At 41.1% G+C, this 144,179-nt stretch overlaps 1 pseudogene; it reads right to left on the minus strand.

The window, feature by feature from the left end:
- Positions 1–45,124: 45,124 nt before the first annotated feature.
- On the minus strand, positions 45,125–115,412 carry LOC101606334 (annotated as a pseudogene).
- Between the last annotated feature and the right edge of the window lie 28,767 nt (positions 115,413–144,179).

Consider the following 144,179-nt stretch of genomic DNA (forward strand, 5'->3'; position numbering starts at 1 on the left):
CTATATCCCAATCTCTTCGGAGAAGTGTGCCTGTAAGCGGGGATCAGAGCCCATTCACAGGACCTCATTTCACAACATTACTTCGGTAAAGACTGCATGTCTCGGTACATTCGCATTCTGAAGTACTGAAGGTAGGAACGTCACCATGTGAATTGCCAGGGTAGACATGATCAGCCGAGTACATCTGCACCCCTTCTGTCATTCCTGTCTCTTGTCTCGCTCTCCCCATCCCATCACTGATCCTTTCCAAGAATCTGGATAAGAGTCCTTGGCTTGGGTCAACATGGAGGAATGGAACAAGACACTGGCCAGTGGTAAAGGCTGTGGGCATCTCAGTGAAAATTCAACACAAAGCATTTAAATTCATTTTTGAAAAAAAGTAAATAAACAACATGTCTTGCAAAATATTTCAGCATTTCCAATCTTGGCCATTTACAGTCTCTGGGCCAGAAACATTTTAGTTAAGTGCTATCTTCTGGTGCGTGTGTGTGTATCAGGAGGTAGCCTTTAAACTATTGGAATCATGAACTAGTTAAGGGGGGAAATCATACTTTTTCTTATCCTGAAGCTTTAAGGCGGACCTTACATCTTACAATAAGAGTATCCCCAAGTGTTTTAATAATGCGCAAATTTTAGCTATCCCAGACATACAGTCACAGGAGCGCAGCACCCTGTGAGAATAGCTGAGTCCCTCCCTTGATATGTTTTGTGGCTGTCATGCCATATTTCACCACTAGAGGACGATAGAGCTGCAGAAACACAGAAGCATATCTTCCTAAACCCTAAGAAAGCTTGCTGCATTTGAGATGCTGTAATCATTTGGGGGCCACCACTATGAATTTCACCAATCGTGGGCGTGTTCAGGATATTAGAACTGATGTATGGGTTCGTGAATGGCCCCATGGCATGGGAAGGTGATTCTTCTGAAAGTGTGCAGGCTGGAGTGAGGGGTCTATTTCTTCCCCAGTGAGAGCTATTACAATGAGGCAGGGATGGTGTGAACCCCAAAGCCACAAATCAGCTGAAATTCTGGCTCTAATTCTTTCTGGCACTTTTAGTTTAAACAAATTGTTCAAACCAGTTGTTTCCTTGTTTCCTAATTTGTAAAATAGAGCTGCTTGGTAAAGGCTCACGGTTTTGTAAGTTTTAGGGGGCTAGGAATCACATTGGAGAGGAAAGCTTCCTTACCAAGGCTGATCATTTAGCCTGTTACATTGTTGTTGCTGTGAAGGAAGAGCTGGCTAGGAGCTCCTTAAGGAAGGGAAGGGGTTATTCTTGGCTTAGATTTCATGGGAGGGAAGACAGGGTGGCAGAAGCAGGAACAGAGCTGGTCACATTGCACCAGTGAGGTGCAGTGGAAGAACAGCCAGTGGGGCTGGGCTACATGTTGTCAATGACTCCCTTCCTCTAGTTAATCACCTCCCAAAGGTTCCACAGCCTTCCAAACAGCACCACTAGCTAGGGACCAAGTATTCAAACAGACAAGCCTGTGGAGATATTCTACGTTCAAACTACAATAACCTACACATAAAATCCCTTGAGGGCCATCATTGAACAGTGATTTTGTTAATGGGAATATAAATATAATATTAAGGGCTGGAGAGATGGCTCAGCGGTTAAGAGCTTGCCTGTGAAGCCTAAGGACCCCGATTCGAGGCTTGCTTCCCCAGGACCCACATTAGCCAGATGCACAAGGGAGTGCACACATCTGGAGTTTGTCTGCAGTGGCTGGAGGCCCTGGTGCACCCATTCTCTCTCTCTCTATCTGCCTCTTTCTGTCTGTTGTTCTCAAATAAAAAATAAACAAAAAATATAAAAATATTAACATTATAATATTTAGCATTATTAAATAATAGCAATATCCATACTCTATGAATAGATATTTATTTGTATTGAATTCTTTCTTATTAAACGCTCATTCTCTGAAAAGGCACATACACAGTTATACACATCAATTATAAATTTTCAGCATTTAATGTAGTTTTGGAGACTAGTGTGTGAAAGCAAGAGCTATGGCATCTTGATCTGAGGACCGGTAGGTGAAATTTTATTTCATGGAAGTAGATTTCTCCTGGGAAGGAATCTCAGACACTAATCTCCAGAGGGAACTTAGGGGTGGAGAGGAGCAGAAAACAGGAGAGACAAGCACAGGATGAAAACTCAGCCTCATAAGGTTTACAAAGCAGTCAGGGTTTAGAAATCTTCATTTGTCTTCTGAATTTCCAATGAATGACAAGTACTTTAGGATATCTGCATTTAATGGCTAACTTCATTGGTTAAGTATTCATTGGGCAAACCTTATTATTTCATTAAGAAAACAGAAGAAAAATATGTGGACTTTGAGCCTAATTAGGTGGATTTAAAATTGATCATGACCTTTGACTTTATGAAGCAAGAATTCAGAGAGTTTGTCTTGTTTGTTTCTCTGAATCTATTATTTAGCACATGATAAGCAATGAATAAATGAAACCATCTTATTTTAAGAAAGAGATGCTCAAAGTTTATTTCTTGGCACATTCCTATTGGAATCACCTGATATTTTTCTATAGGTACTCATTACAAACTATTTTAATTACTTTTCATTATTAACTCATTTAGCATTCAATTCTAAAAGGTAGGTGTGATTGTAATTACTCTTATGTTACATTTGGGTTAACTAAGGTTGAGAGGTTTAAATCACTTACTGAGAACGTGCAGTTCATAGGTAACAAGTCTGACATTTCAGCCGGGCGTGGTGGCACACGCCTTTAATCCCAGCACTCAGGAGGCAGAGGTAGGAGGATTGCCATGAGTTCAAGGCCACCCTGAGATGACAGAGTTAATTCCAGGTCAGCCTGGACCAGAGTGAGACCCTACCTCGAAAAACCAAAAAAAAAAAAAAAAAGTCTGACATTTCAACACATTTTAGGCCCCAAAGCCACTAAATTGTGCTGCATCACTCTACCTGAAGAGAATGAGGCAGATAAAAGTGTGCTGGTAAGAAAGACCTCCCAAATTATCCTTGTAAATAGGAAAAGAGTAAGATGCAGGCCAGCATGTTTAACAAGTGACCAGCTGTGTCCAGAGACAAACATTAGTCATGGTGAAATATAGACTCTAAGAGACAGGAGTGCTATTAACCTGTGGACCATAGGAAGATATCTGAGGAATGCGCCTTGAGGGAAGGGTATATTTTGTCAGGTCATTTTGCAACCTTTGGTCTTCAGCATTCTTAAGATTCTATCATATTCTGTGTAGACTTAATTTATGCATTTTCATTTACACATGCTGCTGTGAATTCATGTCTTACATATTAGTGATATTTACTTTTCTTTTAGAGAGCCAGATAGATCCCAATGTTATAGCTAACATTATTCTCTGAATACTGAGATATTCATCCCTCCACACTCCTATGATGATCATTGACACCTGTTCAGACTTCAGTTACAATCTCCAGGAGCTATTCTTGGTAACCTGCATGGTTAACAAAGACTCTAGGTGATTGTTTTATGCACTCACAGTTGACAGCAGTGTTCTTAGGTCTAGGCTACAAAATCTCATTCATTAGATGATATAGGAGCTTTCCTACAAGCTTTTTCCTCTTTAAAATGCCCAAAGATGGGATAGCTTGCAAGAGAGAAAGAGAGAGAAAGGTTTATCCAAATATTCGAGAATCCTCCATCCAAGACATGTTGTCACATACAAGTATGAGACTGGTTCCTATGGTTATGGGGTTGTTGCTGCATGGAGATCAAGGAGTCCAGCATCTTTTATCTGCAGGCTGAAACTGTAGGATAAACTCAGTCTAAGTGTGAAAGCCGGAGAATAAGCTGAGCGGACGCTCTAGTCTAATGATAGGACGAAACTGATAGTGTACCGCGCTGAGTCACCTGAAAGTGAATTTTCTCTTGCCTGTGTTCTATCCAAGTCCTCAGTGGAGTGAGTGACATGCATCCACATTAGAGAAGGCATTCTGCTGCCCCAGACTCCTGATTCACATGTTCATCTCCAGGAATGCCTTTGCAGACACACCAAAAGAATGTTTATCCTAGAGCTGGAGAGATGGCTTAGCAGTTAAGAAGTTGCTTGTGAAGTCTAAGGATCCAGGATCAATTCCCAGGACCCACATAAGCCATATACACATGGTGGCACATGTGTCTGAGTTCATTTGCAGTGGCTAGAGGCCCTGGTGGGCCTATTCTCCCTCCCTCTCTCTCTCTCTCTCTCTCTCAAATAAATAAATAAAATATTTTTATAAAGAATGTTTATCCTAATATCAGGGAACCCTCTGGCCCAAGCATGCAGGCACAGAATGTTAACCCTAGTTTATGGATCATTGATATGCCATTTTATTTTACTTAATTTTATCATTTTATTTATTTTCTTCTGAGACAGGGTCTCATGTATCCCAGGCTGGCCTTGACTTTCTTTGTGGCCAAGAATGATCCTGAATTTCTTCTCATGCCTCTATCCTCTAAGTGTTGGGGCTACAGGTGTGTGCCATCATGCCTGGTTAACACGGTGCAGGAGATAGAACCCAGCATGCATAACACGCTACCAACTGAAATACATCCCCAGCCCTATGATATGCAGTTTGAATATTGATCTTTAGAGTCTTTAGATTCAGTAATAAAGCCCAAATGTAAAAGCTATCTGACTCAATTGTATTAAAGTGACAGCACCAATAGGAAAGGTATCAGTGAAAGACAGGACAGGAGCTGAAAGGAAGAGTATTATGTGATCATTTTATAAGCCCTGGAGAAGCCATGAAGACTGATAATAGCATGCTGTTCTCCTGTATATTACATGGAATAAGAGAAGTAATTCATTAAGGCTGCTTGATATGGAGCTTAGAATACAATGAGCACTCAATAAATGCCAGATGTCATCACTATCATTAGCACTATATGTCAAACATATTCCTGGGCCTTGGGGTTTCATGGGAAAGGGACTCTTGGCCTGTGTCCTAGCAAAACTCAGAAAGCGAGGAAGGAAAATGTGAAGTGAACAAACACATGTGAGACAGAGCGACATTTGCTCACAAGGTACATGTGCTGAACATCAGCATTATCCTCCTCACTTAGATTCATTGCCTTGTGACAATTTTCACATTCAGAAAAACAAGTAGCTATTAATTACCTTTTCTTTTATTCCCTTTTCATGGTTTTTGTAAATTTTATCATATATACATTATAAGAGGTTATACACGATTGTCCCCTCACCCCAACTCCTATTACCCTGTAACTCTCCTCAGTGGGTTATGGTAGTCGCTGTGGGGTCATGAAGGCCTCAATCAGTCTCTATGAGGAAGAATCTCATTATGTAGCCCAGGCTGGCCTGAAAGTTCTGTCTACGCCTCCTGAGTGTTGTTATTACAGAAGTGTGTCACCATACCTACTCAAATGTCTATTTTATTTGGCACCCCTTCCCACCTAATGCTTGGGGCACCTATATAGAATATTTTCATATTTCATGGATCTTCCAGGAAGTTTGAAAATATTTTAATTATTTCTTCAAACATGCATTCTTAGGAGGTTTTGGAAATTCATAGCAACAGACAAGGCAAGGTTTGTTTTCTCCTGGAAGAAACTAGAACTTTATGGACTTTCCATGATACCCTACGTCAGGATGAGTGTGTTCTAGGGGTATATGAGTTTTCTATGACACTCCATCTAGGGACGAGTGTGTTCTGGGTATTTTTAAGCCAGAAGGCACCAGCATTGCATTGACTCTGTGCACTTTAAAAATACCATGACATTTTGCTTCTGAGACAAAAGTTGAATGTCAAAAGAAAATCACCTCTACAAATGTGAATATTAAAACTTAATTTATAAATGCAAACAAGATCAGCTGCCAAGATGCCAGCACAGTTGCTGGTTTGCAGACTTGGAGACTGGGCAGCGTCCCCCTGGCCTGCTCAACATGCGCATGCTTGGAGCTCATCAGAACTCCAGAGGGCTGGTGAGGAAGCCTCCCCTGGCAGCCTTTCTTGTCTGAATGCCTAAAGACAGATGATGGGCTTGAGGGGACTGTTCTGGAATTTATTAAGGAGAAAATGGACATAATAGGATGCCTGATACAATGGAAGTCATTGATTATTCTGCGTGTTTAATACATACAGATCATTTAGAAAACTGCTCCTCAGTCCATGATATCTGCTTGGGACTGTCAATCACAATGTCCATCCTGCATTGTGACTTCATGGGGTGACTATCTGATTCAGATGGCTGCCTGGGTACCGAGGAGCATATCCACAGATGCTTCACAGGAGGAAGGGCTTTGTGTCATTGGCTAACAGTAATACATTGAAGACAGTGAGCTGAGAATAATTGTGCTGTGGCTGAGGCTGAGGTTCAGTTATCAATTAGGTGGCCATTGTGGAGTGTAATGGATGCTGGAGAGAATGCATTCGTAATCCCTCCAGCAGATACTAAAATAGTGGCCAGTGAGGTTGAGGGTGCCTATGATCATCACCACACCTGGGAAGACAGACCACATGAACGAAGACAGAAAGAAGCGCTGAATGGTAGAGGGTGGAAATCTACCCTACTGTGTGAGTCTTTGCCATGCAACAGGGACTCTACCAGCTCATTCCAGCTATGTGACTCAAGAGATTCCCTTTACTTGAACTAGTTAGAATTAAATTTAAGAGGAGTAGAAGACAGGAACATGTATAATCTGCAAAGATAACCAGAGAAGCAAACACATTTTTTTCAGAGATGTTGGGTAAACCCAACATTGGAATGGGGGTGCTTATTGTCCCTGACAACATTCCCAGTCATTGCCCAGGAGTGGATACACAACTCCATGTTAAGTACACCTTCCTTGCTCTTCCTTCCTTACTTTGCAGACAGCAGCATATGGTTTTATGCCTACCTCATGTTGGTGACACACAGGTCCTTATGATTTATTGTGATGTTCCTTGTTAACTGATAGATAAAGGGATGTTAAGGGTCTGGGATTTGGGGGTGAATGAATAGTAATTATATAGCTCCTTTGTCCACAGCCTACCTCTGAGGCTTCACTAAGAGTGTCTCTTCATGGCCACCATCTTCTCAGTCCTATGGCTGGCTCTCTAGGGACATGGCGTTTATGGCTCCTCCCAGGGGACCATTCAAGAAGCCTTCTAATCTTAGATCCCCCTATTGGCTCTTGGTACTCTGTTGTTGGCAACCAAGAAGACCAGACTCTCCCTCGATTCCCTCCACCTCCAGCAAGGTAATCTATACACTGTGTGTATGCCCAGATTCCCAACAAACTCAGGCCCCATCTCATGTTACTCCCAAGACTCCTAGGTCTTGCCAGGGTTTGAAGATTCCTGCTTCCTGTTCCCCATAAGTCTCTGCTTCCATGAGCTACTTAATCCCACCTGAAACTCCCTTCCTGAGTCCTGTCCTTTTTGTTCCATGCTACCCTGTACCCATTACCTTGGTTTTAATCTGGACACACACTCAAAGCTTGTGTGCATGGTAGACTTGGCTGAAAGGCAGAGGGTCTGGAGGGCTTTAGATCAGGAGAAACCCAAAAGTGCAAGGCAGAAAATACTTCAGAGGCCCAACATTAAGACGGGTCACTATCTTGCATTTCATAAACTTCACAATCTCCTGTTTTGTCTTTTATCCCCACTCTACTATCACACTTCACTTCCTGTTTCTGTCTTCTCCAACCCTGTTCTTCAATGCTTGGATTATAATACTTCTTACTTTAACGGATCACATCTGTCATTGGAGCCTCAGCTTCCCCAAAGCCTAAGCAGCCCAAAGTCAGCTTCTGTTAAGGTTTGAATTGAATATTGTCCCCTACACCGTCTGAATGCTTGGTCCTTAGCTGATGGCACACTTTGGGGGAATTGTGGAACCTTTGGGACATGAGGGCTGGCTGGAAGATATAGGCTGCTAGGATGGACCTTGAGGGTCATAGTCTGGTCATGCTTCTGCTTCCTAGTCAGCACCATGTGAGAAGTGGCAACAGTGACCTCCTGTCTCCATGACCCACCTTGGTTCAATACTATACTGTCCCACAATGATGAACGGTAGTCTCTCAAACCATGAGCCAACATAACTCTTCCCTTAAGAAGTTTCTGTCAGGCAGCATCACAACAATGAGGAAGCTAACCACTGCAGTCCTCTTAAATGAGAATGCAGGTTCTTGCTGTTATGATAGTCATTTATTCCACATCATCAATATATGCTTTAATTGAGTCTTTTTTCTCTCCTTCTGTGTTTATATACATCTTTATATGCATATGTGACACACATACATGTATGTATTACATATGCCAAACTAATGCTGAATATATGTAACCTTGCACATGCCTTATGTACCATGACTTACTTTGATCAGAATATCTTTATAAAATTAGGTACACTACACACACTAAGATCTTTCTATTACTCCACTAAGCATCCTAGCTTTAAATTTACCCCCCCACACACACACACACATGAAAAGAATGTTTATGCATAGATGAGGCATAGCATGGATTGGATTATTATGATAGATCATAGATTGGATTATGAAAGGTTAGTTTTCACTTATACCTTTAGTTTAAGATTTTTCAGTTGTTTCTCATTTCAAAAGAGAATGCCTATAAGTTTTCCATGTCTGTAAAAGGTCACATAACTTCAGAAAGTTCATATTTTGGGTTAAATTCACCAAGAGAATCATTGAGTCAGTCTGCACTTAGTGAGCCTGATAGAATATCAGTCAGTGCCAGAGATAGACAAGCTGTTCCCTGTGTCCTGATGTCCTTGTGGAGTTGGAGTAACTCTTAATGTCTATCATTGACTTGTCCCCAGGGGTCAGATAAAAATGTGCTTAATTTCATGGTCAACTGGCACAAGGCCTTCTAGGGTTTCAGGAACATGGACTGAGAGTTCTCAGGGCCACCGGATAGCATCATAAAACACTAGATGATGACAAGTTTTCTGAATAGGACATTAACTTCTTAAGTCTATAAGTAACATCTGAGGTAGCCTTTGTAGATGCATCTGATCTATTTAGCAGGAAATGCAACAATTTCTCTATCATGTACTAGTACAAAGAAACTCAAGCACAATGAATTATTTCAAAATTGTGCAAAAGGTAAACAATATTTTTTTATTTAACTTGATTTTTTGAAAATTACAGTGTCTGTAAAAATCTATGTTTCTTATGAGTGAGGTAGAGGAAAAAAGAATCACATAGGTGTAAACTGTCTTCAGGCATGACAACGTAACCTTGGCAAAGTAGCTCAGCCTTTCTAAGAATCAGCTCTACATGGAACACTACAGTGATTGTCTTTAAATCTTTGAAGGAGGAGGACTTCCAGTTAAGATGGCGGTGTAGGTAACGTGTGAAAGCAGCTTAGGGGGGAAAAATCCCCCCCAAAAAACCCCAGCAAAATACACACTTTTACTAAAAAGTGAGGTATATAGGAAATTGAAACAGCAGCGGAGAAGTAGGAGAGATCCAGAGCATCCAGAGCCCACATGGGCTGGCAGAAGCTGCTCTGGCAGGGCGGGACCAAGCGCAAGACCGTGGCAGGCTTGGCTTGAGCCGCAGGAAAAGCCAGGTGAGGGGATTTTCCACTTACACTGCAACTCTCCACAAACTCAAGAAATGTGAAGGAGAATGGCAGTGAACAACGGAGGAGCAGATCCCAAAGTAGAAGAATGCGTGCAACAGCAGGCGAACTAGAGCAGCATCGGCTCCCTCCCCTTCCCCACGACCAGTGCCCATCCCTCAGGAATAGAACAGAGGTCTAGAGACCCGGCCACGCCTGCTTGAACTGCACCAAAGAGGGACCCAGTCAAGAGGACAATGGAGACCAAAATCATCCCAAAAGGTAACTGGGATTACACCGGATCAGTAACTGCCTAATAAACCTGGTATATATGCCTGAACCAGAAGTGTTAATTGTACCTTCCATATCAGGATAAATTATATGTTAACTTGTATGGATGGTCAAATTTGCCATTCTTAAATAATGAATTATAGTGGCTTTGTTTATTGTTCTGTTATACATTAGGGAAGGGTCTCACCTGGTCACAAGTTGACTTGGAACCCTCTACAGACCAGAAATCTTAACTGCCTTGTTGTCAGGATTAAGGGAGTGGGTGAGGCACCACACAGCCTAAGGGACAGACAGAAGATCTGGTTATCATAATACCTACTCTTGGTTAAATACTCTGTGCTGTTTTTCACTGAAAGTGTACATTGTTTAGTTAAATTTTTGAATCTGTTTGTATTTCATTCCTCTTAGCCTACTTGAATACTCTCATAGCAGGCACACCCAACACATAGAGTCACTTTAGTAGATACTCTGAGAGTCTTCAGAGCCACACCTAGCACCTTAAGCTTATACCCTGAAGATATATAACATCAGATTGATTGATACATCTCATAATACCCAGCTAACTGGAAGAGCCAATCATTAGATAATCCAAGAAGCAAAAATATATACATTATAACACAAGAAACACCATAAATCCAGACTATAAATCCACCAAAAATATTAATGCATCAGAAATGACCTCTAGTGAGAACAAGTTAGAGGAAATGCCTGAGAAAGATTTCAAAAGAATGATTATAAATATGTTCAAAGAACTCAAAGAAGAAATCAAAGGAAGCAAAGGAGACACAGTATGGCAATTTAATGAAATAAAGAGGTCAATACTAGACATAAATGAGGAAATAGAAATAATAAAGAAAAACCAGTTAGAATTGCTAGCAATAATGAACACAGTTAATGAAAAAAAAAAAAAAAAACTCTGTAGAAAATCTCACCAGTAGAATGAATGAAGGAGTGGACAGAATATCTAAGCTAGAAGACCAGGAGGCAGATCTAATACAGTCCAACAAAGAGAAAGACAAACTAATAGAAAAGTATGAGTGGGAATTTCAAGATATTCGGGACACTATGAAAAGATCAAACATAAGAATTCAGGGCAGGACTTTTGTTTAAGATGGCGGCGTAGGTACCATGCCAAAGCAGCCAAGGGGGGAAAAAGACCAAAAAAACTCAGCAAAATACACACTTTTACTAAAAAGTGAGGTGTATAGGAAACTGAAAAGGCAGGGGAGAATTAGGAGAGATCCAGAGCATCCAGAGCCCACACAGGTTGACAAAAGTGGCGCCGGCAGGTCCGCCAACCATGGCAGTGGCAGCGCACCAGAAAGCCACCATGCTCAGCTCCAGCTCCAGGAAAAGCCAGGTGCGTGGAGCTTCCACTCACACCAGAGCTCTCTGCAACTCAAGAAATGTGAAGGGAGAGTGACAGTGAACAACAGAGGAGCATACCACGATGTAGAAGAACACGTGGAACAGTGAGAGAACTAGAGCAGCTGTGGCTCCCTCCCCTCCCCCACCACCTGAGCCCAGCTCCAGCAAACAGAGCAGGAGTCCCCAGACCTGGCCACGACAAATTGAGCCAACAGCAGGACCCAAGAAGGAGCAGGGTCCAGCAGCAGCATCAGTGGCTCCGGCACCGGCAATAGCGGCCCCAGCAGTGGCGGATCCAGTAGCAGCAGCTTCCAAGGCAGCAGCAGCAGATCCAGCAGCAGCAGATCCAGCGGCAGCAGATCCAGCGGCAGCAGCTTCAGTGGCAGCAGTGGTGGAACCAGCAGTGGCAGCTACAGCAGCAGCGGCGACAGATCCAGCAGCGGCAGCTTCAGCAGTAGCAGTAGCGGTTCCAGCAGCGGGGGTGCCGATCTGCAGGGCTGCAGTTGCCAGCCTCAGTTTGCGCCTCAGGAAAAGCCAATGCCCAGCTCCAGAAAACAGAACAGCAGCCCAACGACCCAGCCAGCAACTTGACTGAGACCAAAATCATCCAAAAAGGTAACTGGGATTGATTGCACCAGGGAAGTGCCTCACTTGGTCACAAGCTGACTTGGATCTCTCAACAGACTGGAAATCATAACCTCTTTCTTGATAAAGGATCTGGTTGTTATAATAACTACGCTTGCATAAATATTCAGTGCTGATTTTGATTGAATGTGTACAGTGTTTAGTTCAATTTTATAATCTACCTGTATTTTATTCCATGCAACCTACTTGAATACTCCCATAGCAGGGAAACTCAACCCCTAAGAACACCTTTGTAGATACTCTGAGAGCCTTAAGAACCACACTTAACACCTTAAGCTCCTAATCTGAAGATATATAACACCAAATCAATTGATACAGCTAAAAATACCCAGATAGCTAGAAAATCCAAGCATTAACTTAATCCAAGATACAAAAATATATACATTATAACACAAGAAACACTAAAAAGCAAGACAATATAAATCCACCTAACAGTATTAATGCATCAGAAATGACCTCCACTGAGAACGAGTTAGAGGAAATACCTGAGAAAGATTTCAAAAGAATGATTGTAAATATGTTCAAAGAAATCAGAGAACAAATCAAAGGAGTCAAAGAACTCAAAGAGGAAATCAAAGGAATCAAAGAAGACGCAGGACACCAAATTAATGAAATAAAGAAGGCAATACAAGACATAAATAAGGAAATAGAAATAATAAAGAAAACCAGTCAGAATTACTAGCAATGAAGAACACAGTTAATGAAATAAAAAACTGTAGAAAATCTCACCAGTAGGATGGATGAGGGAGAGGACAGAATATCTAAGCTAGAAGACCAGGTGGCAGATCTAATGCAGTCCAACAAAGAGAAAGACAAACTTATAGAAAAGTATGAGTGGGAATTTCAAGATATTCAGGACACTATGAAAAGATCAAATATAAGATTTCAGGGCATAGTAGAAGAAGAATTCCACTCCAAAGGCATAGTAGGCGTCTTCAACAAAATCATAGAAGAAAACTTCTCCCAAATTGGTAAAGAGGTGCCAATGCAGATACAGGAATCCTTTAGCACACCAGGCAGACAAAACCTGGAAAGAACCTATCCTTGTCATATTTTAATCAAACTACAAAACATAAAAACCAAAGAAAAAATATTGAAAGCAGTCAGAGAGTAAACTCAAGTTACCTACAAAAGCAAGTCTATCAGGATTACAGCAGATTAATCAAAATAAACTTTAAAAGCCAGAAGGATGTGGAGTGAGGTATTCCAAGTTCTGAAAGATAACAACTGTCAACCAAGGTTACTTTATCCTGCAAAGCTTTCCATTCAAATAGATGGAGAAATTAAGACATTCCATGACAAATGCAGGGTAAAGGAGTATTTGAAGACAAGACCAGTTCTACACAAAATAATTGAAAGAATCCTCCAGGGTGAAGAAAAAGAAAAGCAAACATTTAAGGAACCGGGAAAAAAAAACAAACAATACTCAAATACTAGTTAACACAAGAGAGCAAAGGTAAAACCAGACGAACTACAAAAAAATGGCAAAAATGAATACATACCTTTCAGTAATATCGCTGAATATCAACGGCATCAATGCCCCAACTGAAAGACACAGGTTTGCAGATTGGGTTAAAAAGCAAGATCCTTCAATTTGTTGCCTCCAAGAAACCTACCTTTCTACAAAGGATAGATAATATCTTAGGGTGAAAGGTTGGAAAACAGTGTTTCAAGTAAATGGACCTATAATAGAAGCAGGGGTTGCTATCCTAATATCTAACAAGGTAGACTGCAGTCCAACATTAGTGACGAAAGATAAGGAAGGCCACTTTATATTGATAAAAAGGCACCCTCCAACAGGAGAACATTACAATCCTAAACAGATATGCACCTAACATGAGGGCCCCCAAATTCATCAAACAAACACTATTAGAACTAAGTTCACAAATAACACCAAAAACAGTGATAGTGGGGGACATCAACACCCTACTCTCATCAATCAATCAAAAATAAACAGAGAGGCATCTGGACTAAATGAGGTCATAGAAGGAATAGACCTAACAGATATATACAGGACGTTTCATCCAAATGCTGCAGAATATACATTCTTTTCAGCAGCACATGGAACATTCCCTAAAATAGACCATATATTAGGACACAAAGCAAATCTTAACAAATACAGGAAAATTGAAATAATTCCTTGCATTATGTCTGACCACAATGGAATCAAACTACAAATCAATAGCACGAAAGGCCATAGAGCATACAAAAAATCATGAAAATTAAACAACACATTACTAATGGGTCAATGAAGAAATCAAGAGGGAAATCAAAAAGTTTATAGTGTCAAATGATAATGAAAATACAACATACCAAAATCTCTGGGACACAAAGAAGGCAGTTCTAAGAGGTATATTTATAGCTTTAAGTGCCTATATTAAGAAATTAGAAAGGTCACAAGTAAAATGACCAAATGCTTCACCTCAAAGCCTTGGGAAAAGAAGAACAAGGCAAACCCCAAATCAGCAGATGGGAAATAATAATAAAGATTAGGGCAGAAATTCATGAAATAGAAACTAAAAAAACAATCCAAAGAATCAATGAAACAAAGAGTTGGTTTTTTGAAAGGATAAACTAGATTGATAAACCCTTAGCAAATCTGACCAAAAGAAAGAGAGAAGAGACGCAAGTTAATAAAATTAGAGATGAAAAAGGTAACATCACAACAGATTCCAGAGAAATTCAAACAATCATAGGAACATACTATAAAGGCATGTACTCCAAAAAGTATGAAAATCTGAAAGAAATAGATGATTTCCTTGATTTATATGACCTACCTAAATTAAATTAAGATGAGAGTAATCACTTAAATAGACCTATAACAAGCATGGAAATCTGAACAGTTATCTAAAATCTACCAATTAAAAAGGCCCAGCCCCAGATGGATACACTGCTGAATTTTACCAGACCTTCAAGGAAGAGCTAACACCATTGCTTCTTAAGTTTTTCCATACAATAGAAAAAGAAGGAATTCTACCAAACTCCTTCTATGAAGCCAGCATCACCCTGATACAAAAACAAGGCAAAGAAAGAACAAAAAAAGAAAATTACAGACCAATCTCCCTCATGAACATTGATGCAAATAGTCTTAACAAAAAATAAAAGAATAAATGAGAAAGATCATTCACCCTGATCAAGTAGGCTTTATCCCAGAGATGCAGGGATGGTTCAGTATGCACAAGTAAATAAATGTAATATATTATATAAATGGATTGAAGGACAAAAATCACATGATCATCTCATTGGATGCAAAGAAAGCATTTCACAAAATCCAACATCTCTTTATGATAAAAGTACTACAGAGACTGGGAATAGAAGGAACATATCTCAATATAATAAAGGCTATTTATGACAAGCCTACAGCCAACAATTTACTAAATGTGGAAAAACTGGAAACTTTTCCACTAAAATCAGGAACAAGACAAGGGTGTCCTCTGTCCCCACTTTTATTTAATACAGTTCTGGAAGTCTTAGCCATAGCAATAAGGCAAGAGACACACATAAAATGGATACAAATCGTTAAGGAAGAGATCAAGTTATCATTATTTGCAGATGACATGATTCTATATATAAGGGACCCTGAAGACTCTACTAGCAAACTGTTAGATAAAAACCTACAGCTATGTAGCAGGATACAAAATAAATACACAGAAATCAGTAGCCTTCATATATGCTAACAACAAACACACAGAGGATGAAATCAGAGAATCACTTCCATTCACATTTGCATCAAAGAAAACAAAGTACCTTGGAATAAACCTATCCAAGGAAGTAAAGGATCTCTACAATGGAAGCTTTAAAACACTCAAGCGAGAAATTGCACAAGTCACTAGGAAGTAGAAAAACATCCCTTGTGCCTGGATTGGAAGAATCAATATGGTGGAAATGGAAATCTTACCAAAAGCAATCTACACATTTAATGCAATTCCCATCAAAATTACCAATGCATTCTTCATGGAAATAGAAAAAACAATCAAAAAATTCATTTGGAATCACAAAAAACCTTTAATATCTAACATAATACTGAGCAACAAAAGTAAGGCTGGTGGTATCACACCATACCTGATTTTAACATACTACAGAGCCATAGCATCAAAAACAGCATGGTAATGGCCCAAAAGAAGATATATGTAGATCAATGGAACAGAATAGAGGACCCAGATGTAAGTCCCGGTAGCTAGAGCCACCTGATATTTGATAAAAATGCCAAAAATACTCATTGGAGAAAAGACAGCCTCTTCAGCAAATGGTGTTCAGAAAACTGGATATACATCTGTAGAAGGATGAAAATAGATCCTTCTCTCTCTCCATGCACAAGAATTAAGTCCAAATGGATTAAAGACCTTAACATCAGACCAGAAACTCTAACACTACTAGAGGAAAAAGAACCCTTCAACATATTGGTCTTGGCAAAGACTTTCTGAATACAACCCCAATTGCTCACACAATAAAACCACAGATTAACCACTGGGACCTCATGAAATTACAAAGATTTTGTACTGCAAAGGACACTGTGAATAAAGCAAAGAGGCAACCTACATAATGGGAAAAAATCTTCGCCAGCTATATATCTCATAGAGGATTAACATCTAGGATATACAAAGAACTCAAAAAGTTAAATAATAAGGGATCAAACAAGCCAATCAAAAAAAAAAAAAAACAAAAAAACAAAAAACAAAAAGCCCAAAGTGAGGTCAGGGGAGGAGATTGAGTAAAGGAAAGTTGGAGGGAGGCCTAATCAGAATATAACAGGATATATATAAATGAAATGGAATCCTTTGGTTTTTTACAATGGAACACTCAGGAGCCATAGATCATTGCTAGAAAATTTTCAGTGCCAGTAATAGCATACCTTACAGTGAGTTATTGCCCCCAAAACATTATAGGCCATTGCTGAGGCCCTTGGTTTCCAACCAGGAATAGATGGTAAGACCTATTGCTGAAGACTCCACATACTTTGGCTGCAGGGCCACTGAGAAATCCTGCTGGAACTGAGCTGATAACCTCCTCCATGTAAACCAGGTGACAGAAAGCTGGAAGAAGTCATTCTATATGCAGTTCAATGGGAGAAAGATACATCACCAATGAAAATACTCAACAGAGGACACTGCAAGCCTTATAATTGGCCAGCCAGGCCAAATAAGCCAACGGGTGCAATAGTGGCACATCTGTCATGGTGGAAACCAATTGCCCTCCAATTGGACTGGAGGTCTGATCCAAGGGAGGGAATACATCCCTGATACTGAAAAGTTAAAACAGGGGTAGTCTTGAGCCCTAGGGGCATAACATCTGATGATGTCTGGATAAGTGTATATACTATGCTTATCAAACTGCCCAGTGAGCACTTCTCTTAATAATCATACCCTTATATTAATGATACTCTCACTTTGGGTAGAGAATCTTCTTTTTTCAGATGGCAGTGACCTTGGGACGACTCAGAAGGTATCATGGTGCTGGAAAGAAGTAACTAGAGTACCAAGTAACATCTGGATCCCACATTCCAAGGCTCAGGGTCTCATGTGGAAGAGGTGGCAGAAGGAATGTAAGAGCCAAAGGAAGGGTAGGACTCCTTTCAACGTGCTCCCTCCAGACAAAAAATGTCCTCAATATCCATAACCTCGTAGTGCCTGACACTACGTACACAAGACCATCATAAGAAGAGGGAAATATCATGACATCAAAATACAAGAGACTTATTCAGATGGGGAGGGGATATCATGGATCATGGAATTTCAAAGGGGAGAAGGGGAGAGAGGGAGGATACTACCATGAGATATTTTTTATAATCATGGAAAATGTTTAAAAAATTTGAGATAAGATAAAATAAAATAAAATTTAAAAAGAAAAAAATCTTTGAGGGCAAAAATACTGATTTAGGAGATAGTTTTAATGAGTCATTAAAAGTTCTAGGCATTTGAGTGATAAGCAAATATAAGTGACATTTTCCTGTGGTTCTTCCCACATCCATTTACTCTTATGATGCTTCATGCACATCTAGAATTTGTACAGGTGGGGCTAGGATTGTGGGGAGTATAGAACATCCCTTTATCTAAGCCATGACTCTATTCTAGGTGATAGTGACATCTGTCTGCATCCCTCCTTCATGATAGGCAGCTTATCAGGCCAGGGATAGTCAGGAAAGCAAAGCCTGAAAGATATTCAGTAGTCAAAATTGACAGATGCAAATAGAAGTATGCAGAGATGTTCAAGTCAAATGAGATGGGAGGGACCTAGAGAGTATCAGGTGAAGGGAGCCATTGTCACTCTGGGTGGGGCGTTGGGCAATGGAAGACTCAATTTTGCACACAGTGTTAATGTTAACACCTGTTTCTGTACTGAAGCTAGAGACAGCAAACTTCTGGTCGGGGTCTAAGTCAAGAATGTCTACAGTGGCTAAGCATCATGGAAGGCGTGCTTACCCAGGTCCTTGCTCTCAGGTGGTACAGTGGTGTGGAGAAAATATGCATGGCGATAATTTCTTGCGACATTTCTGCTAGCAGATGCCAGTGCATCACCAACATCCTATAATTTTGCTTCATTTATTCTTTCTTTTTGCCATCATCAGTGCTTTGAGGAGCTTTGTGGGGTATCTTAACCTCAATCTCATCCTACAGAATGTCCAGAGGTGTCAGGCATTTCACAACAAGAGCATAATGAAATGTAAACAGAAAATAAAGGATCAGAAACACACACTCTCTCTCCATATCAATCACCTTTTACATGTATCACCCCAAATCTCATGCAGTTTAAATGGTTTAAATGCCAACTGTGAGAAAACTTCCTAAGTCCTAGCAAGATTGATTTCCCCCCTCCCTCCGTGATGTGTTGGAATTAATTCAGAATCATTGCATTTGACCTTTGCCTTTGGAAGTAGAATTTAGCAATATCATTATGTGAAGATGAATTTCTCATGTACCAAATTGTCAATAACCTGCCTTTGAGATATACTAGATGCATGGGCTATTGATAAAGTTTGATGTAGGCTATTTTGGACTTATTGATGGATTTAAACAAAGTGCTTCCAATTACATGATAATTGATCAGCTATATAATATTGGTGTAGGATTCATGAACAACACAACTCCTTATGTGCATGATTCTTTTTCATTTGTATGTATGATATTTTAATGAATAATTTTCAGAATATATGGCCACTGATTTTGCCATGATCACTGAAATAAAAACTTTCCTTGCTAAGTGTGGCAGTTTGAATGGATGTCCCCCAATACATTCAGGAGTTTATTTAAGCTTATACCTAATACCTCCAGCCGCCTGGATCTAGTGGTGGATCCGAGGGTCCAGCCCTTAGGTGAGGGGTGGATTTGAAATTCCAGTCTAAAGATATACAAAGTGTGGAAGCTTTGTCTAGAGTTTCTGAAGTCTGCCTATTTGTTGATGCTGGTGGTAGTGGCTTATGGTTTTTCTGTCTGTTTAGATCTATGGAAGAGGGGGGGGGCAGCTTCTTCTGCTATTATGGAACTTTCCCTGGATCTGTAAGCTTCAAATAAATCCCTTCTTCCTCCCACAAGCTGTTTCTGGTCTGGAGGTTCATCCCAACAGCGTGAGACACTCTACTATACTGAGTAAGCTATGTAAAGCTTTCATTTGATATTTTTCTTTTTCTTAGTAGTAGAAAGTAAGAATTGCTCTGTGTGCTGAGCAGTTGCTCTTCTACTTACCTTTGTATCTATCAGCTACCTTCCTCCTTAGCATTGCTAGGTCTTAGTGTACTCCCCAGCCTACCTTGGATATATTTCCCCTGTTTCCCTGCCTGGAGTTCTCTCCCTGCAATGGGGGCAGTGACCACTGTCAAGTGCAAATTAGCTCTTTGCTCTCATCTGCCCAGTAGACTTTTGATAATTCTGGATGTTTTCAGAGTAAAATCCTATCCCATTGGCTAGTGGGTAGGTCTGGCCTTCCTTAACTTCGCTAGTCCCTCCTTATACTAATTCTCACATGCACACAGAGTAATCTCATTGACTTCCCAAATATTGCATGTCCTGTCTTTGCTTCTTTTTTTTAATTTTTAATCTTCTATGTGTGTGAAGTGTGTGTATGACATATGTTTTCATGTATGAGCACAGTTATGCACATGACGAGATGTGTGTGCAGAGGCCAGGGCCCAGCATCCTATGCGGGGTCTCGCCTTCTACCTTGGCTTAGCAGTTCTCTTGTGCACCGCTGCATATGCCAGACTAGCTAACTCTCAAACTTCCAAGGATTCTGCTGTCTCCATCTCCCATCTCACTGTAGGCCACTGTGGTTATGGACATGTACCATTCTGTTTGGTTTTTGTGTGGGTTCTGGCCACTCAAACCCAGGTCCCCATGCTCGCATGGCCAACACTTGCCCCACTGAGCCATCCCCACAGCTCATGTCTCCTCTTGCACCAGGCTATGGTTTGTGTTGCTTTCCTCTTCCTACAATACCTATCTTCCTTTTCTTTCCCCTTTTTTCCTTTCTCTTTCCCTTCCCCCTTCTCCCTTTTCTCCTTCTCTACTTTCTTTCTTTCCTTTCTTCTCCCCCACCCCCTGTTTCTTACTTTTTTCTTCTATCTAGCTAAATCCTATGAGCACAGTTTGCTGTAAAAGATCAGGCTGCCCTACCTGAGCTAGTTAGCTTGCTTAGCTTCTTGTGTCTCTGATTCTGTCTTTTGCAGATAGCTTCAAATACCTGCTCTTCAGGGTTATTAAGATGATTAAGAAGTGATGCAAGAGAAAACACTCTGAATTTCACAGTGGGTACTTCACAAATATAGTTAGTTGTCATAATATCAACATTATTTTCACTGATGACTGCTCAAGTGTCACTTTTCTTTAGAGCATTTTCTGACAACCCACAATAGGATTAACTTGCCCTAGGACTTGACTCACTCCTCTGTTTTAGCCATTGCCCCCACCTACTGCAGTTTATTAGTCATTTGTGTTTTGCTGGAGAGAACATGGGATAAAAAACATGTCATTATTTTCCTCAACATATGTGGCTGAGTCTAGTTAATGAATAAAAGAGTTCCTGTGCTTCTTATAGCTTTTCATACCAACATCCAAACTGAGTAGTGATTCTGAGTTTGGAAAGACACTTGGCAATGAAGTTCCAGTTCAGGACGACACTCAAGATGGCAGAACACAGAGATGGTGGCATGCTCACCCCTCAGCCTCCAGCATTCCTTTCTGTACCTTCTTTCAGAAATCAGATAATTTCACTAACAGTCAATATCATTTTATTAATCCTGTGTTCTTAAACACTTATGAGATTTCTGAATATATTTAAATAAAGATTTTTTGTCATGTCCCAGCCTTTGCTCATTTCATTGTTCAGCTCTTACCCTCTCTGCAGTGGAGGGGTCCAGCCACAGTGGCCTCCGCTCAGGCCATCAGGTAACCTCCCACACAGCACTTCTTGTGCTGGTTGTTTCCTCACCACGTGCCAGGTTTGTGCTGTGATCCCATCCTACATGCCACTTCCTCGAGAAGGTCTCCTGACATGTGAGACTAGTTTTGGGTGCTCCTTCCTGACTGCTGGCTTCCCCAGGAGGCCCCATAATTACCCCGGCACCAGACTCACCATTGTTTGGTAAGGGTGATTATTTGGATGGCTATCCCATGGTCAAGAATGAAGCTCCCAAGGACAGTGACATTATCTCCTTAATTCACTATTATACCTCCTCTTTACATAGTAGCTCATATATAGCAGCCAATACATATTTGCTGGGTAAATACATTGTAGAGGCTTGGAAAGTACTTACTAGAAACTGTATCAGCAAAGCTTGTGATCCATCTACAAATTTTGTTTTAACTCAAGGAAAGTAGACTTCCAAACCCAGGTGACTGTCATTGCGTTCTAGTCACGACTTCCATCAGGACCTTCGAGGCATTTTTTAACATGCTTATTCTTGCCATTCCCCCTAGAATATAGGGCTAATCTTTCTTAGCAAGGAGCTAAATCAGTGAGAGAAGCTCTTGCCACAATGTCCATGCCACATGAATACAAAGATGGTGTAACTGTCTGCCTTACCTGGTGTCTGAGCCACAGCTGTAGGATTTCAGTCTTCTCTGAGTTTCTTGAAGTCAGAGAAGACTGTTACTAGATGACAGTGAAAATAAGGTAAACCCGGCTACCTTTCAGATGTTCCTTTCTGCTTTTAGATATATATATTGTGATAGTCACTTTCTCATTGCTTTGACCAAATACCCAATTTGAGGCAGCATATGGAGGGAAAGGGTTTATTTTGACTTACATTTTAAAAAACATATCTATTTATTTGTGTGTGAGAGAGAGGAAGAGGAAGTAGAGGTGGGGATTTGAGAATGGAAAGACTAGGGCCTCTGGCCATTGCAAACAAACACGTACACCTTGTGTATCTGGCTTTATGTGGGTACTGGAGAATTGAACCTGAGTCCTTAGGCTTTGCAGGCAAGCACCTTAGCCACTAAGCCATGTCTGTAGTCCCTAGCTAATGTTTTTTTTTTAAATAATTTTTATTTATTTATTTGAGAGCGATAGACACAGAGAGAAAGACAGATAGAGGGAGAGAGAGAGAATGGGCGTGCCAGGGCTTCTAGCCTCTGCAAACGAACTCCAGACGCGTGCGCTCCCTTGTGCATCTGGCTAACGTGGGACCTGGGGAACCGAGCCTCGAACCGGAGTCCTTGGGCTTCACAGGCAAGCGCTTAACCGCTAAACCATCTCTCCAGCCCCTAGCTAATGTTTTTGAGAGGAAATTTCAACATGGTGGTATAAGTATGGCAGTCCTGACCAGGAAGCCTGCATCATATCTGCACATCAGCAGGAAGGAAGTACTCTATGTAATAAGCTTGGAGCTGAGTTATATCTAGAAACCTGGGCCTCTTCCAGCAAGGCTTTTCTTTCCAAAGACTCCACAACCTTCCAAAATTATCACCAGCTGGGGACCAGCTATTCAAAAACACATGAATTTATGAAGGACATTATATATAATACACACACACACACACACACACACACACACACACACACACAAATGGAGAAAGAGTGAGTGAGACACACAAAGACAGAGACAGGTACTGGCATAACACAGGTTTATTTCATTTTTAATATAGTTATTTATTTTTACTAACTCTTTTCCAGAAAATATTTAAGATTGTTTGTAGGTGTATGAAAACTGTTCTTTCTACCTCATTACCATAGAAAACCATATATCAGTGTGATAGTGTATTCATGACTCTTTGAAATATATAGGTAGGACCAGGTGTGGTGGTGCACACCTTTAATCCCAGCACTTGGGAGGCAGAGGTAGGAGAATCGCCATGAGTTTGAGGCTACCCTGAGACTCCATAGTGAATTCCAGGTCAGCCTGAGTTAGAGTGAGACCCTACCTTGAAAAACCAAAAAAGGAAAGAAAAAAAAAAAAAAAAGAAATATACAGGTAGGATGATAGATTGATACATTAGTTTTCTCAGTTTTCATTTTAATGTCTGTACTTAATGTTTCCTTATCAGCCTTCCATTCATTTTGGGAATTGCATTTCTGTTTAGCAGATTGGTTCATCCCAGGTGACTCTATCTGTTGGTGCCAGAACAGTCTTCCTCATCCTTAACTTTGTAGGCATTGCTTATTTAAATCAAATGGCTTCTCAGGTACCCAGGTCCTTAAAGGATAGAGGCCAAATTCCTGGTCCTGGTATGGTCATTCTGTAGCCCTGTAAGATTCCCGGGGAAGGGGGAATCTTCCGTGGTGGGAGACCCACGCCCAAGAACCAAGACTGAGCCACTGGATGCAAAGGCAAGAGGCAGCTTTATTGTTCACACAGGCGCCTGCAGGCACTCCAGTCCTTCAAGAGGCTGAGTGCGCCGGGCAAGGGGAAGGGTCTCTTTTTATAGAGTTAGGGAGAGCAGAAGCAGGTTTACAGAAGCAGAAGCATGATTTCAGTCCCAGCACTGGTTACTGGTTACTTATTAATAGACTTGGAGTCAGTGGGGATCCCTTTTTTTGTTTTCTTCTCGGAAACATCCTGACAGGGTTATCTATAGTACATTAGGCGGGGTTAATGGTCATGCTATGGTCACAAGGTTGTCTGCCTGTCTGCATCTGGGGGGCTGTTTTGGGCTCCTGGTATTTTTCCATGGGTTTTACAGCCCTGCATTCCAATTACTTTTTGGTTTCTTTTTCTACATACATCAGATTGAGTACCAGCTGTATACAAGTTAGGGATACTGTTACAAATGTGAGTATGGTTTGAGGTAGCTCATTGTTAAAGTCAAGTTCACATTGTTGGTAGAGATCACCCAACCAAAAGCAGCTTGTGGGAAAAAGAGATTTATTTTGGCTTACAGGCTCTAGGGGAAGCTCCATGGTGGCAGGGAAAAACGATGGCATGAGCAGAAGTGGACATCACTTCCTGGCCCAAATAAGGTGGACAACAGGAACAGAGAGTGTGTTCAAACACTTGCATGGGGAAACTGACTATACTACCCATAATCATGCCCCCAACAATAAACCACCTCCTGGAGGTGTTAATTCCCAAATCTCCATCAGCTGGAAATCTAGCCTTCAGAACACCTAAGTTTATGGGGGACACCTGAATCAAACCACCACACTTATAGATAAGCAAAGAATAAATAAAATGAACCATGAAAGAGGAATGATACAGTTCTAATTGTGTGTGTACAGGTGGAGAGATATCACAGAATTCATGGTGGATACCTAGTAATGTGGAGCTGTCACATGTGTGATTGATGGCACAAGACTCTAGCTGTTTTCTTGGCTCTTCTCTCAGAAGGTTAATATGAAAGAGCAGGCTGCTGGCTTCTAAGAAATAAATGCATATGTAAAGATATAGACTCACAGGGCTGGAGAGATGACTTAGTGATGCTTGCCTACAAAGCCAAAGGACCCAGATCTAATTCCCCAGGACACATGTAAGCCAGATGCACAAGGTGGCAGATGTATCTAGAGTTATTTTATAGTGGCGAGGTGCCCTGGTGTGCCCAGTCTCTCTCTCTTTCAAATAAATAAAATTAAATTAAAAAAAATAGACAGGGGCTGGAGAGATGGCTTAGCGGTTAAGCGCTTGCCTGTGAAGCCTAAGGACCCCGGTTCGAGGCTCGGTTCCCCAGGTCCCACGTTAGCCAGATGCACAAGGGGGCGCACGCGTCTGGAGTTCGTTTGCAGAGGCTGGAAGCCCTGGTGCGCCCATTCTCTCTCTCTCCCTCTATCTGTCTTTCTCTCTGTGTCTGTCGCTCTCAAATAAATGAATAAATAAATAAATAAATAAATAAATAAATAAATAAATAATTAAAAAAAATAGACAGATATAAAATCTCTCAAAGTGATGCTCAAATGATATACTCAGGGGCTATCAGTGGAGATATGGTAGTCATGAATGAAGGATGATTTCTTGGTTAGATATCAGCAGATATATCTAAGAAGGATGCAAAAGATAATAATGTCATTTCTAGCCTGATGCTCCTGATATCATAGAAAAGGCAATCATGAGAAGTCTTAGTTAAAGAGTGTGGGAGGGGTCAACCTGAGATGCCCAGATTATTGGAGTGGCAGTTAAGTAGCAAGCAGGAGCCTCTTGCTTGGAGGCTTGGTTGAGCCCTATGTAGGAGTATTTGGGGAGAGACTATCAAGGAGAAGCCTTTCCTTCTTACTTCTATAACTCCTGCTCCAGGGCAGCATTCTCTGTTCCAGGTTCACCAAATAAGTGTGCTTAATGTCTGAGTTCTCTAAACATTCGTCATTGTGTCCTACCAGATACTTGCCTAGGAATGGCAAGTTTGCAGGGCTGGAGGCCCTGGAATGCCCATTCTCTCTCTCTCTCTCTCTGTCTCTTTCTGTCTGTCACTCTCAAATAAATAAATAAATAAATAAATAAATAAATAAATTAATTAATTAATTAATTATAAACAACATTCAATTTGTTCAATTTGCTTGCTAAGTGGGTAAGTTGAAAATAGATGCATGAGTGTGTTTTTGTATTGACTAATACTTGGGAAAGGCAAGCTTTTCACCCTTTAAGGAGTTCTCTCTGAACTTTTGTCCCAGGATCTGTCCACACTGGCTTTCTTCCCTGACTCCTTGAACCATATCTATTGTTTAGTACAGTGAGTCCTGGTTACTCATCTTGTTAGAATTCCACTGCATGTCCTCTACTACAAAATGTCTCTTTCAAAGTAATCACTCATGTTCATCTTCTGGCTTGAGTTCCCGGAAAGCCTTGCGCAGTGCTTTGCACAGAGATGGGACTATTTTGAAGTCTCCATGGCTCTGAGATTATTTACTAGTATTCTGATTCCCCTGCCTCTATTAACATCAATTTTCTATCATGAGGTTCAAGTTTGATGACTCAAAATTCTAGGTAAAAATATGACTTGTTATGACTGATAAATTATAGAGACAATTTTATTGGAGAGACACCTCCTCACCTTGTCACTCAAACAAGCTTAAGTGCTTTCTGCATGCTAAATATATGGAAATGACATAAACACTGCAGCAGATAAGGAAGTGATAATTAATATTTAAGTAATTAATCCTCCAGCTCAGTCCATGGTAGAGCTGTTTATGGAGAAATCATTTTCCACTTATAGTAACAATATTTGAGAGGTATCTGGGTTATTCTCAAGATTTCTGTGAGTTTGGGATGACGAAATTGTGAACATAAAACGTCTTGTGGATAAATAACATCTTCTCCAGGGGAAATTGTGATTAGTAATGTATCCTGGGATTCTGGTTTGGTCTCAGGGTAAGGTGGACTCTGGGATCAGTGGGAGGGTACCATGCTAGAATGTGCCCCTCACTGAATAGATGAAGAAATTGAGTCTTGGGGGCAGAGGAGATAGCTAAAGGGTAACAGCACTTTCTGCCCAAACATGATAACCTGAGGGTGATCTTCAACACCCATGTAAAAAGCTAGGCATGACTACACAAGCCTAGAATCCCACTACCAAGTGAAGCAGAGATAAGAGAATCACTGGGGCTTGCTGTTCACACAGTGAGATGCAAGTTCAGTGAAAAAGCCTGTCTGAAGCTGGAAGAGTGATAAAGAACATCTGTAGTTATTTCCTTACTTCCACACACATGTGCATGGAGTGTACACATCTGCACATACATGTACAAATACCCCACTACACACATACACACACACACACATGGATGCTTGCATGCATGCACGCTGAGTCTTGGAAGATAGAAAATTTCAACAAATGAATAGTTATCAAGGTCTACCATTTCTAGACCATTTACTACATGTCTTCTTCATGCCTTGGTTGGAAGTAAGGGTTTCAAAGGCTCTTAGCCCAGTTTTCATGCTACAAGGTACATTTGCCTTTCCCAAGCATTAGTCAATACAAAAACACACTCATGCATCTGTTTTCAACTTACCCACTTAGCAAGCAAATTGAACAAATTGAATGGTGTTTTTTAATCTATTTATTTATTTATTTATTTATTTATTTATTTATTTATTTGAGAGTGACAGACAGAAAGAGACAGATAGAGAGAGAGAAAGAGAGAATGGGCATTCCAGGGCCTCCAGCCCTGCAAACGAACTTCAGATGCATGTGCCCCCTTTTGCATCTGGCTAACATGGATCCTGGGGAATCAAGCCTTGAACCAGAGATCTTAGGCTTTACCTTCCCTCTAGTGACACAGACTATCTTCTTCTACAAAGGAATAAATCTTGATGACTAGGATCTCAGACAGAAATTCTGTCTCTTGAGATGTTCTTGCCCTGAACTATAGGCTAGCTTTCTAAGTTTGTATGAGCATCTAACTCAAACTTGACCTTCTCAGAGAGATCTCCCATCAAAAAGCTGGATGTGGGCTGGTGAGATGGCTTACTGGTTAAGGCACTTGCTTGTGAAGCCCAAAGACCCTGGTTCTATCCCCCAGTACCCATGTAAATCAGATACATGAGGTGGCACACCTGTCTGATGTTTGTTTCCAGTGGCTACAGGCCCTTGCTCACCCATTATCTCTATCTCTCTCTATCTGCTTCTTTCCCTGTCTCAAATAAATAAATTAACAAATATTAAAAATATTTTTTAAACCTAGATGTAGTTCTATTTCTTTTTATCACATTATTTTAGTTAATGCTAGTTTGCCTCATATTCTTCTAGTTAGTTCAGAGCTACTTTTGGAGACTAAGGGTGCAGCTCAGTAGTATAGCACATAATTTACAACCCTCAGATCCATCCCTAACACCAAAATAAATGAATAAATAAATAAGAAAATATAAATAAAACAAAGAAAAAATAAGTGAAAATATTTGACAAAGCTTCAGGGATTTTCACCTTATGATTTATCTCATACTATTTTATTAATGTTTTGTTACTGTTTTATATTACAGTATAAGCTCAGTGATGGTGGGGACTTTTGTCTTATACCAAACATACTTAGATTCTAGAACTGTATCCAGAGTATTGTTACTATGTTGGGTAAACTCGAAAATAGCTACCTTTTAGTTGATTAATGTCCATAAAATACTTGCTGAGTGCACACTGTGTTTAAGACTAAGCTGGTGACCACATGCTTCAAGAGTTAACATAGAGTAATAGGACTTGATTAATAGGTTGTTTGTTATATCACTTCATAAATGAAGAGAAAGTATGAGATCTATTTTTGCTGGGAACATCAGCTTAACTCCATAGACTAGCCTTTTAAATTCATGTTTCAACCATGCAAGTTTCATATCACACCTTTGCAATTAGATCTTTCAAGTATATGTGCAGCTATGCACAGCACCTGGCACTCAAGGCACTAAAGCTATCACTGATGGAGGGTCAGCAATGGGCCTTACATTGGCTATATCCTTTTCTACATTATGAAGCACTTGGAACTATGAATGCGAGCTTTCAGAACCTGGGTTTACAGATGTGCAAACTGAGGTTCAGAGTGCCTCCATTCCATTGTTTCTCTAGTGACAGCTTGTTCCTGGCAGCAAAGAGAGCCATGGCTAATATAGGGTTAATGTCTGATGCTGCTGAAAGACCAGCTAACTGAATTGACATTTAAAAATGGCCCCAGAAGATGGTAGAACTGAGTTTAAACCTAGGTTGATGAGCTCCTCATCCCAAATTATTTCTACAAGTCAGAGCCAGCCATGGTGGCCTAAATGACCTAAGTGTCTAAAAATCCTAGAAGATGAATAACCTCAGGGGTTAAAGTTCCAGGTCCACTGTCAAAGTGGCATGCAGGTAATAAATAAGATAATTATTCAGACTGACAACATTTTATATTAAATAACAGTTGGTTCAATATGGAACATCTGTTTAACACCACATGCAAAGTGAAACTTTTTCTCTGACATTTTTTGGCTCTAAAGCCTCCTGAAAATTGTTGGGTGATCTATATCCTTTGAATATTAATGAAGCAAATTAGCTCCCAAAATGCCCTGCTGTGTGTCAACCCTAGGAGCCAACATGAATCATTAGACTCTTGTTGATTAGAAATGTTAGAGGAGATGTTTTTTTTTTTCTCTTCATTTTAATTAAGTGCATTGGACAGGTTTACCTGGTTCCCAATTGGCCAAGACCCCACAGTATAGATGAGAAGAACATGGTACCCTCCTGTAAACAGATCTTGTCAGTTGGTGTTAGTGTTTATTATTTCTTGAAGGACTCCAAGAAGCAATCCCAAAGTGTTAAGACTAATGGGATGTAAAGGTTTTACCCCTGAGAGAAAAAGGGAGATAGGAAAAGGTTTATCCTGCAAGATTGGGTAGGTTAGAGCCTGTGCCCTGGTAGGTTCACAAACCACACTTAGGCACCCATCCACTATATGCCAATTAAACTAGACAAACTTGGGGCTGGGGAAATAGCTTAGTGGTTAAGGTGTTTGCCTGCTAAGCCTGGGGACCACAGTTCAATTCCCCAGGACCCACATAAACCAGATGCACAAGGGGGCACATACATCTGTAGTTTGTTTGCAGTGGCTAGAGGTCCTGGTATGCCCATTCTCTCTGCCTCTTCCTCTCTCTCTCAAATAAATAAAGAAAATATTTTAAAAAAAATAGATGAACTGATGACGAAATGCAGAAAAAGTAGGTTTATTCCATGTGACTATATTGGGAAGAGGAAAAAAAAAACAGATCCAGTGATCCTTTCCAACAGTCTCTATATATTTTTGGGTCAAGCATGAGTTTAAGGTTTGCATTGCTATACAGCTCCAGTCAAAGTGTGATCCCATGCTGGGCTCCTTCCCGCTCAGGTAGTGCGGAGGGAAGAACCAGGCCTGCTGGTTCCTCCCTAGGGGTTAAGGGAAGATGATGAGCATCAACAACCCGGAGACCTCTCCTGGCCACCTGAGAAAAACCACACTGACTCTGGAGTCTTTTCAAAGCAGGAACTCACTTTATTGTTACAAGTGGGTGTTTATATAATGTTGAGAACGAAGGTGGAGACTTTAGGGTGGGGTGAGATGTAAGTGCCAATAGCATACCAAGACCTCTGAGATGATTGGTTCTAAGCTGCACCAGCGGGGACTCTAACTTCCTGTGTGAAAGTGGCAGCCAGAGGCCATTTGGCCCCCTGCTGAGTTCTAAGTGCCCATGGGCAGGAATTCTAATTTCCTGTGTGGAAGTAGCAGGCCAGAGGCCATTTGGCCCCCTGCTGAGTCATAGCTAGGTGGAGGCAGTTAGGCTCAGGAAATTCCAATCCCATTGTCTCAAATCCAGTCTCAGAATAGTTGTCAAATTGTTATATGACTGGGAACTAAGAAAGCCCCAGGTTGGCTTAGAACTCCCCAAACCAGTGGCTTTCAAAGAACTTTCAAGTTCTTGTCTACAACTAGCAAAAATTTGATAAACATAGACACACAGAAGAATATATTATGAAAGATTTATTTTAAAAGAAACAAGTGAGAAGAAATGCAGGAAAACTCCCAACCTGAGAATGGCCCTAACCCTGCTATCCAGAAAGGGTCTCCAGAGGGAAAATTCAGATGACAACTAGGATCAGATCTTTTTATAAATTAGGCAACCAATTGGGATGAACCTCATTGCCAAGTTCAATGTACACAAAGGACCTTGACTGGTTGATGGATCCAGGAGGAAAGCACAGACTCAGAAAGGGCCTGCAAATAGGATAGGTTGGGGGACTGAGGCCAGGAAAAGTTAAGGAGAATTAGGGAGCTGTTCCTTATCATCATATTGATGAATCAGACTGAAGTTCGAGTCTCCCAATAGTAAGGAGGCATCTGTGTGCTCTTGGGTCTCTGTCCCTGGCAGAATACCTGCAAAAGAAAGCTACCTTGTTCCTATGCTTAATCAATATTTTGCCTTGAGTCAAATTCTCCTAGAGCAGGCACCCATCATGAGATGACTGAGGAAATTCAAATTTTAATAGACTAGTAGCCAAAGGAAAGGGTCTCCAAGTTTCTTTAGAATATCTTCCTTCTTACCAGGCTGGTTAAAATTGCAAGCAAGTGAGTGGAGATTGCAAATCAGACTCATTTGCTCAGTCACTATACTACATAATCAGGAAGCATGATCTTTCTTCACTATCCAGCTGAGACATACCAAAAGGATGCTCTGATTCACAGAAACTTGGAGTTTTACATCTTGGTGGATTGCTGCACAGACATGGAGACCTTGTGCGAGAACACAGCTGGGAACGTGATCCAAGCTGCAGGAGCCCAGGAAGACATGTACTTTGATTTCTGTCCTTTATTTTCAGCATCACATGAAAGCAGCCTAGCTTTAAGTTGCACTATTCTACTGTCACTTTATCACCACATAAATAACTTTAGAAACTACAGTGGACAGAGATGGGTGATAAAGACCTAGAAGTGGACAGCTTTGACATATGGAGGATAAGAAAAGAAACTTGTCTTCCCTTTGGACTTCCAAAATTACATTACCTTCTCTCCCTAGTGAAAATTAGAAATCTCTGAACTAAACTGCAATGACTAATTGATATGCTCTCCTGCTTCTATGATATTGGATAGCTACCCTCATTTGATAGATGACTATGCCAAAAATATAGGTAGGTCATCCTCACAGATGCAATACTTAATGGATTCAAATATATAGAGATGTTGATCGGATACCAGTAAACAATGTATTAGTTACTTTCCTCATTGCTGTGAGCTAATAAGTATCTGATAAGAAGCAACATAAGGAAGAAAAATATTATTTTGGCTTACAGTTTGAAGGAATACATAGTAACAAAGACCTATCAGCAGGAGCATGAAGCAGCATTCAATCCAGTCAGTTATCAGAGAGCAATGAATGCTGGTATCCAGCTCAGTTTCTCCTTTCTAGTCAGTCCAGGACCTTAGTTCCAAGAGTGGTGCTGCCTACATTTAAAGTGGGATTTCCCATTTTAATTAATCTAATCTAGAAACTTCTTCAAAGATATGCCCAGAAGTTTCTCTCCTAGGTAATTCTAGATTCAATCAAGTTCATAATTGAGATTAAACATAACAAGCACTATGGAAACAGAAATAAGTAAAAGAATCTTTGTCTGTACTTTCTATTCTGGGGCCATCAGACCATCTGTTAACAATATATATTGAGATCCTGGTTTATGCCAGAGACTTATCTAAGGCAAAAAAACTTTCATCTTTTAGGCTTATCTTTATTTTTAAATTTTTTAAAAACTTTTTATTTGTTTATTTGAGAGCGACAGACAGAGAGAGAGGGAGAGAGAGAGAGAGAGAGAGAGAGAGAGAGAGAGAGGGAGAGAGAATGGGTGCGCCAGGGCTTCCAGCCTCTGCAAACGAACTCCAGATGCGTGCGCCTCCTTGTGCATCTGGCTAACGTTGGACCTGGGGAACCGAGCCTCGAACTGGGGTCCTTAGGCTTCACAGGCAAGCGTTTAACCGCTAAGCCATCTCTCCAGCCCTAGGCTTATCTTTATTATTCTTACCCAGTGTATCTATTTATACTTGAAAGGGAGTAAGGATCCTTTCTTCTAACTCAGTGACCAAGTATTAAGCCACCTATAATAGGCCTAGTACTATAGATTTATAGAAATGTAAGGATAGCTAAGAAACATTTTATCTCCTGAAGAAGATTGACTCATGTAGGGTTGAATATACTACTTTAAATTTTATTTATTTACTTATTTGAGAGAGAGAGAGGAAGATGCAGATATAGAGAGATAATGGTATTTCAGGTCCTCCAGCCTCTGCAAATGAACTCCAGACACATGGGCAACCTTGTGCATCTGGCTTACATGGGTCCTGGGGAATCAAACCTGGATCCTTAGACTCCGCAGGCTAGGGCCTTAACTGCTTTGCCATCTCTACAGCCCTGAATATACTTCATTTTTGTGTGTATGTGGGGTCATATGCATGTGCCACTGCATACCTGTGGAAGTCAGGACAACTTCAGGATGTTTGTTCTCTCCTTGCACTTTGGTTAAGACAAGGTCTCTATTCTTACTTGTGCTGTTATGTATGTATCAGTCTAGATGGGCTGTGAACTTCCAGATTCACCTGGCTCCACCTCTTATGTAGACATGCTGGGATTATAGATCAATGCACCACTTTTCATCAGGCTCTAGGTGGGTTCTGTGTTTTGTAAGCAAGTGCCTTTAACCACTGAGACATTTCCCCACTGTACTTCTCCTTACTGTCTTTTGATGATAAGGATCCCCCTCTCCCTCCCTTTTCCATTTCTTCCTTCTCCTCTTTTTCTCATAGGCTTATATACTCCCCTCATATGTATCTGAATATTATTTACATCTTTCACTTTTTCATGGAGGAAATATGGAAGCATATGCTTATTTGTTATTTCTCTCTATACCTGCAAAACCTCTGAAGAGTGTCCAGGACAGTGTCTGTGAAGTTCTACTACACATGCAATAGAAGCTGAAATGAAGATGGAAGGCTAGTGCTCTGTTAGCATGCTGACATCAAACCAAGGAAGGTAGTCTTCAAGGAGACGACGGGGAGCAAAGTCCTCTAGGAACAGCTGGGCCATGGCATCTCCTCATTCTCTGTTCTAGTCTTACCTTAAGATTCGCCCTGTGTGATGCTTGAGTGTAAAATGTCTCCAGAGGCTCATGTGTTTCGATACTTGGTCCTCAGTTGATGGTGCTGCTGGGGGCAGTTGTGGGTCCTTTGGGAGGTGGAGCTTTGCTATAGGAGGTGGGTCACTAGAGTGGGCCCTGAGGTTTGATTGCCCTATCTCCACTTTCTTCCTATCTCTTCAGCTTCCCGATTGTAAGCCAATGTGACCAGCTGCTTCATGCTCCTGCCACCACACCTTTTCATACAGGAAACTTCCCCTGGAGCTGTTAGCCATAAAGAAAACCCTTTCTTCCCTAAGTTGCTTCTAATCAAGTATTTTGTCCCAACAACAGGAAAGAAACTATTGTGCCCTGGGTCATAGTAGTGTCCTACACCACTGACTCTGAGTGTCATATTTGTCAATGTCTGCGTTTCTAATACTTCCAGGATGAATGGATAATTTGAACCTTTTGATTTGATGTTACTGAGCTCAAGAAGGAAAAGATAGGATGGTCCTGACTCCTGTTCATCTGTGGGAAACAATCTCAATATTCCAATAAGGGTTTTGAGGAATTCCAATAAGGAACCAGGAGGTTGCTTTCTTCCAAAATTTTACTTGTAGAACTTAACCATTTCCTAAAGGAACCCCAGAACTTGCTTTGAGGCAACAAGGAGGTCTAGATGGCACATTTCCAAACCAATTTCCATATAACCTATCTGCTTAGTCCAGAGCAGCTTTATACTGAATTGATGCACATGCCTTGGTAAGTCACCATTCAAATGAAGTTATAATTGTCATTGCTAAGTGGCTGGTCTCCAGGATAGAGATTTATAAAGATGTTCCCACTGACTTTGTGTATGTTTATTCTTTTTAATTTCCTATAGAACAGGATTTCATACATTCCTAATTTGGAATACATCTTTTTTTAGTATTGATTGCAATCAACTTGATTATTAGTTAAAACCTTTATTGTACAGATTAAGGGACATTTGAGCCTTAAAGATTTCTGAACATGCCTGGCATATAGACCCCAGGTATGCATTCTTATCACCCCGAACTTCTTGCTTAATATATATTTTCCTACTTTATTTGTGTGTGTGTGTGTGTAATGTGTATGTGTGGTGTAGGCATATGTATATGCTGATACATGTGTGCCATGTGCATATTAGGTTTCCTCCTCTATCACTCTTTTCTGTTTCCTTGAGACAAACTCTCTTACTGAACCTGAAGCTTTTAATTTTCATGTTTGACTGGCTGACTACCAAGCCACGGCAGCCCTCTAGTCTCTAGCTCTCTCAGGACTGAGGCTACTCACATGTATAGCCAAACCAAACCTTTTACAAGTATGCTGGCAATTGAACTCAGGTCCCTTTGCTTACATAGCAAGCACTCTTACAGACTGAGCCATCTTCCCAGCCCCATACTTTAAGTTTGATTTTATTCAGATATCAGAGTTCTCTGATAAACTCTATTTTTCAGCATCCCTCTTGGAAGGTGACAGCTACAACTAATGTGTGTTACTCCAAGCATGGGATAAAAGAAATGGGCCTGGTATATTTCACTGGTTCTTACATACACATATTGTTTCACATTCTAACATATCTGAAAGTAGAATTTATCTTACAATTAAAGCTGTAGCTTAGTTGGCAGGTATTTTTCTTTTAATGTTACATGAAATGATGGTGCATCTTACAATTACTATCATCTTCAAGTGAATAGAATCTGGTTCTGTTTATTGTTCATCTGTAAGTATGAGCTATAAACACCTGCATACCTGGGTCTTCTAGAAACTCAGGTACCTCATCCATGTTGGTTAAATGAATGAATAAATCAGACACTGCTTCTGTCAGTGAGATATGAGGCTCAGTGCTGTTTCCTAAATTAAATACATTACATACACACAGCCACACATGAACTTGTTTATGTCTCCTTCCCCATACTTTACATACGCTTCACTTACAAATTAAAACAGAATGGCCTTACCTTAAGGTCCATCATCAGACAACTCTAATTGTCCCACCTATGACTTATAGTTTGATCCACTATTTTCTTTTGTAGCAATAACATCTATCTATCTACTTAGAATTCACACAAATCTATGTCTGATGATGTCTTTTCCATATGACAATTGCTGAAGGATTTAAAGACAGGGGTCACATTGTCTATAAATCTTCCATCCCCTTATCACCATTGCCTTTATGGTTTCTTGCATGTCATGGTTCCCAGACTTTATCATCAAAATCTTTGTTCTTAGACATATTCCAATTTGTTAGGCTTCAACTGAATGTGTGTCAGGAAGATCCCCAGTAAATTATGCAATTTAGCAGCATACATCACCTTGATTCCTTCATAGCATTCTTCTTCATACAGCCTATGATCTCAATTTTTTTATTTCCTTGTCTATTGACTTGACCTTCATGAGCACATATTTTTCCTGAGGACATGGTTCTTATCTTGTCTAAGATTTTATCATATTCATCTTACAAAGAGTGTTGATTGACTGGCTGACTGAACACACTCTTTTTGATATTCTTCATGGATACACAATAGGGCATTTATATGTAACTCACTTCAAAGTCATATTAGAGTGTTCAAATGCCCAATATAGAGACCTAAACAAGAAATTGTTTTGAAGTGTGCATCCAGTTTAAATTTCACCTCTTTCCAAAATACATCTATTAATTTGATACATATTAATAGCATAGATTAAAAAACTTAGTAAATCAATATCTACTAATATATACTCTCTCAGGTCAGTCTCGCCTAACAATGTAAGTTCAACATTGCCTTTTTCTTGGCATCTATCATTTTTCAGTTATTTCTTCTATAATGAGACATAAAGGGTTCTCAAACTTCATATGCATGCTGAACCAAGAGCAAATTCTGATGGAACCCTCCAGACCTGCCTTGTTGATTTGACTCATATTTCTGAATTCTCATATGCCTGAATTCTACTTTATCTTGTGATTTTCTTCTACTTATATGGTTTGATCATAAATAAAGTTTGTTGAGAGTAGGAACCTTGTTTGTCCTCTTGAGCAATATATTCAAGTTTGAGGTTAGCATTTGATGTTGGAAACTTAGAGGACCTTGCAAGATCGTAAGCAATGCCCTTGACCTCAAGTGCCGTGGCCCTCAGATGCATCCTGGTGCAGTGGCTGTGCCTGTGTTCAAGAGGAAAGAAGAGGCATGCGTGAGCTATGGAGTGAATGCATGCTTAGAGCAGAGTTTTGGGCACAATTAGCTACTGAATTTCCATATACCATCTATAGAAATGCTAATAGTTAGTATTTCACCCTCTAAATCATTACTGGAAGGTGTAAACAGTATATTAGTAGCCTTAAGGTAATTGCTGCAAAGTACAAATAGGAAGAGAATAAAAGTACTAAAATTATCTCAAATAAATAATAACTGAAAAGTCAAATGTCAAAAACTCTTGTTATATAATGCAGAGGAGAAAAGTATAGGCAAGATGCTCACCTGGTTATTTATATTTGTAGCACAAAAGATAAAAGAATGAAAAATAAAAGGAAAGTAGAGCAATGATGTCATTTTCCCCTTACGTATATTTGTATTTGTTTCCTTGGTTATTATAAACACATGTTAATAGGCCCATTACAAAAGGGCTGGGAAGATCTCTAGGCCTTTAAGATGCTTGCATGCAAAGCCTAACAGCCTGGGTTTAATTTCCCAGTACTCACATAAAGCCTGATGCACATAGTAGGTCATGCATCTGGAGTTTGTTTACAGCAGCTGGCCCTAGTACACCCATTCTTTCTGTCTGTCTCTTTTCTCTGTACCTCTCTCTGCTTGCAAATAAATAAATAAAAGAGAGATTCCATAAAAGGTGAAAGAAGAGATAAACTGATAGCCTCATACTTATTCAGAATATAAAGGGAGGCAAAATTCAGGAAATGTATACAGCCAGGCGTGGTGGTGCATGACTTTAGTCCCAGCACTTGGGAAGCAGAGGTAGAAGGATTGCCATAAGTTTGAGGCCACCCTGAGACTACATAGTGCTGTTCAGGTCAGCCTGGGGTAGAGTGAGATGCTACCTCAAAAAAACAAACAAACAAAATCAGAAAAAGTAGAGTTTTTAGGTATGCTCTACTTACTTATTTTCACAAGCTCCTGTGATGGTTAACTTTAAATGTCAGTTTGGTTGGGTAAGGTGTACTTAGGTAGCTAGTAAACCATTCCTTCCAGCTGTGTTTATGAAGCCATTCTGAGAAGTAATTAACATCTGCATTGGTAGACCCAGTAAAGAAGTTCTCTTCAGTGTGGGCATCACCCCACCTGGTGAGGACATCACATAAAGCAAGGAGGTAGACAAATGGGCTTCCTTTCTTCATGCTTCATAGGCCTTTGAATTTCAGGATGCATACCAGTAGTGCCTTCCACCATTTTCAAGCCTTCAGCCATGGACTTGAGTTGTTCCATCATCTCTTATGGTCATTGGGCCTTAAACTTGGGTAAGACAACTCCACTAGCTATTCTTTTTCTCAAATGTCCAGACAGCAGATTGTGGGACTTCTTGATTTCTGTAGTCATGAGAACTAGTCTCCATAATCTGTCTGTCCATTCATCCAGGAATCTACCCATAATCTATATATCTATAAATATGTGCATATGTGTAGTATATAACCATACACTATTGGACTTTTTTTTATATATCCCTGACTTGTTGTATGACTTGGTTTTCTTAGGGTCATGGGAAGAGATGTGAGCTCCATGGCTTGGGCTTGGGCTTGGCCTTGGATTAGTATTGCTGCATTTCACAAATTATTCTAGATGAATAATGTAGTCAAAGATGTCTCCTGGGATGCTGAACACCAGATGCTGGAATGTTAGCCAGTCTCTTGTCTGTGTTGTCCAGGTACCTCTGCTTGGGGTATGGTTACTTGGTTTCTTCCATATCTAAAAGTATGGAAGAAGATTTGGAGCTGGCTGATGGGTAGGAACTGGAACCATTTTGAAGGGGGTTCTAGGAAAAGCCTGCAATGATGTGAGTAAATCAGTAAGGGTGCTTCTGGAAAGGGCTCAGATGAAAAGTTAGTGGGAACCCAAGCTGAGTTTTCTCAGACACTACTTCAGTGGTCATGAACTGAGTGATGGCAGTAACTGTGGGCAGTTAAGGGTATGCTTATGAGGCCTCAAATTGGAAGGAGGAACAGTGTATTGGAAATGGAGGAAAGAGCATCCTTACTTTAAAGTGGCTAAGAACTTGGCTGAATTATGTGTATGTTCTATGACTATGAAAGACAGAACTCAATACTAACAGTCTAAAGTATTTGACAGGAAAATTCTCTAAGCAAAGTATTTGAGATGCTGCATGTTTCTCTTAACTAGTTACAGTCAAATTTAAGAAAAAAGAATTGTTTTAAAAATGGAATTTATGCTGGGTGTGGTGGTCACGCCTTTAATCCCAGCACTCAGGAAGCAGAAGTAGGAGGATCACAAGGCCACCTGAGACTACATAGTGAATTCCAGGTCAGCCTTGGCTAGAGTGAGATCCTACCTCGAAAAACAAAACAAAACAAAATGGAATTTATATTTAAAGTGGAAGCCAAAAGTAAATATTTAGAAAATTCTCAGTCTGGCCACATAAAATAATAAGAGAAAGCCAAGGGTGAGACCAGGGTTTCCTTGGAAGAGGAGATTAGCACAGATGGGAGGAAACCACTAGCAGTTATGCTGAAGGATTGGGGAGATCTTTGAGGCTGCTGTCCAACCTTAAGTCCAAGATGTTTAACTTAACCTCAAGGTGAGGAAGGTTTCTAGGAAGATATCCAGGTCACTTATGGTCCAGGTCCCCCTTAGGTTCCATGAAATCCAAAGCAGGACTTCTTAACTCCCTCCAGACTATTGTGGCTCAGGCAGACTCAGCTGCCAGTGGGGTTGCTACACTGCAGGGCGAGGCAGGAAGCTGCTGCCACTTCCATGTGGCACTCATTATGCTCTTGCTCAGTGTTCAAGCTAGCCATGCAGCTAGCTACCTCCAGCTAGATTTCAAAGGTATGCATGTCTCAGAGAGCCTGGGGTCCCAGGCCAGAGACCTTTCACAGAAAGTCACACTTTTCACTCCTTACTAAAGACAGAGGTGTGTGTCACTAAGATCCCAGAACAGCAGAATCACCATCATGGAAGACCTGCCTGGAAAAGCCATAGGAATGGGATTCTGAAGCAAGAGTGTGAAAGTGTTACTACACCCAGCTCCATCTGCACCCTGCTTAGGCTTCAGGTGGACTGTTGGTGGGAAGAATATCAGATTAGTTCACCAGTACTTTGAGAAGATGTGTGTGTGAGAGGCTAATCTCCCTACTCTAACAAACACAAACACTCAGTTACAGTGCAGGAAAAGGCTAATCCAGGGAGTAGGAGGCAGTTCTGGGGCGGCATGGAGGAATACCAGTGTTGGGTTAGTTTGCTCAATCCAGAACATCTTCTGTTTGGTTCTTCCTGGAGCAACTCTGTTGGCCCCACTGAGGCTAGGTTTTATAATACCTAAAACAAACATTAATTTTTCTGCAAGTTAAACTTCAGTTGTTTGCATAGGTTGTGCAACTTTACAGGCAGGTTTAGAGTTAGGAGGGCACCACACATTCGGATATTATCTGAAGGTTACCAGATATTTTGTGGTTTGCAAGTCTAAGATCACTTAGCAATTAATTTCATTGAAGTGTGGCTTTTCTTTAGAATTCAGAGTGCTAAGCAAAGGGCCAGGACATTCAGGTCAATGTTAAGAGAAGCAGCTGCTGGAAAGGGAAGAAAGCACACATGTCTGCTTTGGTGAGGCAAGGCCCCAGGGTGGGGGTCTCCCTGTGTGTTTGAAAGGCAGGACAGAGTCAAGGAAACAGTTGTCAGCCTTGAAATGTAATACTATTTTGTTTGTTGGGTTTGGGATTGCTTATCTCTAGAACTCTGTTCTTTTTTCATATTGTTCTCTTTTGAGACGGGAACTTCTATGCACTGCTAACCTGACCATTAATAGTTTAGAAGCACACAACTTATTTGATTTTGCAGATCCACAGCTGGAGAGCAATTTGCCTCCGGGTGAGTCATCCCGTAATTCTCACCCACATGGTGTTTAGAGAAGACATCAGATTTTAGACTTTAAAGTTGATGCTACAGTGAGGTAAGGCTTCTTGAGGATTTTGGGTTGGAGTGAGTGTAGTTTGTATGTTAGAAGGACAGTGATTTGTGGGACAAAGGAAAGAATGCTATGGCTTAAATGTGTGCAGTAAAAAGTCCAGGTGATGACAATGTGATTGCCGTTAGAGCTGTGGCATTTCAGAGGTGATGTGGCCATGAAGCTTCTCTCTTAGAAATGGATTTGTAAGGCTTGGGTTCAAAATGTAGAGGACAAGAAAAGAACAGTTTCTTGGACCCAAGATTTAATTCAATGCTGATGAAAAAACGGCAGAATCCCAAGAGAAAAATGTTTTGGAACACCTAGCAAGGAGGGGATGGTGTTTTGAGGCCTTTGCGGGGAGCAGGGGAGGAAGATACTGCACTGAGGGGGCCTTGCATTAGAGGAATGGAACACATGTGCCCCAGCCTCCAGAATGGTGAGAGATAAACTTGTGTTCTTTATTAATTACCCATTGTGTAATACTGAGTTACAGCAAGAAGAGACATACCATGCTCTGCTTCCTCTGCTTGGTGTTATAGTCCACCTGTGTGCTGCTTCTGGGGTTAGTAAAAAATCCTTGATTTGGACATTATTACCTCCAAGCGCCCTTTCTACCAGTGTGGTTCAGAGACCAATATGAGCCAATACAAAAGTGGGGGAGTAGAATTACTCAAATGCACATCCTACCACTGGCTCAATGAACCAGAACTTCTAAAACTCAGCAATGCACTGTGCATTTTACACTCCTTACATGCCTCGCTCTACCTCCTCCAGGGTGTACCTTCATGACTCACTAGTTATGGGAAGATCTGCAGATGGAAATGCTCCTTTTCTGAACCCTTTGCAATAAAATTCTTCAAAAATTAAGACTTTTCAGCCAGGGGTGGTGGTGCATGCCTTTAATCTCAGGACTCGGGAGGTAGAGGTAGGAGGATCGCTATGATACTGCATAGTGAATACAAGGTCATCTGAGCTACGTTGAAAAAAAAAAAAGGAAGACTTTTTAAGTTAGTGATTATGAACTTTCATAATTTAAAAAAATCAGGCCAGTCTGTCATGATTTGAGTGATGATATGCTTTTAGTTGTTACAAAAGAGCCCCCTCAATAATGATTAGGTGGGATCCATTTCTTTCTAAGTGTCGGCTATTTAATGAATAAAAAATAATTACACGGTGTGGTCCACAGTCAGTGTGATCTGTAATTGCATAACAAGAAACACAATTAACACCAAGCTTGGAAACCATTATTGTAATGAGCATTTGATATGAAAAGATCATTATTTTTTAAAAAGGTAGAGGAGGAGAAGACTTAATATGCCAGTTGGTTTCTAAGGACATGCTAAATGGCTTAATTATCACTGTTAGAAATCAGGTTTAGAAAGTGAAGTACAAACTGCTGAGGACTGAACTTTGTGCAGAGACGGCTGTCATCAGACAGAAAGAAGGGGAGTATTAGTAGGTGTCCTGCTAGGTGCTTTTCTGAGTTCATCTCACTTAATCCACATAACAACTTCATTTGTAGTTCATGGAAGCAAGAAGCAGAGAGTATTCACTGGTGCTAATCGAAACATAATGGGGTCCTGTGTGACAAGAGACATTCAGGGTTTCTTGAAATCTATACTTGGTGATGGGCATGGAAGAGAGGGCCCTCTGAGAATTGTTTATGCTGCTCCGAAGTTCTACTGCTACATTTAGAAGGCGTATCTCTCCCATAATCCACAGCCCACTCACTACTCCTTCATTCTTTCCTAAGCTTCCTGCCTTGAATTTCCTGATAGTCTTTTTCTCACTCTAGATCATGACCTTGAATATACTTCAGTTGTTTCTTAACCGGGATAATGTCATGTAGAATTCTAACTCACTATGAAGTTTTCTTTCATGTCTAGCTAGTCATGGCTCTATTACCCTGTGCTTTATTATTCATGGACATTTTCCTCGTGACAGTCTGACCTCTTTTGTTTAGATGCACTAGCCTTTCCTTTGTTAACATAAATAAAACAGCTATTGCATGTGGTTGTATGATCCCTGTATGTTCACATAGGCACACACACATCACAGCATATGTGTGGAGGTCAGAGGATAACTTTCAGGTCAGTCATCACCTTCCATCATATTTGAGGCAGTCTCTCCTTGTTATTCCCTGCATCATTCATGAGTTTCTGGGAAATTCTCTTGTCTCTAAACTTCCTTGTGCCTATTGTAATGGTTTATGGCTAATGGAGAACTAGACTATTTCTATCTTATTGCTTTGTTGTCCTCGATGTTTGCATTCTATTGGGAGTTCCAAGGGTCTAATTACTCAAAACTAATATTTATAGAGCAATTTCCTATCCTAGTGTCTTATCCATAAAACTTCATTCACACTCTGAAGAAAAACCATGATAAAAGCTTGCATGTACATAGTTTACTTGGGAATGTGATGTTAATGACCAGACATGAGGCAGGAAGAATACAGTGGAGGAACAGAGGCTCGTGCAGGTGAGGGTCCCATGCGCAGGCTGCAGGAGTCTGATATCCTACAACATCCCTAGAAGCTGTTAAAGGTAAGTTTTGTAAGTAGGGTAAAACTGTAATTCTCATATAGGTAACATGAACATATGTTGAATACTTAACTCATAATCAATGAGAAATGTAGACATTTTACCACTTCAAAAGACATTTCAAAGAATAGGTACATTTATGGATCCAGAATTTTTAAATAAAAGAAAGGCAAAATAGTTTATAATCATAGTGGGAAAGGGAGTCTTTACAACGGAACAGGATTTTTTTTTTTAATGTAAAGTTGTCTTTTATTTCAAAGGTCATTCACAAAATACCACATCCATAGATCCCTTTCTGTCGTAGAACTGAATGTGTGAAGTGTTTGGAATCCCATTCTCACACCGCGTCCCCTGGCCGCCCACAGTGCAGTGGATGTGTGTTCTGTCTTTTCCGCATAGATGTACTAGGCCAGCTTTGATTACGCCCATGCAAGGCATTTCTGTCTTAAGTTAGATGTTGGTGCACAAATGGTTCTTTATCTCAGAAGCAGAGAAGATGGCAGGCGTAAGGAAGGAGCGAGAGTTCTGTGAATTGCTGAGGCCTTGTGACAAAAACAAGCTGGAGCCAGGGGTGCGGGCTGAGAGGAGGCCGGCTCAGCAAGCTGCACAGCCGCGGGCCTTGCAGCCGGCTCTCTCCCCAGGGCTCTAGAGGCTGGCTGCCCCTCAAGTGCTCCCACCCGGACAGACGGACTTGGTTCCTACACAGCTCCACAGCTGAAAGCTCAGAGGCCTGAGCCTTACTGGGTTGGGGCGGCGGGCACCCCGCCGGGGAGGAGGCGGCGGCGCGGCGCGTCCTCACCTCTCCGCAGCTGCGCAGCCAGCGCCTCACCAGGTGAAGTGCCAGGTTCTAGGCCAGTTTTCCTTATGGACTTCGGATGTGCTGGGAAGAAGGCGCCCGTGCTCAGTGCCCCAGGGACGGACAGACAGGACAGACAGAGGGAGTCCCCGCAGACTTGGCACGGCTGCCGACGCGGCTCCAGCACCACCCCTGCTTCCGGCAGGCCTCAGCCCTGGTAAACAGACTGAGCTGCAGCGGGCTGCGCCCCAGGCCTCCAAGGCCCTGGAGAGCAAGGAACAAGCTTGCAGTCTGCAGAGGGAGCCAGAGCAAAGCCACGACCGCAGGGGACTGCCGCCAGCACTCCGACAGCAGTTTGCAAGGATCAGCAGGGCGGGCAGCCTTGATCGTACTCTGCACGCTCGCTCATCCCGGATGGAAACAAGACACCACAGGCCTCCTTGCTGGCGACTCCGGCTCTCCCGGAAGCCGCAGCAACACAGAACCCCACATGCAGGTGAAGCAGCTCTGAGCAAAAGCGGAGGAAGCAGCCACTGGCCCGGAGTGCGGCCAGGAGCGTAAAGAAAAGAGGAAGCAGAGGAGACGGCGGAGGAAGGAGCAGCAGCTGGGCCCTGTCCTGTCCTGTCCACCACCACTCCTGCAGACACTGTGCAGAGGAGCGAGGAGAGGACAGGAAGGAGTGAGGGCAAGAAAGAAAGGAAGGAAGGAGAAAGAAAGCACAAAACAGGCACTAGATAGGTACAGCAAAGCCAAGAATGTACTAGAAACCACTTGTTAACAGCTGACATGCACTCACAAGCTCTGTGTTTCTGCTGAAAGAAAGGAGGACGGTGCCAGGCGCGGGAATGGGGCCTGCACGGTGGACGGCTGGGTCACTGGGCCTTGGCCTTGCTCTAGCTCCCCATGCTCCACCCTCCCAACCCCGGCTCATTCTTGCTCCTTCTGAACCACTTCCTCTCTGGGCCTGGCTCCCCGAAGGTGGCGGAGTTGGGGTTGACTACTTGGTGGAGGGGTGTTGCCACTGTCCGAGGTTTAAGCTGCAGCCGTGGTCTCTGTGCTCGCTCCTCTTCTGTGGGTTCTCTGAAGTCCATGTCGGAACCACGCATGGGAGGGCCATCTCGGAAGCGACTGCCCATCGGAGGGCCCGCTTGCCGGTCCCCAGGGCGACTGCCACCCCTGCCTCCTAAGAAGTCATCCCGGTAGCCGGAACTGAAGTCATCGCGGGAATCCCATCCACCTCTAGATTCTCGAGAGCCACCCATTCCTCTGTCATCAGGCCCACCTTTCCTGAAGCCAAAGCCGCCTTTATCTTGTTTTCTGCCTTCCGCAATGTCCACTCGAAGTGACCGGTCACCCAAGAGTGCACCATCGTATGTCAGGGCCTCCTTCCGGGAATGCACCTCATCAAATTCTACATAGCAGAACCTTTAAATTTGTCTGTGTCTTTGTCTCTGACTAGCTGTACACTCCGTATGCTGAGATCCCTGAAGACAGCATCGATGTCTCCCTGAACCGTATTAAAAGGTAGGTTTCCTGCGCAGGCTGTGTAGGGGCTCTGTGGGCTGCTCCTTTTGGCTCCGGGAACCATGGCTACCTGCGCTGCCTCGGGACCCTCTCCCGCCACCGAGGCTGCTGTAGGCCGGATCGCCGTAGGTGTCGAAGTCCGCGGTGGCCGTCTCTGCGCGGTGAGGAACCAGGCTGAGCGAGGAAGGACCCCGCAGTATAACTCCTCCTGCCCCGCCCAGGAAGGAAGGAAGAGAGACAGAGAGACAGAGAGAGAGAGAGAGAGAGAGAGAGGGGGGGGGGGGAGGGGGGGAGGGAGGGGGAGGGGGAGGGAGAGAGAGGGAGAGAGAGGGAAAGAGAGGGAAAGGGAGGGAGAGAGAGAGAAAGCAACACGCACACACACTCTCTCTCACACCCCCAACCCAAACCCCGGGCTGTCCACCACGCTGCCTGATCGCAAATCGCAGGCATGCATGCACGTACGCCAGAACAGAATATTTACTTGCGTGAAAGCAGGAATTCTTTGGCATTTGGGTCAGTCCTCTGTCTTTTCACCTCCTCTGAAGTTGGGTTTCTTGCTCTGGATTCTCTATCTGCTGTTGGTCTTTGCTGTGCTCTTCAGGAGCTTCCAGGAAGTTCTTTCTCGGCCTCCCATCTCACCGTCAGCATCAGAAGTCCTCCAGACTTTTTACATGGGAACTGGACAGCAAGTCCAGTTTGAGTAGTGATCACTGTACACTAAGGCATCCTCCATCCTTTGAATCTTGACTGTCCCTCCAAGGCTGAGGTGCCAATAATTGGTCTAGTGTTTAGATTTCTTACCACCGGGGCAGGTACCTGAAAAAAAATCAATTTAAGGGAGAAATAACTTGTTCTATTCATGGCTTCAGTTTTGGAAGGTGGGGCTCTATTACTATGGGCCTGAGGAAGACAGAATATCACAGCAGTGGGTGTGTGTGGACAATGAGGTTGTTCACCTCATGGTGGCCAGGAAATAAGATGGGGCTTCCAAAATACTATCAGTAGGCCTTTACAACCAGTCCTTTAATGCACAAGTAATTTTGAGTGTACATTGTATCAAAGCCATAACTGCCACCAGCTTGGGGCATTTTTGAGAGATAGTGAACATTTAGCAGGTGAGGCTTAGTGAGATCCTTGCTGTGTGTCTCTGGAAAGGTCACTGGGACCCTATGCCCTTTCTATCTCTTTCTTTTCCTCCCATCTGCCATGAGGCTATCAGCTTTGTTTTTCTACCATATATTATCCCCATAATGATCTGTCTTATCATAGGCCCCAAAGCAAAGAGCTACTGGTTCACATACTAAAACTTTTAAAATTGTGAGATAAAATAAACCTTTTTTCCATGTAAATTGTTTATCTCAGCTATTTTGCTACAGTCTTATAAAACTGACTAACAAAGTGGTTAATACAAAGGGTAGGGTTGAGTGACTTTACATTGTTGCACTTTGCCTGTGTTATGCTAGTCTTATAAATAATTCTATTGCATGATAGGAAAATAGGCTCAGAGGGGTTGCATTCAGTTGCCTAATATCACAAAGTAAATTTAGTAGGAGATTGAAATTTCAAACCCATACAGTCTTAATCCCTAGCCCCTATTCCTAACTCATATACTCTCACAAATACATTGCTTTCTATTACAAGACCAGATCTTATGTCCATTGCTTAGGGCAGGACATAAGGACCAAATCCTGATGACTGCCAGAGGAGACTAGCTGGACATATCTGAAATGAAGAATAAGAACCTTCAGTGAAAAATACATTATAATATCAACAACTTTGCTTAGTTATTACATTAATGGCTGTGTGTTTAATCTCCTAAAATATTGCTCCAACAACAGGTCTCGGTAAAAGAGAAACACTAAAACAACTTGGCTTCCACTGCCACCAGCTGTACAGATTATTGTCCCCTGTTTGCAGGCAGTAGAATTGGGATGGAGGATATGGGAGTATAGAGAGCTATTGGACATTTAATCACCACTCTCTGGGGATGTGCAAGCTAGACTAAGGGAAACATTTAAGTCTGATTATTTATTTCTGCAAAGGACCTTTGAGGCAGATTATACATATATTCATTCCTTTTCCTGTGATTTCTCTTTTTCTCTAGAGATATTTCAAAGTCTCAAAATCCTTTGAGTGCCCCAGTGGGAAAACCTTCTGTGTCCCTCAGCCAGGTTCGTTTGACAGTGAGAAATCAAATAATATTTGTGAGTGGCTTCTCACTCCCACGTTCTCCAAGTTAATGTTAATGAGTTTAGAATTTGGCAGCAGAGAAGAGCCTCCTTGGCAAGTGACAACACAGCAGGGTATACTTGGAAAGCGGGGCGTTGTCTTCGTTAGGACTTTAGGTTACTGGGACTCTGGCGCCCGCCCTCCCTGGTTACAGATGCACAGCAGAGTGTATAATCTTCACCTCACTCAGAGGAGCTGGAGAGGCAGAGTGGAGAGAATGCACTTGAAATACTTTGCAAATGATTATGTCCCAAGTTACTTGAGACTCAGCCAATGGTAATGGTGTTCTTCCCTGACCCTCCATCAGAGAAAAGCTGAGGATATAAATTACAATCTCACTCTGCCAAGGCTACATAATGCAGGACGGAGCTGATGTCATACAGGTTCAACACTAAACTTTGAGCAGAGAACTATGTCTCATTGCTTGTCATTGAAATAATGCACATAGTAACAAACTCACATGCTCATTTGTCATATTTCAGGTTCTATGGAAAGGGTTTCTCATTCTCCATACAAGTGGACCTTGCTATATATACATGGAACCAATTGTCTGTGGATGGAAAATAATACTTTAGAAAACAATTGCATCTATTCTGCACACCTATCAATCTTTTATTGTCAGTATTCCCTAAGCAGCATAGTGTAACAACTACTGGATAGCTTATACATTATGCTGATGTGATAGTCATCTGGAAGTGATTGATCTGTGTGGGAGCATGTATAGAGTCTAAGCAAACACTATACCACTTAATATAAGAAGACTGAGACCCTGATGATCTTGTTGTCTGTAGAGGTTCCTGCAGTTACTGAGGGACAGCTACATAAGATTCATGACACCAGGGATCCCCATCTCCTTTGTCCACTGTAAGTTCTGTCCATAATGTCTGTCATGGTACACTGTTGGCAGATTATGTGTTAGCACTGTCATTAAGAATTAAGCCTCAGTTTGTATCGAAATGACTTTCCTTTTGTGTGTGGTATGTACTGGCATGCACATGTATGTGTATGGAGGTTCAAGGGAAGCCTCAGAGTGCCAGCCCTCTCCTTCTACCTTGTTTGACACAGGGGCTATCTTGTGTTTCACTGGTGAGAAGGCAAGAGTAACTGGTACATACGTTTCAGAATTCTTGTGACTTCACCTCTTATTGCAGTACTCATGGTTGGGATTACATATGCTTGTGTTACTTGTATCTGGCTTTACATGGATCCAAACTGTAGTTGCCAAGCTTGCACAGTAAGTGCTTTTAAGAACTGAACCATCTCCCCATCCCAAATTTCCCTTCTTGAAAAGGGAGTATAGACTTCAGTGTGAGAGCCTTTGGAAGATTTAGCTAGAGTTCTTTCCTATGTTTCTTCCCTCACTTTTTCTTTCTTTCTTCTTTCCTTCCTTTTCTGACAATGCTAAAAATGGAATTTAGGCATGGTAGATAGTCCCCCACCTCAGGCTAATTCCCTGCCCTTTAACAGGAAATTTTAAAACTCAGCTTGGTTTTCATTGTTTTTATTTTCACAGCCTCTTATGCATGGAAGTAGATTCTGTTAAACTGCTAACTAGTAAGTTGAGGTTTTATTTATGAAGTAACTTTAGGTCAGGGGTTAAAATGTTAAGATATATATTGCATAGTATAGATATGACAAGACTAATAAAGGTGAAATGATGGGCAGATGATAGACATTTGGGGAAGTGTTCATGCAAAAGGATGGCTGTGTGCTGGGATGAAAATCTAATGGTATGGGAGGGCTTGGGGCATGGAAAGGTTGTCTAGGGCAGATAAGCCTTCCAAAGAGTGCCTGTCCACTTCTGGGTTCAGGTCTCCTTGTCTGGGTACATGGGGAACTCATAGGAGTACAAGCACAGTGCGATCTTCTAATCAGATTTGATCTCTAAATCTTGTTTTCTTCCTGGAGTTCTCTCCTACACTTTTGTGTACATATGTGTACATGCACGTGTGCATGGGGCCAGAATTCAATGTCAGGAGTCTTACTCCATCGCCCTCCACCTTATTCACTGAGACAGGGTCTCTCACGGCACCTACAGCTTACCAATTCAACTAGCTTAGCAGGCCAGTGAGCCCAGGGTTTCCCTGTCTCTGCCTCCCCAGAGTAAGGTTACAGATGCACACCACCATGTCCAGCAGTTTTCTTGGATTGATCCTGGGGATGTAAACTCAGGTCTTCTTGCTTGTGTGGGAGACACTTTACCCACTGTGCTATCTCTCATCTTCGTTAACTCTGGGATTGAAAAACAAAAAAATATGGAATAATCTTTTGAGTTTAATATGTGTATCTTTCCTGGACTTCTTATATTTCCTTTATGACCATAAAATTTACAGTGGCTTAATTTCTTTCCAGGATTAAGAGGCTAAATGACATATCTTCATTTCCCCAAATACCACTTTTTACTGACATCCAGACTTATCCTTTTATATATTGCTGCCATACACCTCCAAGATTTGCTTTTTTGTCGATACCCAAAGGACAGAAATTTGGCCAAAAGTCTTTGCATGTCTGAGAAAGATATTCAGTCCCATAAAGATGAAATTCTGCAGCACTGAGAAACCCTCCAAGCATGGCCTGTAGCCATTAGACATGCTTCTGAGCCCAGGTTGGTGAGCATAGCTGCTGTTCACGACACAACTCTTCAGCCTGGTTCTTATGCCTCATTTTGTATTCCAACACTAATTCTTTCTGGGATGTTCACAGATACAGTCTAATTAAAGGATTATTTGAGAACTGGAAGGGATCTAAATTCTTGATGGGAGCAGCACCAGATAGGGGTAGACATCATAGAGAGAGCCTCACCCATAGCTTCCCAGCCTTCACCATGGGCAGGTCACTGGTTTCCTATGTGTCGCAAGCATCTGCCTCTCTCTGCTTAGTGAATCTGTCATTGTAGGGTTGGTGAGTATGTAGACAGAGCAGGGTGAAATGCCAAAGGGGAGTGTTAGACTTCCCCTTCCCAAGAACAGCCTTTCATCTATGATAGAAATTTCTGGTGAAAAAGAATCCCAACTTTGTCACCTTCCATAAGCATCTCTGGGTTGGTAAAAGAATTTACCCTTTTGATAAGAACAGAGAGAGAACATGTGTATTCATTACATTGCAGAGAGAATGGACATGACAGGAACAGAAGTAACCACATGTGCTGATGGACTTACTCCTTTTGGAGGAATCCTCATTAGGTAAGGATGAGCCATGTTGCACGTAGTTTCTCAGTACATGATTCCCAACATGGCTGGTCTTCCATTCCGGCTCTTGGGGTGAGCCACTCTGCAAGCCATGTTCACCATTATGCAACTCCTACCCTGCAACTGAGGGTAGCTCCGTGTTACTGGATTATGGCTAATTTTTTTTTAATTTAATTTATTAGTTTTCTTTTCAGTAAATACAGGCAGTTTGGTACCATTATTTAGGCTCATCTGTGATCTACCCCCTCCCATTAGACCCTGCTTGTTAATGAAAATGGGTCGTGCATTGTGGAGTTAGTCCCCAGTTATTGGTATGATAAATGTCTCTGCAAATCATGACCCAACATGTAACTCTGACATTCTTTCCGCCGATTATGGCTAATTTTAATCGGCTATGTCATTCTGAATTTGGGAAATACAGAGCCTTACTATTTTTTTCCTATTCTGGGAATGCCTTATGAACCAGGCTTGTATAGGAGACCTGTTCCTTCTCCATCTCTCAATCATGGCTTTCCTTCTACAAAACACTCACCTCAGTCTGAAAAGTGGAAATAACAGCCCTTTCCTTGGTTGCTTGTGTGGGTCTCCCATGAAGACCTAAGGGGAAAATATTTCTGAATGAATTCACAGTGAAACAATATGAAATGTGAGAGACAGGGCAAATACTACCCAGTGTTTCTTCTGACACCTCAGTTGTTTCTAGCAATCATGCCATCTGCCTTGCCCTTAAAGACATCTAGCCCACATTTACTACCAGAAGCAAAGGTAAGAATTCTTTGAAATTTATCCCACTATGATCTTACACTGATCTACCCAGGAGTGCAGTGCTCAGCTGAGGATGAATCCTTTTCATCCAGGAACATCTGCATTCTTTGTTCACTTATGTTTTAAGCAAGCCAAGCCAGACTGTTTGATACATCTATCACATGCTTACCGATAGAATTATACTAAGTATCTACTTGTTGCCAATTATTATAGCTCATGCTGTCCTGAAAACATACAGTGTAATAAATTCCCTGTCCTTATACCCATGATGAGGAGGGCATTAGGAAAGCAAAGACAGAGCACTGAGTGACACCTTGCCAAAACAATTATGAATTCAGTAAGACTTCTCCCTTCCCACTGATAGGAAGCCATTTGATCTGGCCATTTGATCTACTCATCCATTACCAAGAACAGCAATGACAATGTGAATAACTGTTAACAAGAACAAAGAGGGACTGGGCAGATGGTTCACTAAAGATGTTTATTTACAAAGTTTGTAGGTCAACGGTTCAATTCCTTAGCCATTTACATAAAGTCAGAAAAGTTTCTTTTTGTAGTAGCAAAAGTCCCTGGCATACATGCATGTCCATACACACATGTGTGTGAGTGCACATGCATGCACACATACACACACACACACACACACACACATACACACACAAACTACATTAATAAAAATTTAAAAATAAGAATAAAAAGTCAGGTTTGGTGATGCATGCCTTTAATCACAGCATTTGGGATACAGACGTAGGAGGAGCACCGTGAGTTCAAGGCCACCCTGAGACTACATAGTGAATTCCAGGTCAGCCTGGGCTACAGCGAGACCCTGCCTTGAAAAGCCAAAATAATAATAATAATAAAAGAAGTAACTATGAGTAAGTGAAGATTATTGTGGGTCAGCTTTCTGTGACTGGGACAAATGCCAGAGACAATGAGCTCATAAAGAGAAGAGTTTATTTTGGCTCACAGATCCAGAGGTTTCAGCCTGTCTTTCTTTTGACGTTGTTTCATGGGTTGGTGGCCTTACATGATAGCAAAGCTGCTCATGCAATGGCTATGGAAGCCAAACAAAGAGAAGAGGAATAGACTAGGACTTACAGTTCCCTTAGGGCATGCCCTTAACAACTGAATACTGCCTATGAGGCCCCACTTCTGGGTTCTACCACTTCCAAGAATGCCAGGCTGGGGACCAAATTTCTATCACATTTTAGATTCCAGACTATAGCAGCTGGTCAATGGCCAGATTTGTGACTGGATTTATCAAGTTCCCTTTGCTGAGGCCGGGAGTGCTCTGCAGAGAAAGAGGGCAGTAGAGAGAACAAGTGCTGCTCACACACAGGCAGCCACATGGCACACATGCCGGAGGTGACACACAGGTTTTCACCATTTTTCTTAGAAGTGAGCTTCCTCGTCTTCTTTTCTCCTTTCCCAGTCTGCTCCATTTTTTTTTTTTTTTTTTTGTGTGTGTGTGTTTTGCACTGGACATTGTATGACTTTTGATAAACACATACTGCCACATGTCACCATTATAGTGACAAACAGTTAATTTCACTGCCCTAAAAGTTGAGAGTGTTAGCCCTTGGTAGCCACTAATCTTTGCTTTGCTTAGGGGTGTGTGTGTGTGTGTGTTTATGTGTGGTATATGTGTGATAAGTGTATGTATAGTCTATGCATTTCTGTATGCAGATGCATGAATACCATCTTCATGTGTACAGAGGCCAGAGGAAAATGTCAGGTGTCCTGCTCTGTTTTCTGGAGGAGTCTCTCACTGAGCCCACTGCTACTCTATTTTTGATCAGACTGAGTGACCAGCAAATTCCCTATTTCCTGTTCCCCATAAGACTTGGGTGACAGGCAGGGGTATGGCCATAGCCAGGTTTTTACATGCATGATGAGGATAAAACTCAGACTATCTTAGGCCCTCATGCTTGTGCAGCAAGCACTCTTACCCACTGAGCCATCTCCCCAGCCCCCATTGATTTCTTTTTGTTATATCTACAGTTCTAAGGAAAGTTTATGTGTACTTGTGTGGATGACATGGTATGTGGGGACATGTGCATGTGTGTTATGTATGTGTGCAGATGAGTGCACTCCATGTGCACACATATGGGTGACAGAGGAGTTAGGTGTCCTCTGTCACTATTTTCTTTATACAGGTATCTTATGGGACGTGGAACCCATAGATAATTTGGGGAGGAGCTCTAGTAATCGTACTGTTTTGCCCATCTCAGTGTTAGCATTACGGGAATGTGTGTGGCCATGTCTAGCTTTTTAAAATTATATCTTTATTTTAGTTATTTGCAAAAAGACAGACAAAGAGAAGAGAGAAGAGAGAGAGAGAGAAAAAAAAATGCCAGGGCATCTAGCCACTGCAAAGGAACTCCAGATGCATGCACCATTTTGTGTATCTGGCTTTATGTGGGTACTGGGGAATTGAACCCTGGTCATTAGGTTTTGCAGACAAGTACCTTAACCACCAAGCCATCTTTTCAGGCCCATGTCTTCCTTTTAATGTGGATGTTGGAGTTGAGCTGAAGTACTCATGCTTGCATAGCAAGTGCTCTGACTTTCTGAGCCATTTACCCAGCCCAGAGACAGGTATTTTTATTATTCTTTTTTTCAAAGAAGAAAACAGTCTGAAAGGAAATAATTGACTTCTTTGAGACCATACGTTAGCGACTGAGTAAGGAGGTATTGCAACCGAGATCTGCCTGACTTTAGAATCCAGCAGACAGTCAGCACATGTATCTGTAAGCTGCCAATACAAGGGTCTCAAGGTCCTTGTGCTGACTCTGACATAAAAAGAGAACCTTGCTTTCCACTTGTTCCCTATAACCATTTGGCTCTTTTGTTGTCTGGTGTGAATAAGGGGAAGAAGAAGGGAAGGAGGAAGACCCTGGGAAGGAAGAACAATCCAGAACTTCTTTGCATTTATTTAGTTATTCAGTGGAGTCCTACTGTATGCCAGGCACTCTGGTAGCTAAACATAAATTGGTGTTTGTGGCTGGAACAAAGGCAGGCCACATCTGAAAATGCAGAGAGAAGCATCTGGGGGGCTAAGGAGTAGGAAAATCCTGGGACTAGCATATGCTTCCCACTCAACCCCAGCCTCAGCGGTGAAAACCCAAACCCAGGCCAAGGGCTTGGAGCTGCCTAAAGATTAATCCTTGGAAGTCTCTAAAAGCTGCTTAAGTCAATGTTCCCTTTTTCCATATGTCTCTCTAATCATAACCCCTCTGCTCTTCTTAGTCACAGCAAGCTCCCAAATGGAAGGTGTAGAATAGGGAAGGACCCATTCCTGCCAATTCTTTGCTAAATAGGACTCCCTGAAGGCTCCTCTCCAATCTCCTAAGGAACCAGGAACTGCTGGCTTGGGCTCAAGTCCCCCATGGCATCTTAATGAGGCCATGTGCTCGGCACTAATTAGATTCAGCAGACCCATTGCCAAGGAGAGCCAGAGCACTTAGGCCATTAGTGATGATTTGGCCAGGGTCCACCCTTACCAGATGGCCTCTGCAAGTCCCCCATGTTCTCAGGGAAATAGCACGTGGAGGCAAAGCTGATGTCTTGAAAAGAGAGGAAGAGAAGAAATATTCTAGACGTACAGAGGGAGGAACAGATAAGACCAAGGGTCTGAGTCATAAACAGAGGCACATCCTAACCAGTGATGTTCCAGGCTCAGGTCAAGACATGTCACAAACTGTCAATTCAGTCCTGACATCAATACTTTGTGTAGTAGGGACTCAGATTTCCTTGATTTTATTGATGGCAGCAAAGGCTTCCATAGACTGTCCAAGGTCCCCAAACAAGGATATTTGAACATACCTGGATCTGAAAATCAAGCAATCATTTTATGACTTTTTATGTGTATATATGGAGACCAGTGGAAGTAGATTTTGAGTGTCTTCTTCAAGTACTTTCCACCTTAGTTGCTGAAACAGGTTTTCTCACTCAACTCAAAGCTCACCAATTGGGCTAGACTCACTATCCAGTGAAGCCAGGCATCCTCCCTACTGTGCCTCCCTAGTGCTGGAATTACAGGTACTCACCACTATGCTTGACATTTGTGCGGGTGCCAGAGTTTCAAACTCAGGTCCTCGTGCTTGCATGGCAAGCACCTTACTACAAAGGTGGCTTTCCAGATTCTATTTTATGATATTCTAATATCATAATCTTACTTGTGTCATCTCCTTAGCCTAAATTATGTCTTTTTTATATCTTCATAGCACATAGTCAGCATTTTATTTACTCATAGCCATCACTGTCTTAAGCTCAATGTCAGTGTTCCCTGTGCCAAGTTTAGTGAAGGCAGAAGCTTGTTTTCTTCACTACTTCATTCCCCACTCTATAGAATTCCTTATATATAAAAGTGGTTGCTTCTTGCTTGCTTAGTGGATCTACTATTTGCAAATAAACAGATAATAAAAAGAGTGAAAGATACATGCACCAGCCGTGTGTGGGTAAACTAGTCTCTGGCGGGGTGGACTCTCATCTGCAGTGCTTATCAGTTTTCCTAGTGTGTGCCCTTCTCCGTGGTGAACCCCACCTTCAGATGCTGTCACAGGAGGCAAAGCCTGCCAGTTTCAGCACCACATTGTCCAGATTTTGTTGAAGTCTTGGGAAGTCATTCTCTCTGATGTTCCTTCTTGCATCTTTGGAACACAAGGCTGTCACACTGTATCAACTCTGACACTCTGTAAGCCTACATGTGATATGTGATTCCTTCCTTCCTCCCTCTCTTTTCCCCTCCCCCTCTCCACCCCTCCTCTCTTTCTCTCACACTCACTCGCTCCTCTCTCTCTGTGTGTCCGTGTGTGTGCATATGTGTACACATATGGAGGACAGATGAAACTTTTGGGTCAGTCCTTGCCTCTACCTCATTTGAGAGGCAGAGTTTCTCAGTTTTGCTCGCTGCTTTCTTGGTGAGCTTCTTGGAAAGTCTCCTACCTCTGCCTTCCTTCTTGCTGTAGGCACACTGGGATTAGAGAAGCTCACCACAGCTTCTGGCTTTTACATGGGGTCTGAGGATCCCAATTTGGGTAGGTATTGAGAGTTGCATGGTGTGCACTTTTTCATCTGAATTATCTCACCAGCCCTGATATCTTTCCTTTTCCTTCCACTAAGCTGAAGGGGAAGAGGATAAAGGTAGGGTAGCAGGTGGGGGTCTGAATCAGGCGGAGGGCTCAGGCAAGGAGGCGGGCATATCCCACTAGTTCTGTGCTAGCCATGGTGCCGTCAAAATCGTCACGTTTTTCTATCCAGTCGAAGGAATATGTATGTTTTCTTCCTGAGTAAAATTCAATGACTTCTCACCAATTTCAAAACTGAAACATTCTCAATGGAGTTTGGAAAGCAAGCACTTAGAATTAGAAAATAGCTAAATATAAAGTACCTTATTACAATGTGAAGATTTTATTAGGCAGCGTAGCTCTTTTAGGCCACTTACTCATTTGACCTTCTCATTTTCTTTATGGTGAACAGGTTCTTCATTCTGAGGTAAACCACTAGTCTGGCTAGATTGGTGAGCTTTGGGATTAACAAGAAACTGTTTCTCAAAAAATAAGGTGGAGAGTGATTGGGGAAATGCCCAATACCTACCACCTCTGTTCTCCCCACAAACATGTACACAAACATGAATAGACTCATAGATGCACACCACACGCACATAAAAAAATTAAAAAATAGATTTCAGAGCCCAGTAGATCTTTGGTTTCTGCTCCTGAAACAGCAAATACCAAATGAGTATTATTGTATCACTTCTGTTCTTTCTCTCTCTGTGTGTGTGTGTGTGTGTGTGTGTGTGTGTATGTGTGCATATGTGTATATGTATGAGTGTTGATATGTGTATGAGTGCAGGCATATATATGTATGAGGGCTCACATGTGTGTGTGTATGTGTGTTTATGTATGAGTGTTCACATAGGTGTGCATGTGTGTACATATATGTATGTAAACATACATGTGCATATGTATATATGTATGGGTGTAAATATGTGTGTTCATGTGCTTATGTATTAGTGTTCATATGTGTGTGCATGTGTGAATATGCATTATTGTTCATATGTGCAAGTATGTTCATGTGTTTGTACATATGTGAATAAGTGTTTATATGTGTGTTCATGTATATATATGTAGGAGTGTTTATATGTGTTTTTGTGCATGCATGCATGTGTATAATTGTTCATGTGTATGCATGTGTACATATGTATGAGTGTTCATATGTGTGTGCATGTGTGTATATGTATGTGTGTTCATATGTGTGTCGGTGACTGTATTGTGAGCATACATGTGGAGATGAGAAGAAAACCTTGTTGTTATTCTCTAGAAATGTCATCCATCTCTCTTTTGAGACAGGATTTCTCAGGGCCTGGAGATCACAAATTAGACTGGAATGGTGGAATGGCTAAAGAGTGAGCTCCAGGGATCCACCTTTCTCTAACTTCCCAGCATTAGGATTATTAGCACACCACACCACATCACACCGCACCAGGTGTTTTATCTCGGTACCAGGGATGGAGCTCAGGTCTTCATGCTAACACTTCTCCACTGAGACACTACCTCCCTCATCCTTGCTGCAGGACTTTCAATGGACCTTAACATCTTAGTTCTTGATGATGCTAAGTCACAAGTCTGTGAGTTCATCCAGCAGAAACTTGAAAAGCACACGTTTCTATAAACAGAAAGTTCTTTCGAGTAGTCACTGTGATTTGGAGGGTTAGGCACAGAAAGCCTATTTCAAGAAGATGGGGATTTGAAGGCAGAGAATGAGCTGTAAATGTTTGCCCTCTTAGGAAACTCAATGGAAATGGATCATTGCAGAGTGCTGGCAGTCACCCACACAGGCAGGCTAATTAGATATTTTGCCTTGAAGTTTCTCTCCACCCTTAATCAACATGCAAAATGCATTCATTGCAGATTCGGATGTAGACAGCATTTGTTGAGCCACCAGTATTTGCCAGGCATGGTGGAAGGATGGGGAGAGGGACTGAGTGAAGTACTTTCTCCTCCCAAAATTCTCTGCGTGGTGCCAGAAGGCAGGAACAACATTCTGGGAGCAAGTACATGTGGAATAAGAACAGAACTACCGTGAAGAAGAAATAGGACTTCAGGACATGTGGTTAGGACAGAAGATTCTGGACTCTGACCAAGCTTTTTGTGCTGTTTACTGTTTGTTTTTTCAAGACAAGGTCTCACTCTTGTGGCACTTGAAAGTGACAGGAACTCACTCTGTAGCCACAGACTGGCCTCAAATTCACTGCACTCCTCCTTGTTCAGCTTCCCTCGTGCTGGGACTAAAAGCATGTGTCACTGCTCCTGGGTAGGCCAAGCTATTTCTGAACTTTAAGAAGTTACTTTTTATCTTTTTGAGCGTCAGTTTTCCAAGATATAAAGTGGGATCACAGAAAGCATCCCTGTCCACCAGGCTGTTTTCTTTATTTAATATACTTGAAACACCCTTCACAACCTGTGATGTACAGTGAACATGCCATAAACATAAGCTCCTAATGTCACTTTCTTAGGAGTAGCATTTGGGGTGGGTAAATGGGAATGTGGGAGTGGTTATGGGAAGTGGTTATAGGAGTGGTTATAGGAAGGAGTCAGAATAGGGACACTGTAAAAGAGGAATAGCATATTTGTGTCATGCTTAAATGGACCAAATTAACCTCATAAATACTGAATGAGAAGAAATAGAATTTTCAAAGGACTGGAGCAGGCTTCAAAGGACTTCTAGACCTGACAAAGATAGCCACTTTAACATAAAAGCAGAAGGGACCTACCTACTGGCATTTTTTAAGGCCATGTACAGTGTTAGTTCAGGTGACCCAATGATCCAGCTTTGATGAGAGTTTGCAGGCAACTGAGAGATTCATAGAGAACGTATGCTAGGAAGCATTGGTGTTGGTCAGTAATGTTTTCCTCTGGCCCTGTGAGGAGCCTGGGAGGAGTTTCAGAGAAAGCCTAGAAGATGAAATCAGGGTTGATGATTGACATCCTCTCATTTGGGGAATAAGACCCAAACAAATATAGAGCAAAGAGAGTTAATGTAGAGGCTAAGGTAATCTCTCAGTAATGAAGGGTACATGTGAGGGGCAGCAAGGAAGAAATGAGGAACTTTGCAAAGCAAAGAGGATGGTTTCACGAAGGCAAGGACAAACATGTCTGTGGGAGGATGGATGGACCAGTAATGTTAAGTACCAGTGAAAAGCCAAGAAGGCCAAGACATGAAAAGAAACCAAGCATGGAAACAATGAATAATTCACTGATGATGTAATTAGAGCAATTGATAAGTTTTCCATGACAGCAGGAAAAGGAGAAGGGTTGAAGATGAAGTGATGAGTATAAGCAATGGTCAGCAGTTTGGAAGGTAAGGAGCAAAGTGACATCCAGAAACCTAGAGTTAGGACACAAGAAACTGCAAGTTAAATAACTTTAAAGACTAGTGTATCCCACTGGTTTTTATGGGGAAGGGTCTGATTAAGAAAGGTATTGAAGATAGAGTAGCGTGTGCAGCATCTTGACAGTGATGATCAAAAGCTCAGTTGGGATAATTGGTCTCCACTGGACAGTGAGGCCCTCCTTTCTTGGTTCAAGAGGGAATAAAATTAGAGTGCTTAGGGCTGGAAAGATGGCTTAGTGGTTAAGGTGCTTGACTGTGAAGCTTTAGAACTCATGTTCGACTCTCTAGGTACCACATACCAGATACACAAGGTGACACAAGTGTACAAGGTCACACATACACACAAGGTGGCTTACATGTCTAAAGTTCAATTACCGTGGTTGGAGGCCGTGGCCTGCCAATTCTCTCTTTCTCTTGCTCTCGCTCTCATTTGTGCTGTCTTGCATAAAAAGCTCAGTCTGTTGGTCTTACCTCACAAAACAAACAAACAAACAAACAAACAAACAAAAAAACAGCTAGAGTGCTTGAAAGAACAGGAAAGACTAGAAAAGTCATGGCCTATGGCTTTTCCTGTAGACTAGATAAGGCTGTCATTTGAGGAGAAGGAGCAGAGAAAGATGGTGGAGATTTCAGTCCACTGGTATACTTTGGAGTAGCCCCTGTGGCAAAGTCAAAGAGAAAGCTTGAGAGCATCCCTCATAGCCATGACAGAACACAGTGGCCGAGAAGTAACAGTGGTTATTGTCTCCGGCATTACAGAAAGCCTGGGAGGAGTTGTGGAGAAAATGGGGAGGATGGACTCAGTGGAAGGCCCACAGAGTAAAGGAATGGGAGATCTTCAGACGTCATCACATGAGGCCCAAAGACTGTGCTGTCTACATGCCAAAACAATAGGGAATGTTTGGGGGATGCCAGAATGTGTTTAGTGCCCAGTTGCCATCATTCTCTCTGGACGCTTTCCTACTACCCTGTTGTTCTTAGGGAGAAATAGGAGCAAGGTAGTTTTTTTTTTTTCTTCTTCTATAGGTAGTTAGCTAGGGGAGGGCCCAAAGAGGGGCTCAAAGGAAATGTGATGTGGATTTTCTATGAGAAAAGAACAATCTGTGTGTGCAGGGATCTTATAATATGACTTTTGGTAGCTTTGAGTGGACCATATCTTAAGTTTTCCATATTCAGTTCTTCCCAAGATTAGAAGAAATTCTTTCAAGCAAGGATTCCAGTCAGTTATCTAAAGCATGGCCAGAGGAGGATTTATATAGGCAATGTGGGAAATAGTATGAATATCTTTCAGTGGATTTCAGAAATGGCTCAGCAATAAGTTTCATGATAAGTTTTGGCACTGTCTTCCTAGTCATCTTGTTGGCCAAGCACGTTTGAGTTATTATTTCATACTTACATGTGGGTGGATTAACCACATCACTTAGGAAAACTGAGTTACAAACTTAATTACTTGATTTATATTAAAGAAATATTATATTTGATTGGGAGGCTGGAAAAGAAATGCTCTTATTAACAAGTACTTGAGTATAGCACTCAAATAATTTTGAATATTGAATTTGATGTTCTTGGCAAGAGAAGGGTGAGAAGAGCTAGCAACAGACTCTTCCACAGGAGTAAAAGGCTCATTGAACTTTAAGTCTACACATGCTCCATTTTGCTTGTTTTTATTTACTATTGAATTATAATTTTTATGCAACCTCCAAGGCATATAACCTTTGACCACAGGTTGCTATTCACAAAACTTTAAATTGATAATTGCTGTTAGGAAATGCATTTGTTTATGTAAACTGTGAAGTATAACTGGGAAAGTTAAATTTGCTCTTAGACTATAAGTGAGCACACAGCCTTGGTGCTAATTATTCCAACATCCCCAAAATAAACTAAACAACTATATGAATTAACCCTCTACTCTATACACTAGATCCATTTTTACCTAAGGTGGTATTTGGCTCTCACTCCTCTTAGGCCTAAGAAGAATGAATTTCTACATTTTTATCATATAGGCCCTCTTCCCTGTCTTGTACCTTTTTATTTTCAGCTTCAATCTTCTTCCCATGATATTTTTATCTCACTGAAAACCTGTTTGTTCTCTATGAAGTATAATAAAAGTAGAGCTTATTTTGTTTTTTGGTCTGTTAAGATGGTGAAAAGGGCCTGGCCTTTTGTTTTTCTTTTTTCTTTTTCTTTCTCTTTTGCTGTCTCCTCATTGCTATTTCCAGTCTGGCTTATAGCACATAATTCTTCAATTCTTCTTGTACTATTTGTAGTTGCAGGACAACTTGATGAGTACAGTGTACTTATGACAATCCACAGTTCCTTATGGAAGTAGATTAGTCTTTGCATTGGACAGATCAGTAAAAATTTACATAGAGAGAAATGGTAATTTATTTAATGACTTCATTCTCTCTGTTCCTCTCTTCTTCTTCTTCTTCTTCTTCTTCTTCTTCTTCTTCTTCTTCTTCTCCTTCTCCTTCTCCTTCTCCTTCTCCTTCTCCTTCTCCTTCTCCTTCTCCTTCTCCTTCTCCTTCTCCTTCTCCTTCTCCTTCTCCTTCTCCTTCTCCTTCTCCTTCTCCTTCTCCTTCTCCTTCTCCTTCTCCTTCTCCTTCTCCTTCTCCTTCTCCTTCTCCTTCTCCTTCTTCTTCTTCTTTCTTTTCTCTGTTCTCCCCTTCACTTTGTGTTGTTGTGGATTGTACCCAGGACCACACAAGTGATAAGAATACACTCTACCACTGAGCTACACCCCACCCTATCTAGTGATTTTGTTTTCAAGTGATTAAACTGGGGTTTTGGAATTCTGTTGTGACAAAACTTTGTACTATGGGCTATAATACTGTGGTGCCATGTGTTCAGAATAGCATACTATGGTATCTGAACTGAGAATGCCCTTATTTTCATCGAATATGCTATTCTAAGTTTGTAAGTGTGCATCTAAGTTTGCTGTGGATTGAACCCGAGGCCTTGCAAATACTAGGCAACCACTTTACCACTGAGCTACAGTACCAGCTCAATATGCCGAGTATTTGATTAGTGCTTTAGCATTCCTGAATCTGCACCCCATTTCAATGGCATTTTGAGCCAGCCTCAATATTGAGTTTAATTATTCAGAAAGCTTCCTGAGGCATCATTCCCCCTTCTGATTCACATCCCATCTCCCTGTGGCCTCCATTAAAGAGATGCTGAGATGCAAACAATCATTGTAAAATATGTATTTTAATAGTTATTTCAGCTGCACAGAAAATGCACAGAATGAGATGAAAACAGAGCCACATCCTTTACAAGAACTAGTCACATAGCTATTTCATCAGCTGAGTATTTTATTCCTCCCCAAGAACTCCATGTCCCTGGAGCTGTTTTAATCTTGGCTCATTAAAAGTTAATATAATTTGGATTGGTGCTATTCATTCTGCTTCTGGTCACCTCATTTAGCAGCTCAGGCTGTGTCCCTATGCACTGTCTTTGTGAACACAGATATATCTACCACACCTTCATTCAAGATCCAGGTGGAAGCAATCAATAACTGATCATTGAAAAATGATAATTTTTACAAACAAGATTCAGCTAGTTGATGGCACTATTTGTTGTTAGGTAACTGAGGAATGTCAGAATGTAACAGAGAGAGATTTCCCTACTATGGTCATTACTGAACCTAAGGGAGGAGTGTTCAACATTAATATCTGAGCTATTACAGTAGTCAAAACTTGACTGATAGGTAAGCTTTGCAAAGGAGTGTGGGGGAAACTCAGGAACCCCAAACAATCCCAGCATGTGCTACACAGAGTTAATAATATTAAAAATCCCCCTCTAAAAGTAACATCCATCTTCTGTAGCATGTTATTATAAACACTTCATACAATTTGATCTTGTGAATTATAATCTCTGGGTGAAAGCATTGGGTCTGATTTGGAAATAGAAGGAAATATTTTTAGATTGAGAGATGATATCTAATACTGTAGCTAGTTGCTTAAATAGGCATTACCATTTTCTTTGACATCTATACTTATATACTTTAAATTTTTTCATTCATGTATTTATTCAAAACAATTCTGAGTTTGGATTATGTATAGACACCTGCTCCAACAAGAATGTAAGAAGCATTAAAAAGCCTAAACTAAGCTGGCTGTGGTGGCACATGCCTTTAATCCCAGCACCTGGGAAGTAGAGGTAAAAGGATCACTGAGAGTTCCAGGCTACCCTGAGACTACATAGTGAATTCCAGGTCAGCCTGGGTTTAGAGTGTTTTGCAGTCAGGTTCAAACTGCTGGCAGAAATCACCTAACCAAGAGCATCTTCTGGGAAAAAAAGAGGTTTATTTCAGCTTACAGGCTTGAGGGGCAGCTCTACGATGGCAGGGGAAAACAGTAGCATGGCTCACATTAGGTGGACAACAAGAACAGGAGAGTGCGCCAAACATTGGCAAGAGCAAACTGGCTATAGCACCCATAAGTCCTCCCCCAACAATACATTGCCTCCAGGAGGCATTAATTCCCAAATCTTCATTCAGCTGGGAACCTAGCATTTTGAACACCTAAGTTTATAGGGGACATCTGACTCAAATCACCACAGAGTGAGACCCTACCTCAAAAAACCAAAAAAAAAACAAAAAAACAAAAAAAACTAAGCTATAACCTTGCCTCTGAGTTGGCTACATTCTACAAAGGAGCAAGATAGATACCAGAGTAATAGCTATGAAAATACAATGTGAGCACTTCTGAGGTGGGCTTTCATGTGGTTGTCAGAGCCCAAGTGATAGCTTGGTAGATGAGTGAGAAAAGGTAGGAGAAAATGCCAACAAACGAGCAGAGATGTTAAATGTTGGTCTTGAGTGCTAAAGTGTTTGTCTGCTATACATTCACGGTTGTCCAGATGGAGGGTAGGCAGGGAACGTTAGTGAATGAGGATAAATGTGAAGCCTGTATGAAGAGAAAGCAGATTTATTTGCGTGAAAAATAATTCTATACAGGTTGGTATCGTGATCCCTGAGACTGAATTGGTATTCTACTGCTCAAAACAATTAAGCACAGAATACTATCAGTAAATAAAAACATTTTAGGAGCTTGAGAGGTATTTCAGCTGATAAAAGTATTTGCCGCCCACATGAGCATCTGAGTTCAGATCCCACATAAAGTTGGGCCTGGTGGCATGCAACACCTGTAATCCTGGCACTGGGGAGACAGATTCAGGAGGATTCCTGAGGTTTACTCACCAACTAATGTAACTAAATTGGTGATATTCAGGCTTATTGAGTGATTCTGTCTTAAAAAATGAGAGCAACTGAGGAAGATGCCAAAAGTTCATTTCTGGCATACATACACACACACAAACAAACACAACAACAAGAATGATTTTATTTGTAGTATCTGTAGAGTTTGAAAAGTCTAAGGTCAAGGGTTTCATCCGGTGAGAACCTTGATGTCACAACATGACAAGGTAAAAGGGATTGAACATCCTTGCTTGTTCCCTGTCCTTTACAAAACCACAGTCCTATGGAAATAGAGTCTGACCCTTATGGCCTTATTTAACCTTAAGTGCCTTCTAAAGGTCCCATCTCCAAATTCTGTGGGTATATTAAATTTCTACCTTCCTAATACCTCACGAGATGGATTAAACCTTGCCATGTGTTTTGGTGTAGCTATTCCAACCATAACATACTGAGAAATGTTCTTCTTTTATAAAGCCTAGCAGCTCATACAGAGTTTTTATTTGCCTGAGATTTTTGAGACAGAGTATTATTCCTAGGTATCCAAGGTAGACCTTAACCTGGAGATCTTTCTGCCTCAGCCTTCAGAGTGCTGGCATTAATGTGTGTACCACTCTTGCAAATTTTAAAGAATGGTAGTGATCTATATATCTTCATGTTTTATATAAGTCCCACCCTCCATGTATATGTTGGATATATGGTAAGGCCAAAATATTCAAGTCTTTGAGCTGAGACTCTTGTGAGAGAAAAACTAAGAGGCAAGGAAGGACTGGGAGGTAGAGAAGCCAAGGACTGATTAGTGGGTTTTCTGAGGTGGAAAACATGAAGGAAGACCAGAGGGGGAAACAAAACAGAGTTTGGAAAGGTTGAAAATGAGATCTCTACAGGAAATGACACTGTAGGAAATACACTGATTTAAAAGGTTAGTGACTAGAAAGATGATTCAGCAGTTAAGGCACTTGCCTGCAAAGCCTAGTGACTTGGATTCAGTTCCCTAGTATCCACATAAAGCCAGATGCACAGGGTGGTGCTTGTGTCTAGAGTTCATTTGCAGTGACTGGGGACTCTGGCATGCACATTCTCTCTCTCTCTCTCTCTCTCTTTTCACTCTCTCTATACTTACAAATGAAGAAATAAATAAAAATATAATAGAATCAGTACAAAGTTAGGGATTACTTAGGAAAGAAAATTGGAATTTGAGATAATTGTGCTGTGTATTGTGACAGCTGATAAAATGATGGTGGGTAGGTAATACAGGCTTATGTTACAAGTATGATGAATGTCCATACCTACTGGGGTGAGCAGAGCAGAAGATGTCTGGAGTCTAGATAAGACTGGTCAGAAAGGGCCTAGGGCAACTGGGGGAAACCCAAGGTCTATGCTTGTTTCTCAACTATAAACAAAAGCCCAAACTAGAGGGGCATGGTGGCACGTGCCTTTAATCCTAGCATTTGAGAGGCAGAGCGAGGAGGATTGCTGTGAGTTTGAGGCCACCCTGAGAATACAGAGTGAATTCCAGGTCAGCCTGGGCTAGAGTGAGACCCTACCTTGCAAACAAAAATCCCAAGCTTATGCTTATAATAAAGATATCTTATTTGCTATCTAGATTTGCAAGTTTATATTACTTACATAAACTGAAATTTAGTTGGATATCTACTTCATGCTAAACTCAGGATGAAAAAACCAACAGCATCCTGGTCTGAGAGTTTTGATTCCTTCTGGAAAAAAGATCTCAACATACCCACTAATAACAAAAATTCCTTTCTTTTTAATTTTGTCTTTGTGAGGCAGAGTCTCACTGTAGTCCAGGCTGGCCTTGAACTCACTCTGTGGCTCAGAATGCTGACCTCCAAATCATAGAAATCCTCCTACCTCAGCCTCCCAAGTGCTGGGATTATAGATGTGAGCCACCACTCCTTACTTTACAGAAAATTCTTCATGGCATCAGTATTTTCAATTATAATTCTATTCTGGCTAGATGTGGTGGTGTGCCCTTGTAATCTGGCATGGGGGAGGCTGAGTTAAGAGAATCCCTGGGGCCCACTGGCCCTCCAGCCGAACCTCCAGTGCTTTCTGCTCCATCACTAGAGACAAACTAGAAGCAGTTCCTATGGAAACGCTCAAGTGACTTCAGTCCTGCTGTAGGTGAGTTCTCTCAGTAGATACTTCTCTCATCCGTGCTGCCTGCTCGGCTTCTCGTTCATGGTAGGGCTCAGTGTCAGCGGCTGGCAGATCCCAGGAGCTCCAGAAGTCCTGTTGTGTGTTCTCAGATGCTTCTGTCTCTGGAGCTGTTCTTCTGACCCTGCTGATGAACAGACGTCTCTCTCTCTCTCTCTCTTTGTCCTATACACACCCACCATATATATGTTGGGCCTTGAGAGGCCGGGACACGAGGCCTAGTGGTACTTCCTGAGCCTAGCTAAAGTTTGGCAACCTGTCTCTGGCCAGCTAGGACTCAGCATGACACCTAATGGCTTCTTGCCTGCTACTTCTGTGTAGGAGTTGGAATTATCATTTCAATAGTCACTGTTTACTATTGGCCCTTACCTCTTTCCCCATCCTAGAATCCCTGCCTTGTTCTCAACATTATATAGGCAACCACCTGTAACAATAAAGCGAGTTCCTGCTTCGACAAGACTCCTGACTCAGTGTGGTTTTTCTCCGGTAACTAGGAGAGGTTCTGAGTTGTCCAACATTCACCCTCTTGGGAGGAACCAGCGGGCCTGGTTCTTCCTCAGCATTACCCACCAGGGGAGCCTGGCATCTGGCACCTAATGTGGGGCTCTGGGAACCTGGCAGACTAGTGCCCCGTGAGATACATTTGTTGAGGAGGTCAATAGGTGTGCAGGTGAGCGTACCCTCATAAGTTATGAGGCAGTCTTCATATTTAATGTGCTGAACTTTGCTTCTGTAACCTGTACTTGCTTGTCAGCATCTCTTCGTTCCCTTTCTCTTTCCTTTCACTTTTGGTTTGCAGGCAGGCTGCATCTGCAGCTTTTGTACAGCATGATTACCTATCTTTTGGATCCTTGTGGTTGTGTTGTACTCGTGTGTCTGTGGGTTGCTGTTGCCCTAATTTTATGGACATTTCTCTCTCAACTTTTTAATATGGGACAGTCTACTTCTAAATCCAATCCTGCCTTAGAATCTCTCAGGGCATTCCTAAAGAGTAGAGGGCTTAATTTGACTGATAATCAGGCTCGACAGACCTGGGATTGCCTTCTTAAGCTGGCGCCATGGCTGCCGGAAGGAAATCTCTTTGATTGGGACACGGACAATAGGGCAGAGGCCCTTGTTTGTGGGTCACTTGTGGAGAAGAGTCAAATACCCCCCTCAGGGGTCCTCCCTATGATCTCGGCCCTCAAGGACTGCTTCTCTCCAAGGCAAACCAAACATAAACAAAAGACAGAGGAAAAAGATAGTATACAGCCTGATCTGGCTACTCCTCCTGGAGATACAGCTTTAAAAACCCCAGAAAAGGGTACATCTTCATACTCCTCACTCGATCCCTTTGAGAGTGCTCCCTGGCCTTCCGGGGGACCTCCTCCACCTCCTCCATCTACTAACCCTTTCTGGACTCCTTCGGCCCCTCCTTCATATTCGGCTGCTAAGCCTCCAGAAAATAAAGCTACTTTTTTATTTCCCGTCAATCTAAATCCTGGGGGCAATCTCCCTGCTGCTTGGTATCCATAGGAAGCTCATGATCTGAAGGAGCTTAAAAAGGCAGTCTCGGAGGATGGACCCAACTCTCCTTGGGCTGAGACCCTGTTACAGGGACTTGTGCATCAACCTTGTATAACCCAAGATTGGAAAAATCTAGTCAGGGCTGTCTGGTCAGGTCTCCTATACATTAAGTGGTGTGCCTTTTTAAAAGATGAGTGCCATACACAGGCAGAACAAAACCAAAGTCAACATCCCCCTGTGCCAATAACTTTTGGGATGCTCTCCAGTACCTCTGATCAATATGCTACAGGCACTCAACAGGTGACTATCCCTGACCCGTATAGGGACCAGGTCAGGGCACTGGGCTTGGCGGCATGGAAAAAGCTTGATGAGGGACCCTCTGAACCCTCCCTTATGGGTATTACTCAGAAACCATCTTTGGACTTGGCTCCATTTATAGATAGGGTGGAAAAAAGTCTCCAAAGAAAATGTCCCCCAGGGGCATTATGGGATCAGTTTACTAGAATATTGGTCTGGGAAGGGATAATGGCCAATTAATGCCTTGCCTGTGCGGGTCTCAAGGACAACTCCATGAGTTGGACTGACCCTCTGGTCTTTGGCCTTAGACCCAAAATTATTTTAAATATTGGCAATAAAGAAATTCAAACTTCTCATCGACACTGGAGCAGACTGAATGGTCCTGAGAGAGGAGGAAGTGCCCCCCTCCTGGCAGCTTGTGCCTGGCCCTCCCCTACTGGGAGTTGGCAGGCAGTCCACCTCCTGGGATAGTGCCACATGGCTCCCTTGGACTGACCCAGGTTTGGACAGGGGAAAAGTCCACCCTCTCGTGGTGACTGGGCTCACTGCTAACTTACTGGGGAAGACATCCTTGGAGATGCATAGGCTTTCATCACTACTGACCAAAAGGCCTTTTATAATGATTTGTTAGATAAAAAAAAAAATATATATATATATATATATATATATATATATATATATATATATATCAACAACAGTTTGAGGAAGGGAGGGAACATCATCCCAGTTATAGAGATGACCCTTACTTTGAGCAACTCAGACAAAAGTACTCCAATGAACACCCCCAATTCTAAGGCCACTGCCCAGCCCCCCCCCCCATTTAAAATCCAGTGGAGACTAGGGGACTCTTATATGGGTTGAGCAGTGGCCTCTCCCTTGTTATAAGTTACACCAACTCCACATACTTATTGATCCATAGCTGGAGGCCAGACATATCTGTCCCTCCACTAGTCCCTGAACTCTCCTGTTTTTGTCATAAAAAAGCTAATGGGTCCTGGAGATTTTTACATGGTTTAAGGAAGATCAATAAATGCATGATCCCCTTCAGAATTCCCCAGAGGGTACTCCCATGGATCCCAGCTAAAACAGATAATGGCCCCTGCTTCATAAGCAAGGCCTTTGTAGATTTTCTCCAGACCTGGAAAATCTCACATTCCACAGGCATCTCATACAACCCCCAGGGCCAGGGTATTGTTGAAAGATATACTCTCAAGTCTCAATTACAAAAACAAAAGGGGGAATCCTTACCCCCACATGACCAACCGAAAAAGACATTATTTACCTTAAATATTTTAAATTTTTATAAAGAAGATAAACAATTATCCCCTTCCCAAAAACATTGGTCTTCATCCGTTACCTACAGTTCTAACTGGGTAAGATGGAGGGACCCATTGACTGGGGCCTGGAGAGGACCAGACCTGCTCCTCACAGCAGGGAGAGGGTTTGGATGTGTCTTCCCTCAAGATAAAAAAAGACCCATTGGGTACCAGCGAGAGACCTAAAATATTTGTCCCAACAAGGGGACACTAACAATCACTTCTCCAGGGAGTGTCCCAGCCCTGAGGACTGTATAAAATGGTCTTCACCCTGCTCTGGCTTTGCCTCTGATCTGGGCCTCCTCAGTTGCTTGCAGTACATACAACCTTAAAAAAATTGCTCAGCCACCTTCCCCATCCCTGTCCAGCTTTTCCCAATGTTTCCTCTGGAACTTGCATTTGGGCCCCACCTTACCCTAATAATTCCAGTATAGATGTGGGATATATTCATCCTTTCTTCTGTACTTTTAACACAACTAAGCCCAGTGCTCAACACTGCCTGCATTCTGGAATGGTTTATGTTTGTGGAGGCGGGATGGCCTATGACTTTCTGCCCACCAATTGGATGGACCTTTGTGCCCCAGACACCTTAGTCCCAGATGTAGATATCATTCCCGGAAGCTAGATTCCCTGGCTGAGGTAGTCCTACAAAACAGGAGGGGACTAGACCTACTAACTGCCGAAAATGGAGGCATATGCTTGTTTTTAGAGGAAAAATGCCGCTTTTATGCCAATAAATCGGGAATTGTCCAGGACAAGATTAAGAGGCTCCAGGAAGACTTGGAGAGGAGGCGGTGGGACCTCCAGGACAACCCGCTGTGGACAGGCTTACATGACTTCTTACCCTACCTTCTCCCTCTACTTGGGCCCCTCATTCTCCTTCTCCTTCTCCTCACTGTTGGGCCTTGTGTAATTAACAAGATTACACAATTTTTTCACCAATGGCTCAAGGCAATAAAACTTCATCAGGTCGAAATACATTATCATAGACTCGCTACTCAGGAATCAAACTCCTTATATGACTGGTTGTCCTCATATGAGCGTCCCTCCTCCGCCCTCCATCAGACCAATGACGGGTAGGATCTCAGGCTGTGACAACCTAAGACAGGTCATGGAGTGGATTCTAAACGAGCTGGGTACATGGTACACAGTGACGGGTAAGATCCCCAGAGGGGGACAACCTAAGACTGGGGCCATGTTTTCCACCATGCTTACAAAAACAAAAGGGGGAGATGTTGGGCCTTGAGAGGCCCAGACACGAGGCCTAGTGGAACTTCCTGAGCCTAGCTAAAGTTTGGCAACCTGTCTCTGGCCAGCTAGGACTCAGCAAGACATCTAATGGCTTCTTGCCTGCTATTTCCATGTAGGAGTTGGAATTATCATTTCAATAGTTACAGTTTACTATTGGCCCTTACCTCTCTCCACATCCTAGAATCCCTGCCTTCATTCACAACGTTATATAGGCAACTGCTTATAACAATGAAGTGAGTTCTTGCTTTGATAAGACTCCCAACTCAGTGTGGTTTTTCTCTGGTGACTGGGAGAGGTTCTGAGTCGTCCAATGTTTACCCTCTTCCTCAACCCCTTGGGAGGAACCCGTGGGCCTGGTCCTTCCTCAGCACTACCTGCCGGGGGAGCCTGGCATATATATAATCTGTTTCTATGTTTGTTTGTTTCCCTCTCCCTCTCTCTCTCTCTCTCTCTCTCTCTCTCTCTCTCTCTCCCCCTCTCTCGTGAATTAATCTCAGTAAGTTGTCTATGCTGGCCTTGAGATGTTGTGCTCAAGTGATCTTCCTGCCAGACAACAGGCCAACATCCTGGGCAGTTCTGCTTCTTTCTACCTCATGGAGAGCAGCTTCCTGTCTGCAATGGCACCCTCTATATCTATATCCTTGGCTAACAAGGTGTTCAGTTTTTTAATATTTGTTTTAATTTAAGTAATTTTTAAAAATTATACCTCACAGTGAATACCGCTAACCCTAGTGAGAAGGTTCCCAGTGGAATGGGGGATGGTAACAGGGAATGTAAGACTACAAGTAATCCAATGGGAATATGACCAATGTGTAATATGTCAAAAATAAGATAACTTTATTATCAGTTATAATAAGAATACAGTGGGAAAACATTTGAGCAATTGAAATGAGTATTAATGTGTTACTTTCTAATACACACTTTCTCTCACTTTGAAGTTGACCCTGTTTTCTAGAGAAAGTACTCTTAAGGTTTTTTGTACTTAAATGTTGTATCCATCTTTTATATTGGAAAGTATGCTCAGCTATGATTTTGACCCAACTTCCATAGGAGTGTTCTGGGTGTCCAGGGGTCACCACACTAAGGGAGCAGATTAGAGACTCATGATAGCAATGCAGTACACATTAACAGGGATTGGAGAAAGATTAAACTCAAGAGTTGAAAGAAAGCTAGGTGTGGTGGCCCTCGGGAAGCAGAGGTAGGAGGATCATGGTGAGTTCAAGGCCACCACCCAGAGACTATGTATAGTGAGTTCCAGGTTAGCCTGGGCTAGAATGAAAACCTACCTCGAAACCCTCCCCCCCCAAAAAAAAAATAGTTGAAAGAGAAGTGTATGTAGCTTGTACATGGCAAAGATAACTTGTATGGAGCACAATTACAGAAGAACTTGGGATATTTATAGATGTGATTTGCACTTCCAATTCACTCCAAATCTCTATCCTACACTTGTTTAAAAATTTTATATATTATTTATTTATTTACTTATTTATTTGCAAGCAGAGAGAGAAGAGAGACAGAAAGAGAGAATAGGCATATCAGGACTTCCAGTCATTGTAAACAAACTCAGGTGCATACACCACTCTGTGCATATGATAAACCCAGGTTGTTAGGCTTCACAAGCAAGCACCTTAGCCACCAGAGCATCTTTCCAGCTCTCTGTCATGCAGTCTTGATTTATCTTACAAAAAAAATAAAAGAGCTCTGTATTTCCAGAATTTTCTCCTTTTTCTAAATCTCTTGCCTCTGAGGTCTCTAATTTGCATTAAATCAAGTCGGTTCACTTTGCATGCTTCAATTAATTGCTTCTTTTGTTGCAAGTAAGTTTTCATAAAGAAACTAATATCATCACATATGGAAAACCAATAAACATTTTACACATGGAATAGAACAAGAAAATAAATGCAATTAAACAAATAATGTTATTAAATTACAGATAAATTATATTGTCTTCCAAGTCTGAGCCTAAAGCTATTATTTCCCTGTTGAGGGGAGGCTGCTAGATTTCTCTCTGAGGTATTCAGAAGAATAAAATGAGGTCCATGACGTAAAACACAATTGGAATATTCCTTTCTCACTGTCATGGCTTGAATTTTGGTTGTTCCCACTAAAACCCATGTCACAAGGTGGTCGGTCTCTAGTGGTCATGTTGTGCAGTGGTGAGGCATTTAAGAAAGATTAATGCTTTAGTTTGGGAGTGAGGTTTTGTTCTCTGGGCACTGTATTGGTCACCCCAAGAGTGGGTATATGGTGAGCCTGGTCCCTCTACTCCATCTCTTTCACACATGTGCTCTTCACAAACCCCTACTTCCCCTTCCAGCTTCTCTACCACGAGTGATGCAGCCTGGGTCCTCACCAGAAACTGAGTAGATGCCGGCACCATATCCTGTCAGAACTTTGAGTCTAAACAAATGTTTGTCTTATAAACTACCCAAGACCTGGGATTTTGCTCTGTTAGTATAAAATATACTAAGACACTCAGTAAAGGATATATACACAGATCTTTTGCAGTTATTGGATACATAGCTACAGGGGAAGTGCTCCTCAAATGGCTTCCAGCTGTAGCTCCTTCAGGCTCTGTCTATGCTGCAAGAAGCCTTCCCACCTAGAACAACACTCCCCATGACAGAGAGTCAGGACAGATAAGAGATCAATCTTTGCATCAGATTCCTACCAAGTTGGCTGTGTCCTTGTCAATGTGGCCTTTCCTTCTGCTCAGTACTGGTCATCTCCCTGTCATCCACAGATACTAATTTCTACTCAGTGTTTTGGGCCCAGGACTCCATCCCATCTTCAGTTTCTATTCTGCCAAAAGTATTTAGTGCTGAGCATGTGGTTAGTGGCTTAGCTCATTTCCTATTGCTATAAACCATACCAAAGACTAAGGAAGTTATAACGAGAAAAGGTTAATTTTGACTGACAGTTTTGGGCATTCAAGGTTGAGGAGCCTGACCTCATCAAGGCCTTCATGCAGAGTCTCACAGCAGCTCACCTGAGGGATTTACGTGAGAGGCAAGTAGTGTATATGCATGTGACTTTTCTGGTTGCTCTCTCTTTTCTTATAAAGTCACTAGTAATCAGTGGTGGGGTTTCTGATGAAGTTTACCTAAATCTCATAATATTTAAAAGGCATCACCTCTAAGTTTCTAACCACCTGAAAGCCTTATAGCAAAGGTTAAAGTGTAACGAGTTTTGGAGGAGATAAACCACAGCAGTCAGTTTACCTCAAAATAGTCTGAGATAAAAAAAGATAATTTGCATTCACATTCAGGCAAACCTCAAATTCAATGTTTTATCTAATTATTATTTTTTATTTCCCCAAATTCCCAGTTTTATTAAGTCTAAAATGAGAATAATTCCTCACTGACCTTTGCTATTCAATGAAAGAATATCTGGTAAAGAATGTAGGAAAGGATGCACCTAAGAGAACAGTCTATATTTAACTCATGGACTAGGTCATTACTGATAATGAAAATATGAAACAAGCCACATGTTTGAACCATCAACACAACAGAATTTTGTAGTGGCCATAATGCTGAAATGTAAAATACAATTTGAACTAATTTTAATAATAAATTTATTTCAACCATTATTTTCAAAGTATTATCATTGTATAGCTAGTCAGTACGTGCATTATGGCTAAGAATTTTATTTTGAAAAGTGGTGTGCATTTTTACACGTGACACTTATCTTGTTTAAGATGTCCCATGCTTCAAACACTCAATAGCCTTGCATCACTGATAGCTACTATCTTGAATAGCACAGCCTCTGGAAGAATGGTGAGCTTTGATTCTAGCCCTTTATGACCCTTCTGTGAAAATGAATTTAAAAATTACTTAAAGTAGAGAAAAGACTAGCTTGGGATGAAGTCAGTGGGAGGGAACACTTTTGCAGAGCTTACTTCCTCTCATAAATGCTTCTTAGTCTGAAAACCAGAGGTTTCCAGCAAGCATGTTTGATGGATAATTGGTAGTAAGACAAATGCCACTAATTCAGGATATTTACTTCCTAATTTTTCTCATGAATATAACTCAGGGTTATAAGCATACAGTCATACATTTTATCAAAGATCTAAAGTATGAAGAAGTGTGAAAATAATCTTATTTTCAAGTGATGAGAGGGAAAATTAATTTTTTATAGTGAATGTGATTATAAAATGATATTATGAAGTTCCAAGATGTCCTTTAAGACTGTAGGATTAACACCTTATATGTGCTATTCAGTGGGCTAGAGGGAAGAATTTAAAAAGCTACTAAGAGTCAAAGAACTCAATAAATCAACACATAGTTCCTGTGTATCCACTAAAAGTATTAAAAAATGAACATTGATTGCTGATTGACCATAAGTCACTCATTGTTTAATTAAGCACACGCATGAATGGAGCTGTCCACACTGTGGGTATAATTATGATCCCATATGGTACATGAGGAGACAGAGGTAGACAAAGGTGAAAGAGCATGTTGCAGGGCTCATGCCACGCAGGATACAACCCAGGCAGTCTGAATCCACAACGGCACCAAGGACCAGTTTGTTCCTATTTCTTTTTCTCAAGGAGGGAAACAAAAAGCATATAAATACATCTTTTGAAAGAGAAGGAATTACATATGCATCAGTGTAGATCGCACATCAGATTTAAGATAGTCCTCCTTGCATGAACTTAGCAGCCATCTGAGTTGTAACCAGGGTGATTACCTCTGTGTTAATGGCTAGGTTTCCCCACAGCACTCTACAAAAAAGCCATTCACATGGTAGCAGAGCTTATGAGTAGACCTTGAAGCAAGGAAGGTCCCTGGTGAATTAATGGTTAGGTTGAGATAAAGCACTTCTCACCTGCAACAAAGTCACTTTAGTCCATGCTCTGCCTTCTGACCCAAACTTCAGTGATTCAACTAATCATTTTGTACCCAAGACCATACTTCATACATAAGGCCCACCTCTCCCAGTTAACTGGAGTCTGTGTGGTGCTGGATTTTTCTGGCTTTCATGAAGAACTTGGGGGCTGATTCTCATACATGGGACTGTATTGTTCTGGAACATTCCTTGTCTTACAAATTCCTTATCTTGAAAAATCAGGTACTATATTGAGAGATCACATGGGAACATAGAAAGAAGCCAGCTCTCTGCTGGCTAATACACATTGCGCTGGAAAGTGCTATGTTAATGCTGGGGAATAATGACAACTAGCAGCATGAACAAGTAGGGGATCCTGAAAGCTGTGGAACCAGCCAGCCAAACAAGATGTGCACACCTGTGCCAACAGTGGCACACAGCCTATGCGGGTAACCAGTGGTCTCTAATTGGGTAAGAGGCCCTCTCCATAGAAGCGAATGTACACCTGGTACCAAAAACCCCATCACAGTCATATGGATATGGTGGACATAGATCTGAGAGAAGTTTCCACTAGTCTTTGGCAAGAAGAGTAGCTACACCTATAAAAACATCTCTCAATTAACCAAGCTAATCCCCTTTAATGTGTGGTACTCTCACTCTTGGTTGGAGGATCTGTCATTTTGGTTTTATTTCCAGATGACAGAAAAAAGCATAGAGGGCTAAGATCCATAAATACAATAAGAAAAGTTAGCCTACTGCCTAGAATGAGATGAGCCACTTCTAGCACATCTGCCAGGGCCCAGAAGTCTGCAGAGGAAGGGGCAATTTAAACATGAGTGCTGTTCTCAATGGTAGCCTGACAACCTGTTTCAGGTAACATCAAAGCAGAAATTGACACTAAAGTAAATTTATAACACACCTGCCAAGTTTCAGGGAATGTTGCAGAAGAAGGAAAAGTAAGATTTTAAGAGTCATAGAATATTAGGAGTACTCTGAGGCATTGTTGCCCCTCCTCAACACACAGACTGACTGGTACATTCATAACCATGGTGAATACCAGTAACTCCACCGAGAAGAGCCCTCAGTGGAACGGGGGTGGGGAAGAGGGGGTTTGGAACAACACATGATTTGTACATACAGTAAAGTTCATAGTTAATAAGAATAAAAAAATCAAGTACTAGCAGTAGTTCACTAATATGTCAAATTACTAAGTGACATAACCTTCTTTATACCATGTCTAGTGTCTCAAAGAAGTGTAGCAAAATGACTTTACTACCATCTCTGAAGAAGAGAAGTGAATGATTTAACAATACCAACTTGATTTCTTTCCCTTTATCCAAGTCCAACACACACACACACTTTTCCACTTTTCTAGTTCCTGTTTTATTAAACACTGTTTTCTTAAGATTTTACTGAACCAACTCCTATGCAAATCATAACAGTGTTACCTAAAGGCAGTAATTCAGAAAGTAAAATATAGTGAATACAAGGAAAGAAAATGGTCACTGTTACCCAGCATCTTCTATTCACTTGAGAATACATGTGGATGGCAACTGAGGGATAGTCCAGCTGAAAACTGGGAGGACTGATTATTCTTAGATTGTTGTCTTACATCCATAAGGACGGATTTTATATTTCTCAAGCTATCTTGCTCATGAAGATAACTGATTTAAAATCCAAGCAGAGTTCCTCTGGTTAGCTTGGGAAATATCTCTGCAGATGTTGTGTCAAAACAAGTTTAGGCCCTAGGCTCCGTTGTTCAAAACATAAATATTCTATCATTCCTGATGGCATGATGTCACCTATAACTGTTCCTGGCAACAAATTTGAAATCTGTAAGGCAGTGTTTTCCAAATTGTCTCTATGTTTTAAGTGAGAAAAATAGTTCTAAAAATCAGTCATTGGTAATGAAACTGGTTATGCATTTCAAAGCTTCTCAGGGACATGACCATGCTAATGTGGAGCTTAATCTGCAAGCTTTTGTCAAATATACTTGACCTAGGCATGGACTCCACACATGATCTAATTCTACTTTTTGAGTCTTCCAGGTGAGCCACTCACATAGGTGGAATTTTTGATTATTGTCTTGGATTAGTGTGATTCCGACTTCTCACTTCTATTCATCCTATTTACTAGATAAAGAAAAAGGGCTTCATTGATACTATGGCTCTGATGGAACCTGCATTTGTTTCTGGGGGTTCCCCCAGCAGAGGGTTCACTTAATTATCATAGCCAGATTCCTGACCCCAGGCAAGGAGATAATAAATATGTATTACTTTAAGCCACGTAGTATGTGATAATTTATTATGTAACAATACTACACAAATATATCCCACCCTTTGGGAACTGGAGTCTAGCAGGGCTACATTGTCCAATAAAAGAGCCACTAGCCGTATATGACTGTTATTGGAAAACTATATTTAAATTAATTTAAATTTAATTTTTTTCTGCACTTCTTGGAATGTGTGTGGTATGCATGCATGTACATAAGCCTCTGGGCACACATGTGTGCTCATGTATGTGGAGACCTGAGGTCACCATTGTCTTCCTCATTTGCTCCTTACTCTATATTTTTGTATGTGTTTTCATGATTGAGTGGTGGTACATGCATGCCACAGAGACCATGTGAAAGTGAAAGAATAATCTTGGAGTGTTCGTCCTCACCTTCCATCTTATTTGTGGCAGGCTCTCTCCCCAAACCTCCACCTCTGCCTCTCTCATTCTTGCTATTGTGGTTCACTTCTGTACCGACCATGAGCTTCTGAGAAATTCTCCTGTATCCACTTTCCTCCTCTACATCAGTGTGCTAAGGTTATAGAAGCCATCATAACTTCTGGCTTTTTACATGGAGTCTAGGAATCAAATTGGGTACTCAGGATCTAGTGACAAGCACTTGATCTACTGAGCTATGTCTCCAGTCCCTCCATCTTATTTTTGTTTGTTTGTTTGTTTGTTTTTGAGGTAGGGTCTCACTCTGGCTCAGGCTGACTTGGAATTCACTATGTAGTCCCAGGGTGGCCTTGAACTCTAGGCGATCCTCCTACCTCTGCCTCCTGAGTGCTGGGATTAAAGGCATGTGCCACCACACCAGCTCCTCCACCTTACTTTTTGAGCACAGAGCTCACAGATTTGGCTAGACTGCCTGGGCAGTGAATCTCAGGACTTCCCTTCTCTGCCTCCCTATCACTGGGTTCACAGGCACATGCCACCATGTCTGACATTTTTATATGGTTACTTTGGGATCAAACTCAGGTCCTCACACTTGAGTGGCAAGAACTTCACCCACTGAGCTATCTCCCCAGCCCCTTTACTTTTAAAACTCAGTTTCTTATTTGTACTGGCTACATTTGTAGGGATCAGTAATGTAACTCCAGAGGATAGAATAGTCAGTCCTTATGATTCTCGATGGCTTTGTTCTGTGAAGTAAGTCATTGTGAGTGCTAGATTGGTAAATATTGAACCACTGTTTCCAGAGGAAATAAAAGGTTAGATTCCAGAGAGCCCTTGTTCCTTAAATTTTCATCCACAAGTCAATACGTAAGCTTGTTTCATGTATGTTTCTGTTTAGGTGAGGCTTGATCTGCATGGCTCTGCATTTCTGATTAATTAGCAATGGTGCTGGGCTGGAGAGATGGCTTAGTGGTTAAGCGCTTGCCTGTGAAGCCTAAGGACCCCGGTTAGAGGCTCAATTCCCCAGGACCCACGTTAGCCAGATGCACAAGGGGGCACACGCATCTGGAGTTCGTTTGCAGTGGCTGGAGGTCCTGGCGTGCCCATTCTCTCTCTCTCTCTCTATCTGCCTCTTTCTCTTTCTGTCACTCTCAAATAAATAAATAAATAAAAATGAACAACAACAACAAAAAAACAATGGTGCTGTAATTCATACCTGAGCAGGTCTCATCTAACTCATGTGGTTTCTCCAAATGGCATGCTGCAGTCTTCTTGTACTTTGTAACTCTAAAGAGCACTCCAGAGTCGCATCTTGGGATGCAACAACCAAATCACCAATAAAGAGAGCAAAGATGTGAAAACACGGCACTAAACATACCCAGGAAGTATTCAGTGTGAAAGCAGAAACAAAACGGCAGAATGTAATCTTTTCAGTTTTTGCTTAGAACCCGAATGCTTGGTGACTAAATTTGTTAGTTTTGCATGTGTGATCATGAGAGCACTATGGATATGGCATTTGGGGTACAAATGAATGCTGGTAGGGAGATTCAGAATCCATGAAATATGAGGTTAACTATATTTCCACTATGGGCCTAGGGAATCCAGGCTTTTCTGGATTCTTGTACCCAACCTTCTAAAAGGAGCCATCCAATTCAAGGCCTTTGGGAGTAATGAAATGACACTCACATGTATGGGAGGGGCATAGACCACTCATAAACACCCTCCAGCTTACCTATGGTGATGGGATGTCTACCTTTCCATTTTATAACCTCATTTGTCTTTAATAGACATTGTTTCTAGAACCTTAAACTATTAGGAATCACAGCAAGACAAGCATTCTTTCTTCCTTGATGAGGTTGACTTTGACTTTAAACTTACCTCATAAACCTACTTTTCACTTGTAACTTTTATTGGGGACTCCTGTCAGAATGACAAGATAGTGAACTGTTAGGAATATTTCATCAAGTTCAGCCATAAGTAATATCTGAAACATTAACATGTATTTAAAGAGGAAAGGGTTCACATAGGATTTTCAAGTATTGAATCTTGGGGATCACTTGTGTGTGTCCACACATACCAGCATTGAATCATTGCAGTCAGGAAATTCAAGAGAGATGCTCCCCAGTTTCCCTCTGGTGCCTCCTGTGAATCCTAAACAATGCAACGGATGCTCTCAGCAAGTTCACAGTTCCACCTTGTGTTCCGGCCATCAGTTTGCTCTTTACTGTGGATGGAGACTAACTCCAGTGTCTTACTCTGTAGTTGGTCCAAGTACTCATTAAAGAGTTGTTGGATTGAATCAATTCTTCCTTTCTCTCTTCACCTTCCTGCAGTTATGTTGTTAAGCAGTAAATTAATCAGAACAATCCAAACTGGTGAAAAGAAAACAAATAAATTAGTCAGATAAATGGAGAGAGAGGTGTGTAGGGTGCTTGCATTCTGTAAATGATTTCCACAATCACCATTTCATTTAGAATATAATAATGATACCTGAATTGGACAAATCTTGGGTTGCATTGTTATAAGAAATGTACCCCTCATTTTTCCTGAGCTCTGGGATATAGATGAGGCAGAGGTGAGGTCATGGTACCTGGGCGTTCTCATGGAAGGGAATATTTTATTGGTACCAGGTGCATGCATTCATTGATTGATTTCTCCCAGCCACGATTATAAACCCCACCAAGCTCTGACTAGATTTTCTTGCGAAAATACCTTGACAAGGTTTACAAATCAATTTCCCTTACAGAGTTTGGGCTTTTGTTTGGAAAGGGGTTTTGTTGTTTTGCTCATTTTGTTCCTTCTTGGCACCAATCCAAGCAGCTTCCTGAGAACAGTGCTACACCTAATTTGCTCTTGCAAATGAGAACAATTAAAATAACTCAACAGAAATGATGAAGGCTCTCCAATGATTTACAGGCTAAGCATGGGGCATAATGACTCTGTTTATTCTGCTGTCATCTGTCTTGCCAATGGTCTCCGTGTTCAGGTGATAAGCACTTCCTGCCATGTTTTAACCTGAAAGGTCTGACTGCTCGCTGTGATACACAGCTGGTGGTCTCATCTCCAGTGCGGTGGAATATGAGCCAGCAATGCCAGGCCATTTTTATTAAAAAAAAGTAAAATAAAATAAACCTATACAGCCATATTGCTAGGTCTGCTCTTAAGCTAGTCATGGTAGTTTTAGGAAGAGGGGTGTGTTTGCATGCATGCCTGCCTGCCTCTGAGCATGTGCGTGTGTGTGTTCTCAGATATCACAATACTAAGAGAAATACCATGTGTAGTAGAAGATGCTACTTTAACAGAAGGGCACTATCTTTGATATTTCTGGATTCCAACTTTGTCTTGACCACTTACCTTTGTTTTATTTGGACCTGATAATTAAACACACCCCCCCCACACAACTTTTTCCCCACCATTAGTTGACTGGGTTTCTTGAGGGACGAACCTGTGATATTTTCCTCTCTGCATTGCTTTGTTTTCCTGTGTGGAACACTATTTTTGGATGCTTCCACAGACTTTTCTATTCCATTTCTTCTCCTGTGCCTTTATACCTGCTTAGGTTCTCAGTCCCACCCACCTCCTCACCTCACGCTCCATGCTTTTCATCTCAGCTTAAAGTGCAGTTATTAACACAGGTCTATCCTATTCGTTATCCCAGTCTAAACTAAATTTGCACTTATTATATACCATCATATGCTGCTAATGTTGTTTCTGTCAAAGATGGGCCTGTGACCTTGACCTGGCTCACATAAGATTACGATGGTGCTGAGGAATTTCATTGCCTAGTGACATCACAAGTGTCATAACATCAGAGTGCAGTCTATTACTCACATGTGTGCAGCAACACTGGTGAAAATAACCCTACAAAAGCATACGCTTTGAACAGTGTATACATACTTAGTAGTGACAATAAATGACCATTATTCGTTAAAGGTTTATTGTACTACATATTGTTGTTTTAGAATGAACAATAGGATTTAAGGTATCTGCTCTGTTAAGCCAGCAACAACTCATGTATCACATGCTTACCACATGTCTCAACTGCATCAAAAGGCTACGCTAAGTTATTGGCAGGGCATTTTGGGTCTGCACTCATGATATTTGCACATTGCCCACCTTGTCTAACCATGCACTTCTCAATACATTCCCATGCTGTTAAATCACACATGATTATATTTTTATAGATCTCTTATACTACTTTGTGTTGCTATTAATTAAAATTTATAAAGAAATATATGCATTTGCAGTTTCCTAATACTTTTTGTCATGTCCCTGTCTTCATATGCTTCAGAGTACTTCTTATTCATTTCTTACACTTTATATTTTTTAAAGTTTTTATTTATTTATTTATTCGAGAGCAACAGACACAGAGAGAGAGAGGCAGAAAGAGAGAGAGAGAGAGAGGGAGAGAGAGAGAGAGAATGGGCACACCAGGGCCTCCAGCCACTGCAAACGAACTCCAGATGCGTGCGCCCCCTTGTGCATCTGGCTAACGTGGGTCCTGGGGAATCGAACCTTGAACCAGGGTCCTTAGGCTTTGCCGGCAAACGCTTAAGTGCTAAGCCATCTCTCCAGCCCACACTTTATATTTTAGCTATAGCCTGTCTTTTCCCAGAATATAAACATCATGAACATAGAGATTTTGGCTGTTTCATTCACAGCTATATTCCCAAATCTAAATATAAAGGCTCTAGCATGAAATCAGAGCTTGAAGAACACATGTAGGATGGGTGGACGGCTGGGTTAATAATGGGTGATAACTTGGTTTACAACATAGTTTCAAGGATTCAAGGCAATGTATATAAATCACGTGATGCTGGGAAAGAACCTTAGCACTTATAGAGCACCCTACTGACACCATGCAGAGGGACTCAACAAATAAGACAGGCAAGGTTTATTCTCGAGGAGGAACTGAATACAGTTGTGCTTTAATCCCATAATCATGTGCAGTATTCAATACCATCTATATACATGCTGCTGTCCATCTAGACTCCACAGTCCCCAAGCGGCACAGCTGCTCCCACACATGGCACATCTCGAGTTCTCTGAGCAGCCACACTGCTTCATCCTTCCAGATCTCTGTGCTTGTGGCTCTCTCCCTAAAATGCACAGAAGGACCAGATGTAATTTATAAGCCATTTGGCCGCCACCCCATCCCACAATTAGAGATGTCCCAATTACAGGTTATTCGGAGAATTTCACCTCCTACACAAGGCTGGCTGAAACATGGTTATATCACAGTCTCGACAAATTGTCAGCAGCTGTTACAGGCGATGCCAGGTTATTGATTTATTTTTTTCTTCTTAGTTTTCAAAGACACCTTCAACTGTGTTTGCAAAAGGTCTTTGTTTTAAGATGGAAGGATTGTGCCTACCATCTGAAATCTCTCTAAGATGTTAAGCCATAAATCATCTTTCTTTCCCTTTGTCTATTGTGAATTGAAATATAAATATAAATAGATAGGAAGAGTCAATCAGGGTTTTAATGAAATAATGTGTTTGAGGTGGGAGTTCCATATTTCATTTGGTAATAATTGAGGGAACATATGAGGACCAAAATTTTAATAATGAAACTATTTTATTTCCATTAGCCATAGAAGTAGGCTAGTGACCTATCCCCTTACCAGTACCTTAGTGACTTAATGTACCTTTCTTTCAAAAAAGTTAGCAAATAGAAGGGTATTTGCAGTAATCTATGTAGCAGAAAATGTGTATGAGCAGACCCTCTGGCTGCTCTCCTACCCACCTATGCCTCTTCCACGGGACAGGCCACCCCACCCGCCCACGCCCACGTGAAGTGCCAACGCCCTCCCTGCCCTGGGCCGAGCCCCCACCTGCCCCGGCCCATCAGTGAGATTGCACATTGACTACTGTAAGGAGAGAAGTGGCGTTGGGAAATGTTTACCCGAGTCTCAGTGCTGATGAGGAGAATAAACGAACTGCCTTTTTAACAGTCAAAAACAAAGTTAGCAAAAAAAAAAAAAAAAAAAAAAAAACTGAGGTCTATAATCATTTATTATGATCAGTAAATGCCCTAGATAAAATTGTCTTTGAAGTACACTATGAAGGTGGTAACAAGATTCAATGGTAGTGAATGCTATAGCTTGAAGAACACTAGCCACTCATGTGTGTAAGAATTAGACTGGTGATGAATGAGTTCTCCAAAGTAGGTCAAAGGTGGAAGTCTACTTTCCACAGAACCCTGTTAGAATACAAATCATATTATTTCTCTGAGAATAGCAACGGGAAGTTGACCTGAGGATTCGGAAACAGTAGACTGCTACAGAGATTGTGGCCAAGCAGAACAGTGTACCCCATGGGAAGGAAGTGTCTACTATTAAATTCTAGCCAATTGTTTTGTGAAAACAAACCCGGTGCTATCACATCTCACGTGCTTGAATATTAGCCAGAATCCTACGGTTTTGGATGAGATTTTCAAATCACAGCTCTCATTGTCAAGTCATTATAGAAAATGACCATATTTAATTGTAAATATCCCAAGGACTCTAGATGTTTCCCTGTTATAGAATCTGCTTCATTTCCTCTGTAGTTTGTGAGCCCCCACTGTTCACTGTAACCCCGAGTCCTTGCAAACAAGGCCAACTACACGAATGGGTGAGGCCAGTGAAATGCACTAGGCCCCTGAGTGAAGGCTGTGTTGATGGCTGCGTGTGTGTGATTCTAGCCCCACTAGATCCACGCGTGCCACCTCTGAGCCTGGACCCTGGTCTCTTCCGAAGTCTCCATATAGCTGGGCAATCTTCTGTTACCTGCTTGGGCCTAACTTTTCTAATATGATAGATCACAACATGGATGCTATGTCAACCAGGTGTTCTTTTTTCCCTTTTTGCTTTTGGTTTTTCAAGGGAGGGTCTCACTCTAGTCCAAGCTGACCTGGAATTCATTATGTAGTCTCAGGGTGGCCTTGAACTCACAGTGATCCTCCTACCTCTGTCACCTGAGTGCTGGGATTAAAGGTGTACACCACCATGCCCAGTTCAACCAGGTGTTCTTAAAACAAGGAAAGGTTTATTTTGCTTCATGGTCTCAGAGGTTTCAGCCCAGGGTCATTGGCCTATTGCTTTTAGGCATTCAGTAAGCAGCACAATCTGGTGGAGAAACTGTTGCCCTTATAGCAACGAGGAAATGAAAAGGGAGAGGGGGAGGGCAAGGTCTCAGGCTTCTGAGGTCACCCCCCAATGACATGACTTCCTTCCACTAGGCCCCTTCTCCTAAAGTTTCAGCATACCAGTGGAAACATGGGTTCTGTTCTGGACAGTACCTTCACCACATGAGCCTTTGGGGACACTTTGAATCCAAGCTAGCAGATAACCACTTCATCCAAGTCCATATGAATCCTACTCATCTCTCTGGCTGTTAAGGTTATGCCAAGGGTCTCATATGACAGGGCTTCCCTTCCATGATGCTATTCTTGATTCTACATAGTAGTCTTCAAATAATTGATAATTTTATTTTCTTTGACCTATTTTTCTTTTTCTCCCAATATTATTTTTCAGTGCAATTTGCTATTACATGTCCAATAATTTTATTTATGAGAAATTTCAACATCTTTGCTTTTTAACTTTGTAGTTTTTTTAATCATTATTTTGGTTTCAATTTTAAGAATATTACTGTAGTTTTTTTTTCTTCTTCTCCAAATCAGTGTGATATTCTTTTCAGGAGTGTAATATCCTTTCTTGTGCAACATGGTATTTTTACCTTTTGAGTTTCTCCCCCTCACGTATTACCTCTTTATGTTGTATGTGACTATTTTTGTGCTTACTGTTCTTTCCCATATTGCAGGCTCCCCTTGAATGTGTAGTGGTCTTTTGCTGTCATCCAATATTAAGATTGTGGCAGAAACCTGCATATGAGCCTCTTGTGAATGGGAGAGGGAACTGGGTGAAACTTCTGCCCTAGCTCCTGAACATATGGGCTTTTGGGGACAGTGCAGATCCAAATAAGTAATGACATGGGGACCCATGTCTTTATTAGGGGCCTCCCAGAATCAGTAGTCCTTTAGTCTGTCACAAACAGAAACCTCAGAGGCCAATTGTCAGCTTTCATGCTTTGAATGGCAGTGAATAGCATGGGAGAGGGAACCTAACAGTATAGGCTGAAGGTACCCTGATTCATCATGGCTCTAAAGCCCCTAAGTGCAGTTCTGTGCCTCTTCTCATTGCCTCTGAGCTTGCATCTCACAGTTGAAGATGTTTTTTGATTCAATTTATAGCTAAAAAGAAACAAAATAGAAATTACCCAGTTCAATTTGAATTTCAGATGAACAGAGTGTTTTTTTTTTTTTTTAAAGCATACATATGTCCCAGGAAATTAATTCAAATGTCACTGGCCCTTGTGTATTTCACCAGGAAATGTAGTCCAAAATATAAATTTTGGGTTTGAGTAGGAACAGCACCTGGTTACCTGTTTATATTCATGTGGGAGGGGCCAGGGATCCGGAGAGCCCACAGGTCTTCTGCCAATTTTCATCTAACCTGCTTTGGCTTTCCTCTTCACCCAGCCTTATGGCATAGCATGTCTGCACATCCCTGGTCCCTTCTGGAATTTTCTTAGGCATGTTGCCTTGTTCTCATCAGCATGTCCTCTATGAACTTCACACATCCAGATATCACTGTTGTTCCCATGTTACCCAGTATGTAGTCCATCATAGGGTATGCCATCCATTTTCCAACATATGATTAAGAAGGAGAGAGCCATACCAATGACAGTGTGAGATGTCACTAGTTCTAAGAACCACTGTGACTTGAGAATTGCTACAATGTGTAATAAATGCATACACTTCTTACAATCCAGCAGATGCCCTCTTTCTTCCTTGTATCTTACTCTTGTTAAAGTAAATTAAAATCTCTTATTCACAGTTGTAATCACACCTTCCATCCTAGTAGGGTCAGACCTTTTCCAAAACCTATATTTTTCCCATCATAGGGGAATGGGGAAGGGCAGGTGGAAGAGAGCAGCAGCAACCCATACATGTGTTTGGTATGCCTTTTTCTGCTTTTGTTGAATGGAAATTTCAGATAAAATGGAGGCACCAGCTCTGATTTCTTGTTCTTTCTATTCCTACCAGATGTGGTGGCAGCATGGTGTGGTAGAGCTCCTTTGTTAAATACATGCCAGAGCCACCCAGCCATATTATAGCTCTGGCTGCAGCTGCCACAATGCAGATGATAACTTATTCTAATCCTTCTGTTGAGACGCTGCAGTTGTTTCGGGCCTAGCAAATCTTCAGAGATGTAAGCTGCTCCTTTTGAAGGGCAGAGAATTAGGTAATAAGCCCCATGCTAAATGAGACAGAATGATTGTCAGGAATACTTGATCTTGCTGCATTCTTGATGGGTACCTCTCAGAATCTCTCCAGGTCTCTCGTCCTCTCACAATTTGGAGTTCTCTTTTTATCTTTACAGTTGACCCTTTTCTATCATGCTCAGTAGTTTAGCTACTCATCCTATGTCTGACCTTTGTTTTCTTTTTTTCCCCTCATTCAGTGATCTACCTAAGACGATTCTTCGGTGTCAGAGATATAGCAGTGACCCAAACAGATATCTCGCAGCAATCGTGGGGAGCATGTGTTCAGGAGGAGTTGGAAGAAGACAGACCAGGAACAAAAGAGAAAAGTTTGTAATGTGTCAAAAGTGATGAGGGCTATGGGGGGACAGAAAACAGGGAGGAGAGAGGGGCATAAGAGGCAGAATATGTTATTTTGAATTCTTCAGTAGTGATTTTTGAAGAATAGCTCGAGAGAGCCAGCTGATGGCCAGGAAGAAAGGGGGAGTAGTCCAGGCAGATTGATCAGCAAGTATAACTGCCCAAGAGAAAGTTAAGGAAGTTTCAGTACAGTTGCCTTTGTTTGGAGTAAATGGGAAAGCCTGGCTCCTCAGGGGCTATTGTATTGACTAACAGGATTATGAGACTGTTTCCTTCAGCAGGAGGTTTTATTTAATGCCAGTAAGAGGGTGGCGTGGTTCTGAGTGGGGGAGAAGAGGAAGGAACTTGGAGTTTAGGAGCAGAGTGAGAGAAAGTAACTCGGAAGCAGAAGCAAAGAGGAAGAGAAAAGTAAGGGAGAGAGAGGAGAGAAAGAAGGGGGAGAGGAATGGGGAGATGAGGAGAGTAGTAGTAGAGAGGGTAGGAGTGTGCGATAGAGAGAGAGATAGGGGAACTGCCCCTCCCTTAGAGCGGGAGTGTCTAGAGAGAGAGGGAGGGAGGGAGAGAGAGAAGGGGGGTTAGCCCTTTAGGAAAAGCAAAAAGAGATTGTGCCACAAGGAGTGTGGGGAAGGAACCTGCAATAGCCAGTCTGGATAGATGCCCTACTGAGCTGTTTTGATAAAATAAGACCTTTGAAGTCTCAATTACTACAACAGTAGGTAGCTACAGAATTAGAATGTGGCTGGCTGGGAGAAGGCAATGGAAGAAGTTCTGAGATTCTTATACCAATCAAGTAGGGTATTGTCATCCATGTGATAGTTTAGGTCTTCTGTGTGAACTCACAATGCCACAAGCCTCCACCTCTACATTCCCCACTCCCAAATGAGTGTGATCTAAGCATTATTTGCTCAGGATACTAGGCAGGCCACCTGCACTTCTCTTGTACTATACAAATGGAATCCTCTCCTTTTCTAAAGTTTCCTCTGAGAAACCCTTCCAGATGCTGTGTCTTTCCACACTTTGAGATCCTTCCTCTCAGGCAAAACCCCGTCCCTTCCTCAGCAACAATTCAGATCTTGAAATAGAAATTTATGACTCTCCAACCACCTCAAGGATGGAGGATCATAAAAAAAGCTCATGCAGTGTTCTTACTGTTTAATTTTTAGCTCAGGGATTTATTCTGACAAATTTCCCATTATCTCATTGATGGTGACTAATACTCACAATGTTGCCTTGAACAAAAGGGTAAGGTAAAATACTACTTTGGGGAGGAATGAGAAGTGAAATGAGTTCCCTGGGTGTAGTTATTAATAGGAAATCTAATGTAATCATCTAGCAAGTGCCAAGAGAAACCCTGCATTTGGAAGAGAAGTTTATCAATAAATGAAGTCTATGTCCTCTACCAGCATTACTAGTATAATAAGGAAACATTTTAGGATTCTCTCCAGGTTAAGAGAGAACTCAGAGAATCCCTCTTGGTGGAATCCAGTTAAGGACTCCAACCATAAAACAGAAAGCTGATAGCACAGAGCTATCATTTCTCAAGGAGGAGTGTCAAAGGGTCTAATTTAATCATTCAGAGCTATTAAGTAGAAATTGGTTTCCATGGAGGCAGAGACTTTGGATTTGGCAGGATTCTGATCCTCATTTGTTCATCTAGTTTTACTCTGTAAAAAATAATCCTACTCTTGTCTTATTTTCAAAGCAGCAAACCTGGGTGATGGCCTCTCAGGTCCAGGTGCTTTCTGGGGGCGGAGAGCACACTGCTGTGGACATAGGAGACACAATGAAATGCCTGCTCAAACCCATGGGTGGTAATGGTCAAGGGTCTGAAATTTGGAATCTGCTGCCCTGCATCATGGGTGGGATCAGATGAGCCATGTATCTGAGATTAACTTTGGAAAGTAGTGTCATAGACTATTTTATGTTTGCTGACGGCCATAATACATGCTGATACAGATTAGGAACAAGATAGCTGTTTTTTTTTTTTTTTTTTTTTTTTCTGGTAGGTAGGTAGTTAGGGAGTGACTCATGGAAACACGGATGTCACTGCTGCTCCGGCAAGACTAGAAACCACATCTGATCCAATATCCTCCTTCAAGGTGGCTTGTGTTTTTTTGAGTTGGGTGTACCCCTAACCACATGTGTTTTAAATGCTTGGTCCCCAGTTTATGGCCGTTTGGAATGTGGAGTCTTGCTGGAGGAGGTGTGGTATTGGGTGGGCTCAGGGGTGTTATAGCCAGCTCCCCTGTGCTGGAGTTCAGCTCCTTCTCCTGCTGATGTTCCCACCTGCTGTGGCAGCCATGATGTCCAGCCTATGCTCATCAGATGTTCCCTCTGAAGCTTCCCTTTGAGGCTGTAAGCAAAAATAAACAACTTTGCTCACACCATCTACCTTCAGCTGGGGGCTTTGTCCCAGCAATGAGAAGGGAACTACGACACAACTCCAGTGTCTGCTCCATGCCTCTTGAGTCTACCAGCCAACCAGGCCCCTTCTTTACACACCTGAGTCTGGTGATGAGGCTCATTCTAATTGGATGCTTGATGCATGTAAAGGGCCTAAAACATGTGTGTAAGCCACTTGACTCTTCTGACCCCTCTGGGCTCTCTTACCCTTCCCAGTTTCTTCCTTCCCATGTGTATGAGCCCCTTATACAGAGACCTTTCCCTATGTGAGGGAGATTTTCTTCATCTCCCCTCAGTGGGCATTTCTTTTGCCTTAGGCTTTCCTTCTTTGCTTTTTCTCCTAATTCTCCCTAAAATAAATCTAATCTCATAATTTGGAAGTTACCTTTTTCTGAGTCTATGTTCTTCAATTGTTTGGTTATGTGGACAAGGACCCAAAGCTGGGCTTCATGGTGTCCTGCATCTCTATGGACATCTGATCCCTCATAGGGCTCCAGCTCTGTATTGATGTGACTATATTCTATGGATGGGATAAAGGGTAAGATTTCTTTCCATTTGGTCCTTATTTGATATGAATCTCTGAAAATAAGATTTGTTACTACAACAAAATATTTGAACTAACTAATGTATAAGAGGAAAGATTTATTTTGCCTCATGATTTTAGAGGTTCTGTTCCATGATTAGTTGTCTGGTGGCTTTGGGACCTGTGTGAGGCTGTGCTTCAAGGTGGAGTGTGACTGGCAGAACCACACATTCACCTCATGACCAGGATAAACAGAATGACAAACAGAGTCCTGGATCCCCTAGTCCCCTTTAAAGACACATGCAAAATGACATAAGGCCTCCCATTAGACCCTGCCTCTTAAGAGTTCTAAACTCTTCCAAGGCAGGGATGAAGCCCTAAATGTTTGGATCTTTGTAGAGCATTCCTGACACAAACTGTGGCAATCTTCTTTGCAAAGGAAAAGGTTTTTTAGGATGTGTGTGTAGGTGTGCATGCACACATGTATGTAGGTGCAACTGTGTACAGAGGCCAGCAGTTAATATTATGTTCCTTCTTTTACTCCATACCTTATTTTTTGAGGCAGTATTGCATTGAGCTTTGAGTTTCTAGGACAAACACCTAGCCAGAGGCCTCTTATGGGAGAGAAGGACTTATTTCAGTTTACAAACTACAGGGGAACACCATCAATGGCAGAAGAAGCTGGCTCTCTTCCAAAACTCCAAGCAGAAGACATTAGCAAACAGCCAGCAAACACCAGCAGCAAGAATAGTCAGCACCAAAATCACTAGAGACCCAAATAGCTCTCCACACACCTTAGGACTATATGTAAGATCCACCCCAAAACATACCTTAGGGCTAGACTTAGGTACACCCCCAAACATACCGTAGAGTTGGACCCCCAAATCCACCCCAGTAACTCACCCCCATAGCAGAGCTCTACTTTCTAGGAGCTTATGTTTCAAGCTGAATTTTAACTAAACTCCTGAGTCTATGGGGCCATGCATTCAAACGACCATAGGAAGGATTTCACACTGAACCTGGAGCAAATTAATTTAGCTAGAATAGGTAGCCAGCAAGTCCTAGGGGTCCTCTGACCCTGCTTCCCCAGTACTGTTGTTATAGGTGCATGTCATCCTGGCATTTGGTGTGGGTTCTGCGGATAAAATTCAGGTACTTATGTTTCTGAGACAAGCACTGTACCAACTGAGCCATCTCCCAAACTCACCAAAAGCCACGATGTATTGAAGCTAGAAGCGGACCAGAATCCCTAATGTGCTTACCCAGGGATCTCCGATCCCAGCTACAAGCTGTGTTCTACTCTTAATCAGCTTGACTTCCTGAGAACCCTGCGGTTGCTCCAGAAACAGTGATTGTGTTGTTGATCAGTGCCCAGCTCATTCTGTCTCACATGGGAAAGCTTCAGAGTCACACATGGCACTGGCACCAGCTGAGCCTCACCCATGCCCTGCCTTTCTTGAGCCCACCCCAGGAGTTGTAGGGAACAAATACATCCTTAGCCTGGCATGACACTCTCCCCCGCCATGAGCTACTGAGGCAGTGATTAGATGATTCTATGAAGACAATGTGGGAGAGAAATAAGGAAAGTTAATATTTCAAATCTGACCAGGAATATATAAAATATTAAAATCTGTCTTGTTTATAGTTTTAGGTAAATTAGTTTTTATTTATGTTTCATAGGATTTCATTTCTTCTTCCTCCTTCTCCTTCTCATGTACTTTCCTGTCTTCTCCTGCATACTCTTCTCTCCTGCCCTCCTTCCCTTCTTTCCAATAAATATTGAATCTTAACTCACTCTTGTGCCTGGCATTGTAGTAGCTATTGCAGAACAGCTAAATGTTAACAATCATAGCTCATCCTTATTTTATGTAATTTCCATGAGTTAGTTATTTCATTATTTCTGAAAACACAGTTGTCTTTTCTAGATAGAAGTCAGGCCTGGCCTGGAGAGATGGCTTAGCAGTTAAGTGCTTGCCTGTGAAGTCTAAGGACCCTGGTTCAAGGCTCGACTCCCTAAGACCCTTGTTAGCCAGGATACACAAGGTAGCACACACATCTGGAGTTTGGTTGCAGTGGCTGGAAGCCCTGGCACGTCCATTCTCTCTTTCTCTCTCTCTCCCTCTTTCTCTCTCTGTCACTCTCAAATAAATAAAAATGAACAAAAATTTAAAAAACAAAAGCGGTCAGGCCCTGAACTACCCATCCAGTCTAGTCTATATTTATGTAGTCATAGACTCTTGAGGCCAGAGGGGTCCAGCTCAGTAATTTCAACCCACTCCTATAGCACTTTTGCTTTCCCTCAAGTGACTGGCCAGTCTCCTTACATGATTCTCTAGTTAAGATGCTCTTATTAGAGTTGATATATTTTTTTGTTTCTTTATTGTGTGTATATGTATGTGTGGTTTTGTATGATGAAGGTAATGATGGTGGTGGTGGTGGTGGTGATGTGTGTGTTCACTGGTATGCATATAGCACAGCACATGTGTGGAGGTCTGAGGACGGTCTTAGGGTGCTTGAACTCCCTCCCACATTACTTTAGACAGGGTGTACCTTGTTTTGACTGTTGTGCATGCACGAGTCTGGCTAGTTAGTGTTCAATCTTCTACATTCTCCTGACTCCATATCCCATTTCCATAGGCATGTTTGGATCACAGACACATGTGCCACTTTGAATTTGGACATAATATGTTAGGGCTGAATTCAATCAAATAGGCTTGCCAGCAAAACACCTTTAGCTACTGAGCCATCTCCCCAGACTCTTGCTTTTCAGTACTGAGGACTGAACTCGGGGCCTCACATATGGCACACAAGTTGTCTACCTTAGAGCTTTAGCCTCCGCCTTTGCTGTTTGTTCCAAAATCTTTAATTTCTGGAAAGAATATTTGTTTGAGATAAGCCCTAGTCTACTTTTCAACATTTACTTCTCCCTACAGGACAATGTGGAGCCAATATGCTATAAGTCAGGATTTTTTTGTATTTGCAGCTGGTTTCTTGCCCATAGTGGGTCTTATGATGCCTGATACCATTCCCTGGACTTGAAATTAGGGAAAAACTTGGAGACATTTCAATGACTCATCTGCCTTGTTTCTGGTAGGTTCTTGAAGAACACTATTACACTATGGCAGGAAAGAAGATTTGGGAGTTTTTCATAGATTTTTATTTATTTATACCATGCTAAAAATTATGTGATCTTGGTGCCTTGAGGAATGCCAAATAATATAGCCAGATACACTAACATCACAAAAGGGAAACTGAGGCCCAGAGGGAGGAAGTGTCTTGCCTGAACTACATAACATTAGCAGTTAAGAAGTGCATGAGCCCTGATACAGATGTGTGACACACGCTCTACCTGCCTTTCTGCACCAAGTTCCTGCCAGGCACCTAGTTTCCCTGGCAAGTTCAGTTGTGGAATACTTCTCAGTAATGCGGCTTATTCTTTTCCTAGAAGCATAGAGCTTCAGGAAGAATGTACATGGGGAATCGGGGAAGAAAGTGCCCTGTCAGATCAACTCTACTAACTGAACTCTCTAGAAAGACAAAGATTATGTCAGCTAGATCCCTTCTTCCTTTCTGTTATACACCAGTAGTTGGCAAACTGTGGCATGATGGTCAAAAACAGACTGTGCTGTGTCCTTTTATTAATAAAGTTTTATTGCTATACAACCACACCCATTCATTTACATATTGATGACTGCTTTTGATCCACAGCTACAGAACTGACAGTTGTCATGGAGATGATATAGCTTCAAGACAGCACCTTTACACTGTGGTTCTGCAGAGGTAGTTTGCTGAGCAGCGTCAGAAATGTGAGAATTTCAGTGGTGGTTCTGAGTCTAGTCTTTGCATTCCTGTTATCTCACCTGTGCATTGTCTGCCTTTCACTTTGGCCTTGGGTAATGAGAATTTAATTGCATTATTAAAATCAATGTATGGAATAAAAAGGTGCTGGAAAGCTCAGGCCAGATAAAAATGATATATGCATTACAGCATAATTTATGTACATTATAGAGAACCAATGTTATATCTAATATGTGTGTATATTTAATCAAAGTACAAAAATATGCACCAGACTATCTGTAGCATATGTATAAGAAGGCATGAATGATAGAATGAAGCAAATATAATGGGATGCTAATATTAGTTTTAGTATACCTTTACAGACTTAGAAATTTAATTATTTTTGTATATCATTAAATTTTATGTTTTTATAACTAAAAGGAAAAACTCAGCTGGACATGGAGGTACATGCCTTTAATTCCGACACTGAGGAAGCAGAGGTAGGAGGACCACTGGGAGTTTGAGGCCACCCTGAGACTACATAGTGAATTCCAGGTCAGCCTGAGCTAGAGTGAGACCCTACCTCAAAAAACTAATCCAAGCCAAACAAAATAAAATACAATAAAAATTAAAACTCAAAGTTGAGGCAAACAGACAATCACTTAGATAAGTCATTTAGTTCCTCTGAATTGTATTTGCCTGTGTGTGTGTGTGCGTTGTGAATTCACATATGTTTGCATGTTGTGTTGCATATGTGCATATTTGCACCTGTGTTCTGAGGCCAGGGGTCCAATTAAGGTGTCTCCCTCAATCAGTCTCAACCTTATGTACTGAAACAGACTCTAAACACAGAGATAGTCTGGTTAGCCAGCTTGCATTTTGGAGCCACATGTCTCAGCCTCCTGATTGTAGGGATAATGCTATGTGCACCCCTATGCCGGCATTTAGTAGAAAGATTTTCAAAATCTTTGGTAAAATGTTTGCTCCTCTATTTGAGCAGTGCATATGGGCAGTGACATTTCCTTCTGACACCGATGTATTGTGTTTATTTGTAATCTAAACACTATTCAGTAAATACCCCTGTGTGCTGCGGTGTGAATGTGAAATGTCCCCCATAGGTTCATGTACTTGAACACTTGACACCCAGTTGGTGGTGCTGGTTTGGAAGCTAGGGAACCTTTTTAGGAGGTGGAGTTTTGCTGTGAGGAGTAGGGCACAGAGGAGTAGGGTTAGAGTTAGAGTGGGTGATGGACCTAGAGGTGTTTAGCTTGGCCCCACTTCCTGTCTACTTTCTGCTTCCTGGAGGAGGGTATTATGTGACCAGCTGCCTGACGCTTTTATAGCCATGACTTCCTTGCCATATTGCACTGTATCTCCTCAAACTGTAGGCAAAAATAAGCCCTTCCCCCCTTTAGTTGCTGCTTGCATTGGTCACACACAAAAGGAAAAGTAATGCATTTAGCAAATAATACAAAATTCCATGACTTCTTTAATCTAACTAAAGAAATTACCATAAACAGCATTTGAGGCAAAACCTTTTCTCTTTTGTGCATTGACACCGGGCTTTGCTTGTGGCACACCTCTCTTTCCCACCGTTAAAAAAGTTACATAAAATATTCTAGGTCCTGTGATTTTATTGGAGATATTTCTTGGTTATATTCATGTAAGTCTGGTTCCTTCCATAAAATGATCCATAGCATTTTACAAAGCTGAAAAAAAAAAATACTTATTTTGTAGAACTGGGCACTTCATCATTAAAGGTCTCAGGGACTTAACTTCTGAAATACATTGCTGTTTTATCAGCCCAAACCTGACATTATGTTGCTTACAGGGCTGGAGGAAGTTGTTGAAGTCAGTTATATGAAACTACAGAATACAAGTCTCTGTTTGTATTTTTGTTTTTGTTTTTTAGCAATAGCTTCTAGTTTTAATAAAACACTCAACCCATTCTAAACAACCATTTTTTCAAGAGAGGTCAAAAAGTTCAATGGCTTCTTATAAGTGGATCTGAGGAAGCTTTCCTTTGTTATGATGATATGAGCCCTTCTTTACAGTTAAAGGTAAGACCTGACTCTGATTGAGATGGAGTGATGTTAGATGAATTTAGAAAATTCACAATTAAACTAGATAGATATGCCTAAAGCTGTGTCCTTTTCTTTGTGAAATGAAGTTACAAGGGTACAAATTAAAAAAAAAAATCTCTCCCAAATTAATTGAGAATGAGACCAGATCTAGCCATCTGCTAGTTGCCTAGCAACTAAGCTACTTGTTGGAAAGAGGATGAGGGCACTTGAGCTGCTGGGTACCATGTAAAGGACTGAGTTGTCTGAAGGATGTGAAGAAGAAAGCTCTGCTCTTTTGGAAGTTTCTATTTAAAGATGTCTATGATCCATGCTGCATGCTCTGAGAATAGCTTTTCCTTTTCTAAACCAGATTGGTAGTATAAAGAAAAGCCTGAACAAAAACGTCCCATAATCAAGTTATGTGATGTATGCAAGACATTAAAATATATATAATGAAGAAAGTACAGAGAAAACAGATATGGCCTAGAATATGCAGGTCTTTTGGGATAGTCAGGGAAAGCTTCATAGAGTAGGTGACAACACAACAGAATCTGGGGAGGATGCTTAGTGGTTAAGGCACTTGCCTGTAAAGCCTAAGAACGCAAGTTACATTCCCATGTAAGCCAGAGGCACAAGGTGGCACATGCATCTGGAGTTCATTTGCAGTGGCTAGAGACCCTGGTGGACCCATTCTCTCTCTCTCTCTCCCTCTTTCTTTCTCTGTCCTTCACTCACCAAACTTTAAAAAAAAAAAACTGAGCTTCAAAGAAGACACAACCTACAATAGTGGCTTTATGAATATCTCTATAAGATGCTGTATAGATATAATGAAGAAAATATAGTATACTATATATATTGCTGGGAAGGACTTTGCAATAAACCTACATTTCATTGTGTTCTGAGGAGTTTACTTGAATTAAGTCGTCTTCCCCTTATTTTCTGCCCTTCAGGCTGCCTTAGTAATTGTGGTTGAATCCTAAAGTGAGTTCAAATTGTAATCCAGTTGGCCCTGGTCTCCCATCCCTAGGTAGGCATGAATGCCTTTCTGGTCGCCTGCTTTGGACTTGGTCTGTGGCTAAGGGATGTTTATTACTTCTCAGGTGTCCCTCCTCCCTTTCATATTGGTGTGAAGCATTGTTCCTCTTAGGTGGCACATGAAAGTTTTCTTGTGGAAATTCACAGCTCCTGGTGGCTGCTAACATGTTTATTTATTACTGTAATAACCCTAGAACTCCCCCAGATAAGAAAGAACATTATACATGGGGCTATTTCCTGAGGTAAGAGCTATAGAGAAAGCTCATTTCTCATGCATAGGCCTTCAATGCAAGACACTAGAGGGACTCTGTTTTTTAGCAGAATTTTAGCAGGAAGCAGATGGCACAGAGACTGTGTCATTTAAGGAGAATTTGAGAGAGGGACTTAAAAAAATATGGTCAAGGGGACAGGAAACCAAACAAGTACTACTATAGGGCTAGAAACAGAAATGGGAGTAGGAAAGAACACTTACAAAACTTACAGCAAAGGAAACAGAGCAAAGAGCAGTTGTGAGGAGGGCTGCCTGGGAGGAACATGCTCTTTACCAAAGCCCATGGAGGCTCCTCAGAATCAGAACTGGCACATCTCCTTTCTTCTGGTCCCTGTAGGACAGGCTCCAGGTCATACCCAAGTGGAAGTGGCCCACACTGGTCAGCCTTTTGGAGCACAGACCAGGGACAAAATTAGTACATAAAAGATGGAGGGGAATATGTGGAATATATACTATACTGGGCCCTATGAATGAAGACATAGGAGTTTTCTTCAACTGCTTACTGGAATGCACATACACATATTTAACTTTTGTCCCTCAATGTTGCCATCCCCTTAGCAATCTGTTCACATATGAGCTGTAACCCCTTGTCAAATATGAATAAACATAAACTTCCTTTGGCTCCCTGTTGATAAAGTTCAACTTCACTGTGACCTTTGAGGAATCTCAGACTCCTGCTTCAACTTTTAAAAAAAATATTGCATTTTAAATTTTTTATTTATTTGAGAGACAGAGAGAGATGCAGAAATAGGCAGGTAGGGAGAGAGACAGAGAGAGAGAGAGAGAGAGAGAGAGAGAGAGAGAGAGAAAGAAAGAGAGAAAGAGAATGGGGCCCCAGGGCCTCCAGCCACTAAAGAATAACTCCAGATGTGTGCATCCCCTTGTGCATCTGGCTTACATGGGTCTTGGGGAGTAGAACCTGGGTCCTTTGGCTTTGCAGGCAAGTGCCTTAACTGCTAACCCATCTCTCCAGCCTTCAACTTTTCTTATTTTTCTGACTTCTTCATCTCTCATCAGTCACTAATTTGAAAGTCAGCTGATTGCCAGCAGGTAAATCCATGTCAAGATATCTTAGGAATGCAATGTACTACTCAAGAAGAGCAGATACCTGAGAAGTTTCTGGAACCATAGAATCACAGCCTTGTGGGCTTTTTCTTTATAGTACATTTTTTTAGATAGGGTGTGGTGGTTTGAGTTAGCTGTTCCCCATAAACTCATGTGTTCTGAATGTTTGATCCACAGGTGATGACAATTTGAGATTTGGAACCTTATTGGAGTAGGCATATTGCGGGAGGTGGACCTTCATGGTTTATTAGCCCTATCTTGTCAGTAATTGTTCAGAACACTCTTCTGCTGCTGTTGTCTACCTGATGTTGCCAAGGAGGTGATGTCAAGTCTCTGTTCTACCATATTTCCCCTGCCATAATGAAGCTTTCTGTCAAGACTGTAAGCCAAAATAAACAACTTTGCTGCCATGGTCTACTCTTGGCCAGGTGCTTTGTGCTAGCATTGTGATGGTCACTATAACACAGGGTCTCTAAATTACTAGAGAGCCAAAAGATAACCAAAGATAATCTTGAATTTCTGACCCTCTGCATTCACCTCCCAAATGATGGGATTGTAAGTGTGTGCTATCAGACCTGGTGGATACAGTGCTAGGGACTGGGCTTAGGGCTTCATGTATGCTAGGCAAGCCCTCAACCACCTGAGCTATGTCCTCAGCCCTAGAACTCTCTTCTTGATATGAAATTGTCCCCAAATCCTTTTCTGAGTTTCCATTCAGCTTTTCCGAGGAGAGACTCTTACTGGGCTCAGCCCTGCTCTAATTAGGCTTGTCAACCGAGAAACACTGTGGTCATGTTGTCCTTGGAACTCATCACTGGATAATAAATGGTGGTCAGGCCACTAGAGAGGCAATGCCTCAATGTGAGCTGCATAGGCACCTTACAAAGTTCTATGCCATAAAAACTTAGTGTGCTTGTGGCCATTCTCAGTGAGGCCTCCACAGATGTCTGTTTTGGCCTCTGTATTTTTTACTTACCATAAATGAGCCCTATCGTAATCTAATCATTTTTTCAAAATTTGTGTCAGTTGCTTCCTTTAGTGCTGAACTCAAGAAAAAGGAGCCATGTCTTACCATCTTTGTATACCCAGTCCCTAAGCAAAGAAGTGATCCAAACAATTGACTGAGAAAGTGAGTTAACACTGGGACCTCAGGGTCAGAAATTTTGTGCTGAGTATCTTTATTTACTAGGTCTATTGGCCTGAGCCAATCTTAAGTTTTGTTTTGTTTATTTTCCTCCCAGCCCTAGAATTTCAGTTACTTTTCTTATTGCTGTGACAAACTACCCAACAAGAAGGAACTTAAGGGAGAAAAGGCTTACTTCATCTTATAGTTCCAGTGGCTACAGTCCACCATGGCAGGGGAGGCTTGGTGGCAGGAATACGAAGCTGTTATCCGCATGCAGTCTGCATCCAGGAAGCAAAGTGGATGAACGTTGATGCTCAGCTTCCGTTCACCTCTGTTTTCAGTCCTAGCCCATGGCATGGTGCCTCCCACATTCAGGCTAGATCTTCATTACTAAACTAATCTTACTAAACTAATCTAATCTAGAAACTCGCTTATATGTAGACCCAGGGATTTGTCTTCTGGGTGATTCTAGGATCCTATCAAGTTGGCAGCATGAACAATCACATATTTGTTAATCTCTGATGATAAACACCCTTTAGAGAAAAGTGCAAAGGTATACTGGTGAGGAGAGCCACAAATGAGTTTGAATTGTTTAGAAGTCTGGCTGGATAAATACTGGAGTCAGATATCCTAGATTTTTTATCTTGATTGCATTGTTTTGTTTTGTTTTTTACTTTTTTTTGAAACAGGGTCTTTTGTAACTGAAGCTGGCTTCAAACTCACTGTGTAGCCCAAGCTGGCCTTAAGCTCCTGATCCTCATGAATCAGCTACTTGAGTGCTGGGATTATATGGGTAAGCTACTACTTCTGTCTTTAAGTCCTCTCCGTCATATTATTTCTCTCATGCCATTGAGAAGGACACTTAACCTTTCCAAACCTCTGTGAGAGTAAAGATATTATGCCTGGATTCATCTAGTTTTGATGGAGATTAAGTCTGATAATATAAGTACCATGCTCGGAACTTGGTGATTGCTCATTTTTGTTCCCTATCACTGCCAAGGCTGAACTTGAGGCGGTCCTTGGCAGAGATGAAATCTAGTTTTATGTTTCTTGGTGGCCACCCACTTTGTAAAAGAGCGTGTATCCCAGGTACTGTGTTGTACATTTTGTTTCTGCAATTGAAAATGTTAAATTGGTTTCAAACTGCTTGCCCTGTCATTATTCTTTGAATCATTCTGCCCTCAGCATGTCTGGATTGCAAGTTCTGAAGTTCAAGGTTAAGTGGATGTAAAGGAGTTACTCTGCTTCCTGGCTTTCTCCTCATGTGCCCCACATTGCTATAGTCACAGCTGCTGATATTATCTTCCCTGTGGTCTTGGGTACTTCCTTGAATCACACCCTTGTAAGAACATAAAGATCAATCTACTACTTTTCCTTGACTTCTTGGAGCATCCAAAATGATTAGGTTTCTTCGTGGCATGATCTGTGAGGGATAAATGGAAGCTTTATTCCACAGTCTTCCCCTGGGAACAGAATGATGGATATTTATTCTTTCCTTTTATTTCTTTGTAATTTTCCTGCGCCTGGAGCAGCAGTAGATGCTACTGTCACTGTGGCCTTCCTTACTAGTGTTCTGGGCACTCGCTTGATTTAGTTATGCTTTATAAGTTTTAAAATATGCTCAAGGTCCCCATTCTACTTGATCCTTCTTAAATACGAGAAATGTAAAAGTGAAGTATATAGTGGGAACTTAAAATAACAAGGATTCAGCTCTATGCAAAAAACAAAACTCAAATAGGAATGGCTTGAATAAGATAAAAGTTTATTTTCCCCTTCCCACATACAAGATATCTGCAGATTGGCAGGTTGAATGCTGTATAACTGTGTATTTATCAATGCATCCATACCTATCCTATCTTCTGCTCCTCCATATTATCTCCATCTGGAAGGCTGACATATATGGATGGCATTGTTCCAGGCTCATGTTTATGCCCCAGCAGCAGAAGGGAGAACAGGATGGAGTGAGATTCCTCTAAAGAACTTCATACCTCAGCAAGTTTTGCCCGACATCTCCAGTGAAGATTAGAAGTACAGGTTTTGTCTTAAGTTTGCAAAACAAACAAACAAACAAAAGAACCCTGTCATAATTGAGGAGTTTATCCATGCTATCTCCATAAGCTGCCCAGATCAGTGCTATATTGATAGCTGTGTTCTATAGTTATGTACAGGGTGAACTATGTGGGTTTTGGTATCAGCCCAGTATGGGTTTGGATCCTGGTGGTCCTTCCCTTACTTTTTGGATGTATATGTGCAAGTCTGGTTATTTCTTGGAACCTTAACTTTAATTGTATGCAATGGTGATTAATAATGGTGTTACTGCATAGGGTTGTGGTAATAATTAATGGAGCATATATATGTGAGTTATTGCTTGATAATTTTTTGTTTGTATAGCATTGCTTTATGGTTGGTGTGTGTGTGTTATAATACGTGGTGTGATATGATTTGTCTGTGCTATGTACATGTGTGTAGTGTGGGGGTATAGTATATGGTGTGATGTGATGTATGTGATATGTGTATATGTATGTGGTATGGTCATGGTGTGATATGATATCTATGTGGTATGGTATATAGTATGATATAGTGTATGTGGTATGTACATGTGTGTGTGTCTGTGTGTGCAAATGTATGTACCCCTATACACACATTCACAGAGGCCAGAGGAGAATTTCAAGTGTTCTCCTCTATTACTCATCCCATTCTTTTGTTGAGATGGAGTCTCTTATTGAAATTGGAGCTGCCACTTCTAGTGACTGGTGGGTCTCTTATATCTTGTCCCCCACAGAATTTGGTGACTGGTATGTATGGCTACTCTCAGCTGTATAGGTGGTCGCTGGGATTTGAGCTTGGGTCATCTCAGGACTTCTTACCTGCTGAGCCATTTCCTTAACCCAGAGTAATGAGTTTTAAATGAATACTGGTAAGTTTATTCCTAAAGTTCTTTATGGTCTGGGTTGAACAGGCCTCAGCTATGTGACAGCACATCTTAACAGCAAACTTCCAAAGTATTTACAAATAAATGAAAGCACTCAGAGAGGCTAAGTAACTTATCTAAGGTTATACACAACTGAACTAACTCCCTCCTGAGGCAGTTTAGGGGTGGCAAGGCTAGGAAAGTAAAAGTGAGAACTGTCCTAAGCCTGTCCTTGAGGTCAGAGTAGGATGTGTCTGCTCCCAAAGGAGTTCCCTATGTCTGCTTTCCCTTAAACTCAACTCAGTCCCTCCCTAGAAAGGAGGTCCCCTTCCTAGACTAGTTCCCCTTCTCAGATTCCTGGAAAGGTTATATCTGAGCCCCTATGTAGAAACCTGATACTGGGGCAGTCAATTCCACCTGTCACCACCTAGAAAAGGTCAGAGCTTGGATCTCAGAAACCGCCTGCTGCTCTACAGGAGCTTTGCCTTCCTTCTTAAGTTCCATCCATCATTTAATAAAATCTCTCTAGACTTACCTTCTCATTTGTGGATTTCAATTCTTTGAATTCAAAAGACAAGAATCTGGAGGCCACTGACTCTTTAGAAGTTCTGTGTAAAGGAGACAGTCTGGCACCCTAACTCCTGGATTATAGTCCTATCAAGAGCTGAGAAAGGCCCAGTAGTGCTCTCAGAGACACCCCAAATTTCCAGCACTCCCACACTAATCCACAGCACAAACACAAAGACAAGATCTTTCAGATGCAAACAGTATTATTTTCCTTCGACTTTGTATTGTTTCCTTCTAATTGAGATTACAGCTAGGTTTATACTACAAACTGGTTAAACAATAAAGAGTTCTTGTTATCTGTTGGTTCATGGAGTGGATTAACTCAAGTGAAATCAGGGTTATCAAAATGCAGAGCAGCCAGGACTGAAGATGCAGCTACTTGGTAGCGTGGTTGCCTAGCATGCAGGAGGCCTTGGGTTTGACCCCCTGAACGGCATGAACTGGTTATGGTGATATATACCTTTCATGCCAACACTTGGGAGGTAAAAGGTAAAGGCAAGAGGATCAGTAGTTGAAGGCTATCCTCAGCTATATAGTGAGCAAATCTGAGGCCAGTCTAGGATGCATAAGACCAATATCTCCAAATAAAAGAACTGCCAGGGATGGCAGATAGGCTCTCTAAACCTAGACTTTGGAAGGATTTGTAGATGTGTCTTAGGAAAAGAATTTTAGAAAAGGTTTCTGTTTAAGGCATGGTTCCAAAGACTCCTTGTGTCCTGATTTATAAGCACAGCCTTTGTTTTACTTGACTTGGATAGGTGGCTGAATCTTAATTATTCTCTTAATTATTTGTCTAGTATTAACTCAGTCTGGAAATATAAAGGGAGCATCTTCTTGCCAGGTGTAATGTTGAACCTCACCAATACACATCCTTGGAGAATAGTATAAGGCCACATGCTTTCCATAAATGGGAAATAGCTTTGTGGTAGTAATTCCTAATGATGATGTGCCTAAATCTACAAGTGGGAATCTGAGCTAAGAAAGAAATTTCTAAGTAGGATCTGAAAAGTATACAGGGATTTTCCAAAGGAAGGATAGAGAAATGTTCCAAGCAGAAGTGTGTGTCTTTGATTCTGTCTATCTGTATATGTGTCTGAGTGGTTGCACATGCATGTTTGCATGCATGTACACATGTGTGGAAGTTTGAGGACACTCTCTGGTGTTATTATTGAGGCACTGTCCAACTTTTGTGAGACAGGGTCTCTCATTAGCCTAGAAATCGCCAGTTATGCTAGACTGGTAGCTAGCAAGCCCCGAGGATCCTCTCATTTGCACTTCCCCAAGTGCTAGGGTTACAGACAGGTGTCACTATGCCTGATTGTTTTATTAGTCTGGGATTTGAACTCTGGTCTTTATGCTTGCAAGGCAAGCATTTTTGCTGCTTGGGCTATCACCCCAGCTATTGTGTCTTTGATTCTTGAGTTTTGATTGCAGGATACCCATTTTCTGATTATATTTATACTTACCTTCTGGATTTTGCCCTCCTTCTATCCTGGTTGGCTTTTAAAACTCAGTAGCAGAGGCCAGTAAGCTAGAAAGGGGATATAAAGGGAATAGAATTGGAGGGAGGAAAACTTAATAGGATGGTATTGTATATATGTAAGTAAAAGAATAGGTTACTGGGGGGTGGAAAGGCCTAAGTGAGGTCAGGGGAAGAGATTGATCAAAGGAAAGGTGGGGGAGTGCTAATCAAAATCTAAGAGGGTATGCATAAGTCATATGGAAACATGCCTTTTTGTACAATGACACATATAGAAGCCATAGATTGTTACTAGAAAGTTTTCAGTGCCAGGGATGGGATACCTTCCAGTGAGTTGTTGGCCAGGGATATCCCTGATCCCACTAAAACATTACAGGCTATTGCTGAGGCTCTTAGTTTCCCACCAGAAATAGATGGTAAGACTGTATTGCTGAAGACTCCACATGCTTGTGCTACACGGTCTCTGAGAAATACTGCTGGAGCTGAGCTGAAAACATCCTTGTAGACCAGCTGACAGAAAGCTGGAAAATGACATGCTACATGCAGTTTCATGAGAGAAAGAGAAATCACCAGTGAAGATACCCAACAGTGGACACTGCAAGCCTTAAATTTGGCCAGCCAGGCCAAATGAGCCGACAGGTGCAATAGCAGCATGTGTGTTACAGGGGAAACCAACTACTCTCTAATTGGACTGGAGGCCTGCTCCATGGGAAGGGAATACATGCCTGATAATGAAAACCTAGTACAGGTGAAGTCGTGTGTCCTAGGGGTGTAATGTCTTCTAGTGTCTGGCTGAATGTACATACTATGCTCAGCAAACTGCCCGGTGAGCACCTCTCTTAATGTTGACACTCACGTATTAATGCTACTCTCACTTTTGGTTACACAAGCTTCTCTTTTCAGATGGTGGTGACCTTGAGGCACCATAGTGCTGAGATGAAGTGACAGAGGAATGCTTAACACTGAAACATCTCTATTACATCTTCCAAGGCTCAGGGTACATTGTGGTAGAGGTGGCAGAAAGAATTTAAGAGCAAAGGAAGGGTAGAACTGCTTTCAATGCACTCTATCCATGACTTCATGGTGCCTGACACTACCTACACAATACCATCATAAAAGGAGGAAAATATGATGCCATCAAAATAAAAGAGAGACTGGTTGTGAGGGGGAGGAGAGTGGAGCTGTAAAGGGAAAGTGGTGGGGAGGGAATTACAATAGCTTATTGTCTATGATTATGGAAGCTGTCAATAAAAAAAAAGAAAATACATGGCCACCCCCACTACAAAGAGCATGCCACTGGGCTCATATACATGGCAGCCAGTGTTAATCAGCCATTCTGCAGGGGTGCCCTGAAAAGGAGATGACAGCAAGGCTTCTCCCATGCTAACATAAATTGTTTGTTTGTGGCAGCCTGCATAGAGCAAAAATACACAGTAGAAAATAACCCACAGTCCATTAATGATGCTTCCCTAGGTTTAGAGAGAAAGTCCCAGTGCACAGGTATTGGCATTCCTAGGTCAAAAAATAGGGGAAAAAAAAGTTTCTTTCTCCCTTCTGTTTATACTTGAATGGAACTACAAAACATGTCCAAGAGGGGCAGGGCCAAAAAGCATAGATGATAATACTTCATCATATTATCATTCAAAATTTGGCTGTAACCAATAAAATAGTGTCTCTGCGTCTCTAGGTCATTTTGGTAAATGCTACATGTTCAAGGTCCTCAGACTCTCAGCTGCTGCTCAGAGCATATCTGCTCATGATACAGTGCCAGCTGCAGGGGCTACCCATTGGCGAATGGCTGGAGAGACTTGAAAGTAATATCCAAGCTCCTAGACTTGAGGTTAAGATCCTATGCCCTCTTCCTTATAAATGATTGCTGTTATCATTCTGTTAACCAGAACTATGAACACCAATCTCCTTTGAGAGAAATACATTCAAATTATTTCTTTCAAGGTTTTATCATTCCTAGTGACATGCTTGTTGACCAGTGGATTCCTCTTTCTTGGATTGTATAGTTTTGCAGCATAAACAATGTATTTTGGGGTTATTTCTGCCTCCTTACACTATTGTCTGTGCCTTGATGTGCTCAGTCTCCTTAACCAAGAGGCCTGGTCACCTTTACTTGACCTATGGTAGTTATTCCCATTCGAATTCTAGCTCAGCATGATCTTAACCATTCTTCCAATCTTGTGCTATTGACCCAGCCTTCCTCACTCTCTAGTACTGTCTATATCATTAAGGGCCTGTGAGTTACTTGTTTCATCACACATATTACCATGCTTATTATCAATGGGTCACATGCTATAGAGTGAGTGTCCTGAGGGCAGGGATTTATTTTCCTTCCTTCTGCTAACAGGCATTTAAGCTAGGTCTTTATTGCCACAGATGTTGAATTGAATTTCACTGCTGAAAACACCCACTCTAATTCTTTTTTATTAGTTATGTTCATACTCAGTATGTAGACGGCACTTATTGGTACCATTCTTATCCTCATCCCTACCTCCCCCTCAAAAGAGACCCTCCTCTTTGGGCATGCCAGTAAACCTCACGGGGACTGTGGGTCACACATTGTAGGGGCAGCCATCACTTAAGGGGAGGAGGCAATGTCTCTGTGCATAACATTCCAACTTGTGGCTCTAACAAGCTTTCTGCCTGTGTTCCACAATATTTCCTGAGCCATGTTGGGTTCATTTCAGTGATTCACTCTTAGGAGCCTCTGGATCTCTGGTTTGGTAGGTGTTGAGTGTCCTCAGTGTCTATCTCCTTTACCCTTGTGCTAATATCAGGTTCACCAATAAACAGCAGTCTTACTCATTTCCCCAGTTCCTCTGTGGTTTCAGCTGGGGCCCTGGCGAAGTGCAATGGGTTGTTTCTCTCCTCAGGTCCTGCTTCCACCTGAAAAGGAGAGGCAGATCCTCCAACAGAGAGTGAAATCAGCACTGGTTAAATGAGATAACCATTGTTAGTGTCGAGAGAATATAATGGGTATAGGCCCTCTTGTAGCCCAAACTTTGTGGGAGCTGGATTTTGGAAAGAAAACTCATCATCAGGATATGATTTTGACTCGTTTCCAAGTTCCAGATATGGGTTCCTTTCCACTGACCAGATCTGTTAGCCAATCCAAGATCAGTTGGTTACCCATTATGACTGTGTGCCACTATTGCTTCTGAGTTATGCCTTGGACAGATGTTGGCCACTTCCCTACAGTAGCTCATGTAGCACCTTCTGGCACTAGATGGGCTGTCTGGGGATTTGTTCTCTTTCAGATTCCAGCCAGGTCTCTCCATGCTCCATACCGACAGCATGTGGTGTCTTCAGCAGTAGAGTCTTACTATTAACCTCTGGTGGTTAATCAATTGCTCTGACAGAAGTCTGTCTTGTTTTGGGAAACCTTGTAAGATTCTCTGATCAATAGCTCATTGTGGGAGTTAACTACATCTTGGTACTGGGAATTACAGACTAACAAGAAGGGAAAAGAAAAGTAATATTAAAAAAAAAGAAAGGAAAAGAAAGAAGGAAAAAAATAAAGGAACAGGAGAAATTCAAGGTTAGGCTTCACCTCACCTTGTCCAAGGCCCTTCAATTCAGGTGCTCCCTCTAAGGTCCTGATGAGGGTTCAACTTTATAGTCTATCTTCTAGGATATAGGCTTTTATGGTACCAGTTCCATTTGGGGTCAGTTTTGTGTTCCCCCTCAACCTTACACTCCCTTCAAGCCCTATCCTCCCTATTGCATGGTCCTCCAGATGCCTATTAGGTATGACAGCAACTCGACTGGTCCATGTTAGGAGCTGCAGGTGAGTGAGACCATGTGATGATTGTCTTTCTGTGTTTGGGTGGGTTCGCTGAGTATGATCTGTTCCAAGTTCAACCACTTTTCTACAGATTTCATTGTGCAACTTTTCCTTACTGCTGTGTAGAATTTCATCATGTATATAAAACACATCTAGGTTTTCCATTTGTCTAATGATGAGTATCTGGGTTGATTCCAGTTCTTAGCTATTATGAATTAAGCAACTATAAACATGGTTGTCTAAGTTTAAAAAAAATCTTCTCACTGTGTGTAAATGTGTGTATGTGTTCCTCTGAGTGCGACTATGGGTGTATATGTTCATGGCATGATGAGGAGGTCAGAGGGCAACCTCAGATGTTGGGACTTGCCTTCCCTTGTTTGACATGGTCCCTTGTTATTCACTACCTGGCCCAGGAGCTTCTAGGGAGTCTCCTATTTCTATCTCTTATCTCACTGTAAGCTTTCTGAGATTACAGGTGCATGTTAAGACACCCAGATTTGTGTGAGTTTTGGGGATCCAAACTAAAGTTCTTATACTTGTGTGACAAGCACTTTATTCATGGAACCATCTCCCCAGCCCTAAAATTTGCTGCACTCTATGCATATTGGCAGGAGTGAAGAAGTTCCTGTTTAATCAAAACAGTTACATCCTCCTGCCTCATATGTCTGTCATTGAATTCATGTGTTCCATACATATAGTCAGGAGAAGAAAGCCCAGGAATTAAAACTACACAGTTTCTAGTTATTTCAGTGCAATTGGAAGGACAGGAAGGCATTTATTTTTCCTTAGAAATTTTAATGAAAAGCTGTTATTTTTATTTATCACCACAGGGATCAAAGCAGCATCTTGCCTAATTATGTTAATTGAATTATTCACATTGCTCATGAGTTAATATTGTTTTCTCCTATGTTTCCAGCTCATTAACTAATAACCAAAACTCCATGTAGTTAAGGTATTTAGGAGATAAAGTTGGTGTCACTATTGTTTTTTTCTTTAAATAGTTGTATAGAAAACCCTTAACCTTTAACTCTCATTACCTTTCTGGAGGAGTGGCCATAAGTTTCTGGCATCTTCCCAAGGGCACTGGGCTACTTGCCGACATTGTGGATTCTTGGAACCTTTTACCTGCCAGCCACCTCACCAAAAATGAAAGAGAAAAACTGTGAGAGGAGAAATTTAAGCTCCATGGGAGCCCCTATCCTGTTTCTATCCTAAGAGGACTTGATTTTTCAGGCTCTAGCTACTCACAGAGAAGACTTCAGCCTTCAAAAATGTACCCCATGACTAAGACCACTCTGGACTACTTCTTTAGTCTGCAACCTTTTTAATACAAAATATAAAGTGGGGCAGGAGAGATTGCTCAGTGGTTAATGTGCTTGCCTATGAAGCCAAAGGACCTACGTTCATTTGCCTACAACCCATGTAAGCCAGATGTGCAAGGTAGCACATACTTCTGGAGTTCCTTTGCAGTGGCTGGAGGCCCAGGCATACCCATTCTCTAGTTTCTCTCTCTCTCTCTGTTTCTATCTGCATCTTTCTATCTCTTTCAAATAAAAAAAAATTATAAAATGATGCCTAACCATTGTATGTATTAGTGGAGTCCAACCTGAAAATATAGTTCTTACCTATAATATGTAACAATCAAATCAGGGTAATTAGCATTCCTCTTTCCCTAATCATCTGTCATTTCTTTGTGTGGGATGCTTCTAACCCCTCTCTTATATTTCTTAATGAAGTATCTAATGCATTATTGTAAACCACAGTTTGCCGTGCTGTAGAACAGTAGTATTTTATCTTTTATAATTGAACTTTGGTATCCATTATCTGACTTCCCTCTCTTCCTCCTCCCTGCTATCTTCTAGTCTCTAGAGATACCATTCAAACCTATAGCTCCAAAATCACCTTGGCTTTCATATGAGTGGCAAAACAGGCTTCTTTGTTTTTTTGTGTCTGGCTTATTTCATTTAACATATTGTCCTCTAGTTCCATCCATGTTGCTGAAAACAGCAGGATTTCATTTTTTGTAGGTGGGAACAATATTCTCTCTATGAGTGAATACCATATTTGGTTTATCCATTCATCTGATAAGGATTACTCTACTTGATTCCACAGCTGTGTCTGCACAGCCGAGAGGTTTTTATCATAGAGCAGGACCAATAACCATGTTGTGATTTCCAGGATTGTCACATCACAGCAACTATCTACATCAAGCACAATACTTTACAAGGTGTATGTGACATTCTCCTTGCTCAAAGAAACCCCCAATTGTTAACTTACTTGCTAAAGTTTGAAAAAAAAATTACTGTTAAGATAAAGAAATGTATCCATTTCAAAAGCTTATTTCTTTATCTATTATTAAATTCAGTTCAGTCAATACTTTCATTTGAAAATATTTTCAATAGAAAAAATAAATTTCCTTTCATTTTTCTTAAAATGAAAATGTTCCAACATGATACAGCCCCTTCAGTTCACAAAGTGTGTTCATTTAGAAATGAACTTGGGTTAACCCAACTTGCCCTATTTCCCAGAATACCTTGTTCATAGCACAGCTAAAGTTTTAGGTTTTCTGTTGCTCACCATATAATTCTGTACTTCTGGATAATTTTTTTTTTTTTTTTTTTTTTTTGGTTTTGCTTTTTCAAGTTAGGGTCTTGCTCTAGTGCAGGCTGACCTGGAATTCACTATGTAGTCTCAGAGTGGCCTCGAACTCAAGGCAACCCTCCTACCTCTGCCTCCTGAGTGCTGGGATTAAGGGTGTGCACCACCACAGTGGGCCACATTTCTGCATACTTTTGATCTGGATAGTTCTCTTGCTTGATACCTTTGAATCTTGTTATGACTAACTCCAGTCATGGAGATATCTCTCACAAAATGGAAAGTAGTATACAGTTATATGATGATTTTATTGTGGCTTTTTCCTACCTAGGAGGGAAAAGTCAGCAGGCTCAATAAACACAGCATTAAAATAGAAATACTTGAATGAAAAACCTAGGTGTCCATAATGATAATACATGATCATCCTCTTTTTAATGGAAGATCCCCTCTGGAATGAATAGATTGTTACAGCCAGTTCATTTTCCATCTTTCCAGCAGATTAACTGCTTGTCTGAACTCCTGAAATAGGAATGATGAGCCACTGAGGAGATGAAGTGACTTCTTGATAAACTCATCTGTTATTGCTTCTTATAATGAGAAGTTGGTGCTCTGCTTCTCAGAGCTGTGGGTCTCAGTTCTTAAGCAGTGGCAGGTAGGCAGCCAGGGCAAGGACTCAGGAATTTACAACTCTAGAACCAGGAAGAACTGATGTTGGGAGTTAAACCATGGTAAACAGGATATATTAGTAATGCCACCTCCCTCTTGAACATCCTAGCTACTTCTCAATACACCTTTGATTGTATACCTCAGTGGATCTCAAAAACAGGTCCTGGGGGCATCCAAATGTATATTATCTGGGAAATTGCTAAAAATACAAATGCTTTGATGTGCACCCTAGACTTACAAAATCAAAAGTGCTACCATTTAGGCCCCGAAACCAGTATTCTGTCACACTTTTGGGTGATACTAATTGTTTGCTAAAAATTGGGAAGCACAGTATATCCTCATTGACACCATTTTTAGTGAAAGGCCAATGGTGGTATAGGATTGATGGCTGGCCTCTCCTACACAGATCTCTCATGGGGTTTTATTGGTTGCATTCAGTTCTGTTTGAGGGACTTCACTGAGTTAGTAAGTGTTATAGGAGGATACTATAAAACACTATAAAGTTGAAAAAGAGTATTTTGTCACTTTTAGTTGAAAAGAAAAATTCTGGAAGATGTATGTATGGGTAAAATGATAGTCAAATGGACTGATTCAGACACAGAGAAAGAGAGATGTGGGGAGAACCTAAAAGAGGGGACTCACATACTACCAAGTTGTTTGATCCATAAACCCAGAGTCACTTTCAGTTTTTCACATGTAATCCCTTAAAAGTCCTCTCATTTAATCATTATCTCCAACATGGATCTTCTGCCCATGCTCTTCTTCAGCTGCTACTGGCCAGATCAAGAATCATTTCCTCCAGGGACCATGCCTTCTCACTGCCTTCGCTACCTGCCTCTCTTGCCAGTCAACTTTCCACACATTTGAATCATGCAATGTAATTCAGCCCATCTACTCCCCTATCCAGAGCTCTTCAAGGGCTGCTCGTTGTACTTAAAACAAAATGTCTCTTCCTAATAATGGCCTATGGTGCTTGTCCTAATAAGAACATTAACTGACCTGGTATCATCTGTCACTGCCTCTCCCCACTTCTAACTCCAGCAAAGTCTACTCCCACAACATTTGTATTTGCTTGTTTCACAGTCCTTGGAACACTCTGGCCCATGCTGTTAACATATTTTCTTTCTTCTCATTGATAGCCTGCTCCTTCGTTTGCATGAAATGATGACTTTCCCAAACCAAACCTATATCTGGAAGTCTCCTTTGTGTAGCATTTTTGCTACATGTTTGAAATTGTTGGTTTTATTTATTTGCTTGGTTTTCCTCACTTTTAAAAATACCAGCTCCTCATAACTCAAGACATATATACATGTTTTTCAATTTTATTTTAGTGCCTATAATTATGATGAAGAATAACTACTTAATGTCCATCAAATCAATGGACTTGGGTATTTTTGTGTGACATAATTCTTTAGACAGCTTATTCATTCTCTTTTAGATAATTTTACTTTGTGTACAAAAGGAAAACCTATATGATAAATTCTGAAATAGTAGCCCTTTAAGAAACTTTGTCAAGGGGACTTCTGGCCAAGATGGTGACCATCTAGCTGCGCTGCAGATCCCGGGGAAAGAAAGGCAAGATATTAAGGGTTCACTGGGTCTTTTAGGGGACAGCAATCTCCAATAGATTGCCAGTGGAGGGCACAGAGCAGGGGAAAAACAAGGAATCGCTGTTACCCTTGTGGGCGGGTAGCCCACTCCTCCCCCCATGCAGCTGATGTATCCAGGGCACCATGCCAATCTATCCCTGCATGTGGAAGCTTAGACAGCTCTGCCCAGTCACCCACTTACTGCTCCAGCTGCTGCAGGTTCAACGGGTCCAGGCATAAACAGTGAATCACTGATACCCTCGTAGGCAGGTAGGCACCCCTCACCCCATTGTCCACCATATCCATGGTGATGCTGCATGCTGATGGATCCCTGCATGTGGAAGGTTAGACTGCTCCACCCACTCACTCAATTCACTCACTGTTTCTGCTGCCACACGTTCAGTGAGTCTAGGCCCACAGCAACAGCCATGCAAGCTGAGACTGTGTCTGTTGCTTATGCCAGCTCAGGCGCCATCTCCTACTGGTCTCATGTGCCGGCTGTCTGCTATTGTCCTGTAGTGGGGAGCGCAAACTGCTTCAGAGTCCCAGTGTTCCCATGCCAGAGTTTGGGCTGCTTTAGTGCTTGGTGCCTCAGTGTCCCTTCTAGCTCTAACACAGGCAGCTTTGGTGCATTACCACTTGAGAGATTGGGCAACTGTGACGCCTGCTATCTCAAGGCAATAGATCAGGCAGCATTGGCAAGTGAGAGCCAAAGCCCACGCTGTTTGGCAACTGCCTCAGGCTGCCTGAGATAACCATTGTGCTTGAGCCCAGACTGATCCACCCACCTAAGTGCCTATACATTGTTAAGGGCAGACCACAGTGTAAAAGAAATAACATGAAAAATCAAATGCAAGAAAATCTAGTTAGGACCTAATTCCAGTTGAGATGGTGGCATAGGTAATAAGCCAAAGCAGCCTAGTGGGGAAAAAGACCAAAAAAGACTCAGCAAAATACACACTTTTACTAAAAAGTGAGGTTTATAGGAAGTTGAAGCGGCAGCGGAGAAGTAGAAGAGATCCATAGCATCCAGAGCCCGCACAGGCCGGCAAAAGCAGCTCCGTCAGCTCGGCCAAACGCAGAGGCGGCGGCGCACCAGAAAGCCACCAGGCTCGGCTCAAGCCGCAGGATAAACCAGGAGCGGGGAGCTTCCAATCACACTGGCACTCTCCGCAACTCAAGAAACGTGAAGGGAGAGTGGCAGTGAGCAATGGAGGAGCAGACTATGAGGTAGAAGAACACATGGAACAGCGAGAGAACTAGAGAAGCTGCAGCTTCCTCCCCTCCCCCACCACCTGAAAAGAACAGCGATCCAAGGACCCGGCCATGCCAACTTTAGCCGACAGTGGGACCCAAGCAGGAGTAGAGTTCAGCAGCAACATCAATGTCTCCGGCACTGTTAACAGAAGCCCCAGCAGCAGCAGATCCAGTAACTGCAGCAGTGGCAGACCCAGCAGCAGCAGACCCAGTAGCAGCAGGAGAGGCAGACCCAGCAGCAGCAGCATCAGAGGCAACAGCAGCGGTGGACCCAGCAGCAGCAGCTTTAGCAGCAGTGGTGGCTACAGCAGTAGCAACAGAGGCAGCAGCAGTGGTGGACCCAACAGCAGCAGCAGCGACAGACCCAGCAATGGCAGCTTTAGCAGCAGCAATTCCAGCAGTGGGTGTGCTGATCTGCAGGGCCACAGTTGCCAGGCTCGGTTTGCCCTCCAGAAAAAGCCAGTGCCCAGCTCCAGAAATCAGAACAACAGCCCAATGACCCAGGCAGCAACTTGACTGAGACCAAAATCATCCAAGGTGACTGGGATTGCACCAGGGAAGGGTCTTATTTGGTCAAAGCTGACTGGGATCCCTCAACAGACCAGAAATCTTAACCTCTTTGTTGATAGAGGATATGGTTGTTATAATAACTACCCTTGCATACATACTTGGGGCTGATTTGATTGAATGTGTAAAGTGTTTAGTTAACTTTTAGAATCTACCTGTATTTTATTCCACTCAGCCTACTTGAATACTCCCATAGCAGGGAAACTCGACACCTAGGAACATCCTTTGTAGATACTCTTGAGAGTCTTAAGAGCCACACCTAAAAACTTAAGCTCCTGCCCTGAAAATATATAACATCAAATCAATTGATACAGCTAAGAATACCCAGATAGCTAGGAAATCCAAACATTGACTTAATCCAAGATGGAAAAATATATACTTTATAACACAAGAAACACTAAAAAGCAAGATGATATAAATCCACCTAAAAGTATTAATGCATCAGAAATGACCTCCAGTGAGAATGAGTTAGAGGAAATGCCTGAGAAAGATTTCAACAGAATGATTGCAAATATGTTCTAAGAGGTCAAAGAACAAATCAAAGGAATCAAAGAAGAAATCAAAGAGGAAATCAAAGGAATGAAAGAGGAAAACAAAGAAGATGCAAGACAGCAATTTAATGAAATAAAGAAGGCAATACAAGACATAAATAAGGAAATAGATATAATAAAGAAAAACCAGTCAGAATTACTAGCAATGAAGAACACAGTTAATGAAATAAAAATCTCTGTAGAAAATCTCACCAGTAGAATGGATGAAGGAGAGGACAGAATATCTAAGCTAGAAGACCAGGTGGCATATCTAATACAGTCCAACAAAGAGAAAGACAAACATATACAAAAGTATGAGTGGAAATTTCAAGATATTTGGGACACTATGAAAAGATCAAATATAAGAATTCAGGGCATAGTAGAAGGAGAAGAATTCCACTCCAAAGGCATAGTAGGTGTCTTCAAGAAAATCATAGAAGAAAATTTCCCCCAAATTGGGAAAGAGGTGCCAATGCAGATACAGGAAGCCTTTAGAACCCCAGCCAGACAAAACCTGGAAAGAACCTCTCCTCACCATATTATAATCAAACTACCAAACATACAAACCAAAGAAAAAATATTGAAAGCAGTTAGAGAGAAAAATCAAGTTACCTGCAAAAGTAAGCCCATCAGGATTACAGCAGATTTTCAACAAAAACTTTAAGAGCTAGTAGGGCTTGGAGTGATATATTCCAAGTTCTGAAAGATAACAACTGTCAACCAAGGATACATTATCCTGCAAAGGTATCCATTCAAATAGGCGGAGAAATTCCATGACATTCCATGACAAAAGCAGGTTAAAGGAGTATTTGAAGACAAAACCAGATCTACAGAAAATACAGGAGAGAATCCTCCATGCTGAAAAAAGGAAAAGTACACATATAAGGAACCTAGAAAAAACAAGCAATACTCAAATACTAGTTAACATAAGAGAGCACAGGTAGAACCGGAACTACAAAAAAATAAATGTCAAACATAAATACACACCTTTCAATAATATCTCTAAATATCGATGGACTCAATGCACCAATGAAAAGACATAGGTTTGCAGACTGGGTTAAAAAACAGGTTCCTACAGTTTGTTTTCTCCAAGAAACTCACCTTTCTACAAAGGATAGACATTATCTTAGGGTGAAAGGATGGAAGATGGTGTTTCAAACAAATGGGCCTAGAAAACAAGCAGGGGTTGCTATCCTAATATCTGACAAGGTAGACTTTAGTCCAATGTTAGTCAAGAAAGATAAGGAGGGTCACTTTATATTGATTAAGGGCACACTCCAACAGGAGGACATTACAATCCTAAACATATATGCACCTAACATGAGGGCTCCCAAAATCATCACAGAAACACTATTAGAACTAAGGTCACAGATAACACCAAAAACAGTGGTGGTGGGTGACTTTAACACCCCACTCGCATCAATTGCCAGGTCATCCCAGGAAACAATAAACAGAGAGGCATCTGGTCTAAATGAGGTCATAGAAGGAATGGACCTAACAGATATATACAGGACATTTCATCCAAAGTCTGCAGAATATATGTTGTTTTCAGCAGCACATGGAACATTCTCTAAAATAGACCATATATTAGGACACAAAGCAAATCTTAACAAATTCAGGAAAATTGAAATAATTCCTTGTATTCTATCTGACCACAATGGAATTAAACTACAAATCAGGAGCAAGAAAGGCTGTAGAGCATATACAAAACCATGGAAACTAAACAATACACTACTAAATGATGAATGGGTCAATGAAGAAATCAAGAAGGAAATCAAAAAATTTATAGAGTCAAATGATAATGAGAACACAACATATCACAATCTCTGGGACACAATGAAGGCATTTCTAAGAGGTAAATTTATAACCTCAAGTGCTTATATTAAGAAATTAGAATGGTCGCAAGTAAACGACCTAATGCTTCACCTTAAAGCCTTGGAAAAAGAAGAACAAGGCAAACCAAATTCAGTAGACAGGAAGAAATAATAAAGATTAGGGCAGTAATTAGTGAAATAGAAACAAACAAACAAACAAAAAACAATCCAAAGAATTAATGAAACAAAGAGTTGGATCTTTGAAAGGATAAACAAGATTGATAAACCCTTAGCAAATCTGACAAAAAGAAAGAGAGAAGAGACCCAAATTAATAAAATCAGAGATGAAAAAGGTAACATCACAACAGATTCCAGAGAAATTCAAAAAATCATAGGGACATACTATAAAAGCATATACTCCACAAAGTATGAAAATCTGAAAGAAATGGAGGATATCCTTGACTTATATTACCTACCTAAATTAAATAAAGATGAGATTAATCATTAAATAGACCTATAACAAGCATGGAGATCCAAACAGTTATCAATAATCTCCCAACTAAAAAAAGCCCAAGCCCAGATGGATTCACTGCTGAATTTACCAGACCTTCAAGGAAGAGCTAACACCATTGCTTCTTAAACTTTTCCAGGAAAAAGAAAAAGAAGAAATTCTACCAAACAAAGATAGAACAAAAAAAGAAAATTACAGACCAATCTCCCTCATAAACATGGGTGCAAAAATTCTCAACAAAATATTGGAAACAGAATGCAAGAGTATATCAAAAAGATCATTCACCCTGACCAAGTAGGCTTTACCCAGAGACGCAGGGATGGTTCAATATACGCAAATCTATAAATGTAATACATTATATAAATGGGTTGAAGGACAAAAATCACATGATCATCTCATTAGATGCAGAGAAAACATTTGACAAAATCCAACATTCCTTCATGATAAAAGTCTTACATAGACTGGGAATAGAAGGAACATATATCAATATGATAAAAGCTGTTTATGACAAGCCTACAGACAACATATTACTGAATGGGGAAAAACTGGATGCTTTTCCACTAAAATCAGAAAAAATACAACGGTGTCCACAGTCCCCACTTTTATTTAATATAGTTTTGGAAGGGTTAGCCATAGCAATAAGGCAATAGACACACATAAAAGGAATACAAATTGGAAAGGAAGAGATCAAGTTATCATTTTTTGCAGGTGGCATGATTCTACACATAAAGGACCCTAAAGATTCTACTAGCAGACTGTTAGAGCTGATAAAAACCTACAGCTATGTAGCACGATACAAAATAAATACACAAAAATCAGTAGCCTTCATATATGCTAACAACAAACACACAGAGGATGAAATTAGAGAATCACTCCCATTCACAGTTGTGCCAAAAAAAAAATAAATAAATAAAAACCCTGGGAATAAACCTAACCAAGGAAGTAAAAAATCTCTACAATGAGAACTTTAAAACACTCAAGCGAGAAATTGCAGAAGACAGTAGGAAGTAGAGAAATATCCTTTGTTCCTGGATTGGAAGAATCAATATTGTGAAAATGACAATCTTACCAAAAGGAATCTATACATTTAATGCAATCCTCATCAAAATTCCAAAGGCATTCTTCATGGAAATAGCAGAAACAATCCAAAAATTCGTTTGGGGGCTGGGGAGATTGCTTAGTGGTTTAGTGCTTGCCTGTGAAGCCTAAGGACCCCGGTTCGAGGCTCGGTGCCCCAGGTCCCACTTAGCCAGATGCACAAGGGGGCGCATGCATCTGGAGTTTGTCTGCAGAGGCTGGAAGCCCTGGAGCACCCATTCTGTCTCTCTCCCTCTCTCTGTCTTTCTCTCTCTGTCTGTTGCTCTCAAATAAATAAATAAAAATTAAAAAAAAATAGAAACCAAAAATTCATTTGGAATCACAAAAAACCTAGAATATCTAAAATAATATTGAGCAATAAAAGTAAGGCTGGTGGTATCACCATACCTGATTTTAACCTGTACTACAGAGCCATAGTAACAAAAACAGCGTAGTACTGGCACAAAAACAGACATGTAGATCAGTGGCACAGAATAGAGGACCCAGATGTAAGCCCAAGTAGCTATAGCCACCTGATATTCGATAAAAATGCCAAAAACACTCATTGGAGAAAAGACAGCCTCTACAGCGAATAGTGTTGGGAAAACTGGATATATATCTGCAGAATGATTAGAACAGATCCTTCTATCTCTCCATGCACAAGAATTAAACCCGAGTGGATTAAAGATCTTAACATCACACTGGAAACTCTAAAACATCTAGAGGAAAAAGTAGGGGAAGCCCTTCAACATATTGGTCTTGGCAAAGACTTTCTGAATATAACCCCAATTGCTCAGGCAATAAAACCACAGATTATTCACTGGGACCTCATGAAATTACAAAGGTTTTGCACTGCAAAGGACAAAGTGGATAAAGAAAAGAGGCAACCTACAGAATGGGGAAAAAAATCTTTGCCAGCTATATATCCGAGAGAGGATTAATATCTGGGATATACAAAGAACTCAAAAGTTAAATAATAAGGAATCAAACAAGCCAATCAAAAAATGGGCTATGGAGCTAAATAGAGCATTCTCAAAGGAAGAAATACGAATGGCATATTAGCATCTAAAAAAATGTTCTGCATCACTAGTCATCAGGCAAATGCAGATTAAAACTACATTGAGATTCCATCTCACTCCTGTCACATTGGCCACCAAAATGAAAAAAAAATGATCATAAATGTTGGCAGGGATGTAGAAAAAGAGGCACCCTTCTACACTGCTGGTGGGAATGCAATCTGGTCCAGCCCTTGTGGAAATCAGTGTGGAGGTTCCTAAAATAGCTAAAGATTGATCTACCATATGCCCCAGCTATAGCACTCCTAGGCATATATCTGAAGGAATCATCTCATTTTCTTAGAAGTATGTGCTCAACTATATTTATTGCTGCTCAATGTATAGTAGCTGGGAAATGGAACCAGTCTAAATGTCCCTCAACTGATGAGTGGATAATGAAGATGTGGGACATTTATACAATGGAATTCTACTTAGCGGTAAAGAAATATGAAGTCAGGAAATTTGTAGAAAAATGGGTGGACCTGGAAAGTATTATACTAAGTGAGGTAACCCAGGCCTAGAAAGCCAAGCACCACATGTTCTCTCTCATATGTGGATCCTAGCTACAGATGATTGGGCTTCTGCGTGAGAAGGAAAATACTTAGTAGCAGAAGCCAGTAAGTTAAAAAGGAAATATAAAGGGAAGAGAAAGGAAGGGAGGAAGGTACTTAATAGGTTGATATTGTATATATGTAAGTACAATGATTGAGAAGGGGAGGTAATATGATGGAGAATGGAATTTCAAAGGGGAAAGTTGGGGGGGGGGGAATTACCATGGGATATTTTTTTATAATCATGGAAAAAGTTAATAAAAATAAAAAATCCAGTTAATTAACCCAGTCTTATAATGAAGATCTCTAATCAAACGATAGAAGAGTCATTTGGATCAGAACACCAAAATGATGTTATGAGCAATGCAATGTTGACCAAGCTACTGGTAGAACTTGCAGAAAAGCAACAATGTACTGATAATTGTGTGGATGCTACCATCACTAAACTAGAACTAACAGATAAGAAAATGGTAGGAGTTCAAAGAGTTAAGAGATTTGATTTCAATAGTTCAAAAATTTCAGTAAGTTCAAAAGTTTCTGTGAACAGAACATCAGGGAATTGTGAGATATACTTAAATGTCCTAATTTCAGGATCATTGGCATACCAGAAGGAGAAGAATTTCAGACCAAAGGCATGGAGAAATAATTTAACAAAATAATTGATGAAAACTTCCCCAGTCTTTTAAAAGAATGGCCCATCAAGATGCAAGAAGCCAACAGAACTCCAAACAGACTGGACCAAAGGAGAAACTCTACAGGACATATTGTCATTAAGATTCCAAACATTGACACCAAAGAAAAAATCCTAAAAGCAGCTAGGGAAAATTAACAAACCACTTTTAAAGGTAACCCCATCTGAATTACTTCAGACATCTCAGTGGAATTCCTGAAACCTAGGATGACCTGGATTGAAATACTGCAAAGTCTAATAATGTATGGCTTCCAACCCAAACTTTTCTACCCAGAAAAAGTATCCCTCATAATAGATGGTGAAAGAAAAATACTCTATGACAAAACTCAGCTTCACAATTATATGAACACCAAAACAAACCTACAGAGAGTATTTCAAGCCGTTTTCCACAGAGAAGAAACAAATAATCAATCTCAAATGCCTACAAGAAGCAGATCATAATAACCAAACTTAGACTAGGCATAAAATACTTCAAAGTCCATGAAAACAGCAAACCACATATACCATCACAATATGGCAGGGATCAAATCAAATCTCACAGTCATTATCCTAAGTATTAGTGGCCTTAATTCACCCATCAAGAGACACAAGATAACAGGATGGATCAAAAAATTAGACCCCACAAACTGTTGTCTGCAAGAAATCCCCCTCACCACTTAACACAGACACCTCCTCAGAGTGAAAGGGTGGAAAACAATATTCTAAGCAAATGGTATTAAGAGACAAGCAGGCATAGCTATATTGGATAAAATAGACTCCAAATCAAAAATAATGACAAAATATAAGAAAGCCACTTCCTACTTATCAAGGGAACCATCCATCAAGAGGATATTACAATCATAAATCTGTATACACCAAACACAGGGGCACCACAGTTCATAAAACAAAACCTACTTAACAATAAAACAGAAATAACCACCAACACAATTATAACTGGGGACTTCAATATACTATTATCAGTAATAAACAGATCATCCAAACAAAAACTCAATGAGGAAGTAAGAGACTTCAACAAAACCATAGATCTCTTAGACCTAATGGACATCTACAGAACTTTCCATTCCAAATTACAGAATACACATTCTTCTCAGCAGCCCAAGGAATATTCTCTGAAATAGACCATATACTGGGTCACAAAGATTGCCTCCACATATTAAGGAAGATTGACATAATTCCCTGTATGATATCAGAACACAACACTATATTGCTAGAAATCAACATCAAGAGACCCACCAAGAATCCCAGCGGCACCTGGAAACTGAACAGCACACTTTTAAACAATAAATGGATAGTGGATGAAATAAAAAACAATGAAATTGCAAAATTTCTAGAATTGAATGATGATGAGAAAACATCGTACCAAAACACAATGGAGGCAGTTCTCAGGGGAAAATTCATAGCATTCAATGCCTTCTTAAAAAAGACAGAGAAATCCCAAAACAATAACCTAACCATCCACCTAAATGCACTGGAAAGGCAAGAAAAATCCAACCCAAAGAGCTCCAGAAGGAAGGAAATAGTTGACATCAGAGCAGAAATTAATGAATTGCAATCTGAGACAACAATTAAGACAATTGACAAAACAAAGAGATGGTTCTTTGAAAAAATAAACAAGATTGACAAGCCCCTGGCCAATTTGATCAAGCAAAAAAAAACAAAACAAAACAAAACAAAAAAAAAACAAAAAAACAAAAACAAGAAGCATCATATTAACAAAATTAAATTAAAAAAGGAGACATCACAACAGACAAGTGAAATTGGAAGAATCATCAGGACGTATCTCACAAACCACTACTCCACAAAACTGGATAATGTGGAGGAGAGGGATAAATTCCTGGATGCATACCATCTATCAAAGCTAAACTCAGAGCAGACTAATCTCCTCAATGAACCTATCACACTCATGAAGATTGAAAAGTAATACAAACCTCCCCAAAAAGAAGAGTTTAGGACCAGATGGCTTCTGAGTGAAATTCTATCAGACCTTCTTGGATGAACTCAAATCAGTCTTCCTCACATTGTGCCACACAATTGGAGGACAGAGTAAACTACCCAACTCCTTTTATGAAGGTACTATCACCATAATTCCAAAACCAGGCAGAGATGCCACAAGAAAAGAAAACTACTGGCCTATTTTGCTGATGAACATAGATGCAAAGATCCTAAACAAAATCCTTGCAGACCAAATCCAAGAACACATCAAAAGCATTATCCACATTGACCAAGTGGGATTCATCCTAGGAACACAGGGGTGGTTCAACACATGGAATTCTGTCAACGTAATACACCACATAAACAGTGTTAAAAACAAAAACCTCCTGATCATTTTGATAGATGCCGAAAAAGCCATTGATAAGATAAAACATCACTTCATGATCAAAACATTGGAGAGAATTGGCATGTGGCTCATATTTTAACATAATAAAGGCAACATACAAAGCTCCTAAGGCCCAAATAATACTTAATGGGGAGAAACTGTAGGAATTCCCATTAAGATCAAGAACAAGACATGGTTGTCCACTCTCACCTCTGCTTTTCAATATAGTACTGGAAGTACTAGCTCAAGCAATAAGACAAAAAAAGGAAACAAAAGGGATACAATTTGGAAAGGAAGATGTTAAGTTTGCTCTATTCGCCAATGACATGATTATATATTTAAGAGACCCAAGAGACTCCATCCCAAATCTCCTGAAGGTGATTAACTCCTATAGCAAAGTAGCAGGATATTAAATCAATGCACAAAAAGCAGTAGCTTTTCATTATGCAAATGACAAATATATAGAGAAAGAAACAAGGGACATGGCCCCATTTTCAATAGCAACAACAAAAATAAAATACCTTGGAATAACGTTAACCAAGGAAGTGAAAGACCTATACAATGAAAATATAAAAACACTCAAAGAAATTGAGGAGGACTTGAGAAAATGGAAAGACCTCCCATGCTCCTGGACAGGAAGAATTAACATTGTGAAGATGGCAATCCTACCAAAAGCAATATATAGATTTAATGCAATTCCAACTAAAATTCCTACAGTGATCTTCACAGAGATAGAAAAAAATGATCTCAAATTTCATATAGAAAGGCAGAAGGCCTCACATATCCACACATATCCTCAGCAAAATAAATACCTCTGGAGGCATCACCATACCTGATCTAAAGCTATATTACAAAGACATAGTAATAAAAACAACATGGTGCTGGTATAAAAACAGGAGAATAGACCAATGGAATAGACTTGAGCACCCGGACTTTGGGTCAAGCAACAATAGCTACTTGATATTTGACAAAGGCTCTAACAATATAGGCTGGAAAAAAGTCAGCATCTTCAACAAATGGTGCTGGACAAACTAGATAACCATGTGCAGGAAAATGAAACTTGATCCACATATTTCGCCATGCAGTACACTCAAGTCCAAATGGATCAAAGACCTCAATATAGGACCAGAAACTCGAATACTACTGGAAGGAAATTTAGGAAGTACTTTCCATGATATAGGAATACTAAAAGGCTTCTTGAACAAAACCCCAGTAGCTCATGATCTTAAACAGTCACTCAAGCAATGGGATCACATGATGCTGAAGAGTTTCCTTACAGACAAGCATACCATAAGCAAAGCCAATAGATTACCCACAGAATGAGAGAAAATATTTATGGATTATCCTACTGACAGAGGCCTAATCTCTAGAATCTACAAAGAACTCAAAAATCTAAACAGTAAGAAGTCAAATACCCACTCACAAAATGGGGCAAAGAGCTGAACAGACAGTTCACAGAGGAAGAGATACAAATGGCAAACACACACATAAGAAAATGTTCATCATCCCTAATCATCATAGAAATGCAAATTAAAACAACTATGAGATTCTTCCTTACCCCAATAAGGATAGCAAACATCAAAAAATCAAATGAAAATACATGCTGGGGAGGATGTGGAGAAGTAGGAATACTCATTCACTGTTGGTGGGAATGTAGGATGGCACAACCACTTTGGGAAGCAATATGGGGACTGCTGAAAAAGCTGACTATAGAAATACCAACAGACCCAGTTATACCCTTACTGGGCATCTACCCTAAAACCTTCAAACCACAGGCCAGAGAGATTTGCTCAACCATGTTTGTAGTGGCTCAATTCGTAATAGCTAAGACCTGGAATCAGTCCAGATGTCCATCACTAGAAGAATGGATAACTAAGACGTGGTATATCTACGCAATAGAATTCTATAAAGCAGTAAGAAAAAATGACACAAAGAAATTTGAGGGAAAATGGTTGAACCTGAAACAGATCCTTCTCAGCAAACTTACCCAATCACGGAAAAAAAATCGCCACGTAGTCTCACTCATCTACAGCACCTAACCTGAATCTACCAAATATACCTTACATACCCAGCAAGCATCTTGTGGACTACACACTAGGATGGATGGAGAGGGGTGAGGGCATCAAAGGGGTGGGAAACACTAATCTAGACCCAAATGGCAATGGTACCATAAAATTCTACTTCCTAAAAGGCAGACCAAATCGCTGAAACTTCACCAGGCTCTTACAGGAAACATCTGAAGCACAAGACACTGGAGAGGGTAGGATCAAGTCTAACCTAAATCTTCTACATCTTCCCTTCCCCCTCTCCCTCTCCCTTTCTATCTCACATCTCTAACTCTTGTATATTAGTTATCTTTTTTCTCGTTTTATTAGTGGGCACTGACCTGTAACTCCCAGTACCAGCATGGGGCTATCATCTACAATGAGCTTTTGATCAGAGAAACCTACAAGGTTTCCTAAAAGAATGACAGATTTCTGTCAGAGTACTTGATGACCCACCAAAGGTCAGTAGTAAGACCCTATTGCTGAAGACACCATATGCAGCTGACACATAAAATGGAACAGCATGGCTGGAAGCCAGAAGAGAGTCAGTCCCCAGACAGTCAGCATGTCTAGTGACAAAAGGTTCTACATGGGCGACTGGGGGAAATGACCAATATCTGTCCAAGCAACTCTAACCTACTTAGCAGCAAATAACCTGTTGTGATGCCCACACTAGTGCAATAGTGGCACACCACCATGGTGGGGAACCAACTGCTTTTAATTTGGCTAACACTAGAAATTTTTCTGTTGTGTGGACAATGGATGAGCTGTAGGTTTGCAGAAGCTATGGATGGGTCAATGGAGCTTCAAGAAGAAGTGGTGAAAACAAATGCTTAGTAGACCATGGCCCATGGATGGTCACTTTCAGGTGTGTATAGTGAGTTTAGACATTCATAAAGACCCTGCGAGGAAACTCCTTATGTGTAGAGTATGCCCTGACAATGTATGGGATGGACATCCAGCATTTCTTGTTCCACCTGGACATACTGACTTGGTCAAGAAAAGGAACTACTGTCTATCTCAAAAGCTAGCTGAAGAAGTGGGCCTTCCCACAGTGCACAGGGCACATTTTCTAGCTTCTCACAATGGAATTCTATACAGCAGTAAGAAAAAAATGACACAATGGAATTTGAGGAAAATGATTGAACCTGGAACAGATCATTCTCATTGAACCTACCCAATCACAGAAAAAAAAAAAAAATTGCCACATAGTCTCACTCATCTACAGCACCTAACCTGATTCTACCCAAGATGCTTTACATACCCAGCAAGCATCTCGTGGACTAGACAATAGGATGGGTGGGGAGGGCAATGGAGGGGTTGGAGTCACGAATCTAGATCCAAATGTCAATAGTACCATAAATATCCTACATCCTAAAAGGCAGACCAAATGGCTGAACCTTCACCAGGCCCTTAGAGGGAACACCTGAGCCACAAGATACTGGAGAGGGTATGATGAAGACCAACCTTAGTCTTCTACCGCTTCCATCCCTACCCCCCTCTCTTTCTCTCTCTCTGTCTTCTCTATAATTCTTGTATAGTAGTTATCTTTTTCTTCCTTTTCTTAGGGGGCACTGACCTGTAACTCCTAGTGCCAGCATGTGGCTATCATCCACAATGAGCTTTTGATCACAGAGACCTACAAGTTTTCCTAAAAGAAAGACAGATTTCTGTCAGAGTACTTGATGACCCACCAAAGGTTAATGATAAGACCCTACTGCTGAAGACACTGTATGTGGTCGACATGTAAAATGGAATGGCATGGCTGGAAGCTGGAAGAGAGTCAGAACTCAGTCAGTCAGCGCATCTAGTGCCAGAGGGTGCTACATGGGCGTCTCAGGTTAAATGACCAATATCTGTTCAAGCATCTAACCTTTTTAGCACCAAATAACCTATTGTGATGCCCACGCAAGTGCAATAGTGGCACACAGCCATGGTGGGGAACCAGCTACCCTTGATTAGGTTAACTGATCCCTCAGTGGTATGAGACCCATAGTTGGAGCTGGGAAATAAGCCAGAACCATATCCAAACATAAGCCTGCTATCCATTGTCAAGCTACCATCAACTGTGGGCTACAAGAGGGCCTACACCTATTAATTTCTCTATAAAAAAGTAAATGTTATCATTTGTCCTGGTGCTAACTTACTCTCCATTGGAGAATCTGCTTCTCTTTTTCATATAGATGTAGATCCTAAGGAGAGAGCCACCCCATCATACCTCAAAAGGGCCCTGGCTGAAACATGGAACAATTGACGAAACAAGCAAGGGTGCTGTTTTCTTGGTGAACCAGAAAGCAGCACAAAGGGGAAGGAGATCAACACAGAGAAAAATCAACTCCTACCAAATCAGAGAGCCAGAGCCCCAGAGGTCCCCAACACCTCATCACTGAAGCAGACCAAAAATGAACCCAACATGGCTCAGGGAAATTTTGCTGAAGAGGGGGCAGAAAATATGCCAGAGCCACATGTTGGGTCATGATATGCAGAGGCATTTATCCTACCCATAACTGCGGGATAACTCCACAATGCATGACCCATACACCTCAACAAGGAGGGCCTAAGGGGAGGGGATAAGTCACAGATGAACCTAATAATGGTACCAAACTGACTGTATTTGCTGAATACAAAACTAATTAATAAAAAATTTAAAAAAAAGAAACTTTGTCAAAGAAATTTTGGCTTTTATGTAGTTATGATTTGAAATCCATAATGGTGGGAATATTTATATCATGTTAACTAATAAAAGCTGAATATCATAGATTTTTTCCCCTCAGTGAGCTAGTTGGTTAACATGTCCCAGTATGTCCACTAATAGATGTTTCTTATGTTGGGATTTCTAAAAAGAGTCCTTTAAATAAAAAAATAGTCATTCATCTTTAACTTAATTTTTATTAGCATGTATTAAGTAATACTAATGCAGTTCAATGCAATATATCAACACATGTAGGCATTATACCTAGGCTTCACAGTGTCTAGTAATCACTATTCAACATTCAAGTCAATTTTACTTGAACTTCCACATGTGAAAGAGAACATGTGATATTGTACTTTCTTTGCCTGGATCAATTCATTTAGCATAATCTTCTATTTCCATCAATGCTTGCTACAAAGAACAGAACTTCCTTCTTCTTTGGGCCTAATTAATATTCTGATGTATCTATATATATATATAGTTTTCTCATTCATCTCTTGCTGGGCACCTAGGTTGATTCTGTATCCTAGTTATTTTCACCAGTAATGCCATAAACAGAATACCAGATGTCCCATCCCTGCTATGCTGATGTCAAAGAGATTCCCATCACCTTTTGGGAAAGGAACTTATTAGGAAGTATCCCAGGGAAAAAAGAATAAGTGAGTGAAGAAGTAATTTTCTTTCTTTATTTAAAAATAATTTATTTTTTATTAACAAAATCCATGATTGTAAACAATATCCCATGGTAATGCCCTTTTTCCCCTTACTTTCCCCTATGAAACTACATTCTCCATCATATCCCCTGCTCCTCTCAACCAGTCTCTCTTTTATTTTGATGTCATGATCTTTTAGCTCCTATTATGATGGTCTTGTGTAGGTAGTGTCTGTGACGTCATGGATATCCAGGCCATTTTGTACCTGGAGGAACAAGTTGTAAGGAGTCCTACCCTTCCTGTGGCTCTTTTCCCCACCTCTTCTGCAATGGACCCTGAGCCTTGGAAGGTGTGATGTAGATATTGTAGTGCTGAGTACTCTGTCAATTCTTTCCAACACCATGATGCCTTCTGAGTCATCCCAAGGTCACTGCCATCTGAAAAGAAAGGTGCTTTACCAAAAGTAAGAGTTGTATTAATATATGGGTATGAAAATTAAGAGAAGTGCTTACAGGGCAGTTTGATGAGCATAGTATATACATTTAGCCAGACAGCAGCAGCAGATGTTACACCCTAGGGCTCATGACTACTCCTGTTGCAGGTTTTCAGTATCACAGATGTATTCCCTCCCATGGAGCAGGCCTCCAATCCAATTAGTTAGAAGTTGGTTGCCACCATGACAGATGTGCCACCATTGCACCTGTTGGCCCATTTGGCCTGGCTGGAACAATATAAGGCTTGCTGTGCCCACTGTTGAGTATCTTCACTGGTGATTTCTCTCTCTCCCACTGCACTGCATGCAGAATGGCTTCTTCCAGCTTTCTGTCAGCTGGTCCACATGGAGCAGGTTATGAGCTCAGTTCCAGCAGGATTTCTCAGTGGTCTTGCAGCCCAAGTATGTGGAGTCTTCAGCAGTAGCATCGTACCATCTATTCCTGGTGGGAAGCCAAGGGCCTTGGCAATGGCCTGCAATGTTTTGTTGGCATCAGGGACATCCCTGGCCAACAACTCCCTGGAAGGTATCCCATCCCCGGCTCTGAAAATTTCCTAGTAAAATTCTGTGGCTCCTGGGTGTTCCAATGTCCAAAAACAGTAGGATTCCATATGATTTAGTTATATCCTCTTAGATTTTGATTAGCCCTCCCTCCATTTTTCTTTATTCAATCTCTTCCCCTGACTTCACTTAGGCCTTTTCACTCCCATTAATCAATTCTTATACTTACATATATACATATCTTTCCAGCAGATCAATTCCTTGTCTAAACTCCTAAAATAGGAATGAGGCTCTTCAACAGAGATGAAGGGTAATTGTGGCACCAGAAAGGAAAGATCCAGGAAATCAGAGGCATTAAGGAAAGTCCCATTGAGTTTCCCTTTGACTCAACCCAATGGGGAAGCTCTGCAGGCAGAGTTGTCCAATCAGAACCCAGGATATATGGAGTATGTGCACTCACACTTGTCAATTATTTCTTAAGGATTATCCACTGTCCCCTGGGGAACATACATTCTCAATTTCTTTCTATTTCTGTTTACAAAGGTAAAGCAAGTTTGGCAATTCTAAGGAAGGCCTGAGTCAAAGAGACACAGATACTAGCTGTGGGGAATGACACCTCATAAATGGGGTCAAGGGATCCTAGGCACATGAGCTTCCCTCTGATACTTCGCTACAATACTGCCCTCCAGAATCTCACAGGCATGAAATTACCAGGGTTACATAAGTCTATGGATGGGGAAATCCAGGTCTGTCTCCAGACAGCATCTGCCTGTCTAACAAACTCCCATATAATGCCAATGATGTTGTTCATACTCACTTTGGATCAAAGTATGACATGCCTTATTTTGTGCAGGAAGACCCAGTTGTATTTGCTTTTTCAAGTTAGGTTTCATGGAAGCATTAGTTACTGAAGAGTTTGAAATAGAATCACAGTGGGCTCACTGTTGAATTTCCACAGACATTTTTATCAGTCTAGTGTAATGTTTACTTACAGCATTTTAGATCTGCACGGTAGGGTTCAAATCCCCAATCTTCACAGGAAGTAAACAAGGACAGGAAAGTACCTAGTATCTTTTGAATACATTGTGGTACTAATAGGCAAATTCATTGTCCAGAGAAACAAATGCTGTCTTTGTTCTTTATATCCTTCACACTCAAGTCTGTATCTCTTGTAAACAAGCATATATATGTAGATCACTATGGATGGTTTTGTTGTGGTCATAAGGAATTATATTTACTGAAAAATTTAGGAATGACTCTGAACTTCAATGACATGAGAATCTAGAGTGTTTGATTATAGAAATGAGCAGAGAAATGGCTTCAGAGTTATTCTACATCTGCAGTATTTTACTTTGTAGGTGTTTAATGTGTGGCATGCTATGAATTACTCACATGTTGCATTTGTCTTGCACGACCAATTGAAAGATGTGAAATGGTATGTCATGTAAGTATATGCAGACAGCACCAACTCTACAAAGAAATAAAGATTAAATGTTATTTTTAAACTTTGTCACTAGAGATGCTAAAGCATAAACAATTTTTTCATGTTAACTATACTCTTTATTTTTATATTCTTCAATGAATGCTAATAAGACATACCAGCACAGACTGCCCTGGGCAGAAATAAATATTATGCACTTGTGGTAATTAATTTATAGCAAAGTATAGTCAGTAAAGTGAATTTGTGAAAGTCACAGTGAGTTTGACAGCTTCTTATTGAAGCAGAAATAAAATGCATTCAGTAAATGGTACAATGTAGAAGAAAGGAGTGATTGCCACAAGGATTCTATTAAGTAATTTGAAGTGCTTTATTTTTCTCCTAAACCCAAGGGTTACACGTTAATTTTATTGCAATGTGAATGCAGTATTTTCTAAACTGAGTAAATAAATAACTGACTAAAAGAAGACTTTGTGAACATATTCTTTCACAAGGGCTTTATCTTTTCTTTCTTTCTTTTTTTAATAATATATGCAAGAGCTCCTAGGTCTGCCAATCTTTAATGTGGGTCTGCACAGAGCTCGCAGCTTGAGTGTTTCATCCAAATACTATTAAAACAGTGACAATTCATGAAATCTTATTTTATAGACCTGAAATTGACTTGGCAGGTAGATCTTGTTAGTGTGGTGATTTCAATATTTTCAGTCACCAGCCAGTAGGTGGGCAGTGTTGTTGGGGCAATGTACCTGTTCAGGTAGTTAAAGAGGAGATCATGGTTCAGAGAAAGAGAATACTGTGGAAGAAGAAATTATTTCATGTTAAATATGACTATAAATGCTCATCCTTTGTCTCCCTTACTGCACCCTCTTCCTCCCCATATCCCTCTCTTCATGTATTTTCCCTTCTTTGGTTTGCACAGCAAGTGTCTCAATTCCTGGCCGGCCAGGGCACTTCTCATGTTCAGACTGGCTCCTCCAACTCCAAGCTGGGCCTCAGGTCCAGCATTGTGACAAGGTTTGTTATATTTCATTTTGCAAGTGTGATAGAACAAAATGATGAAAATTAACACATTTGATAATTCAGATGAAGATTCAAGAATGAGGAGGGCAGATGATTCCACAGGGCTCTGGCTTTCTTTCCACATCCACTTAGCATAGACTCATCTCTGTTGGCTCCAGGATTTCAGAGGAATAATTCTACCATATTATGGATTCCTTGTCAGATGCCCAGCTCTCAATTCATGGTATTTTTTTTTTGCATAATTCACATAATGCTGATGTAAGTTCACCATCCTCACCAGCCAGCACTGAACAGAATATGTCTCCACTGCCTGACTCATTACACATCCCATCTGTCTCTAATGCTCCTTTGGCAGTCAAAGGGCTTGATGAATTATGCATCTCATCATATTAGAAAGATTATATAACCACAAGGCCATCAAAACCAGGAACTGAAATAATGGGACTGTGTCTTTGAAGGACTCACCCTTACTTTTAATGTCAAGGAAAATAATGTTATTTTGTGGGGAATTCTAACTGGAAGTCAAAACAATCCCAAATACAAACGTATTCACAACCTTATGATTGTATTTGTAAGTTGAGTTGAAAAAAATATAAGCATAACCTGGCATATCATGATGGCACTTTGATCTCTGATAACTGTGTACAAAGCCATAACTCTATGAGACTATAGCACCTTGTGATGTTGTAGCCATCTTGGTTTACATAAATACACTGTGTGATGTTTGTGCAATGTTAAAATCACCAAACAAGGGATTTCTCAGAATGCATCCTTATCCTTAGATGATGTGTGGCTGTATTAAAAAATTCTTAGGCCAGAGTGTCCCAGGATCATTAACCAATTTTGTGATTCACAAAGTCCCATAAAGACAGTGTCAAAATGTGGTCTATGTATAAATATATTATAATGGAAGGTACTATTCTTTTATAAGTGGATTACTGATATATGTCAGGTGATAGATTAGCTATAAACGTGGATACATATAAGGTATAACATGAACCATAGCTTTACATTGTTAATTTGCTACTTTTACTAGGTGAGTCATGATCTTACATCAGATTCTTCATTGACTATCCTGGGATAGTATTGTTCCATGATGCTTTTTGCTCATTAATACATCCTTACGACTAGTAAAATCTAAGCTACTTGATCCTTAACAAGCTCTTATTGGCAGTAGGTATAAACTCTTTGTAGTACATGGCAGATGTGGTAGGAATATCATGTCTTCAGGCTCAGGAGAGGAGGACATCACAGAACATATAGGTAAATTAAGGAAAGGATGCTTACTGAGCCTTTAACATTTCTAAACACAACCCTAATAATGCAACAAAGTTACTTCATACATTTTCAAAATGTTATTTGGTAAGTTCTGTCCTCCAGGTCTATCATTCAGATGTTGGTTATGATGCAGGGATCTTTCATGGACTTTAAGAGTCAAGTATTTGTACTACTTATGTTGGCTCATGAGGCATGGGAGTGTTGCAAGCATGAAGTACCTCCATTGTTATAAGACCTGTCTTTGTGGTTTCCATATTTGCTTTCTGAAGGAGAAAAGGTTTCTTTTTCTTCTATGTCAGTCATTGTGTTAGTTACTTTCATCATTGCTGTGACAAAGTACCTGACAACAACAACTTAGAGTAAGGAAGGGTTTATTTAGTCTCACAGTTCAAGGACATGGTGTACTATGGTGGAGGAGAAATAAGAGCAGGAACTCGAGGAAGCTGGCCAATTGAATCTGAGGTCAGGAAGCAGAGAATGATGGATACTGGTACTCAGCTCAATTTCTCTGTTTTGGTTTGTCCAGGATGCCCCTATGCAGTATGGTGCCACCCACATTTATAATGGATCTTCCCATCTATATTAGCCTAATCTAGAAACTCTCTCACAGATGTGCTATAAGTTTGGCCTACTATGTGATTCAGGATTCTGTCAAGTTGAGAAACAATACTGATCTTTACAGCCATACTCACTGCCTCTTAATTAGTACCTTTTGACATTAATGCATATTTTCTTACAAATATCCATAACATAGCCAAATGTTTTGGTTTTATTTGACTCAGCTGCCCAAATATCAAGAAAAAACATGTGATTAACTCTACTTGTACCATCTTACTACCTGTGGTCCAATCAGCTATGCCCAAAAGGTAATATACATGTTATACCTATGACTGTATTTATTTGTGTTTTAGGGAAAACAGACGTCATTAGAAAACATTATGTGGCTGGAAGAAATCTTGGAAGATAACCACTGCATCATTATAGTATTTCACAACAGAATAGTAACCAAGAGTATAGAACTATAAGGACTAGTGGATCTTTAATATTTTACTCATTCATCAATATTGTTTATGAGGCCTTCAATCTTCTATGAAGATATGTGGTTTATAAGAAAATTGTAACTTACAGAAAGTTAACTCACTGCTCAAAGAAAACATCACAAAGGGAACATCATTTGATGTTGTATCAGTAAACTTAGACCCAGGTAATACATATGAGAACTGTAAATGATGTAAATTTTCATAACTGAACTAGGATTTTCAGAATCATATTAAACAATGAATGATATTCCCTTGTTTTTTTCTTTTTTTTGTGAAACGAAGTTTTTCTCTTGATACCTGTTGAAGTCAGGTTCGTTTTCCTGGAAGAAATCACCCGACCAAGAGCAGCTTTGGGGGGAAAATGGGGTTTATTTTGGCTTACAGACTTGAAGGGAAGCTCCATGATGTCAGTAGAAAATGATGACATGAACAGAGGGTGGATATCACTTCATTATCAATATCTGGTGGACAACAGGAACAGGAGATTATGCCAAACACTGGCAAAGGAAACTGGCTATAATACCTGTAAGCCCTCCCCCAACAATACACTGCCTCCAAGAGGCTTTAATCCCCAAATATTCATCAGCTGGGAACCTATCATATAGGACACCTAAGTTTATGGTGACACCTGAATCAAACCACGACAATACCTAAATTAAACTACTGTCTCACTCACTAGGTCTCTGTTTACCTTTGAAGAAAGTATGTTCAATTCTCTACTTTTCAGGTTGATTTCATGCTGAGCCAATAACTTCTTAAATAACAAAAGTGACCTGCAATAAACCCTGAGATATGAGTTTTGTAAATAAAATCTATACTTCTGCCATTGCTGCCATCTGAACTTGGGCACAAACTCAGAAATCTTCTTTTTCCAGCTAAAATCAATCAGTCACCAAGTCCTGCCAATTTCTGTTTTCAAACCCATCTCTTCAATATAGCTTTCTTTTAATCATCTCTGAAAACTGTTTTTCCAGGAATAGTTCTGTGGTAGTATGAATGGATGGCTCCTAATATATTCAGGATGATTTTATTAAAGCTTGTAATTCAGATTTGCAGCCACCTGGGTGGAGGCTGTGTCACTGGGGAGATTTTAGGATCCAGCCCTAAGGTGTGGTGGTGGATTTAGAATTCCAATGTAAAAATATGCAAAGTCCTTGATTTCTACCTGAGGTTCCTAACATGTGCTGGCTTTTTGGTGGTGGTTTTTGCATTCCTGCCTGGGCCTATGAAAGTGGGCCATCTTCTTTCATTACGGAACATCTTTTATCTGTAAGGGTCAATCAATCCCTTCCTCCATAACTATGTCTACTTTAGAAATTCAACTCAGCAACCTGAGGCTGTCTGCAACAAGTCCTAAAGTATAGCTTTCCCTTTGTCTACCTCTTTCCTCACAAACTTTCCATGACTCACTAATATTTTCAAACCAAGTCCACGTTCCCTAGCCATCCATTCCAGAATATTCTTATATTTCAACACATTGTTCCTACATAAGTTTTTGTTGTTGTTGTTGTTGCTATAATGAGATACCTGAGAATGAGCACTTCATGAAGTTTAAAAAAAAAAAAAAAGGATTTGTTTAGCTCAAGGTTTTGAAGGCTGATAGCCCAAAGTTAGGGAGTTTAATCTACTAATTGTCTGCTATGTGTTTTCACGACTATAAAGTGGAAAGGGACACAGTCATGTGCAGAAAGGAGCCGAGCACAAGAGGTAGTCTTACACTGCAATAACCCACTCTTGTAAGATCTAACCCATTCTGTGAGGCCAGACTTGATCTCTGCAGAGAGCAATGTCTCTAATGATGCAGCTTTACAACGTACCACCCTGAGGACCCAGTTTCTAGCACTTGAACTTTTAGAACAAATAAAACCCAAAATCACATACAACATCTTTTTGGTTTCCCCATATCCTGCTTGATGAATTATGTAAGGACACATTCTGGAAATCAAAAGAAGCAAGGGCACTAAAAAGCATAAATGAGAAAAAAGTACAGTAAGTTTGTACTTGGTATTTTATTTTAAAAATAACAAAGGTAGTCTGGAAAGTTGGCTCAATGGTTAAGGCACTTGCCTGCAAAGCCTAACAACCTGAGTTCTATTCCCCAGTACCCATGTAAAACCAGATGCTCAAAGTGGCCCATTCATCTGAAGTTTGCAGTGGCAGAAGGTTCTAGTGTGCCTGATTGCATTCTTTTAATCTCCTTTCCTCTCTCTCTCAAATAAATAGATAAAATATTTTTTAAAGTATCAAAGTCATCCCAAGAAAATTAAGATTTTCTTGTATTTCTTTTCACTTTTCTCATAGTTTAGTATGTGGAAGATGTGTGAGATATTTATCACCAAGTAATATTATTATTTTCTCAGAATTCCCAAAGTTCTTAATTAGAACTCTTTCCTGTAATTCTGCTTTGACAGCAGGGACTCTGACTGTATGCTTTAACACACTGTTTCTGGGTCATTTTATATATGGCTCCATCTTAGACACTTTCCGTATTACACTCCCAACTCCCACCCAAAAGTTCTTCTTCAGGGATCAGGACTGCTGGGCTCTTTAGAAGACCCTCATCTCCACCTTTCATCCACAGGTACATCTTCCTGTCTCTGAATCCTAGAGCTCCAATGATCCTGGCAAAGCACTTTTGTTTTGATTTTTTTTAGTGCATATTGTGTATGTGTCTGCATGTGCATGCGTGTGTACACATGTGCATGTGCACACACACACACACACACACACACACACACACACACACACACACACGTGTGTGGGTGCACCTGAAAGGGGGCATGAATGTATATGTGTTAATGTGCATGTGGAGGCCAAAAGTTCATGGCAGATGTTTTCCTCACTCTTTCTCTACCTTCATTTTTTGGTGCCAGATTCTCAATGAACCTACAGCTCACCAAGTCAGTTAGACTTGTGAGCCACCAAAACCCAGCATTTTCACATAGACACTGGGGATCCTGGCTCAAATCCTTGTGATTGCAAGGCAAGCACTTTATCCACTGAGACACCTCCCCATTTTTATTTCACTTACTAAAACAGAAATTGTGAAATGAAATAAATTTTCAGTTGGAGCCAGTCAGCATTGAATATAAGGGTTGGTTTTAAAGGTTATTTCTTTCTGCTCACCCAAGATCCATTTCTGTCTTTGGTGACTGAACACTAATCCCTGTCCAACTTCTCCACAATACTGCATCTGGTATAGGAAAGATGCCTTGCCATCTGCCAACCTCCAGGGATGGGTGTAATTTGGCCTGAGCCAAGTGGTATATCCTACCCCTCTGTCTGGCCATATGGATCATTTAAGAAAGTGTTCTACAAGCAATCGGAGCCAAACACATGCAAGAATGAACTGCCAAGGCTTCTGGGGAAGGAACTGGGCTCTGTCCTCAGACTCCACCGGAAGAGCCCATCCCTGTAGCCATGCTGTCATAAGAGAAGGACTATAGCACGATGGGAGTCTTGTGAAGCCCCAGGTCGACACTGAAACTCTGAACAGCACAGGGAAGTGAGTGAACAAGAAACTCCTGTCATGGATTGGCTGCCCCATCTCACCCAGAGATGATAGTCTGACACTTTCGGTTTTAGCCTTGTGGTCTTTACAGCATATACTTCTATAAAAAATATATATATATATATATATATATATATATATATATATATATATATATATATGTATGTATGTATATAGTCATACTCAGTGGGTAAACAGCACATGTTGGTACCATCCTTACCCTCATCCCTGTTGTCCACACCCCTCCCCAGCTCTGAAGGGACCCTCCTCATTGGGGCTGATGGTTATCCCCATGAGTATTGTAGGTAGTGCATTGTGGAGGTAGCCACCAGTTATGGGTAAGAGGCAGTGTCTCTGTACAGCACAGACTTCTAATACATGCAGTGGTCCTGAGGAAATCCATCATTTTTATACCTCTGCACAAGAAAATTGTGGTGGTTTGAATTAAATGTCTCTCTAAAATCATGTTTTTTTTTATTAATTAGTTTTGTACTCAGCAAATACAGTCAATTTGGTGCCATTGTTAGGTTCAGCCATGATCTAACCCCTCCCCCATCCCCTCCTTGATGTATATGGGTCATGCATTCTGGAGTTAGCCCACAGTTTAGGGTAGGATAAGTGTCTCCGCATATCATGACCCAATATATGGCTCTAACTTTTTTTTTTATATATTTATTTGAGAGCGAAAGAGAGAGAAAGAGGCAGACAGAGAGAAAGAGACAGAATGGGTGTGCCAGGGACTCCACCCAGTGCAAACGAACTCCAGACACATGCGCCCCCTTGTGCATTTGGCTAACGTGTGTCCTGGGGTATCGAGGCTTGAACCGGGGTCCTTAGGCTTCACAGGCAAGCGTGCAACCACTAAGCCATCTCTCCAGCCTGGCTCTAACATTTTTTGATGCCCCTTCTTCCGCAAAATTTCCCATAACCATGTTGGGATCATTTTTGGTTTGCTTTGGTGGTGAGGTGTTGGGTCCCTCTGGATCTATGGATCTCTGATTTGATAGGAGTTGATTTTTCTCTGTGTTGATCTCCTTCACCATTGTGCTGATACCCGATTCACCAAGAAAACAGCACCCTTACTTGTTTCGCCAATTGTTCTTAGTTTCAGCTGGGGCCCTTTTGAGGTAGGATAAGGAGGATCTCTCCTTAGTATCTACATCTATCTGAAAAAGAGAAGCAGATTCTCCAATGGAGAGTACGTTGTAAACAACAACAACAAAAAAAATGAGATAACCCTTACTTTTTTATAGAGAATTTAATAGGTGTAGATCCTCTTGTAGCCCACAATTGGTGGTAGCTTGACAATGGATAGCAGGCTTATGTTTGGATATGGTTCTGGCTTATTTCCCAGCTCCAACTATGGGTCTCATACCACTGAGGGATCAGTTAACCTAATCAAGGGTAGCTGGTTCCCCACCATGGCTGTGTGCCACTATTGCACTTGTGTGGGCATCACAATAGGTTATTTGGTGCTAAAAAGGTTAGATGCTTGAACAGATATTGGTCATTTAACCTGAGACGCCCATGTAGCACCCTCTGGCACTAGATACGCTGACTGTCTGAGTTCTGACTCTCTTCCAGCTTCCAGCCATGCCATTCCATTTTACATGTCGACCACATACAGTGTCTTCAGCAGTAGGGTCTTATCATTAACCTTTGGTGGGTCATCAAGCACTCTGACAGAAATTGGTCATTCTTTTAGGAAACCTTGTAGGTTTCTCTGATCAAAAGCTGATCAAGCTGGTACTGGGAGTTACAGGTCAGTGCCCACTAAGAAAAGGAAGAAAACGATAACTGATATAAAAGAGCTGGAGAGGAGAGAGAGAGAGAGAGAGAGAGAGAGAGAGAGAGAGAGAGAGAGAGAGAGAAGAGAGAGAGAGAGAGATTGAGGCTGTAGAGGATGAAGGTCAATCTTCAAGTCTTCATCATACCCTCTCCAGTGTCTTGTGGCTCAGGTATTCCTTCTAAGGGCCTGGTGAAGTTTCAGCAATTTGGCCTGCCTTTTAGGATGTAGAATATTTATGGTACCATTGCCATTTGGGTCTAGGTTTGTGTCTCCCACCCCCTCCCTTACCTTCTCCTCCCTCCCCATCCATCCTATTGCCTAGCCCATGAGATGCTTGCTGGGTATGTAAAGCATCTTGGGTAGATTCAGGTTAGGTGCTGTAATGAGTGAGACTATGTGGCAATATTATTTTCTGTGATTGGGTAAGTCCCTTGAAAATGATCTGTTCCAGGTTCAACCATTTTTCCTCAAATTTCTTTGCATCATTTTTTCTTACTTCTGTATAGAATTCCATTATGGAGATATACCACATATTAGTTATTCATTCTTCCAGTGATTTACATCTGGGTGGAATCCAGCTCTTAGGTATTATGAATTGAGCTGCTATAAACATGGTTGAGCAAATCTCTCTGGCCTGTGGTTTGAAGGTTTTAGATGCCCAGTAAGGGCATAGCTGGGTCTGTTGGTATCTCTATAGGTAGATTTTCCAGATGTCTCCAGATTGCTTTCCAAAGTGGTTGTACTATCTTACATTCCCACCAACAGTGGATGAGTGTTCCTAATTCTCATTCTCACCAGCATTTATTTTCATTTGATTTTTTGGTGTTTGCTATCCTTACTGGGGTATTTCAGAATCTCAGAGTTGTTTTAAATTGCATTTCCTTGATGATTAGGGATGATGAACATTTTCTTAAGTGTGTGTTTGACATTTGTATTTCTTCCTCTGTGAACAGTCTGTTCAACTCTTTGCCCCATTGTGTGAGTGGGGTGTTTGACATTTTGCTGTTTAGATTTTTGAGTTCTTTGTAGATTCTCGAGATTAGGCCTCTGTCTGTTGGATAACCAGAAAATATTTTTTACAATTTTGTGGGTATTCTATTGGCTTTGCTTATTGTTTGCTTGTCTGTAAAGAAACTCTTCAGCTTTATGTGATCCTGTTGCTTGAGTGACTATTTAAGATCGTGAGCTACTGGGGTTTTGATCAGGAAGTCTTTTTCCATTCCTATAACATGGAAAGTACTTCCTAAATTTTCTTTGAGTAGTATTCAAGTTTTTGGTCTTATATTGAAGTCTTTGATCCATTTGGACTTGAGTGTAGTGCAGGGGGAAATGTTGTGGATCAAGTTTGAATTTCCTGCATATGGTTATTCAGCACCATTTGTTGAAGATGCTGATTTTTTCCCAGCCTATATTGTTAGGGACTTTGTAAAATATCAAGTAGCTATAGTTCCTTGACCCAAAGTCTGGGTCCTCAAGTCTATTCCATTGGTCTATACTCTTGTTTTTATACCAATACCATGTTGTTTTTATTACTATGTCTTTGTAATATAGCTTTAGATCAGGTATGTTGATGCCTCCAGAGGTATTTCTTTGCTGAGGATATGTTTGGTATGCGAAGCCTCCCACCTTTGCATATGAAATTTGAGACCAGTTTTTCTATCTTTGTGAAGACCACTGTTGGGATTTTAATTGGATTTGCATTAAATCTGTATGTTGCCTTTGGTAGGATTGCCATCTTCACAATGTTAATTCTGCCTATCCAGTAGTATGGGAGGTCTTTCCATTTTCTCAAGTCCTCCTCAATTTCTTTTTGAGTGTTTTTATATTTTCATTTTATAGATCTTCACTTCCTTTGTTAATGTTATTCCAAGGTATTTTGTTGTTGTTGTTGCTATTGAAAATGGGATCATGTCCCTTATTTCCTACTCTGTATATTTGTCATTTGCATATAGAAAGGCTGCTGAATTTTGTGCATTGATTTTGTATCCTGCTAGTTTGTGATAGGAGTTAATCACCTTCAGGAATTTTGGGATGGAGTTTCTTGGGTCTCTTACATATACAATCATGTCATCAGCAAATAGAACTAACTTAACTTCTTCCTTTCCAAATTGTATCCCTTTTATTTCCTTCTTCTGTCTTATTGCTTAAGCTAGGACTTCCAGAACAATATTGAAGAGCAGAGGTGAGAGTGGAAAACCCTATCTTATTCCTGATCTTAATGGGAATTCCTCAAGTCTCTTGCC

Source organism: Jaculus jaculus, chromosome 14 (assembly GCF_020740685.1).
Source record: "Jaculus jaculus isolate mJacJac1 chromosome 14, mJacJac1.mat.Y.cur, whole genome shotgun sequence".
NCBI lineage: Eukaryota > Metazoa > Chordata > Mammalia > Rodentia > Dipodidae > Jaculus > Jaculus jaculus.